Genomic DNA, 106,955 nt, shown 5'->3' on the forward strand with positions numbered 1-106,955 from the left:
TGTAATGGACCTCTGTACCAGCAGCAATACAATGACCCAGGACAATTCTGAGGGATTTATGGTAAAGATGCTACCCACATTCAGAGGAAGGACTGCAGGAGAGGAAACATATAAGAAAAACAACTGCTTGAACGCATGGGTCGGGGTGGACATGATTGAGGGTGTGGACTCGAAACTACCACACCAATGCAACTACCAACAATTTGGAAATTGGTCTTGATCAAGGACACATGACAAAACTAGTGGAAATGCGCATCGGCCATGGGTAGGGGGGGTGCGGGGGGGGGTGAAGGGGAAAGGAGGAGCATGAATCATGTAACCATGTTAAAAATGAATATTAATAAATGTTAAAAAAAAAAAAGATAGTGATCTCAGGATGGAATATTTTTCATTCCGTAAGTGGAATGGTCCAGGAAGAAATTGAGTAGCTTTAGAATGTTAGCTCAAAACTATATATATTTTTTCAAAACTATATTTTAATTATGATCTTGTCTTTGTTCAAGATTCCAATAAATGTTACCTAAAATTGTCTTGGGAAGCAAATCATGTCAGGGGGCATAAGGGTTTATATCAGTATGGACATTTTCAAGCTGGAAATGTTAAATTCAATACAAATTGTTTCTAGAAGATGAGCTTAAAATGCAGAGTATATTATTAGTATCAATTTCCCCCCCAACATAGGCCACTCCAAGCTAACCTTATTTTCTTTTATGACTGTTGTGAGGAAGATTATTATTTAGTTATTAGCTTAGTATTAGTATTAGACCTAACAGGAAGGGCTGGAGAATTCCACATGGAATGGGGAAGCAGGAAGTGGCTGGCACTCTCTGAGAAGGACTCCATGGTGGTTGGGACAAGTAGTAACTGATTCCCTGGGAGACCTCAGAGTAGTGGAGTTGCACTCTGATTCCCTGGGATTCTGGAGTGTGGTGAAGACATCTATCCTGCATTACTGCACTGAATAGGGAGTGATCTGTGATCTGGTGGACAGCTTGCAGACTTCCTCTCCCTACTGGGCTATCAGTTCTGGAGGAGTTGGTTCCTGGCATCCTGTAAACATCTCTGGACTCTACTATGAGGATCCTCTCTCCAGTACTGTTATTCTCTGGGCCTTGCCTGGCTTAGATCTTAGATTAGTGTAGATAAGTCCCTCCCTTGACCCTGTGGTTTGCCCTTAGCTTGTAAGAGTAGAATCCCTTATTCCCATCCTTTATTATTGTTTCTCTCAATTAAACTGTTATAAACCTTTGCCTTTTGCCTGCTGGTTCCATAGGCCTTTGCCTAGGTGGGCTGGGTGACTGTTGGAGCCTAACTGCCATTTTCTGTTAACAGTTACTTCCTAGTAGTTAAACCTGATCTCCCTACCTTGTTTGGTCCTGTCATCTGTCATTCCTGTCACCCTCACACCCCATTGAGAACCCACAGATAATATTTAGTTAACTTCCCTGGTAATTTACCTTTACACGACAAAGTTCTTAAACTCAGGGGAATACTGTAAAAATAGTTTACCTTGATTTTAGCAAAGTATCTGGTAAAGAATATTTTATTAGTCTTATGGAAAAGATCAAAGTTGTGGACTAGTGGATATTACAATTAGATAGATCATATATATATCTAGTATAGCCATATGATATTATATATCTATATATACTATATGTATGTATATAGAATGAGATATAGAGAGAGCCTAAAATGATTGCCACACTCAAAGTATAGTCATTAATGATTCAATTAATGGTCTTATTAGGAGTATTCCAATGGTGTCCAAAGAATCTGTGATTGGACTTGTGGTGTTTAGAATTTTTACTGATAATTTAGAAAAAGACATAGGTGGCATGCTCATAGAATTTGTAGATGACCCAAAACTAACAGCAAAAGATAACACATAGGATGACAGAGTTAAGAAATTCAACAAGGACAAATGTAAAATCTATACATGGTCCAAAAAAAATCATCTTTTCAGGCACAGAATAGGAGTCATGGTTAGGCAGCAGTTTGTCTGAAAAAGATGTGGGGGTGCTAGTGGACTGCAGCTAAGTTCAGTATTAGTTAGTAGTGTGATATGGCAGCCAAAAAAGCCAGTGTGATCTTGGGCTACATTAAGAAAGGCATAGCTTCTGAGAATGAAGAGGTAATAATCACTCTATGTTCTGCCTTGGTCAAACAACATCGGGTATGTTTTGTTCCATTCTGAGCATCCTAGTTCATGAGGGACATTGAGATGATGAATATTCAGATTAGGTCATTGGATCTTCAGCTCAATTGAGTGAAATGGGCCTGTTTAGAAGACTCCTGGAAAACATAGTAACTGACTTCAAGTATTTGTAGTTCTGGCCTGTGGAAGTTAAACATGTTCTGTTTGACCATGGAGAGCAGAGTTAGGAGCAATGTGTGGAAGATGCAAAGAGGCAAAAGTTTGATGCCAAGACTACCATATTTACTGGTGTGTTCAATACCACCCTTTGTGGTCCCTTCAAGAATTTGTGCTATTAATCATTCCCTCTCTCTGCTTCATCTTCAGTTTCTCCCTTGTGATTCATTCCATGATGCCTATAAACATATTCAAGTCTTCTACATCCTTGGAAAAAAACCTTCCCTTGGTCCTCCCAAATTGTCAATCTATTATCTAAAATTTTTCCTTCTTTTCACTAGCAAACTCCTAGGAAGAACTTTCTACATTGGATGCCTCCATTTCTTTATCCCTCATTCCTCAATTCCTTGGAGCATGGCTTCTGATCCAACTACTTGGACTGGGTTGACAAACTGATCTCTTCAAAATTACAAATGATCTTTTAACTGCTAAATCCAATGGCTTTTCTTAATCCTTATCTTCCATGACCTTTCTGTAGCTCTTGATACTATTTACTGCCCCCTCCTCCTGGAGCATCTCTACTATTTTTGCTTGTGTGACATTTCTCTTTCCTGTTTTTCCTCCCCCTATTTATCTGACTCTTCTTCATCTTGTTAGATTATCATCCATTTTCTGCCACTTTTAATGCATGTGTCCCAGAAATGGACACCCATTTCTTCTCTCTCTCTTCTCTCTTCCTTGGATAAAATAGTGATGTAGAAAAACTGGGAGCAATGTAGGGTTACAATTGCTATGGGCCTGGAGAATTACAATTGGGAGGGACCCTTTAAAAGTGAAACTGACAGTTGGTCATGGTAGCTAATATTATAAAATAGCAGGCATTTGGGAGTTGGTGAATGGCATCTAGGTGTGGTAAATGAGATTGGAGTCTGGAATACCACCTCCCTACTGTCCCTACCCAATGGGAATCTCAGCAATGCTTGGAGGAGTTATATTGCTTGATATAGTTAATACAATATCAACAAATAGAAGATCCTGTCATTTAGATTCAACCATTCAAATTTCCCTCCTCATTCTATAGGTTATTTAACAATAAATTTTCTATTGAAGTCCTCAACAAACACAAACATTTCAATATTCAAAGAAGAAAGAAGATTGTATAAGAAACTGTAAACTTATTTGTATAGTTTTAGCAACATTGTTTTATTTGCTTGGGTCTCCTTCTGGATTTCCTTTTGTTTTCTTTATATAATAAAAAACCAAAATGCTTTTATTGATGCTCTTTTTAGAATTTCTATCACCCTCCCCTAAATAAAAGCCCTCTCTTGTAACAAATACATAGAATCAAGCAAAACAAACCAAAACATGGGTCTCTTTTAAAATTGCATCTCTCTTTCTGCACTTCCAGGCTCAGGGTTGGGGGAAATGATGTGCTTAATGCTTGAGTTTTTGTTGAGAGGTTGTTAGAGTTGTGTTAAGTGCTTCCAGAAACAGAGTATGATAGTGTATATCTCAAAGGGGATTGCATTACAGATCTGACCTAGTGCATTTCTGAGCCAGGGCTGTACACTGAGCCAGATCACTAAGCCAAGTGCATTTTAATTCCAAAGTGGCCAACAAGGCTGAGAAGGTTTCAGATCACAAGACAGAGTGCATTACAGATCATTTTTTTTGTCACAAAAACATCCTTATCCAAGACATTTAAGCCCCTTTTGCCCTTCCTGCTGGTGTGTTAAATGAGAAAAGACCTCTTATCCTCCTCTGAGCCCACTGATTTGGATTTATGTGACAGTGGCAGTGAGTGAGTTACTAAAATTTCTGGTTTCATACAGAAGTTTTCTTTCCCAATGTGACCATCTGCTCTTTCCCAACCTTAGACTCTCCCATTCCCAGAGAGAGAAGTAAGACTAAGCAAAGTATTGTGATATACAAATGATGAACACATGATATGTACTGAACAATACATGATGATACACAGATGAAAATAGATCATATGTACCCAATACTCATTTGAATGGTGATCAACATGATATACACAAAGGTACATGCAAAATGTACACATAATACATGAGCATCAAATGATGTCCACAAACTTTATGTGATGGATAGGATAAACAGATAATGCATATATGATGTACATGTAACCACCTCTTGATCGTGCATGATGTTTACATGACATGTGACACAAGGAACTGGCACTAAGGATTGACATGCATTTTACATGTTTGCCAAGGTGCTGTTGGCATGTAATAAACATTGGGATATGCAAGGGGTCTACAGAGGTCCCTGCACAAATTACTTAATTCATCAAGTATTCTAGTCAGCAGCATAAGATTACAAATTGCAGAGAAGGTGCCAGCTTATATGAATAGATTAAGTTTCTTCACCCAGGAATTCTATTAATGAATCATAGGTCCAGTTCCTATACCCTACAGAGATAAAGATGATAGCTCACATTTATATAGTGCTTTAGTGTTTACAAGACACTTTACTCATATCAACCCTGTGGTGTAGGGATTATAAATAGTAATACCTCTACTTTACTGATGAATCAACTTTATTAATAAACTGAGTTCTTGGGTGGTAAAGTGACTTGTTCAAGTTTTCACAGTCAGTTCTAGCCTGGATCTCAAATTTTCTTTTGTCTTTGGTCCAGTCCTTTTTCCATTAAACTGTGCTTCAATGAGAAGACTAGCCTAACTAGCATATGTTTGTAGGATAAAATCCAATCATATAGCAGACTTTGAAAACTAGACAGAGTTTTGAGAAGAAATGAGATTGTTTCTGAATTTCATTTTTTATGCGTGTTCATGTCTCCCTTCAAAATGTGGAATACTCTTGGTGGATGGGATGTAGGATTCCCTCCCCAACAAAAAAGTTTTTTCTTCCATCCATATTCCTTCACAGTTCTAGAGTTAATGTAGAAGGAAATAAGTGAAGGTTCTGAGGTGAGAAGTGAAGATAAAGGGAACATTTAAGAAAGAATATCTATTTAGATGTATATAAATAACTACTTGCAGGTCCCGAGAAGAGTTTGTGGTATCAAAAAGCATTTTCAATAGGCTGATGGAATACTAGAAAAGATTGTTTGTTCATATCCTTTGACCATGTATCTTCAAAATATTTTTATTTTAAAAACAAATTCTACATAAGTTTTCTCAAGTTATAAGATCCATATTGTTTTCCTCCCTTCTTCCCTCTCCACTCTGAGAGTTGACAAGCAATTCAATCTGAGTTATATGTATGTTATCATGCAAAATATATTTATATATTATTCATTGTCAAAATGAATAATCTTAAAAAATAAAACTGACCATGTATCTTTTGGAGAATAACTCTTGTTCTTATACATTTGTATCTGTTCCTTATATATCTTCATTTAAATTCATGAGACATTTATTAAGGGTCTACTATATGTAGATTCCTATGCTAGGCACTAATAGTGATGTGAAGTTTAGATGAGACTGGTGTTATAACTAAACTAAAGCTTGTATGGACCAAGCTGTTATAGTAATTATAGCTGTCAGTTGTTAAACTATTTACTGGCGGTGGATGGATGTCAGGAAGCAGTTTGATCCAACTACAATTAATTTTAGTTGAGGTAGGGAAAAGCAATAAGAAGTAGGAATAGGAGTTAGGAATAAAGTAGGAAATCTATTAATCCCTAATACTAAAAATGTCTAAATAACACCCCCCAAAAAAAAACTGGCTCCTCACAGAACTTCTTCTTTGTCTACCAAGGTAGACACTACATTTAACTACATTCACTGACCAAAAATTAATTTCTATCTTATTAAGCTATGCTAAAACGATGAATTTTAAATATATAGTAAATGCCTAAATTAACATGTATAATCTTGAGAGAGAAGTTGAAGCCGTTTCTTTCTCACTTCAGAAGTCAGAGAAGAAAACAGGTCTCTGATAGTTTCTCTCCACTCACATCCAACTGTCCCCTCAGTTGACAAAAACTGTTCTTCAGCTCCACCTCTGGTGAAAAGGGAAAAAGCTTTCAGTAAACACTTCTCAGTTTAGTATGTATCTCAGCTCTCTAATAAACAGTATCTAAGTCACTAAAATCTTTTTCTGTCAAAGAAAAGATCCAATCACCTGCTCTTGAGAGGAAGTCCAAGAGACAGGCCCTAGAATTCTCCAACTGCTCTCTTTTATTCTAGGTCTCATAAAGAGCCCTTTGCAAGTTCTGTAGGTTCTCCCTTTTAAAGGGGATAGTGTAAAACTATCCTTTTAAAGGGGATAGTGTAAAACTATCCCCTTTAAAAACAAACCCTTTCTCTGACCTATATTTCTGCTCCTAACTAAACAGAGCAAACTAAATTAAATTCTTATAACAACACTGGGTACCTGCCCTCATAGAGCTTACAGTGAAGTATGGAGATAAAACAAATACATAAATAATTTAAAATTTTTTTAATTAAGAAAATTTTTCCATGGTTATATGATTCATGTTCTTTCCTTTCCCTCCTTTCACTTCTCCTCCCATTGCCAACAAGCAATTCCACTGGGTTTTACATGTGTAATAATTTTTTATTATAAATAATAACTATTTACAAAGACATAATCAAGGAAACATACAGATTGAGGAATACGTCTTATTTAAGATCTTTAGTTCTTAATAAAATAAAGCCAAGTAAATTAATAGAAAAGAAAAAATACTTGCTTTACATCCCTTTCCAAGTTCAGCTGAAGTTTTGCTACCTTTGTCTTTGTTTTATTTTATCCAAAATATTGTTCTAGTTGATGTGCATGCAGTTCTAGTTCTAGTAATGTTGACTTACATTTTTTCATATTGGTTTGATTTATTTCCATATTTCCTTTGTATGCTTTGTGGTCATTTTGAATAGGATCATAATACTACATTACGTTAATATAGTTCTATTGATCTGTGATTTTGTCAACATGGGTACTCCCTCTAATAGTGTATATAATAAACTATCCATGCCTCCTTATCCATGTTCGTCCATAAAGCTTCCCTAAAAAAATCACCCAACATGGTGAATGCCTCCCTCTATGTCTCTTTGCATTCCATGGGTACCATTGCAGCCCTTTGGCTTTTCTTGTTATTACATGACTGGTCTACCTTCCTTTCTGATTTTATTATGATAGCAACTCTTTTTCTCATGCAAGTTAGGTTAATTTTTTCCTTTAAGAGTTTTTGATGGAAAGGCAACTAGGTAGCTCTCTGATTAGAGAGCCAGGTCTAGAGATGGAAGGTTCTGGGTTCAAATCTGGTCTCTAACCCTTCTATGTGGAGGCAATGGATCACTATGCTATGTGACCCGGGCAAGTCCCTTAACCCCAACTGCCTAGCCTTTAGTGCCCATCTGCCTTGGAACTGATACTTAGAATCACTTCTAAGACATAAGGTAAGGTTTAAAAATATATATTGGTTGGCTCAGGGGACTAAAGGCAGTCTGTTAACATTGCTTCCTGATCTCTTGAGCATAAAATATCTACGAGAAGCTCTTTGATGCTTGGTAGGTGGATGATGGGAAATTCAAGTGAGGGTAACTTCTCTCAGCTAAAACAATTTTGGCTATCTTCTATGCCTGTCCTTGTTTCAGATCCTTCTCCTGTTATGGATAAGTGAATCTTTTTTGGTTAACTGGTGCATGACCTACAACTGTCTCCTTTTTTCACAAATAGGGCTTCTTTACCAGGGAACTCCCTGAACAAATAAAATAATAGATCAGTCCCTATCCTCCTTTTACATTTTTAGGACAAAATCCAATCAATAAAATTATTGAGTCAAAAGATATGATCAGTTTTGTCACTTATGGTACATATTCAATTTCACTGTCAAGTTAACTGTTATGGTAAAAGATTCTGAAAGACTACAGTTTCACTACCAAGAGAGATTATGTTTCTGAGGGACTTGGAGAGTTAACTGTCATCTTTGAGGGGGTCTGAAGAGACATTTTTGAGATAACTGAGTATATTTCTTATCATGTAGAAAAGAAATCCCAAGAATTCCTGAGAGATTTTAACTGCTGTCCTCAGGGGACTAATTGTTAGACTGAGATTCCAGTGTTTTGGAGAAGTCAGGAGTTGCAGCCATTGGTAAAAGGTGATTCAAGCTGTGACCTATCTCACAGCTGAAACATTGTTGAAATGTATATCTTTGTCTTAATATTATTTTTTTACTGCTACTAGGCTACATGATGCTTTTCTAAACTCATGAGACCAGAGTTTGACTGAGAAAAGAGAAAAAAAACATGCAAAAAGAAGTTTGTTTGTTTTTCTTTCTTGTTCTTATGAAGTAGGGTGACAGCCTGGAGATAGTTAACTAATTAGTACAAGAGATTTTGCATTTTTTAATACTATCTGGGACAATTCCCATTCACATATATTAGATTGCCTTTGAATCCAGTAAGAGAATTAAAAGGTAACAATCAAATAAGCAGAGTAAAGGGGTAGGGTTTGGGGATTTTTGTTCTAAAGAGCACCTGAGAAGTATTGCTCATAACCTGAATCACACTTATATCCCACAAAAGTTGCTAAGTATGGGATCTTATCCATGGGATAGCTACCCGGGGGTAGTAACCCCTCTAGACTTTGATAGTTATCTACTCTCTGAAGGTCAGCTGATCTTAGTCAGCTAACTGGAAGTTAAATATTTATGTACTGAGTATGGGAAAAATGTAAAAGACAGTGGAGAGCAAACAAGAGACAAAAGCCAGGGAGCCTATCCTATAAGCTGCTTCCTTTCTCTCTCTTCAGCAGACATTTACTGAATGCCTACTACTACTGTGTCAGAGGGCCAAGGACAGATCCTTGAAGAACACTCACAGTTAGGGGTGTGAAATAGAGGAAGACCTTGCAAAAGAGACTGAGAAGTTGTAGCCAGAGAAGTAGGAGGACACCCAGGAGAGAGCAAGGTTATGAAAACTGACAAAGGAGAAAGTAGGCAGAAATAGGTAATGGACCATTTTAAAGGCTGCAAAAAGATCTAAAATAATGAGGTTTGAGAAGACATTAGATTCATCAATTAAGAGTCCATTGAAATCTTTGAAGAGTAATTTCAATTGGATGATGACTTCAGAAGCCATATTGCAGTGGTTTTAAAAGAGAAAGAAGAAAAAAAGTGAATTTCCCTAAAGCATAGGTCTGACCATGCCACCTCTACTACTCAAGAAATTCCAGTGGCTCCCTATCACTTTTAGGGTCAAATACAAAACCCACTGATTGAAATTCAAAATTCTTCAGAACCTAGTCCTGTCCAACTTTTCCAGTCTCCTTACACTATACTCCCTACCATGTACTTTTCAATCCAGAGACACTTGATCTCTTGGCTCTGGCATTTTCTTTGCTATTCCTCATGCCTGGGATACTCTCCCTTTTTGTCTCTCCCTCCTGTCTTTCCTCACTTCCTTTAAATCCCATCTAAAAATCTCAACTTCTATAGGAAGCATTTCCTAATTTTAGTCCCTTCCTTCTTAATTATTTCCCATTTATTCGGTATTTAGCTTGCTTTGTATGTATTTGTTCACATGTTGTCACCACCATTAGACTGTAAGCTCCTTGAAGGCAGACAATATCTTTTGACTCTTTTTGTATTCCTGTGCTTAGTCTGGCATATAATAGGCTCTTATTGTTTATTGACTGACTGAAGAGTTTACAGTGTAGTTGTGAAGACAAAACCAACACACATGAATGATTTTAAAGAGAATGTCATAGTTTGAGAGTGATCCTATTTTCCATGCCAAAAATTGCAACATATGGTCTGGTAAAGAATATAAATTTTTGCATAAATTTCCTTTAAAATGCAATTGTTATCCTTGAATTTAAGGTGTCCTAGAAAAACCTGGATGGTGGTTGCCACAGTCATAGTGCAAACTAAAATCATTAGGTGCTGAGGGAATGTAAAGGAATGATGAGAATAGGATGGAGATGATGGGAAAGTCCAGAGACTTGATTTTTTGATTAAGTAGAATCATTATTGCAGGGTTAGAGAATTGAGTCTAGCCTAATTTCCTTGAGGGCTCAATTTCCTCTATTTTTGATTCATCTGTAGACAATGTTTTACTCTTCATCATGACAGGATTCACTTGTATTTGCTGGAAGTCCAGAGACTCAAATCTTTAGTCAAGTAAAATCATTATTAAGGTGGCACAGTGAATAGAATACCTTGGCTGGAGTCATGAAGATTCATCTTCATGAGTTCAAATTTGGCCTTAGACACATAATTAGGCTGTGTGACCTTGAACAAGTTATGTAACCTTCTTTGCCTCAGTTTCCTTATCTGGAAAATGAGCTGGAGAAGAAAATGGCAAACCACTCCAGGATCTTTGCCAAGAAAACCCCAAATAGGGTCACAAAGAGTTGGACAGGTCTGAAACAGATGAACAACAACTTCCTCAAAGGTCCAATTTCTTTATTTTCAATTTATTTGTAGACAATTCTTCCTCTTTATCATAACCATGTTGAACCAGAAGTCAACATGGTGTGGGGGGAGGTGCAGCTAGGTGGCTCAGTGGAGTGAGAGTCAGACCTAGGGATGGAGGTCTTGGGTTCAAATGTAGCCTCGGGCATTTACTAGCTGTGACCCTGCATCACTAAACCCGCATTGTCCAGTACTTACTGCTCTTCTGCCTTGGAACCAATTCTGCCTTGGAACCAATACACAGTATTGATTTTAAGACAAATGTTGTAAGGGTTAAAAAAAAAAAAAAAAAAAAAAAAAAGAAGGCAATATACTCTCCGTATTCACTGGCTAAGAACGAAGAATTCTGTTAACCACGAGCGGCTGCCAAATGAGCCATCCTGGGTCTTAGCTTGTTAGCTTCTCCAAAGGAGAAGAGGTCCTAAGGCTAGCAGAAAAGGCGGGAAAAGGAAATCAACTACAACTCCCAGCAGGCTCCGCTCCCAAGCGTAACATCATTACCCGGCTTCACCCTCCTCCCTCCCCCATCCGTCCCCAACCCGCCTCCCATCCCCCAGGACGGAACGCTCCCGGTACAAACTACATTTCCCAGGAGGTCTCGCGCCGCCCAACAGCCTTTCTCTCCCAGTCCAGCTCGGCGAACGCCATCGGCTGGGCGCGCGCGCGCGCGCTCTCTCGCTGGCTCGAGAGGAGCGAGCGTGTGAGGGAGGGGGAGGGCCAGCCTGGGGAGGGGGCGGGGGGACGGCTCGCTAGCTCGCTCGCAAGATGGCGGACGAGGACGGGGAAGGGATTCACCCTTCAGCCCCTCAGCGGAACGGCGGCGGCGGAGGCGGTGGCGGGTCCGGGCTCCTGGGCGCCGGGAACGGCGGCGGGGGCGGCCCGCGGGTGGTGCGCATCGTCAAGTCCGAGTCCGGCTATGGCTTCAACGTCCGGGGCCAAGTGAGCGAGGGCGGGCAGCTGCGGAGCATCAACGGGGAGCTGTACGCGCCGCTGCAGCATGTGAGCGCCGTGCTGCCCGGGGGGGCGGCCGACCGCGCCGGGGTGCGCAAGGGGGACCGCATCCTGGAGGTGTGAGTATCGGGACCCCGGCCCCCGCCCCCCGGGGCGCCGTCTCTGCGGCGCTTCCCCTACCCCCACCAACAGCCCGCAGCCACCCCTCCCTGCGACCCTCCGGGCCGGCCGGGCAGGACCCCGAGCCTTTTCCGATGTGCTCCTGCCTCTTCCTTCTCCTTCCAGTGCCCTGACAGGCCGGCGTCCTCCCGGGCCCCCGTCGTGTGCTCTCCTTGCACCCCTTTAATGCCCTGGCATCCCTTCCTCTGCCCTTCCACCCTGGTGCCATCCGTATACGTCCTTTTGTCTATGTTTCGGCCCTCGTTTGGGCCAGGTACCTATGGGTCCCACTTGTGCCTGGTGGCATTTTCCATTCCCTTGCCCTACATGCTGTTCTTCTGTCCCCTCCTCCCCCCAATCTTCCAAGTTTCATGCCTTTGCCTTTCTAGTTTCTTCCCATCCCTCCCACCCACTGCAGCCCCTACCTTTTCAAGTTCTCTTCATCAGCCTTGTTGCAGCCCCTCCTGCTGGTGTGCGTTTAGTGCCCATCAGTGGGCTTACTGTAGTACTCCCATTGCCTCCATTCCTTTCCCCCCTATGTCCTTCACTCCTCTATTTCTGTATTGCCCGTATTCCTTACTCCTTTTCTCTTGTACATCCTTCTCTGACTGACTTGCCTCCTCCTTTCCTAAGATAGTCTTGTCTTTGCCTCTCCCGCTTTCCTAAATTTTCTTTCAGTCACAGAAGTCCCTCCCTACCTTCAGGCCTTCACCTAGTAGAACAGTTGCTTAGGCTAGGATTTAAGAGGCAGACCTGTGTCCTGAAGGTGTGTCTGGGGATTGGAGTGGCCTCTCCCTCCATCCACGTTTGGTTTCTTCTGTCACTTTTCCCTCCATCCACGTTTGGTTTCTTCTGTCACTTTTCCTTTGGAATTCCTCATCCTTCCTGCCTCAGTGATGATGACTTATCTAAGAAAGTAGGATGTTAGGAGTTCCACCTTTTTCCCCCTTAGTTGAATTTTCTTTTCCTTTTCCTCTACTTTCTACTACTTTGCCAACAGGTCTTCTATTCTCCTGCCTGCTGTGCCAATATATTAATCTTCTGGGGATCGGGGCCCTGAGACTTATATTGCAATGGTGATCTTTTTTTTTTTCCATTACCTGAGCCCAGAATTATTTTCTTTCCAGACTATAGAAAATCTATGCCTGTTGTCTTCTCTTGGCAAAAGCCTTGGGAGGTGTAGATTTCCTTTTACTGTGGAAGTTCATATTAGGTTCATTTACATTTATTTTTGGTTTTCAAAGTCCATGAAGCTTCCCAGGGCACCATGCAATGGAAAAAAGTGACAGTTGCATCACAGAATTGAACAAATTGGGAAATCCTCTCGAAACCTCATCTATACAACTTCCTTCCACTGTTCCATATCTTGCCTCTTCTAGTTCCTTCCTTGGTCATGCTGAGTAAGAGTAATAAATCAATTACTAGGTGCACATGACTTTTTCCCCCTAAAAAAAAAAGCATATGAGTGTTTTTTGTTTTTACATCTCCTTCATTTCTGAATATATCCCTCTAACATTCTTTCTCAGCAAAGAATTAAAAAAGGGAAAAATAAGCAGTTCAGCAAAATTAACCAATGCTTTAGCTGAGTTTGTCAGTGTATGAACTTTTCCATAGTGCACAGTCCCATATTTCAAAAAAAGGGAGAGAGGTACCTTTTTTCATCTCTTTGGGGGGGGGGGGCCTGGCTTAGTCATCATAATCAGCCTACTATTCAGTTATGTTTTCTTTTGTCTTTGTTCCTTCCAATTACATGATTATAATCCATGTATATTGTTTTTCTGGTACCACTTCCTTCAGTCAACATCTGTTCACATAAATCTTCCCAAACTTCTTAGAATATTCATGTTCATCATTTTTTATGGTGTAGTAATATTCCATTACATTCATGTCCCATAATTTATTTAGTTATTTTCTAGTTAATGGGAATCCACCTTGTTTCAAGTTTTTTGCTACCACAGAAAGTGTATCTATAAACATTTTGGTGTATATGGATAGATTTGACTTCTTAAGGGGAATGTCTGATTGCCAGAGGAAGGAGGACACAGCAAGAATTTCATTTCCTTGTTTTCATGGTTAGTTAACATGTTTATTTTCCTATGAAAATTTATTTGTTTACTCCCCAAAATATTCCAGTTCTTCTCTGTAAAATATTTAAGAGAGCTTTCTTCTGTCTTTCAAATAGGTTCTTTGGCCCATCATATATTGCTTAGAAAAGCTTTGCTTATTGAAATCTCAAGTGGGTCAGAGCCAAGGATAGGTAATCATTGTATACATTTGGTTTGAATTGTGATTGTGTGTATATTTTGATTCTTTGAGTTTCCACATAATAATGATTTTTAAAAAAACTTTATACCATTTTTTCTTTTTTTTTCAAAAGAATTATAGTTGTATTTTTCCACTTTGTACAGTTGTTAAGACAGTTTATGGTTGTATGTGTGGGCAGAGGCCTTTATAATTTAGGAGTAAAAGGTGTGCAAGTTTGGACATAAATTGTTACTTTTTAAAAAAATTCATTCACAAAGGCCCTTTCTACACTGAGACAGGGTATAGTTTTGGGGACAAATTAGCTAGCATGATTTGCTTTCTCCTCTTTCCCTACAAAATAGTATCTGATTTAGGAAATTGTTACAGGTATTACAGTATGAATAGAGCTTCTGGGCTCTACATCTTACTGCAAACTCAAAGCCTTCCTATTGAGCAAACTTAAGTTTTCTGCCTTGAAGTCTTCCCCATTGTAACATATGTTACATGTCTATTTCTTTTGATGTGAATGCACCCACAGGCTAAAGAATGAAGGGTGCATTCAAAAAATAGAACCAAAGTAAATGTCTTTGCATTATTATATGGAAAAAAATTATTGACTTATTCTTTTCCATAAGGTTAATTTTTTTTTAGATTTCTTTATTTTTTTAAACCCTTACCTTCAGTCTTATCAGTTCTAAAGCAGAAGAGTGGTAAGAGCTAGGCAATGGGAGTTAAGTGTTATAGCTAGGAACTGTCTGAAGCCAAATTTGAACCTAGGACCTCTCAGCTCCAGGCTTGGCTTTCTAGTTAGTGAGCCCTCTAGCTGCCCTGAATTAATTTATTTCTAAAGATTCTTGACTGATCTCTTGTTGCCTTGAAGTTAAGTGTGCTTTGGATATAGAACTGGTATTTTTCCTCCATAATTTTAAGAGGTTGTCTTTGTTACTTGGTGAGTTTATCTTAGTCTCTTGGGTATGATATCTGGTCTTTTGGGGGTAGATTTTTATAGCCTTCAGAGTCAGTAGGTCTGTTAATATAGTAAGTGAAGGTAATACTCATGCTTAGTCATTTCAGATTAGTTGATTGAAGTCCCACTGAGATGGGCAATTACTAGTCACTATAGTGTTTGTCTGTGGTAGTACATAGGAAAGTATACTTTTTTTTTTTTCCAGATCTGTTATCCCCCAAATAAAAACTGAAGGATTAAGAAAATGCCTGTTGAAAGTCAGTTAATATTTACAACTTTTTAAGGATAATTTCCTGGTCATAAAATTTTTTGGGTTCACTATAAAAATGTGGAGCAAAAGATGACTGGCTGCTATTTGAGAAGTGTCCATTGCAAATCAAGTTCAAGTACAGTAACCTTGATCAATTAAGACCTATTAAAAGAGCTATTTTCTCCTGTGTTGTGTGATTCCACTCTCCATTTGGATTTAGACAGAAGGAAATATCTATGTATTATATCAGTGGTGGGCAAACTTTTTTTTCTTTTTTTTTAAACCCTAATATCTTTATATATATCCTTCTATATTAATTTTATTTGTTACAGGGCTAGGCAATGGGGGTTAAGTGACTTGCCCAGGGTCACACAGCTAGGAAGTGTGTGAGGCCAGATTTGAACCTAGTACCTCCTATCTCTGGGCCTGACTCTTAATCCACTGAGCCATCCAGCTGCCCTGACAAACTTTTTAAAGAGGGGGGCCAAAGGAAAGGAAATGCTCATCTGTCAGTCTGTTTCTAAGGCAACTCTTTCGAAGTTTCATTGTATTGTATCCTACTCGTTGTATTCATCAGATTAGGAATAATATCGAACTATGTATAGAATATTTCAGGGGGCCTGCAGGGCATAGTTTGCCTGTCACTGAATTATACGATTAGGATTCTGAGTTCATTCCTTATTGTCATATTCACTGTGGGAAATGCTCAGAAGGAACCACTATAGACTGTATTTGGAAAATTGATTTAATTGCTATGTTCCTATGTTTTAATCTGGGTAGAAAAGCAGTTAAATATTGCATAGAATAGGATAGTGGACAAACTTGTATTGAGGTTAATTTTTTTTTTGTAGCTCCATTTGTATCACTTCTATGATCTAGAATTTTGTATCATTAATTTATTATCATCATTATAATTTTTACTTTGAGCAAAGTTCCTTTACATTAGGAAAATTGTGGTGCAGAATTTAGTTGACTTGGGCCAGGACCTGAAGTCAGGAGGTTCTGGGTTGAAATTTGGCCTCAGATACTTCCTAGCTGTGTGACCCTGGTCAAGTCAGTTGACCCCAATTGCCTAACCCTTACCACTTTTCTGCCTTGGAACCAATACTCAGTATCTATTCTAAGACAGAAAGCAAGGATATATATATATATATATATATATATATATATATATATATATATATTTAGTAGGCTTACTTGATTCTACTACCATTCTTTCCAGTGGTATGTTATTTTGACCTCTGGAATTCAGCTGTGTCTTTGTAAACTCAGGTAGGAGTAGAAATTTGGTGGGCAATCCAATATTATCAGTTAATTTAATGGCCTTGTATTTATGTCTTTATCCTCTTAATTATTTTTCTAAGTTGTGAGAGCCAGAAGATGACTTAAATAGGTATTTGTGTCCTTGTTATCTTCACTCAACTGACCTCTAGTGAAGGAACTATATCCATCATAATTATAAATCCAGGAAGTAACTTAGTTTTGTAGGGAGAATGGAAAACAATAAAACTAAATCCAGAAATAGCGTGTACTTTCCTTTCAGAAGCAGCTCCCGTAGCAGTACTATGACTAGTGGCTGCCCTCCGTGAGTACATGCAGATTTGCCTCAGTGTATTGATAAGGTGGTATGCTGGGACCAGTTCTTTTTCCAATCACATTGGCTTGGGACACCTTACTTTCAGATGGTGTCTACAATTTGTTTCTGATGTAGACTTGTTAACATGTCCCCTAAGGCAACAAATTACTTCTGAAATGAGTCTCACTGGGAAATCCTATGTTCTGACACAGAAGCAAAGTGACTTAATTGACACAGTGAATTCATTGTGATGCTTAAAACCTGTGTACATCTTTGCTATTTAACTGCAGTGATTCTGTCTGTGCCTGTTAAAGTTCATTTGGTTAGAACTTGGTATTGATGAACCTAAGGTTTAATCTGAGGCAATTGGACTCATTTTGCTATACTCTTAATCCTGGTTAATTTCCTTGAAAGTGAATACTGTTAGGTAAGCAGGAGAGATGCCTTAAGTATACAAACCTATATCCTCACAACAGAAAAATAGCTCTAGGGAAATAGTCTATCAACTCTTTAATGTGAATGTCCCCCAAGGGTCTATTCTGTTGTTCTGTTTTCTCTCTATTTTCTCTTCTTTACCATTCTAATTCATTCCCATGGCTTCCACTGCTCTCTCTTAGCAATTGACTCTCACATCTCTATTTTCAGTCTTGATCTTACTTCTGAGCTCCAGACCTATACCTCCAACTTTCTATAGGATATTTCCATGTAGATATTCTTTGGCATCTCAAGCTCAGTTCCTCAACTAAGCTTGTACCATTTCTCCTTAAACCTGATCTTTTTTCCATCTTTATTATTTTTGACTATTGGATTTTATCAGTCATTTTTAGACTCTGGGTTTGAAATTTTGGGGCTAGCTTGTACTTTACTCTCTCTCAGTTTTCATCTCTATTTAGTGATTAAGCCCTTTAGATTTGCATTTGAGCAGCACATCTCCAATCCCTCTAGTGCCACCATCCAAATACAGGTCCTCATCTCACATCTACCTGAAGTATTCCTATTGCAGCAGCTTCTAATAAATCTTTCTCCTTCTCTCATCTCTGTCATGGAATGGCCCTTTCCCCTTTATTCTCCCTTCACTGTTATCTATCATTCATGGCACAGCCAGAATAATTTTTCTCTTTTGGATTGATCTGGACTGAGGCAGTCCATTAGATTTTGGTGATTCCCTGTGGTATACCAGGTAAAGTTTAGATTCCTCTTTCTGGCATTCAGGGCACTCCACAATTTAGTGCCATCCTACCTTTGTTTTTTAGATGATATTTTCTCTCCTTTCAAATTAAGAGGAAAAAATGAAAAACAAAACCCTAGTAACAGATATGCATAGTCAAGCAAAACAAATTCCCATCTTGGCTAAGTTCAGAAATTTATCTTTTTTGGAGTCTACTAGCACCTCTGAGTCAGGATGTGGGATAGCAGGCTTTTAATGGAATGGTTTGTCACCCTCTCTCTCCAGTCTTATGATTCTCTTCTTTGTACTTGTGAATCTCCTCAAACTGGATTACTTTGCACCCAGAACACAGTCTATACTGTGTCACCTCTGTGCCTTTTCTCATGTTATTCCCTATGCCTGTAATGTCTTTTCCCTTTTCCTCTTATTCTGCCCCCATGCTCCCAGTGCTTTGCTTGTTGATTTTCTACCCATCCTTTTAAGCCCTACTCAAATACTTCCTTTTTCATAAAACCCTTCTCCCAGTTGCATCTGGTGATGACTTTGGACCTTACATAACAACTTGATTTTGTAAAACTTTAATGTAGTTAGGTAATGTTGTGTATTTTAATTCTCTGGGTTTGTGTCTTATTCTCCTACCTAACTGTAAGCCTCATAAAGACAGGAACTGTGTCTTAATCTGAACTTTGAATTTTTCCCAGCACCTATCATATTATTCTCCACTGAAAACTTAATTAATATGTGTTTAAAGGAATGTGTTTAACGTTGCTCACTACCATTTATTTTGTATATGAATGGCAGAACATGGCTTTGTGTGTTAAAACTTGTGATATTGGGGAAGGTGATTGATTTCTTTTTTGTCAGAAGGGGAAATTGTGGTATAAGTAGTTTGAGTAGATTTCTCAAGATTATTAGGAACCAGCTTCAAGAATTTCAGTGTCTGGTTTCTTGTATTGTCTCAGGTTTTATCTATGTGGCTTTTTTTTTTTAAAAGATGAAGATGGAAAAATCCAAATTCTAACGCTTAGATTTAAGAGGGCAGCTGGTGGATAGCAACTTGAATCTTCTGATATGTTTCAAAACCCAAATGACTATAATATGATTTTAGAATTCCTTAGGAATAGAAGTAGACTGTGAGTTTCATTTTTGTTCTGTAGATACAGAATTTGATGCCTGCACCTTTACTGACTTAAGTTTTTTCTTTTCAATTTTCTACTAACTGTCTTATATATCTGATTTTTTAACTCAACAGTGTTTCCTTTAATCCTTTTCCTTTTAGTATGTTGCATATGTTGATGGGAGTTAAAGGAATTAAAAATAGAAAACGGTCTATTTTAATATCAAAATTCATCCCCCCCCCCATCAATTTCAGAATGAAAGTCAAAGAAAAACACTTCACACAAATACAAGGATTAATGATGATGACAAAGTTAATTCTCTTTGAAATATCATCAGAAATACAAAAAAAGTGAAGTTTTCTAGTGTGGAATGAGTCAAGTACTGGGTAATATACATACACATGGAATTCTTTAGTAATTACTTATTCTTTTGGCCCTTGTCAACCAAATGATAGTTGAAGAAATAGACTTAATCTGCAGGATATTTCAGGTCCTGAGCAAGAAATAAGGAATTCTATTTGAGTATAGTTGTTTTTTCCTTGCCTGTGAATTTTCTCTATTAAAGAAACCTCTCTTTCAAAGTGATTTGTTCTTTCTTAAGGTACTTGAAACTCTTCAGACATGATTGTCCATCCTCAGAATAAGACTTCAAAAAGAGACCTGAATCTTCTATAGGCTTGAGACATGTTATTAGTTTATTCCGCTTTGGAAAAGTACAGAATGACCTACAGGAGCATGGTGGCTTTTGTTTATGCAGTTATATTCTCTCAGCTGGTTGCAAGGAGGGCTACCTGCCAAAAAGTCACCTTACAGAAATATGTGATAGCTTAACTAGATTGGCTTAAAAAAAAATAGGTGTTGAGGTATTTTTGGAAAGTACTATGAGTGTTCTATGTTGAGTGCTATTTGGTATATTTAAGCAAAAAGGCTTAATAAATGAAAATACTTTGTCCACTTTACAATTTTGAGAATGGAAGTTTTGAAAACATTGCTTCCAGCTTCTCCTGCAGATCAAGTTAAGGCCATTTGATGTGAGTTTCCTTACCTTCCCATCTCTGTTCGCCTAAACTTAGTATTATTGCCTTCTTTTTTCTTTTCCCCCATAGAAGTATACCTACTACATACTAAATTTAATGCCTTTTTATTCCATTCTTTCCCATTTTCCCCAGAATGTTGCTGTAGTAGACATTCTTTACCTTTCTGTCTGTCTGTCTTTGTCTCTCTCTGACACTCACTCATGCTTCTTCAGTTTCTTTTTCCATGATTCCTTTCTACTTACCTACAAACCTGCTTAGGTCACTCTGAACTTAAAAAAAAAAGTCTTTCTTAACTTTTCTCCCCTTTACAGCTCCAATCCTATCTCTTTATTCTTCACTGCTAAGGTTTTTTAAATTGATAAATTATGTTTCAGTGCTTGGTATAAAACCCTGATAGATTTACAGGTAATTCCCTCACAATATAAAATCCTTGAAAACAAGAAAGAACAAAAGAGTGATTGCAATTGACATTACATGAAGTACCGCTGAGTACTTGATTGTTCCTTAAAAGAGAGGAAGGATGTATAATTTAACTTTAGTACTGTCCACAGCTTTATAAAATAATATTGATAAAAATAGCTAACATCAATATAGCTTCTATAAGCTTTGCAAAGTGCTTTTTGTGTATCATCTTACATAATCTTTATAACAGCCCTCGGGGATAAGTGTTCTTATCCCCATTTTACAGGTGAAGCTGAGGCATATAGAGGTTAAGTGATTTGATCAGGATCTTACAGCTCATGTCTAGGGTAGGATTTAAACTGATCTTTCTGACTTCAAGTCTGACACTCAGTTCACTATACCAACATGTCCAAGTTGTGTTGCTATTATTATTAATATCATCAGTGTTAACATTAACATCAATAATATTAATAAATATCAATAATAAATATTAATCAATATAATGAATTATTAATTTAATTATTATTAATGTTCAATGATAATGTTTTATCAACATTATCTTCATTTATAAAGGTATAGTCCTTGTTTGTGTACCCTTTGGGTTTTGCTTTTTTCACCTTACATAATTCTTCCCATATTTCTTTGAATCCTTCCTATTTATGGTTCCTATGACATTATATATATATATATGTTTGTGTATATATATATTCATTTACCATAACTTAGCCATTCTCCAGATATCAGGCATTGTTTGCTTTCAACTTTTTGCTCTTAGAGATAGTGTTCCTATCATCTCCAAATAGGTCTTTTCTTCTTTTCAGTATACTCTGCTATAGAAGCCTTGTAGAAGAATCTTTGGGTCAAAGGTAGTAAACAATTTTGTGACTTTTTTTGAATAATTCCAGTTTATTTTCCAACACGACTACCAAGTCACAATTGGACCAATGGTGAATTAGTGTACTAGTTTTGCCAAAGCTTTACCAATGCTGAATTTTTCCTTTTACCATCTTGACAATTTGGTGAGTGTGCAGTGATTCCTCAAATTTAAAAAAAATTTTCATTTTTCTTATTGACTTTTGGTAATTTTCTTGACGAAATTGTCCAACCATAGGCCAAAAAGCTTATATTAAAATACCTTCTAAGTTACCAAGGCCTATTGGGAATACAAAGTTTGAACAAAAAATGATCCCTGTACTCAAAGAGATACATAAACAAAAGTATATGTGATGATTTTTTTTTGAGGAAGGTGCAAACACTAATAACTTTTCCAAAGACTTTTCATAGGAAATGCCATGTAAGCTGAACCTTGAAGGAATTTATGGATTCTATGACAAAAGAAATAAGAGTACATTCCAGGCATTAGAAACAGTGTGTACAAAGTACTGAGGAGAGAGATTTGAGTGCTGAGTTAGGGGAAAAGTGAGTAGGCCAGTTTGGCCGGGACCGTAGGCTGTGTTAGGGGGCATGTTATGCAATAATCCTGGGAAGTTGGTCACTTAGTAAACATTTATGAAGCACTAGCTATGGACCAAGTCCTGTACCAAATGTTGGGGATATAGAGAAAGCCAGAAGAGAGTCCTTGTTCTCAAGGAGTTCACAATCTGATGGGACAGGCAACATGCAAGCAACTCAGTATAAACAGGATGTTTAAGGATAAGTTGGAAATAACCAGTAGCATTGAAGTATTTGAATTTAAGACAAAGGCTTCCTGTAGATGGTGGAATTTTTGTCAGGACTTTAAGGAATACAAGAAAGTCAGGAGGTAGAGATGAGGGAGAGCATTCCAGATAAGAGAGATAGCCAATGAAAATGTCTGGAGTTGGCAGGGAAGGGTGTTTTGTTCAAGGAATATAAGGAGGCCATTGTCATTGGATATCTGGATACGTGAAGGGGTGGAAGGTGTAAGGAGACTGGAAAGGTAGAGGGGAGGCCTGGTTATGAAGGGCTTTGAATGCCAAACAGAGAATTTTAGATTTCATCCTGGAGGTCATAGTGAGCCATTGGATTTATTCAGTGGGGGAATTGGGAGTGAGGTGACATGAATGGAGCCAGATTCTAAAGTGTTTTAAGTATAGGATGAGGGTTTGTATTGTATTTTAAAATCAACAGAGAACCACTGAAGTTATGCATTAGAAAGTTTATTTTGGCTGCTGTGTTAAGGATATATTGGGCAGGGAGAGACTGGAAGGTTGGAGGTCCATTTGAGAGGTTGTTGATTTACGGTCCAGGAGAGAGGTAGTGAGTTCCTGAACTAGAGTGATGGTGGCAGCAGTGTGAATGGAGAGCAGAGGATAGATACGAGAGAGATGGTTATAGAATCAATAAAACTTAGTAGCTGATTGAATAAGAGGGAGCAGTGTGAGGGAGGAGGAGTTCATGTGACTCTGAGGTTAAATGGAATGATTGAAAGGATGATGATGCTTTTAACAAATAGAGAAGCTTAGAAGAAGGTGGGGTTAGCGGTATGTTATGTCTTAGACATGTTGAGTTTGATATTCTTCTGGAAAATCTATATGGTGAGATCACAATAGTATCAGATTGTTAATCAGTGATATTCAACTGGATATAAGGAGCAAGATTAGAGCTAGATATAGGTTGACAGGTTCATCTCCTAGAGAAGATAATTGAACCCAAGGGAGGTGATGAACTTACTGAAGAGATAGTATTGAAGGAATAAAGAAGAGGACCTAGGATAGAAACTTAATGTCTCCAAAACAGATGCTCTCATTTCCTTACCATCTCTTATCCCTTCAGTCCCTTGGACTGGGGTTTTTGCTTCTACCATTCTACTGATAATGCTCTCTAAGAAAAGTTCACCAATGACCTCTGAACTTCATAATCTTTCTTAATTTGATACTGATTTTCACTTTCTTTTGAAGATTTCTTTTTTCTTTGAGATCAAAGATGGCCATCTCTCTTGGTTCTCCTACCTCTAATTACACATCTGTTTTCTTTGCTAGTCCCTTATTTTAAGTGACTTATCCAGGGTCACACACAAAAAAAAGGTTTGAACTCGGGTCCTTTTCACTCCAGGCCTGGTGCTCTGTCCACTATGCTACTTAGTTGCTCTCTGATCTTACTGTTTGACAGTACTAGAAGCATCACCATTAATCTAATCTTCTATTTTCAAAACTTGGGTATTATTTTTGACTCCTTCAGTTACCAATTACTGTCAGTTCCATATTTCTGTCCTCTTATCTCCAATTTCTATTCCACTGCTGCCAGCTGAACACAGAATCTCATGAACCTGTTTCAGTTACTGCAACAATCTCCTCCTTTTATTTTCTTATTTTATTTTTTTAAAGCCTTACCTTCTGTCTTAGAATCAACATTTTGTATTGGTTCTAAGGCAGAAGAGCAGTAAAAGCTTTGTTAAATATATTCCCTTTTCTTCCTTGATTCAGAGAATTATCTCTTATAACAAAGAATTAAAAGGATGCAAGGAAAAAGCAGTTTAGTAAAACTAACACATGAACCAAGTCTAATAGTATTTGTATTGTACCATATTCCTATCTGCCACTTCTGGTAAGAAGATTTGGACATGCATTTTCTCCCCTCTTCTGGGTCAAACTTCATCATTAAAATAGTCTTTGATCAGTTCTTCCTACTTCGGTATCCTCTTCTTAATCTGCCCTTCATATTGCTCGAAGTCTTTTTATAAGTCTGCTTATAAAAGATTTTATAAGTCTGCTTATAAAAAGATTTGGTCACGTTATTCCTCTTTAATAACTTCATGTTGTGAACTTCAGACTTCTTTGTCTTAAGTGCTCCATATTTGAGTGCTGCTGTCCCTTTCAAGGTTTATATTGTGCCTTGGCACATACTCTCTACCACATTCAAATTGAACTCTCTCCTTTTCCTTACTTTTCTGGTAGTTTTTCCCTCTGTGCTTAGAATACCTTCTCTCCTTGATTTTCATCCTTTGGATTCCTCTGCCCTTTGAAGTCCAATTCAAATGCTACCTTCTCCATGAAATCTTCCTGGTACTCTTCATAATTACATTTTCCTTTGGACTTTAGATTATATTCTATTTTATAAACCTTTAATGGATTCCTATAATATTGTATATTAACATTATATATATGTGTGTATATATATATATACACATATACATACACACACACACACACACACATATATATATATATATATATATATATTTGGATTTGATCCTCTCTCTAGACTGTTAATTCCCTAAAGGGCAGAGACTTACACAGTGCTCTGTAAACAATAGGTACTTAATAAGTGTTTAAATGAGTAGTAGTGAAACATTTAGTAATCTATGAGTTGTTAGGGTAGTGAGTTTATGCATTATGTCTTATAAAAAATGTAATGTTTTTTCTTCCACATTGGGTTTTTATATTTTCTCTTGTTCATTGTACTATCAGAATTTCACCCTGAATTGTATTTTTACTTATATTGATCTTAGTGAAAATATAAAACTGAATTTCCTTTGAAGGATCACTTAGCTGATGGGCTAATTTAATTTAGCTTTTTGGGTTCTAATTAGCATTTATATATATATGCCTGTGATAAAAAAAATCCTACATGTTTCTGTCCCTCCTGGTATTATATGCTAGGTGTATTCATTGTGGGCTTCAGTCCTTCAAATTGTGGTTATCATCTCTAATTACTCAATTTAAGATATATTTGCACTGAAAGAGTTGATTGTTAAGGAAGTGCATCTAAAAATAACAAATTCTCTTTTATTTTTTAATTCAATTTTATTTTATTTTCAATTTCAAATTCTTTCTCTTTCTCTTTCCCTTCCCCTTTCCCACCCATTGAGAAAGCAAGAAAAAAACAAACCCATTACTTGTGCAGTCATGTAAAAGAAATTCTGCATTAGCTATGTCAGAGAGAGGAATTTGCACTCAGTTCATTTGCTCTTTATTTGGAGGTAAATAGCATGTTTCATCATGAGTCCTTTGGAGTTGCGTTTGGTCATTGTGTTGATCAAAGTTAATAAGTTTTTTCCAAAGTTGATTATCTTCACAATATAGCTATTACTATATAAATTATTCTTCTGGTTCTATTCACTTCACTTTGCATCAGTTCATACAGATCTTCCCAAACTTTTCTGAACCCCTCCCCCCTTTATATTTTCTTATAGTGCATTTGTATTCCATCACATGTATATACCATACTTTTTTAGTTTTTCCTCAGTTGAATATTCTTTCAATTTGCAGTTCTTTGCCTCCACAGAAACAACTGCTCTAAATATTTTTTAAACATACAAGTCTTTTTCTTCTTTGATCTCTTTGGGACATATTCTCTTTTGTGTTGTGCTGTCTTTCACACATGAAGATAGTGCTGCTAATTTGTCAGCAATAAAATGTATGCTTTATCTTGTTCTTCAATGATGTGGATAGATTTGCCTTGATCCACAATTTGGGAGATGGCTAGCTAGGATTAAGGGACAATGGGTTTAGATTGAATAGAATAGACCAAGTGGTTTATGGGAATTGAGCTCATGGCTTTGGCTTCATTAGCTACCAAATTTAGTGAAACAACTTTTTTTTCCTATTAAATTTTTTATTTTAAACATTTTCCATGATTCATGTTTTCTCCCTCCCCTCAACCCTCCCCATTCACGGAGCTGACAAGCAATTCCACTGGGAGATATATATGTGTGTATGTATATGTATATACGTGTGTGTGTCTGTGTGTATATATATATATATCACTCTAACCCATTTCCATATTATTCATTTTTTTGTAAATGAGTAATCCTTTAAAACCAAAACCCCAAATCACATACCCATATAAACAAGTGATAAATAATATATTTTCTTCTGGATTTCTACTCCCACAGTTCTTTCTCTAGATGTGGCTAGCATTCTTTTTCATAAGTCCCACAAAATTGTCCTGGATCATTGCATTGCAATTAGTAGCCAAATCAATTACTTTTGATGGCCCCACAATGTTAGAATTTGTATAATGATCTGGTTCTACTTATTTCACTCTTCATAGGTTTATGTAGGTCTTTCCAGTTCTTATCCATCAATTCATTATTCCTTATAGCACAATAGTATTCCATCACCATCAATACCACAGTTTGTTTAGCTATTCCCCAGTCTAGGGACACCCCCTCATTTAGTGAAACAGCTTTTTAAAAAAAAAAAAATCAAGATTTTTTTTCCAATTCCTAAATTAGATTTGTAGCTAGTTTAGTAGAAGATTCAGTGGTTATATTTTTTCAAGTGGATTTTTATCATCTTGAGTAATCAAAGAGTCTTTAGGGGTGATAGTGCCACATGAGAAGGGAAGAAGGAAGTAAAGTTGGGGAAGCCACAATGGCATTTTCTGTCTTCAGTGCCCCCCAATGAAATTTACCACCTTAGAGCTTTCTATAGCTTTTAGAAGAAGTATCCAGTCTTGCTTCTCAATCAGTTGCTAATGGACTGGCTTTAGGAAGCCATAGAAGATCAGAAAGGATCATCCAGTGGCAGATATTTGTCAGTTTCATCCTGAAAACCTCTGAAATTCCTGTTATATTTTAGTTTTATGTAATCTGAAGGGAGAGGGGCTTGGGGCTTGAATTTCATTATCTTAACTTTATCTTTTCATGAAGGCAATGATTATTCTTAGAATTCACCTGAAATAAATGCTTATCTTTTGATATCAAAATGGTTTTTATTATTTTCCTTCCAACATTATTTTGGCATAAATTTGAGCTGCTTGAGATGTGTGTTTATACTTTAAAAAACAAATCAAGTTTATGTTTTAATTTTAATCTCTTTGAATGGAAGAAAACTATTTTATTTTTAATTGTGCCCATATTGAATGCTATATTCTAATTTTAAACATGTAATTTTATTGCTCATAATAGAAAGCAAAATAATCACTACATAATACTTGTTCTTGAACAATTTAGAGCATATTGGTACTTTTCCCCAAGTGAGGTTTTTTTTTTTCTTTTAATTTGTAGGATCATGGATTTGGAGCTAGAAAGGATCTTTTTTAAAGGTTATTAAATCTAAACTCTTCATTTTATAGATGAGAAAACTGAAGCCCCTACAGGTGACTTGCTCAAGGTCATATAGGTAGTAAAAATAAATGGTAAGGTTCAGATTTGAACTAAGGTTCTTTAACATCAAACCCACTTTTTAAGATGATCTTAATATTCAGAGACTTAGGATTCTTCCCTTTATAGTAAAAGAGAAATGGATGAACTTTCTTATTCCCCATTTTCCTAGCAGTATGCATGTATGCATGCCTAACTCCTTCTAAGCTTAGGCATATTTAAAAATAAATATTATATCTAACTCAAATTCTTTGTCTTTGTAGGATTATAGAACATTTATAGTTCCTTTCCACCTTTGTTTTGGAATGTTTTGAGGTCTGGGCATTTCCCCCCTTCCCTTGTAACAAGTCCTATGGATCTATAAAGCATGAAAGATACATGGATTTGAGTTATATTGATCTTACTGTATTTGAGAGGCAGAAGTTCTGGTGAGAAAAACAGTGAGCCATCTTAAGTAGGAAGCAACTCATTAGTATTTTGGTCTTTTCTTTCTCCTTTTGAGAATTGACCAGCCATGGATGGACACTTGTCAGTTTCTCAGCCAGAGCCAAGGGCTTAAGATTTGACAATAATAGATGGATTGTAACTTTTCTTCACTTGCTATCTTTTCTTCTAAGTCTATTCTCAGTTTTTCTTATTTATTCTCCCAGAGGGTAAGAAAAGGAATCTTACCTTTGAATCACTAGTTATTTTTTGAGGTTGAAGGATTTTCCATAGAGTGATGGAAATATTTCAACTTGACCCTTTTGAGGTCAGCTTTTGTTGTTTATCAAGAAACAGGCCTAGAATATGATTTGTTTTTCAAAAACTTAATTATTCAAGTCTTTGTGTCCCAGACAGGTAGAAACTTGTCAGAAGTATGAGTAAAAGAATGTTGTAGAATGATAGTTCTATGATTTGTCTAAAATATTTAATGAGTCAGGGGCACTTTAGGAGTCTGGTGAAGCATATGGACCCCTTCTCAGAATTACGTTTTTAAAATAAATACAAAGGAAGCCAAATATGTTGAAATGAAGTAATCAAAATTTAAAAAAATAGACAAGAAGGGGAAAGAACAAAATTATTTTCTATAACTTCAACAAGCATTTGATTATAATTTGGAGGTTTTGTCATCTTGTAAAATTTTCTTCCTCATATCTTGTATTTGGTAAGTTATTTGTTTCTGCTTGAAAAATTGTGTTCTGAATTTATGTGGGTGAGTGGAGAGGCAGCAATAAATGTAATTTTAAAAGTTAATCTTTTTCCATTGGGTTGAACAAGAGATCCATTTTGTAGGAGAAAAAAAATACTATTTTACTCTTTAAGTAGTGATGTTTTTCTGACAGGATTTCTGATAATATTTTTTCCTTCATGGTAGCAAGTGGAATAACTCACTGTATTTTACCGCTGTATTTTGATAGATGTTTTGATTGATGCCTAACCTTTTGATTTGGTGAGTTTTGGTGTTTTTAGTACAGATCAAACTTAGTCTTATATTTTTATTGAGACCTTTCTCATTCTAGAGTGACTGACATACGATCTCAGTAGGGACTGTACAGGCAGACCAAACGTTTTAGGTCATTAATTAAAATTTGCTATTTATCAGAAAGTTTGGAAATATTTTTGTGGCCTAGACACCTTCTATATGTAGACTGGATGTAAAAAAGCTGGTTTGAGGGAGTATGGAGGAGTATTTAATATTTGTGGAGTATACCGAGAGGAGAGGAATGTGGAATATATAACTGAAGCAGTAAAAGCATAGCCTTTGAAAGCTAATGTGTTAGAATGCAGATCTATTACTAACAAGCTTGTGCTGCTCCTTCTTTGACCAAGTTTATTACTTTTATTTGTGACTCATGACCCAGGAGTACAATAGTCAAGGGCAAGGTATAGCAGAATTTCAAGAGAATTACTCAGTGAATGTAATGGAAAGAACACTGGATTTGGAGTCAGAGGCTGTGGGTTCAGGTACTGTCTCTGCTTCCAACTTCTTGTGTGAACATGGACAAGTCACAGTTGCGCTGGATCTGTTTCCGGAGAAGAAGAGTTTGGAGTGGATAAGCCATATTGAGCTCTAAGGTCTCTTTTGACTTTAAATATGTGATCTCATGGTATTCCTTAAATTAGTTATTTACCTAAATAAGATGTTTGATAGGGAAACAGCTTGATAGATGAAAAGGAGCCAATCTTTGTTGGTCAGATGTTTAATTGCAAATCCATGTTAAAGTGATGAAGTAGTTTCCTACTTTAATCATTTAATCTTCATTCTTAGGTCTGAGTCCTTACAACCTGTCAACAAGCCAATCAAGATGCAGAGGAAATGCTTCCTCATGTGCTGCCAGGGGTCTGTTTTCCCCTAAATTGTGTGGTCTCTTCACCTAGTTTATAGGAGGAGGAAGAAATTTACAAAATACTTTTTGAAATAGATTATCAGAATAAAATGCTTAATGGTCCAAAATTACACTCAAAATTGGGTATCTTGGCCTTCTCAAAAAAGTTTGAATCCGAACACAGAAATGACTTATTTGCTCAGAGTCACACAGGTAGTATCTAAGTCCAGATTTGATTTGAACTCAGATGTTCCTGGCCCTAGACCCAACATTGTACCACCTAATTGCCATGGTAGGAGATGGAGGTGAGATGAAAAAATGAGAATTTCTCGAACATGATAAAATGTTCTCATGAAGCTCAGGACACAAAGTCAATTTGGTAATAGCTGGTTGCCTCAGTGATATTTTAGATTTATTTGTGAGGTTCATTTATTTATTTATTTGGTTTGATTTGGGGGGGGGCAGGGGAGAGTGGAGTGTGTGAAGGAGGTTTAGGGAATCGTGCTTTTAATGACAATTCTTCCTTGAGTAAGCACAAGTGGTTTATCATAGTAGATTGTCTTTTATCACATTTTCCATCTGTTTTGGTTTGTGAAGTTTGCTTCTTTCCTGATTGTAAGAAAGGCTATATCAAAAGTTTGTCTTGCCTCAAAAGCTTTTAAGTTGAGAGATTGATCACATTTCTAGTGGTTATTGCCAGTAGATGTATGACCTTACAGAATTCCAATTTTTGACTTATGGAGTGTTGGGATGGTAGGAATGAGAGAAATTGGTGCTATGTGAAAATCAGGTAACATAATTGAGAGTGAGTACGGATTTTCAAAGTATTTTATCAGTGTTAAGACACTATGTTAAACACTGCAGGGCATTTGTAACCAGTTTTTAGTTGCTATTTTATTATTGTTTCAATATTCCAAAAAATATGTGAATTCCTCCATACCTGTGCAGTTCACATTAGAATCCTTAGTACATGCTTTCATTAATTACTGTGTTCCTTCCCAGGCAAATTAATATGATGACCAAACCATTGGCATATAGTAGATATTTGTCAAATGACTGAATGCAGAGAATAAGATAGGGTCTTGCCTTTAAGGAGGGTATAGATTTAATAGGGAGAGAGTGAAGACACCTTGAACCTTAATAGATACAACACAGGGCAGGAGATGATTTTTACTGTATTAGAGAATAAACAAAGTGCTGTCAAGCTTAAAGGAGAGAGAGAGAGAGAAGGAGGGAGAGAGAGAGAGAGAGAAAAAAAAGAGAGAGAGAGAGAGAGAGAGAGAGAGATCGAGATCACTTGGAAGTAGGAAAAGGAAAATTTGGTAGAGAAGGTAGTATTTAAATTGGCCTTTGGAAAAATAAGTACAAATGAAAGAATATTGTAAGCAAAGTCATGGAAGTAGGAAGCAAATGACATGTTCAGGGAATAGTGAGTTATCTGACTTGGTTAGATTATGAGGTGTACAAAAGGAAATAAAACTGGAAAAGTTATTTAGAACCAGGTTGCCAGGACCCTTGAATGCCATGCCAAGGAGGATTTTGTTCATTAGGGAATGGAAAGTTTTTGAGCAAGGGAATTTGTTATGCTATCAGGAAAAACAAATACTGTCACATTTCTTGTCTTGTGCCCCATTTTATTGTTGAAATTGTTTAATATTCTTTTATGCCTCCAAAATTTCCTCAGGATTTGGGCCCCACTTAATTTCATTCTAACTTTAGTAGTCTTAGATAGATGAAGGTATTTTGTGAATTCTTGTGACTATAGAGACCTCTTAATTCTTAAGACAGAGGACCATTTGTGAAGTCAACGATCCTAGGTTTAGCCACTTTTTATGTCCAATTTTGCATTAACTTGTAGAAAATACACCTCCACAGTTGAACCAAATAAATGCTAGCAAATATGTTTAGAATGTAACATTGATAGCTCTTTTCTGTCATTGTTTTTGACATTTTGAGTAGTCAATTTGATCTTTTTATATGAAAAGCAAAGATGAAGACTGAAACCTAGGTTAAAGGATTCCGCTAGTCTCATTACAAGCTTGTCCTGGAGTCTCACTGCTGGGTTTCTCTGACCATTTGTAGGGCTCATTACCTGACTTTAATTTGTGAAAGATGTTATAGATACTCTTTTAATTAAGGGGAAAAAAATTAAGTCAGCTGAGAAATGAGTTAAACAGATTTATGTGGTTTCTGTTCCTGAAAATTTTCCAGGAAGTAAATTTCTCTTAAACATTTAATAAAATCTTTTGGTGTTAGTTCAGAAATCTTATTGTTTTAGTTTCCTTTGTTGCATGGAATTTCCTCATCTTTTTCTCTCTTCCACCTTTTAAAGCAAAACAAAGACCCCTTTCCCCTCAATTCCTAGCCATCTTTTCAAATATCTGTGTTAAAGGGTAGAATGGGTGAATAAAATCCATCCCTGGCTAGTCTACCTTCAATTTTACTTATCTCTTTTTCTTTTCTACCTTACCTTTCCCTAGAGGAATGAGTAAGTACACTATTAAAACTGATTGTAGTACTCTACCTTTGGATGAAGGTGTCAGTAGTGATTTGACCCAAGTCATAGGCAGCAAGGTAGAAAATGCCATGGGGGGGGGTACATTGGAAAGAATGATCTTTATTTGGTATTTGTTGAAGTTCCAAATTAAAAGAAGAAAAGAGAGTGCTGGATTTTGGGATCATAGACTCTGGATTTGAATTCTTGTTCTCTACCACCTGCATGATGATGGGCAAGTTACTTAATCTCTATGCTCCTTACTTTCCACATCTGTAAACTGGAAGAATTGGAACAGATGACTTCTGAAATTTTTCCAAGATTAAATTTGTGTTCCTATGGAGAGGAGAAATCCTTAATAATCCAAAAATGGAATTATAAATCTTTAAGTATAGTGTTGACTATATTTTTGATTACTGACCCAATGTGGATTTAAATCTCCAACTAATCAGAGGTATGAGGACTTCTCTAATTTCTTCAAGAATTATCTTATCCTTATATGATTGTTGGTGCTCTTTGGGATTCTGTATATTGAAAGTAAACTTAGGTTTGTAAAGCATTGAGAGTAGTGACTTTATTTCATTGGACTTAAGCTGATGAAACAGGTAGGCTGAGTGATCTTCTGTCTTGTTTCTACATGATATTTTAGCTACCAGACTATAACAGATAATTCCAGTGCCTGAAAATTTTATGGAAGGTTTGTTACTAAACTTAGCACCCTTTTCAGGAAGGAAGAATTGATGGTTTGGGCCAGAAAAAAAAAGAGGTCAATTTTATGCGGTTGATAAGTTCAAATATCAAATTGGTTAGAGGCCAGGTGTAAGTGCTTTGACTCTTGTGGGATTTCCATAGGAGGTTCCCCTCTGACCAATTGCCCAGTGGTGTTTGCTGGCTGAATACTCCTTCTGGTAAGGCAGTTAAATTGTTGGGTAAATTTTGTGGGACTTGGGAAATTTCTGTACAAAAACTCTGGTTTGATTCTTGTGGTTTGATTCTTTGCCCATTTTGTGCATACCCTGACAGTGGGGAGGGATTGAGGAAATAGGCTTATTTTATATAATCAAAGTGAAAGTGATAGGGGTTGTAGTTCAAACTGATTAGACCGAGTCTTGAGTAGAAATTACATAGAGGAGAGATGAAAGGAAATGGAATAGTTGGGGGAAATGAAGCAAGCTAGGTAGAAAGTTTCTTTCAATTTCCATACCAGTTGATGAAGGGAAAACATCATTCAATATGAAGATAACTGCCATTTGATTCCTAAGAAAGTTGTTTCCTCTAGAAGAAATTAAGTACTGAAATGAGAAGGCAGGCCATTTGGAAGATATGCGTACAAATTGGGGAGTAATACAAAAGTATATCCATTAAATTGGACTTTGAAAACTAAAGAGATGAATTTGTAAAAAATTCCATTTAAGAAAATTCCTCTGAGGTTACAAAGGATAATCATTCTGTTCAGATGGCCACAGTGGCAGGAGATACTTGGATTGGGCTGTGTACATAAATAGATGAGGAAATTGGACTGTTTAGCCTAAAAAACTTTGTTTCTTCCTTGGTTTTACCCTGTTTCTCATGTAATATAGCTGTGTCTAGGTTTATAGACCAGTGGGAAGATAGTGCCTCTTACTTGTGTCTGTTGGATTTTTCATAGATACAGTTTTATGTCAGGAACTGTAAAGACAATTCTTTTTGCACATAAATCAATTTTTAAAAAATCTTCAATAGATTAATTATTTATATCTGTTCCAAGAAACTAGAAAAAGGTTATATTATAACAGATAGTGAGAGATATTTTGTCCATAGCAGAGCACGTGGATATGTCTAAAGTTTCTGTTTCTGTTGCCTTGATTTGGGAGGGACATGGGAAGGAGTCATGGACTCTTAAGCCTCATAGGTTTGTTTTTTCCTCTTTCCACCCCCCTCAGGAATGGCGTGAATGTGGAAGGGGCAACACACAAGCAGGTGGTGGATCTGATCCGAGCTGGTGAAAAGGAATTGATCTTGACAGTGTTATCTGTACCTCCCCATGAGGCAGATAACCTTGATCCCAGTGATGATTCATTGGGACAGTCCTTTTACGACTATACGGAAAAGCAAGCGGTGCCCATATCAGTCCCCACATATAAACATGTGGAGCAGAATGGCGAGAAGTTTGTGGTAAGTGTCAGCCTGACTTCATCTTCAAGCATCTATACTTCATTTGCCTCCATTTTGTTGCCTGTAATGTTCTTAGAACACAACAATGAAATGTCTTATCTTTGACACATGTTGGTTTCTTTTTGTTCCTACTAAGAAAGTGGTACCTACAGAAGTAATAGACCTTGGGTAGTCAGGTATACTGTAGTTGGGAATATTTCAGTAGGGAGAAGTGTATGTCTCTGTAAGTGTAATCCTGATTTTTTTTTCCTCCTAAATAGCTCTTAGCTTGCTTGTGTTCTGGGATTTTGTAAATATTGAAGAATTTTTTAATTGGCATTTCTGTTTTCTTAAAAGTAGTCACAAACCATTTTAGAACTACCGTTATGCTTCTATTCCTTCTAGTTTGAATAACCTCATCAAGTTTTCATTGTCTTCCTTTTGGCAGTATGTGGCTGCTAGTATTTAACAGAGGGTTTTCTCTGAGTCTTGATTGCATTGTAAATGTAACACACATGAGTTATTTTACACATTTCCAATCTGTTGCTCTTCTTCCAGAGATGTAGAAAGCTCATCTCAAATCCTGGGTGATGTATTCCAACGCATTACCCGGTGCCTTTGTTTGCTCTTAAAAATCTAATTGTCAGTGATAGCCTAATCTTCTTGATTTTTCTCTTGACTACAATTATACTTTATTTACCCATGATCAAATGAAAGGTTAGCGTTAATGAGAAATATTCATTATTCTTTGTGGGGAATGGGTTATGTTATTTGTTGGCAATCAGGCCACATACATTTAAGAAGACCTGATAACTATATTTGCTTCTCAAACTGGGAATCAACCATTTTGTGGGAATGAATCTACAGACTTTTGTGGTGAATTCATTCTGGTGATGGGTAAAGAAAGTAGTTCAAAATACATTAGAGGAATTGCAAAGGGATTGCTTCATTCTTGACAGAATGTTATAGTTAAGTGAAATGTATTAGCACCCAGATTCAGTGTCATGTCCAAAGCCTAGAGTTTTGATCTTTAGAAGTACTGCAATTTGTTTAATCAGGAGATTTATTATATACCTGTTTTATGGTGGTATGACAGAGGGAGGAAATTAGAGCCTAGGCCAGAGAAACTTGGACAAACAGAAACCTAGGAGAATCTGCCTGGGGTTTGGGAGATCTCTACCCAGAAAAGGTAGGAGACTTGACAGATTTTTTTTTTAAACACTTACCTTCCATTTTAGTATCAGTTCTAAGGCAAAAGAGCATTGAGAGCTAAGTAATTGACATTAAGTGACTTGCCCAAGTCACTTGGCTAGGAAGTATCTGAGGCAAGATTTGAACCCAGGCTCTCCAACCCCTCAGATTTGACATCTAAAAGTAACCTATGTTTGGTTTAGTGGTACCTGAGAAATCTGGACTGCTTACTGTTTATCCATTGTTCCTATTGACTGTAGAAATGATATGGTTTCATTCATTCCCCATTTTATGATAGAACATATTCTCAAGCAATATGGATTCCTATCCTCATTCTCTTATTCTTTTAAATTCTCTAGGAGCTTTTAGCAAGGTATAATAAGTACTAATTTCATAGGATTTATTCTAAACCAGCTCTCTTATGTTGTTCTTATAAGCACTTGCAAACCAGTTTTCAGCTACTTTAGTAGATTTCATGGCAGTTACATTCATCTGTCATTGAGAATGGTTTTGCTGGTTATCAGGTGTGTCTGGCCATCATTCGCACCAACAGAGGGTTCATTTTGGTGCCAGATGAAGCTTGGAGACTGTTGCCATGATAAAACTTCAGTTTCTAGTGATTTCTCAACCTTCTCTGGGTTACTTAGACTTAAGAGAGGTTTGTCTTCTAGTGCATTTCCAAGAGTGTCATCAGCTTTTGGGGAGAGTAAAACATTCTAAAAGCTCCCTACCCAGAAGTTAAGAAAGAAATCTGAAAACAACCTTGGAAATTTTGAGAGCCAGTGTTTGGGACTGAATGTAGAAGCCTGATAGAAATTGTTGGGATCTTGCTCCTGCTGGTGGTTTGTGCTTCTAAACAGCTATCAGTCACCATCTCCTGGCTTTTATCCCCTAGAACTGTCATGGGAGTGGGGAAGGGAAATGGCACAGCATGAACCCTCAGTATTTAGACATTGAGAAATTCGCAAATCATTTTGAAGCCGAAAACTGAAACTCTTGGCATATAGACTACAGGAAGAAAGACTTTAAAATAGACCTACTGACCAGATCAGTTTTTCCTCTTCTCCACCCATATCTTCCCTTCTGTCTTCTTGATATTTTTTCCAGCAAATAGGAAACCATGCATGCTTAAGCTTTTCAGCCTCAGGCATTTGACACTTAACCTGTCTCAGCATGATGGTTCTTTTATGAGAGGAGAGGGTAGATGGTCTTAACAAATGGAGGGAAGATGAGCAGTGCTGAATGCTCTATCAGTAACCCTCCCAGGCTGAGCTAAACTGGGCAAGTCCCCAGATTGCCTGCCTGTCTCAATCTTTTAGTCTGTAGTGATGAATTAGCTCATATTTAGTCATTTTCTCCCTTCCTTTCCAGAGATGGGAAGTATTTTCCTGTGGAGACTATGACACATAGTCCTATTGTCAGTGGCCCTAACCAGAGACTTAGTGAATCAGTAATTTTTGTAGATGAGTGTGTTAACATTAAGGGAATGATTATGGCTGGTTCTTTGTTAATTTTAAGGTCTAGAGAAGAAAACAGGCATTACAGTGATTCTCTTGTATATATAGTCTTCTGTTATTAAATATAGTTCATTCTGAGGAGTATTCAGTATTTTAAAAAATTGTTTCATTCTTAGGGGAACTCAACCCATCTGCCATAAAACATTGATAATCAGGCTTCTGTAACTCTGTTGGTACTTTTGCTCTTGACTTAATTTTCTAAGGTGATTAGAACATGATGAAGAGATTTGATCTGAAACTTCTTACATTTTAAGAAATGCAAACTTATTTGATTTGGGAGCCTCTATATCTTGTTTTATGGGTCTCCAAAGTTTGAGTTTTACCTCTTTTAGGAAATGTCTTGTTGGTATTGAAAAATGAGTCCAGGTTTTCATGTGATACTCTTATACCCTATCTTTGTATGTCTGATGTCAAGAAGACCTAAATTAAGAAAATTGAAGAGTGTAAAGAAAGCTCTAGTTCACAATAGTATTCCATCACCAACAGATACCACAATTTGTTCAGCCATTCCCCAATTGAAGGGCATCCCCTCATTTTCCAATTTTTTTGCCACTGCAAAGAGCGCAGCTATAAATGTTTTTGTACAAATCTTTTTCCCTATGATCTCTTTGGTGTATAAACCCAGCAGTGGTATGACTGGATCAAAGGGCAGACAATCTTTTAAAGCCCTTTGCACATAGTAAGAAAGCTCTAGTTCAGTAGGAATTATAGAAGATCTGCTACTTGAAGGTCATCGAAAATGCTAAAGATATGTCTGTGCATGAGGAATATTACTAGCTAGATTTCTTCCTTTCTTCTTCCCATGAGACACTGTCAATAGTGTTAGTAAAATTTTTATGATGGGCTTTTAAAGCAGAAGAAGAGCTGAGCGCCTGATAATATACAGAGAGAAACCTCAGATTGACAAAATTTAGAAAGAGGAGTCTCATGGCTAATGACAGAGATCTGATTGGTTGGACCAGATCAAAGTCCCTGTAAAGAGAATAGGTACTACTGATCCAAGGGAAGAACTTTCTTTACACGCCCGCCCAGGCCCCCCCCCTTTCCATGTTCATTTTTGGAAGGCACTGAAAAGTGCTTGGAGGCAAGAATAGAAAATGATTATGCCCCAATCTGTAGCCCAGAAATATGGGGCACATTATTTTGAGGTAAGACTCAAAGGAAGATTTTTTTTATTGGTATTGCTCAAAGTTGGTTGTTTGACAGTGTTGCCTATTTTGGGGGGGGGGACGACAAGGAGGTGAATGGATAGATGAAATAAGCATTTATTAATCACCTAATATGTGCCTGAATTGTGTTGAGCACTTAACAAATATCTCATTTGAGCTTCACAACAGCCCTGGGAGGTAGGTGTTATTATCCCAGTTTTACAGATGAGAGAACCGAGATAAACAGAGGTGAAGTGACTTGCCTAGGACCTTTCAGTTAGTAAGACTTTGAAGCTGAATTTGAATTCTGGTTTTCCTGACTCTATGATCAGCCCTGTATTCACTGAGCTACATAGATATGTGGTATAATGGGGCCTTTAGGAGGCACAGTAGATAGAATATAATACTTGGAGTCAGAAGACCTGAGTTTGAATAGTGCCTCCAGCACTTATTAGCTGTGTCACTCTGGACCCATAGAACCTCTGTGCCTCAGTTTCTTCCTCTGTAAAATGGTGATAATACTAATAATTCCTTCCCCAAAGGGTTTTTGTGAGGATCAGATGAGTTAACATGTAAAAAGTGTTTTGCAAACTTTACTCACTCTTATTGGGTGAGAGGAATATGGTGGTATGGATTAAGTACTTTAAAAAATTATCTTGTAAGCCAGTTTTGCTTCAAATCTTCTTTCATCCTTTATAATGTTTTGTGAATCAAAGTAGAACTTATACTGTAAACCTATTGAGAGTTTTCATTGTAAATTGATGTGGCCTTGGTATTTCTAGTCAGCAGGGACATTAAGTATTTGTTGGCTGAATCCGTTTCTAGACTCTTTGTCTCCTCATTGTGGTGACAGTTTAATAGATACAAAATTTCTCCAAGAAAAATTGTGGGCAAATTACTTTTGTTCATTTTCCATTAAAAATTTTTTTAATATTCCATATCTTATTGAAACTAATCATGGTAGAGGTATGTTCTTTTTATGTACTTATTCTTCTAAATTGGTAATGCTTTGATCTTTTTCTAGCTAGTTATTGAACAGATTGTACAGACACCTGATTGAAATGGCACCTGTGTGTGTTACAAGATAGAATAATTTTCATTTTTATGATTTTATTGCTGCTTTCTGACTCTTGGGAAAAAAGCATTTATGGGGTTAACTCCTACCAATTCCACCTCTCCAGCATCTCTTCCCTTTCTATCTTCTGTCTTAACTACCAGCTTGTTCTTCCTGTTATCTCCCCTTCTCTAACCAATATAGCTGCTTAAAGAATTCTCCTTTTTAAAAAATAAATTTTTATTGATATCTTTATTTTTTCATCCACAATATTTTCCACTGTATTTTTCTCCATATCTCTTTCCAGAGAGAGCCATTCTGTATGAAGATAGGAGGAAAAAAACATTTCACAAAATTAAACATATTAAAAAAGTTTGATATTCTATGTAGTATCTATACATCCATATTCCTCTACTTCTTTAAAGGTGTGGGGGAGGTGTCTTCTCTTATCTCTTCTTTGAGGCCAAGCTCAAATTATATAATTCCACAGCATTCAGTTTCAATTATATTGTCGTTCTTCTTTCTACTTATACTTCCCAGTTTTGCTTAGTTAACTGAATCAGATCATGTAAGTCTTTCCATGTATCTTTTAGTCATGCTCATAATTTATTACAGCACAGCAATATTTCATTGCATTTATGTATCACAATTTGTTTAACCATTTCCCAGTTATTGAGCTTCTACGTTCTTTCCAGTTCTTTGCTACCAGAGAAAGCATTGCTTTAAATATTTTGCTGCATATGGGGTCTTTTTTTGGTCATTGGCCTTCTTGGGATAGGATGGTGGTGATAATAGGTCTTAGCAGTGATATCTCTGGGTCAAAGGGTATAGATTTTTTTGTTATTTTTTTATTTTTAAACCCTTAACTTCTGTGTTTTGGCTCCTAGGTGGAAGAGTGGTAAGGGTGGGCAATGGGGGTCAAGTGACTTGCCCAGGGTCACACAGCTGGGCGGTGTCTGAGACCTCCTGTTTCTAGGCCTGACTCTCAATCCACTGAACTACCCAGCTGCTCCGGTATAGATGTTTTAGACTTTCTTTGCATAATGAAAAGCAATCTGCTTTCTAGAATGGTTGAAATAATTCATAGCTCCATCAAAAATTCATTAATGTGCCTGTCTTTCCACAACTTCTCCAATATTGCCTCTTCCTGTCTTTTAAATTTTTTGCTAATTGCTGGGTGTGAAGTGAAACCTCAGGATTGTTTTGATTTATATTTAGGGCATTCTTTCATATGGTTGTCAATAATTTTTGAAATATTCTCATCCTTTGACTACTTATCTATTGGGAAATGACTTTTTGTCCTATGTTTCTGTTAGTTGGGTGTATAATTTGGAAATTGGACTCTGATTGGAGACATGATATGAAGATTTTTCTCCATTGACCACTTCCTTTCTATTTCCTACTTGTATTTATTTTGTTTTTGCAAAAGCTTTTCAGTTTCATATAATCAAAAGTCTTCTGTTTTAATAATCATCTCAGAGTATAGGTCTGTGGTTCCTCTTCTTTTCTAGGATAAAATATTAAAATATTAGCCTGACATGTAAAGTTTTCAATAGCTTGGCCACAACCTTACTTTACATTATTTCCCTTCACAAATTCTATGTTTTAGACAGATTAGATTACTAGTTTGTCTCAATGCCTTCTCTTACCTCTGGGCTATCCTCCATTTCTGGAAAACAATACCTTCTCATTTCTGCCAGTTTTAGACTCTATATCTTTCTTCAAGGCTCAATTCTGGTGCCATTTCTTCATGAATCCCTAGATCAGTTCTCCTTGGCTAAAATTGTTTTTCCCCCTTCAAATGTTTTTATTTCCCCTTTCCAAGTAATATACTTAGCTTCACATCATCCTTATCTATTCATGTACCATCATGCCCTAAAATTTAAGTTTGTTGATGGCAGAACTCTTCTTTTCTGTCTTGTTATCCATAGCACATAATACAGTGCTATTGCATAAAGGAGATGCTTTATAGATGTCTAATAAGCACGAGTCTTCAGTAGTGTGTAGGTTCTGTCTTCTTTGATTTCATGTTCCAGAACCATATTTTCTAGCATAATTTTTGCCACATTTCTTTATGTCCATCTTGACCTTGAGAAGTCACCAGGTTATTAATAATTTCTTTATCAATAATAGCATATGTTATCATATAAACTTCAGTAGTCATCTTGGGACTCTGCTTATCATCATTTTTAGCACTTTTCAGTGAGATGACTAACAGTTCCATGAAAGATGCTTTTGTTACTTTGGGCAGTTGGAGAAAACCAACTGTGCTGAATCTTTATTTGATCCTCCAAGGAGTTGCTGTGAACCATCATTTTCCTTAGCCTTGACTTTTAAAAAATGATTTATTTAAAAAACTTGAGGAAAGTTATATTATAAAAATATTGGAAGAACCAGATCAAGGAGCTTTTTCACAACTATGGCCAGAGTGAGAATTCTTAATAAACCAAGATAATAAGAGATCATAAAGAGGCAGCTAGGTGCCCCAGTAGGTAGTGCATCAGGCCTGAAATTGGGAGATGTAGATTCAAATCTGGCCTCATATACTTCCTAGCAGTGTAATCCCGAGCAAAGTCACTTAACCTCATTTGCCTAGCTCTTGCCCAACTCTGTTGTTACAAGGGCAGAAATCAAGGGATTTAAAAAAAAAAAAAGAGTGATCATAAAGATAAAATAGACAGTTTTGATTGGATAATATTTAAAAAGTTTTTGTGCCAATAATATCAGTGAAGATAAAATAAGTAGAAAAACTAAGGGGAATATTATATCTATATCTAACATCACTGATAAGAATCTTATATCCAAGGTTATGTAAGGAATTGTTACACATACATATCATTTGAGCCATTATCCAATAAATAAATAATAAAAAAATCTGAAAAGTTTTAGATGAAAAATTGTAAACTATAAGTGATTTTGTGATAACATATTTCAAACATTAAAATAAGCACTCAGAAGACACCTCCTTTCATTCCTTTGTGTAGATGGAATTTCTATAGATATGGAACATTTCAAATATTGTTCTCAGACTTTCTCAAAGTATTGATTAGTTTTGATGTGGTTTTGTTTTTTCTCCTTAAAAATATTCTTTGTTATATGAGATGGCTTTCAAGGAAGGGGAACCAGAAAGGAAGAGATGCTGAAATAAATTTAGGTGATGTAAAAACAGAAGGTAAAATAAATAAAAAAGCCCATACCGTGCAAATTGATATGGTTAAAAAGTATGGAATAGCCCATGTTGGGTAGCCTGTGGGAAGACAGGTTTACTAATACACCATAGAGGAATCTATGAATTGGTCCAGCTGTTCTATACATCAATTTAAGTTATGCAAGGAGTGTGACTAAGCTGTTGCTTTTGAGCCAGCACTTCCCTTCTTGGGTTTATACCTTAAAGAACAACAGTAGATGCACAAGAGAAACAGAGTTCCAGTATCTATCTATATATGGGAGCAGCTAGAGGTTGCCAGAGTACAGAGAGCACCAGGTTTGATATCAGGAAGACTTGAGTTTAGTTCTGTAGCCTTAGACACTAGTGGCCACAGCACCTCTGATTGCCTCAGTTTTCTCATCTGTAAAATGGAGATAATATCACCTACCTTTGCAAAGTACTTAGCATAGTGCCCACATAAGAAGTGCTATATAAACGTTAGCTATCATTATTTGCAAATATAATAATGATATAATTATAACCTGACTTTTTTTTTTCAACTTCCATCTTAGAATCACTACTGTGTATTGGTTCCAAGGCAGAAGAACAGTAAGGGCTAGGCAGTGGCGGGGAGGGGGGTGGTTAAGTGACTTGCCCAGGGTCATAGAGCTGGGAAGTGTTTGAGGCCAGATTTGAACCTAGTTCTCCCCCTTTCTAGGCCTGGCTTTCAATCTGATGAGCCACCCAGCTGCCCACCAGTTATAGTGCTCTGATATTTGCAGTTGCTATTATTATACCTATTTTCCAAATGAAGAAACTGAGACCAAAAGAAGTTAAGTGACTTGTCCAGGGTCACACAATAAGTGTCTGGGGGAAAATGTGAACTCAGCTCTTCCTGTCTCCAAGTCTAACTTATTTACTGTGTCCCTTTTGATGTCTTAGAATATTCATAGCAGCCCACTGTAATAGCAAAGAATTGATAATGAGGCGACTACCCACAAGTAGAGATTGGCTGAAAAAGATGGGACATAATGTAGTGAAATATTATTATTCAGTAAGAGAAGTTACTTTGTGTCTTTGAAAGCCCCAGACAAGATTTCTGAAAGCCAATGCAGAGCTATATAATCAGAGCCAAAAATTAGGTGATCATAAAGCATTTTTTAGTTTTTCAGTATTTTTTCCCCAATCACATGTAAAAACATTAGTTTTTTAACATTAGTTTTCCAAAATTTTGAATTCCAAATTTTCTTCCTCCTTCTCCTCCTCTGAATTTCCTGAAATGGTAAGCATTTTGATATAAGTTATACATATGAAGCATATAGATATTTCCATATTGGTCATGTTGTGGAAGAAGACAAACATATATAAAAAAAAAACCCAAACCCTTAAAAATAAAATGAAAAATGGTATGCATTCATCTGCATTCAGAGGCTATCAGTTCTTTCTCTGGAGATGGAGAGCATTTTTCATCTTAAGTCCTTCTGGGCTTCTTGGAACATTGAATTGCTGAGAATAGCTAAGTCATTTTTCAGTTGATTATTGTAGAGTATTGCCGTTACTGTGTATAGTGTTCTCTTGGTTCTGCTCACTTCACTTTGTATTAGTTCATAAATCTTTCTGGGTTTCTCTGAATTCATCCTACTCATCATTTCTTATAGCACAAAAGTATTCCATCACAATCATAGATCACAACTTGTTCAGTTATTCTGTAACTAATGGACATCCCCTCACTTTCCAACTCTGCTATCACCAAAAAAACTGTTATTTTTGTACAAATAGATCATTTTCCTTTTTATGTCGTTGGAATACAGACCTAGTAGTTTTTGACCTAGTGGTTTTTCTGGGTCAAAGGGTATGCACAGATTTATGGCCCTTTGGGCATGGTTCCATGTTGTTTTCCAGAATTCATCAAGCATTTATTAAGCATCTTCTATCTGCCAAGCATTGCATCTTAAGTGAGGAATCATAAGCCAAAATGAAAAAGTCCTTCCCCCAAAGAGTTCACACTTTACCAGTCCACAAGTAGTGATTTAAAATGCTTTCTTTCTGGAAGGCAGTGAGGCTGAGGTGAGGAATATGGGGGTCAAAGGTTTGGAGGCAGGAGAGAGAGAGTGTGAGGAAGGTCAGAGAGACCAAAAGGCTAGGAGCATAGATTGAGGGAAAAGTACTATTAGCCAGTGGAAAGAGAGGAAGTGGCCCTATTGGGTGGGGTTTTAAAAGCTAAACAGAGGAGTTTGTGTTTTATCTTAAGGCAAGAGGAAACCAGTGGAATTGGTTGAGTAGAGAAGACATAGAGTCAGATCTGCACTGGATGGTGAGAGATTTGAAGGCTGGGAGGCAAGTGAAGTGGCACATATATACAAAGATACAAAATAAATTCCAAATAAATGCAGGGAATCGAGAAATTATGGAGCAGATGAGGAAAAGCTTTGTGTGGAAGATAGTTCTTGAGCCACCTTCCAGTAAGGAAGTTTGTGGAGGAAATGGGAAGGAGTGCATTCCAGGCATGGGATATGGAAAGTGTATCTGAGGAGCAACTGTGAGGCCCATTAGTTGGATTGTAGAGTTCAGCAGGAGGAATCATGTAGAATGATGTCAGGGCCAAGATAGGAAAGGCTTAGAAGTTTTTTACTTGACCTTAGAGATTGTAGATACTCCCTGCTCTCAAAGAGCTCATAGTCTAATGAGGGAGACAACATGGAGACCACTATATTAAAACAAGCTATGGACAGGATAAACGGGAAATAATCAGCAGAGGCAAGACTCTAGAATGAAGAAGGGTCAGGAAAAGCTTCTTGTAGGAGGTAGGATTTTAGATGGGACTTGAAGAAAACTAGGAAGCAGAGATGAAAAGGTAGAGAAATATGTACACATGGGAGATAGACTGAGAAAATGTCAGAGACAGGAGATGGAGGGACTTGTTTAGGAATAAGAAAGGCCAATGTGACTGGATCTCACACCTGTGAATATAAGGTGAAAGAAGACTGGAAAGTTTGGGGTTGGGGGGAGCAGGTTAGGAAGGGCTTTGAATAACAAAGAGGATTTTGTGTTTGATTCTAGAGATAAGTGCTAGAGTTTGACATAATCAGATCTACACATGCTCCCTAGATATCTTAGTTAGCTTGTCACATCAGTGGAGTTACCACACTTGAAGTTTTATACAATCACCAAAAAAAATAACATTGGACATAAGTGCCCGGTTTCTTCAGTGTACATGTGAGCTTATTGATGTTTATGGTCTCTGTTAATGAAGATCACAAAAAGACCTGTGACTGGCAGTCTTGTGCAACTTTTGCCCATGCCCTTTCATAAGTTCACCACAAGAGGTCCTCCCAATTTGCCAGGGACTTTCTTCCAGTTTTCCTAAGGCTTTGAGGATACCAGTGAAACACTCAGGTGGCTCAGTGATGCTCTCTTGCTCTTACCACATCAGCAGTCTCCATCATCTTTTTTAATCCTACAACCCAGGAGTATCAAAACAACCAATTAGACTTGCATAATAACTGTGTATGTTTAAACAAACTTTTCAGGCACTTCTAATTTCTTATTGGGATTCTTTTCTAATTTCTTCATTCTCATAACTTTTCTTTTTATGTAACTTGTTGATGTGTCTTTTGTTCTGCTTTTTTCACTTTGCATTATTTAAAAAAATTATTTGTTTCTTAAATTTCCTTGTATTAATTACATTATAATTTTCTAGTACTTTATTCTACCCCATTTAGAACATCTAGACTGTTTCTACCTTTTTGCAGTTGCATAGAATAAGATTCTATAGTTCTGGCTTTGCAAGTCAGGGTACAGATTTGCCCAGATATTTGGAGTGGTTATTGTCTGTATATGGCAGCAGTGGTGCTGGGGAAGCACAAAATGAGTCCTCAAAGAGACTACAGGGAGACTATATTGACAAAAAGAAAGGCTCAATGGAAGCCTCAAATATGTAAAGTAGCACTTTTGGGATTGTAAAGAACTAGAAACAAAGTTGATAACTGTCAGTTGGGGAAGGCCAAACAAATTACGCAAATGTCATGACATGTTATTGTGCTATAAGAAATGGTGACTGTGATAAATACAAAAAAATATGGGAAGATTTTTAGAAACTGATATAGCGTGAAGTCAGCACATCCATGTAATCAGTATCCAAAAGACTATAACAATGTAAGGGGGAAGGACAACTGCTATAAAACAAGCAAAACGCAATTTTGTGAAATGATTAAAAACAGGTTACTACTAGACATGTGAACAACAAGCTGGAGGACTAGACATTTTTTCTGTTCCTCAAAGACAGAAATTACATGCCAAAGACAAAACAACTTCAGTTGTCTCCATAGTCTGGGTTATTCAGAATCCAAAAAAAAAGTTAAAAAAAAAACCCCAAAACATGAAATGATGCCTACACTCAGCCCACCTCACACTCTACTTATTGTCATTGAAGCTACACTAGCAACATGAGGACCTAGGCTTGCAACAAAATCCACCTACACTTTGGTCCCCCTACCTGCTCTCCAGTGCTATGGAGTCCCCATCTTTAGGTGGAAGAAGTTTGCTCAGGTTGTAGCTGCCAGCTACTATGGTGAAAGCTCTTCAAGACCAGCAGCCTGATGGAAAGAATAACAACCATCTCTACTGAAAAGCTCTGAATTGCCAGTGCTGAGACAAACAACCCCATAAAACTGAGGAACAGAGGTAGTGAGACAGGACAGTGTTTGTTTGTGAGAGTATGTGTGTGGAGAGAATTGGATTTTTTTGTTTGGCATTCCACTAAGCCTGAGGAAGGAGCTGGCACCAATTATTTCCTGTAAGTCACTTGGGGCAGAGACCTAGACTGGTGAACATTGAATTACTCAGCTTGGGAGGAGGCCGAGATGCTTTGAGATCCAGCCCTCAAAAGGAAACCACTATCAAAGGGAGTGAGTTAAAAAGTGAGCAATAGGGGAAAGGGGGAGGAAAAAAACCCCTGAAGTTACCAAAGATCTCAGGTAAAAGGAAACTCAGAGACTTTGAATGTAAACAGATACACCACCAAGGAAGACATTAATAACAGAAGAAAATACGGCTTCCAGATCTAATCAATGAGTTTAGGTGTCAATGAATAAATACAGTAGGGCTTTGTTTTATGCGAACTCAACACACATGAAGTTAGGTATACGTAATTGGCAATAAAAAAAAAAATGAAGGCATAAAAAATACATAAAATACAATTTTTTTCCATGCACTAAATCTGTGCCTCTTACCCATTGGGTAAAGTCTTATAGCATTTTGCCCGGTCATGCTCACTTTCACTCTGAGAAGGTTTATCGTGAATCAATACATTGTTTTGTGCCAAACATTAGCTCCTGAATCAGTCTTTTTCTGGAGTTCTTGCCTGTAACAAGTTTTTTTTTTTTGCTTTTGATAGCACAGTTATACTACATTTCCAAGAGTAGACTTATTGGTATGTTTGTTTTTGTAATTGTTATTGCATACTGCCAAATTCTCTCCAAAAGGATTCAACAAATTTGCAATCTCATCAACAAATAACTAAATGTACCTGTTCTTCTACAACCCCACACCACTGTTACATTGCTTTTAATTTGTTTTGCCAATTTTATGGTTGTGAGATGGTACCATAAAATTGTTTAGATTTACATCTCTTATTATTAGTGAAGGTAAATATTCTTTCAAGTAATTTATTAATAATTTTTCTTTTGAAAAATTATGTCTACATTCTTTGACAATTTATGCATCATTACTAATTTACCACTATTATTCTTTTTTTAAACATTTGTTAATATTCATTTTTAACATGGTTACATGATTCATGCTCTTACTTTCCCCTTCACCCCCCGCTCTCCCCCCACCCATGGCCGATGCACATTTCCACTGGTTTTAACATGTGTCATTGATCAAGACCTATTTCCAAATTGTTGATAGTTGCATTGGTGTGGTAGTTTCGAGTCTACATCCCCAATCATGTCCGCCTCAGCCCATGCGTTCAAGCAGTTGTTTTTCTTATATGTTTCCTCTCCTGCAGTTCTTCCTCTGAATGTGGGTAGCGTTCTTTACCATAAATCCCTCAGAATTGTCCTGTGTCATTGCTTTCTGCTGGTACAGGAGTCCATTACATTCAATTTTACCATAGTATATCAGTCTCTGTGTACAATGTTCTTCTGGCTCTGCTCCTTTCACTCTGCATCAGTTCCTGGAGGTCTTTCCAGTTCACATGGAATTCCTCCAGTTTATTATTCCTTTGAGCACAATAGTATTCCATCACCAGCATATACCACAATTTGTTCAGCCATTCCCCAATTGAAGGACATACCCTCATTTTCCAGTTTTTTGCCACCACAAAAAGCGCAGCTATAAATATTTTCCTACAAGTCTGTTTATCTGTGATCTCTTTGGGGTACAAACCCAACAATGGTATGGCTGGATCAAAGGGCAGGCATTCTTTTATAGCCCTTTGAGCATAGTTCCAAATTGCCAGCCAGAATGGTTGGATCAGTTCACAACTCCACCAGCAATGCATTAATGTCCCAATTTTGCCATATCCCCTCCAGCATTCATTACTCTCCCCTTCTTTCATTTTAGCCATTCTGCTAGGTGTGAGGTGATACCTCAGAGTTGTTTTGATTTGCATTTCTCTAATTATTAGAGATTTAGAGCACTTTCTCATGTGCTTATTGATACTTTTGATTTCTTTACCTGAAAATTGCCTCTTCATGTCTCTTGCCCATTTATCAATTGGGGAATGGCTTGATTTTTTATACAATTGATTTGACACCATTATTATTCTTAATGGTTCCTCATATGTATGTTTTAGATATTAAATTTATATGTTTTGTTTGCTCTAAATATTATCTCCAATTTATTGGTTTTCTTTTTCTTTTAATTGTTTTGTTGTACAGAGATTTTAAATTTTAATTAATTCATTTAACTTTACCTAATAATTGTTTGTTGAATTAAAAGAGATTATTCTCCCTCCATAGTTAAGAGCAATACTTTATTGTTTTCTTTGGGGGGGGGAATTTCCTTTTTTTGAATTTGTTCATCATCCAGCAGCAATTCATTGGGAGCATGTAGTGTTAAGATGGAGGTCTAAATCTATTTCATACTGACTTACCAAATAATTTCCCCAAGTTTGTTGATTAGATAAAAGCTAGGGAAAGGATTCATTACTTCCTCTTATCTTTTTTAGAAAGGTAACATCCTGGAGATAGTGCATAGAAAGTCAGCCAGGAACACCAGACAGGGTTCAGTACCTTCCTTCTGGCACACGTTGGCTGTTACATTGGCAAGAATCCCATAACCTCTCAGGGGTACTAGGAGGTGAGCTGGTTCAAAGATGATTGAGCCTGGAGTCAAGAGGCCTGAGATCAAAACCCGTGAAAGATACTGACCAGCAAGATAATCCTGGGCATGTCATCCAACCTCTGTCTTCCTCAGTTTCCTCAACTGTTGGATGGGGATAACAGCACCTTCCTCAGGGGATTGTTGTGAGGATCAAATAAGATAAAATTTGTAAACCATGTAGCACAGTGCCTGGTATGTAATCAGCATTTAAAAAGTGCTTGCCTGCTGCCCTTTTCCTACAAATCTTTAAGACACTTAAATTACAGAACAAACCAGAGCATTCCCTTACTGAGAATTACCTATGCTAATGAAGAGAGGTTCTAATCAAGCTTTTGTACTTCTTTGGTTGGGGACTCAGCAGATCTGTCCTGGGCCATTTTTCCATTTCTCTGTATTTTTTTTTTAAACCCTTGTACTTCGGTGTATTGTCTCATAGGTGGAAGATTGGTAAGGGTGGGCAATGGGGGTCAAGTGACTTGCCCAGGGTCACACTGCTGGGAAGTGGCTGAGGCCGGGTTTGAACCTAGGACCTCCTGTCTCTAGGCCTGACTCTCACTCCACTGAGCTACCCAGCTGCCCCAGGCCGGTTACATTTTAATTTGGTTGAGCTGAACTTGCGGGTGGTATGGGCTTTGTTTGAGACTTCTAGTTTTGATGAAAATCCCTTGGTAGTTTGTTTTGAAGACTGGGGAATGTAAGATCATCTCCATCAGCTTTTTTCATAAGATTCCTTGATTTTCTTTTCCACTTGTAAATTTTCATGTAAATTTCAGTATGTCTTAGATTAACATTATTAAGAAGCTATTTGGCATTTTGATCAGTGTTGCATTAAAAACTAAGTTTATTTAGGAAGAATTGTCATTTTAACTATATTAATGGGATTTATTCATGAACATTGAATGTTTCTTCATTTATTTGTCTTCTTTTTTGATCATTGTCATTTTAGAATTATCTTTACAAAGGTCATATTCTAGGTAGGTTAATTCCTAAATATGTTTTTTTGTTCTTATAAGTGGCTCTTATCACTATTAATAATTTTTTTATCCTTACTAAGTAGGGATGAATATGATTTTGTGAGCTAATTTTGTATTCTCTGATTTTGCTGGACTCATCACTCCTTTTAAATTTTTTTGGTTGCAACAGTTGGTTTGTTACTTTATCCTCCTTATTTCTAATACTAATTTCTCTGATTTTTTTCCCCCTATCTTGTTGCAATCACTAGAATTTCCAATACTACTACAAAAATGGTACAAGTGGGGATTGCATAGAGCTGTTAATTTTTCTGCCATAGACTTTAGTTTGGAAGTAAAAACAAAGGATCATACTTGAGGAATAAACCAATAACCACTTATTATTAATTGCCTATTATATTTCATGTACAGTGCTAAATAAGCACTGTGGATACAAAGGGGGAAAAATGAAAGAATCTTTTAAAAGATGGTTTGCTTGATAACAAAAAGGCCTCTCAGTTTGCATCTTTAGTTTTTGGAAATAAGTAAAAACACAGGGAAAAAAATGTGCAATAGAGAGAGCCTGGATTTGGAGTCAGAAGGACCAGGGTCTGTGTTAGTCAGCAAGCATTTCCCAAATGCTTGATGTATGCCAGGTACTAGGCTATGTGCTGAGCATATAGACAAAAGGGAAACAGATTTTCTTCCTCTAAGATCTTACATTTTAACAGGGAAATCAGTTTTCCTGTGTATAGCTGTATACACAGCAGCTTCTAGATAACTTTAGTAGGGACAATATGAGCAGCTGGAAAAATCAAGTCTCATGCAGAAGGTGGCTTGAGTTTCCTGTTGTCAGTTGGGCTTTGAATATGTTGCGTTAGGGCACTTGTTGTGAAGAAAGCTAATAGAAGGAATCTATTTTAGATTTGATTCTCAGCCTTGATTATACTCTCTGTGGAGGACAAATCACATAATCTTTCTGTGCCTCAGCTGGTCATCTTTAAACTAAGGAGCATACTTATCTGAAAATCTGCTGATAGGATTCTTGACTAAAGTACCTTTTAACCCTGAGACAAAAACATAGGCACTAATCTCCCCAGTCCTCCACCTTTTGTTTTTTTTAATTTGACCAAAATAGGTCCATATTATCTCTTGGGAGGAGGTAAGAACTTAACAATTTTACCATCTTTATCATCACACACACACACACCTGAGGAACAGACATATATCAGGTGAGATTAGGTATAGACCCTGACTGAATTGGAGTAGTTTATAGTTTAGTTAAAAGTTGAGGTTGTTGAATTCTGGAATAATTTGCTCCAAAGGACTTTGTATAAGTTTTTGTGAATTTCACGAATTGGCTCAGTAATTGAATTAAGTGGTAGAACTAGATATTCCTATATGCTCTTTCAGCCCTTTGATGATGAAACTACTTCAAGGCCATAATTGAGTTTTTGCTTATTACATGAAGTATGACCATCAAGTAATGGGCCTGGCTTTTTGAAAAGCATACCAGAACTTTAATGCCCAAATAAGCTATGTCTTTCAAAATAAGCATTTTGTGAGGTGTTATACTTAACCATGTTGCCATTACTGAACATATTTCTTTAACTTTTGGAATTGTCTCCAAAGCCAGTTTATAAGCTACACAAAAAACAATTGTTATCATGTCATTTCAATTCAAGCATTTATTGAGTGTCTACTCTGTGGCAGGACACTATGCTACAAGCTAGGGATACAAAGGAAAAGTCAAAATATTCCTTAAACCAGGGGGTCTACAACCTTTTTGGCCATAAGAGCCATAAACGCCACATTTTTTAAAATGTAATTTCGTGAGAGCCGTACAATATGTTTAACACTGAATACAAGTAAATATGTGCATTTTATGTAAGAACAACACTTTTAAAGTACAATAAGTCTCTGAACTATTTTTAATAATGTTATGTGCTAACCAATGATGAATAAAGTACATTAATGTGACTTCTGATGCTGCATAGTTTTGCTGATTATTAATCAAAATTATTTTGATTATTAATCAAAAAACAAGACTTAATGGGGCACTGTAGTACTGACATAACTGCACACATACATATAAAACTCCTTTACCCTAAGAAAATTGCTGAAATAAAGAGAGAAAAATTCAGGGAAGAATACTTTTTCCTCTCCCTCTCTCAAGTCAGGCAACAGGAGAAGAGAAAGCTGCCGGCCTGCTGGTTAAGCCATTTGGCCACATAAATAAAGTAGGAGATCAGGAGATTACAGAAAATAATATGACTTGTGTGCAGGCATTAGCAAGTAGTGGGAGAGGAGGGTACCTTTTTCATGGAAAAACAATAACAATCCCACAAATAGGGAGTGCAGACTCCATGAGTGCACTGAGATAAAGCCGTGTAAATCAGAGACAGAGGGGTAGAGAATGTAGACAAAAGTGATCAATCGCTATACAGAACCCCAAGATGTCAGTAACAAGTGTGGAAAGAGGAAAAGTAGGGCAGAAGGAGGAACACACAGCACACCTACCAAGCCGATTTGTCTCGCGTGGCAATATCAATGAGGGAGCCTTCTATCTTAGGAGATAGTCGCAGTACCAAAAGGATCACGTGACTTATCATGTGATGCACGATGTCATGCGTAAACTGTTAGTTACTGTGCTGCGGTTGACTTTATGGCTCCTGCAGAAAGAGCCATATCTGGCTCTCAAAAGAGCCAGATATGGCTCAAGAGCCATACATTGCCAACCCCTGCCTTATACTTTAGGAACTTAATAAAAAAGAGTTTATTCAAAACAGAATTATCAAGCTTGATAAATCTACTTGTATTTCTCTGTCTTGATTGTTTCTAGAAAAAACAGATTTACCCTAAAAGAATAAAGATTTGTTATTGCTTAAAATATAATTGGTAGCAATTTTAGAAAAGTTTTTAAAATGTCAAGGCCTTATTAGAATCATAATCATTAGAATAAGTATAACATATAATAGGATATAAAACTCATTTTGTTATATATACATTCTTGATATATTTGCCTTAAGAAAAAAATCATGGCACCTAAATAGATTAATTTGGGTAGGATGGTCATTTTTATTATGCTAGCTTGCCCTACCCAGGAGCAATTGATGTTTTTCCAATTATTAAATCTAATTTTAATTGTGTGGAAAGTGTTTCATAGTTGTATTTGTATAATTCCTGTGTATGTCTTGGCAGATAGATTCCTAAGTATTTTATTGTGTCTGGCGTGATTTTAAATGGCATTTCTCTTTCTAACACTTGCTGCTGGGATGTGTTAGATATAAATAGAAATGCTGATGATTTATGTGGGTTGATTTTATATCTTATAACTTTGCAAAAGTTGTTGATTATTTCCACTAACTTTTTAGTTGATTCTCTGGGATTCTTTAAGTAGACCATCGTATATCATCTGCAAAGAGTGATAGCTTGGTCTCCTCATTGCCTATTTTAATACCTTCAATTTCTTTTTCTTCTCTAATTGCTACTGCTAGTGTTTCTAGTACAATGTTAAATAATAGAGGTGACAATGGGCATCCTTGTTTCACTCCTGATCTTATTGGGAATGCTTCTGATTTATACCCATTGCAGATGATGCTTACTGAAGGTTTTAAATATATACTGTTTATTATTTTTAGGAAAGGACCTTCTATTCCTATACTTTCTAGTGTTTTCAATAGGAATGGGTGTTGTATTTTGTCAAAGGCTTTTTCTGCATCTATTGAGATAATCGTGGTTTTTGTTGGTTTGCTTGTTGATATGGTCAATTATGTGAATGGTTTCTCTAATATTGAACCATCTTTGCATTCCTGGTATAAAACCCACCTGATCATAATGAACAACCCTCATGATCGCTTGCTGTAGTCTTTTTGCTAGTATTCTATTTGAGATTTTCGCATCTATGTTCATTAAGGAGATTGGTCTGTAGTTTTCTTTCTCTGTTTTTGGTCTGCCTGGCTTTGGAATCAGTACCATATTATGAGTTGCTACTGTTACTGGGGAGACTAAAGCTTGTGCATTGCTTGAGTTTGAGAGTTCTGAATTACAGTGGACTAAGCTAATTGGGTCTATACTAAGACTTCATCCTCAATATAATATACTGGCTCTGGGAGCTTGGCTGCCTAAAGAGGGATGACTTGACTTAGTCTGGAAATGGAGCAAATCAAAGTTTCCATGCTATTCACTAAGTGGGATTAGGCCTCTGAGGGGCTGCCCCTCTTTTAGCCTGGATGAGGCAAATACAGCTTCACAAACTACAGCCTCCAAACCACACCCCAAAAGTCAGTTGTATGGTATTATATAATCTGACAGAGTAAACATTTATTAAGTACTTACTACATGCATGTCACTGTGCTAGACCTTGGGGTTTCAAAGATAAGAAATGACATAGCCCATATCTTCAGATTGCTTACAGTCTAGTGAAGTTAAGACCTACATACAATGGATAAGTAATTATGATAGAGGTTAGTGATTTTGGTGACACAGTAAATAGAGCACTGGACATGGAATCAGGAAAACTCGAGTCCAAATCTTGTCTCACACTTTCTATCTGTATGACTCTGGGCAAGTTACTTATCCTCTGCCTCCATTTCCTCATCTATTTTTTTTTTTTTATCCTGGGACTCCATTCTAGGAGCATAGGGCCTCATCTATAAAATGGGCTAATATCCAACTTCCCACATTTGTTTTGAGGATTAAATGAGATAATATTTGTAAATGTTTTGCAAACCTTAAAGTGCCATATTATTCTTAAGTGTGCAAGAGATATCAAGAGAGGTGAAAAATTGGAGAGAAGAAATGACCACTTTTTCTTTTTTTAAAGCCCTTTATTTTATTTTTTAATTACATGTAGAAATGACTTTTATCATTTTTTAAAATTTAATTTTAAAAATTTTAGAACATTTTTCCATGGTTACATTATCCATGTTCTTTCCCTATACCCCCAAACCCCCCCCCCCAGCCAACATGCAATTCCACCGGGCTTTACATGTCTTATTGATTAAGACCTGTTTCCATATTATTGATAGTTATACTGGGATGATTGTTTAGAGTCTGCCTCCCAAATCATATCCCCATCAACCCATATGTTCAAGCAGTTGTTTTTCTTCTGTGATTCTACTTCCACAGTTCTTTCTCTGGATGTGGGTAGCGTTCTTTTTCATAAATCCCTCAGAATTGTTCTGGATCATTGAATTGCTGCTAGTATAGAAGTCCATTACTTTCGATTTTACCACAGGTATCAGTTTCTGTTTATACAATGTGCTCTGCTCCTTTCACTCAGCATCAATTCCTGAAGGTCTTTCCAGTTCACATGGAATGAAATGATCACTTCTACCTGGAGATTAGGGAAGTCTTAGAGTTAACACTTGAGCTTGAGGGAAAGAGAAGAATTTCAGTATACAGAGAAGTGTTAGGAAGTCCATTCCAAGCATAAGGAATAAGACCTTTGAAAATGCAGTGAACTGGTCAAGGACAAGACTAATAAGAAAATGACTAGTAGTCTCATAGAATCCTTATAGGGAGTAGTGTGATATAAGCCTGGGAGAATAGATTGGAACTAGATTATGGAGAGCCTTAAATGTCTTAAAGCATTGGCATGTTTTCTTGGGGATCCACTGAAGGCCTAGGAACCAGGTATATGACTCATTTGGATCTAGGTCTTGGGAAGATTGCTTTGATAATAAAATAAAGAGTGAAGGAAGAGACAGTTGGTAGGAAAACTAGTTAAGAGGCCTTAGTCATAGCCCCTGGAGTGGAAAGGAGAAGGGGATATGAGAGAAATGTCAGGATTAGAATGAATAGAACTTGGTGGCTGGTTGGATGTGAGAAATGAGGAGGGACAAAGAAGAGTCAGAGATGATTCCAATGGAATTATCATCAGATAGGAAGTTAAAGGAGGTGTGATGCAGAGATGGATACACTGTGGCACAATCAAATGTAATGGACTTCTCTACTAGTAATGCAATGATCCAGAACAATTCTTCCCTTCCCTTCCCTTCCCTTCCCTTCCCTTCCCTTCCCTTCCCTTCCCTTCCCTTCCCTTCCCTTCCCTTCCCTTCCCTTCCCTTCCCTTCCCCTCCCTTCCCCTCCCTTCCCTTTTTCTTCATTTATTTTTAAGCCCTTAACTTCTGTGTATTGTCTCATAGATGGAAGAGTGGTAAGGGTGGGCAATGGGGGTCAAGTGACTTGCCCAGGGTCACACAGCTGGGAAATGTCTGAGGTCGGATTTGAACCTAGGACCTCCTGTCTCTAGGCCTGACTCTCAATCCACTGAGCTACCCAGCTGCCCCCAATCCAGGACAGTTCTGAGGGACTTATGAGAAAGAACGCTATTCACATCCAGAGGAAGAACTGTGGAAGTAGAAACTCAGAAGAAAAAACAACTGCTTGATCACATGGGTCGATGGGGATATGATTGGGGATATAGACTCTAAACAATCATTCTAGTGTAAATATTAATAATATGGAAATAGGTCTTGATTAATGACACATGTACAACCCAGTGGAATTGCTCATTGGCTACTGGAGGTGGGGTGGTGGGAAAAGGGGAGGGAAAGAACATGAATTATGTAACCATGGAAAAATATTCTAAATCAATTAAATAAAATTTTTAAAAAAATAAAGGGAGTGTGATGAATTCAGTTTTGTTTGTGTTGAACTTGAACCGTCAGCATAACATCCTTTGTGGAGATGTCTAGCATAAAGCTAGGAATGGGTGAGTATAAGTTTAAAAGTTGAGGCTACAGATTTTGCAGGTCATCTGCATAGAGGTGATAAGCTGTGGAAGCAAAGGATAACAGGAGAGACCATAAGGAGAATACAGATTCAAAGACCAACCCTTGTGGCTTTTCCAGATTTATTAAGGGAACAGGAAAAGAGGGAAGGAATTGAAATGTGGAACAATCTGAGCTAGGAGAACTGTGAGAAAGTACAGGTATGAAAAGTATGAGAAATGTTTGACTAGAAGGTCTTGGTGGAAGGTTTCTGCTCAGCTCCAAGATTCTGTGAAACCAAGATGTTGGAAAATGAGGACTGAGAAAAGACTACTGAAATTTTAATATGTATAGTGATTCAGACTGATCCCAGATTCTAAAGGGTTTGAAAATCATGTCCTTCATGTAGAAACACTTTTAGTGGCCAGCATTAGGCCAATACCAATCCAATCTCAACATGACTTAAAAAAAATTATAATAAAACATTTTTTCTTTGTTCTCTTCTTTTACCAGGTGTACAATGTTTACATGGCAGGAAGGCAGCTGTGCTCTAAGCGGTACCGGGAGTTTGCAATCCTGCACCAGAACCTTAAACGAGAGTTTGCCAACTTTACTTTTCCTCGCCTGCCAGGGAAGTGGCCATTCTCATTATCAGAACAGCAGTTGGATGCCCGACGTCGTGGGTTGGAGGAGTACCTGGAGAAAGGTGAGTTGGTCCTCAAGACTCCAGTGTCCCTAGTTTCCACATAGCTTAGGGTTGCCTTGCAGCTCCCATGCACCCAAGCTGAGCTTTCTGTAACTAGCTCCCTGGTCTATTAGCAGAAGCCTTCAGTGCAGGTGAACCTGTAGCACATTTCAGAACTGGATTTAATGATGGGAACTTTGAAGTACAACTGAAATGCTCGTTCATTGTTGTGATTAATAGTATGTTCCTTATTAGCTTGCCAAATACTTGCATGCAGACATGTAATTTGTTTTTTATGCTTGAAGACCTTTGTTATATCATTTGCCAGCAAATACACACATATACCCTCCATCAAATACATGGTTTGATTCTGTACAGGAAGCAATAGTTATCTTTGAGACACTGTTGGTCTCTCTTAGAGTAGCCCTTGCTGCCCTCAGTCAACATTCCCTATGAAGTTTTTGCTTTTTTAATGTGTCCCTCTGCCTTTTTTCTCTCCCACCCCCACCTCTCCTCCTAGTGTCCCAATCCCCATCCCCTTTCCCACTCTTTGTGTTACTATGGTATGTAGAATTGCATAGTTCAATAGCTGTGTACTAGATTTTCTTTTGAAGCTTTAGTTGAAGAATTGTTGGAATAATAATCTTATTTAGTAAATGGTAGTTTTTTATCCTTGTACAAGAACTCATCAACTCAGTTGGGGTATTTTCATTTTGGTTTTTCTTTTGAACTTCTACAGTGAATTGTTATCCTAAAGGAAAAATCTCTGTAGTATCATTATAATTTTTTCTAACCATAGAATAGCCTTTGGCCTCTTGGGAAATGTGGAAGGTTAAAATGAAGCCTCGAGCTGTCTTAGAGTTGATAGAAAAGCCTTATAGATTCAGTTTCCTAGTTGATTTGGAGTAAAATCATCAGGGTAATTTACTAGCCAAATAAGAGTGAGTCAGGAAATTACCTTCCTTAGAACAAGGAGTGATTTTCCTTCCACTTTGGAGAGGGAGAGTTAGGTGAAAGAATATGCTCAACAAAACACTTAATTGGCCAACATATTTGTGCAGAGCAGCTTTAAATGCCTGAAGTTCCCTGACTACAGCCTAGTCTGGGCTGAAATTGGATTTCACCTCCTTTTTCCAATTCAGTCTTTGATTAGTTTTTCCCTATTCCCTCATGTTTTGGCTCACTAATAGCAAGGAAAGGACAGAATAGTTAGACTTGGATAATTTTGAATCCTCTATGTTCAGAACTGCTGTAGGCCAGTGGTGGCAAACCTTTTAGAGACCAAATGCTCAACTGTTTCCTTAGGCCACATGGGAGCTATTCCCACCCCTACCCCCCCCCCCAACAGGGGAAGGAGGAAGCTGCTGGGCAGAGGGTGATGGGAGAAATGTCCTCAGGCTTGTGGAGAGGGGGAGGGTAGTAGTCCCTCTGGCACATGTGCCATGGGTTTGCCAACACAGCTCTAGGCCATATAGATGGACCCATATTATGCCTATGGTGGTGCTCCACATCCATCCCTAAAATTCCGTGTGCCAAAGTGGTGCTTTCACATCTCCTCGGCCTCTTAGAGCTGCCTCCTAACCAAACCCAAGTGCCTTCTTGGTTTCTTTATCTGTTGAATTTGGGGCCTCATGGCAGGGTCTATCTTTGTGTTCCATAGTGTGTTCGATACGAGTCATTGGTGAGAGTGACATCATGCAAGAGTTCCTCTCGGAGTCAGATGAGGTAGGTTGACAGCCTCCGTAGTGACTATTTACTCCTTCAAAACAATTTACAATAACAGTTTTGAATGATAATAATTGCTTGTAAAATACCACAACTACAAACCCGGCCTCAGCCACTTCCCAGCAGTGTGACCCTGGGCAAGTCACTTGACCCCCATTGCCCACCCATACCACTCTTCCACCTATGAGACAATACACCGAAGTACAAGGGTTTAAAAAAAAAATACCACAACTACTCTAGCCTCCCACCTCCTTAAATCTCTCTTTGCATTTTTTGTCTGTATCACACATTTAGTACTTTGTTTTTATTCTCCTCTATGCTAATTAGTCCTTCATATTAGCATGTGATATCAGCTCTGCGTGCATAAACGTATCTCAGTACTTCATCAGACCTATAATTTTATTGGTGGGAGTATTCACCTATGGAACTCTTCATGGACAGTTTTCAAGAGTTTTTGTGCCTGCTGCCCCCAAATTAATTATCAGATAGTCAGCTGGGTTGTCCTTGAAGGACAAAAACACATGGAGGCAGCTAGGTGGCTCAGTGGATTGAGAGCCAGGCCCAGAGACGGGAGGTCCTGGGTTCAGATCAGGCCTCAGACACTTCCTACCTGTGTGACTCTGGACAAGTCACTTGACCCCCACTGCCTAGCCCTGACTGCTCTTCTGCCTTGGAATCAATACATAGTATTGATTTCAAGATGGAAGGTAAGGGTTTAAAAAAAGGTACAGTCCCTTCCCTGGCCCATACCTGAATCTTTTCCTTCTTGGTAATTGCTGTCAGAGCTTGTACCCTATTGGCATTACCTTCAAGACGCTGAAACCAATGATCATCCCTTTTCCATGGTGACACATTAGAGCAAGCTTGTATTGGAGAATAGCTGTTCAGTTTTTTCCATTGACTAGTTATTTTATTAAAAGGCAGCTGTGACATAGTAATAGAGAGCTGGTCTTGGAATCAGGAAGACCTGACTGAGGTTCAAGTCTCAACTCTGATGTGTGCTGACCGTGTGACCCTGAGTATGTCCCTTGTCCTCTCTGGGCCCACAGACTCTTCTCTGAGCTTCCAGGTGCATGTAGCGCTCCCCTCCCCTTCCTCAGACCCCCCTTCCCCAAGTCCATATGAGTCTTATTTCTCCAACAAGATTGTTAGCTCTTGTTGGTGAATGGGGGATGTACCTTAAGCTTTCCTTTGACCCCCACACAATGGCAGGCACATAGCTAGTCACAATCTAGACTTTCTGATTTACTACTACCCTGGCAGCCATACCTCCATTTGATGTAGTGCTCCAAGGTGACAGAGCATTTAAAAAAAAAAAACCTTAAACCCTAGCCTTCTGTCTGAGAATTGATACTGAATATCCGTTCTAAGGCAGAAGAGTGGCAAGGGCTAAGGGCTAGTCAGTTGGGGTTGAGTGACTTGTCTAGGGGTCACACAGCACTTAAGTGTCTAAGCCTGGCTCTCTATCCACTGAGCCACCTAGCTGTCCCATGACAAAGCATTTTTTCCCTCACAACTCCCTTGGGAGGCAGGTGTCTGAGGATACCTCTTTACTGAGGCAGGAAACAGATTGTAAAGTTTTAAGTGACTTGCACAAGATCATGCATTTGGGTGGGTTTGAATCCAGAACTTGACCTGATTCCAAGTTCAGAGTTCTTTTCTGCTACACTGTGATACCTTTCATGTAATAATTGCTAAAATTGAAAGGTCAACCAAGTGCTGCATATATATTTGATCCTCAAAGAACATTGTTAGGCAGATTAGGTAATTTCTCCCATCATTTTATAGATGAATGAATGGAGACCCAGAGAAGTTACATAGCATACTGAGGGTCACATTCTGAGTGACCTGGCTTGCTTATTAATGCGAACTCCTGAGCCTTGAGTCCAGCACCCTTTTCTAGATTGAATGTGAGTGTGATGTGAGTGAAGCCCAAAGTGAATACAAATGCCCCAGGTAAGAAGAGAAAAACATTCCCAGCTGTTGTTCTATAGCTTTTTCTAACCAAAGTTTCCACTTTTTCTGTCTTGTAGCTTAGATCTGACTGAAGTAGGCATAGGGTCTATACCTTCCATGGTGCCAGACCTTTAGGCATTAACTTAAGGAAGACCCTCACCCTCCTGGTTCTCATAGAAAACTTTTCCCTATATTTGAAAACAAAAAAAGGAAGGCAAAGGGTAAATTAAATGCATATATAAAAAAACTTTTGAATCTAAAGGTCTTAGTCTAATTTTACAAAGTTTTGCGCAGTGGAAGTATTGTAACCAGTGAGGTTTAACAAGGCATGATTATTGATTATTGCTAATTGAAACTGACCTAACTCATAGATTAGGTTTGGGATAAAGCTTAAAGAGCTTCCTTGTCCTTTTCCTAATATTTTCCTTACCTTATCTGAAAACTAGTGTTTTTTCCTTTTACTCTCTGTATCAGTTTTATTTTTCAAGTGGAACTTGCTCCTTCAGTGATGAAGATCTACATTTTGGGAAGGTTTTTACCATTTGTGTTTTTAAATTCCAAATTAATGAGTATAACAAGCTATTATTGATGTCACTAATTTTATTCCCAAGTGACACCATCTGACTTTTCATTATAAGTACTGTGTGAATTCCTTAACCCTTCTGACCCACTTCTTTTTCCTTTTTCTGTGATTTGGACAGTCCATGTGGATAAGCTAATTGCAGTGAGAGGATGGTATGAGGGTGTCAGTGCATGGGGTCTGAGATCCCAGCAAAGAAGATCACAGTGCAAGTAAATCAGGCCATTTCCTCTTCTGCTCAAGTCCAGCTGTCCACGGTGGCAGTGGGAATTGTAGCAGATGACATCAATGGCGGCTATAATATCTTCTCATACCCCCACTTGTCTGCACTACTTGAAGCTCTCAAGAATTGCCCAATCCCTTTACTGGGCTCTCTGGTGTCTTTGGGCTGGGAGATCCTTGCGGACCTGTCAGGGATGGATTTCTTTCCTTCAGGGGACTAGTACTCCCTAGTAAGACCTCGTGGCCTCGGCATATTCTACCTTTGCTGTTCCAAGCATTTCATAAGGAAGGCTGACCTGCCAGTAGAGCTGGGGCTATTGACAACTTCATAAGGAGGCCCAAAGTAGTTATCATCTTGAATACTTTGAGCACTTTGGGAAAAGATTTGGATTTCTTTCCCACTCTCTAGTGCCTCCTCCCAGCTTTCAGTGATCTTCCATCTTACTCACTGCTTCCTTCCCTGTCTCCCCTCTTCTGTATACTGTGCTCCTGCCCCACTCATTTATACCCCATCATTTCTCCTTGAGGGGAATAGTGAAACAACATCTGATCTATCTTTGAGTTAGGATAGTAGGCAAACAAGGAATTCATAAATCTTACTATCCAAACTTAGGGAACTGCTTTATTCTCCCATTATACATTAACATCTTAGTTTGTGCAACAAAAAGCACAGAGGAACTCCACTTTCTTTTTCTAAAAGAAATCTGGAGGACGGAATCATAGAATAATTTGTTGATTATCATTAGAAACTACAGTAGAGGAAGTTCCCTTTCAAATTTAGCAAGGTAAGATAGCTCACTTTTTCAGAACAACTAGATAAAGGACTCAAATCTCTGAGCATCCTATCCCCTTTTTGAAGTAGTGTGGAATAGTGGATAGAGTGTTCAGCTTGGGGTTGGGATAACCTGGGTTCAAAACCTGCCTTTGAGATTTATTAGCTGTGTGTGTATGGATAAATCACTTAACCTCTTTAGTTCCTCTCATTAAGATAAGAATATTTGTAGTACCCATCTACCTCATAGGGTTGTTGTGAGGCTTAAATAAGAGAATACATGCAAAAGTATTTTGGGAACTGTACAGTGTTTTGTGATGTATAGATATCAATTATGAGTCCCTCAACAGGACTGCTTGCTCTCCCTCAAGTCTAGCTTACCCCCCAGGCATTTGACACTATTTACTGAAGCAAGTTCCTCAGGGAATTTTCTTCCTTTACTATTGGGCTCTGAACTGATTGGAACAAGGAAACCGAAAATCTCACCCGAATAGTTGTGTTTTAAGAATGGTTCTCAGGGGGGCAGCTGAGTAGCTCAGTGGATTGAGAGTCAGGCCTAGAGACGAGAGATCCTGGGTTCAAATCCAGCCTCAGACACATCCCAGCTATGTGACCCTGGGCAAGTCACTTGACCCCCATTGCCCACCCTTACCGCTCTCTTCCACCTAGGAGCCAATACACAGAAGTTAAGGGTTAAAAAAAAAAAAGAATGGTTCTTAGAACTTTCCTAATTTAAGAGGGAGGCAAAATACTGACTACATTGGTTTCCCCTTCTCCATGGACCTATTGAATTTTGTCATAGTTTAAAAGAGACTCCCTTCATGATTTGTTCACTTTACTGATTTTTAGTATGTTTTCATTTCTTCTCTTTATAACTTCCCTTATTTGAGAAGGTTGATTTACTGTCTCTCATGTATTTAGGTTAATATTGAGCTTATGTGCCCTGGGCTGAGGGAGAGTTACGAGTTCAACAAAAGAGTTGTGCTGCCACCCATTTTTTTGTTCCCCCCCAGAACTACAATGGCGTGTCTGATGTCGAACTGAGAGTGGCTTTGCCAGATGCTACCACAGTGACGGTCCGAGTCAAAAAGAACAGCACCACGGACCAGGTGTATCAGGTAAATAAAGTTCTGGCTATTACAGAGATCAGTGCAAGGATCCCTGTGACTGTCCTTGGGGAAGTGAGAAAGGAACCCACTTTATTACTGCTACTTTTTACTTGGTGGCAGGGGCTTTACTTCTAACAACCTTGGGGACCCTACACTCATGGCTAAGGGATAGCAATAAATGTACACTTTAACAGTTGCTGATGTTGGCCTGTCTTTTGCTTTCTTTCACTGTTTCTTCTGAAAGGACCTAGTTTGGATCCAGCCTAAGAAACAAGGGAGGAGGAGAGTGGGAATATTTACAGAGTGCCTACTATATTCCAGGCACTGTTGTAAGCACTTAAAAAAATATTATCTCACACTTAACTGTGTGTGATCCTGGGTAAGTTGCTTAACCCTACTTTGCTTAGCCCTTCTGCCCTAGAAGTTACCAGGACAGAAGGTAAAGGTTTAAAAAAAAGATATATAGTTTGATCCTCACGACAACTCAGGGAGAGAAACGCTGTTGTTAGCCCCCTTTTACAGCTGAGAAAACGGAGGCAAACCAAGATGAAGTGACCAGGGCCACACAGCTAGTAAGAGTCTGATGTTGGATGAACTCAGATTTTCCTGAGTCCAGGCTTAGCTCACTGCATACTGTGGCAGCCCTGGCTGCCATTTTTATTTTAGACTTGAATGTGTATGGTGTGTCAGCTTGGTGCTTTTAACACCCTCCCTACCCCTGGGTTTTTAAAATCTAGAACTAAATATGAACAGGACAAATGTCCCAGTGAGTGGGGAAAGGGATGATGTGGGCTTGCAACTTACTGGGGAGGCCACACTGTGCAGTATCCCCACATTTAGCTATCTGCTCAGTTTCTGGTTAACTGAGAAAGGGGCCTGCCCCTAGCATTTCATTGTTTTCATGAAGGTGCTTGATGATGATTTCTTAGGGGACTCTGTGACACTTGGAAAGCCAAGACAGCATTTTGCACAAACACATTGCCAAAAGGCACCTTGTTTTGAATGGCTAAAGTGCTTTTGCTAACTGTGTGACCTCAGTGTTTAGGGATTAATTTTTTCAGCTATGAATCTGTGGATTGGCCCCATACTCAGCATGGCTAGGTTGAGTTTCTCTGATGGTAACCTACCCTTCCACTTATGCTTTAGGCTATTGCAGCAAAGGTTGGCATGGACAGCACGACTGTGAATTACTTTGCCTTGTTTGAGGTGATTAATCACTCCTTTGGTAAGTACCAGTGACTGGTTGAAAGTATTTTACTTTGGAATTCAAAACTTTTAGTAAATTGTCAGGTTGAAATAACCCACCCCCAGGGGAAAAAAAATCCCCCAATGTAAAGGAAATCCCATCATTTGAAACCTCTTTGGTCAAGCAGAACAGGCAGACCTCCTTGAGTCATTTAGCAGCAGTTCCAGAGATGTTAGGTCAGTGCTGCTACCTTCCTGTTTCAAAATACAGATTTTTCAACAAAAACCTTGGGCAAGTGCCTGATTTTTTTCTGGCTCGGTAGTATTGTCCATTATTACTGAATGGATTAGCTACAGTTTTGGAGATTGTTTGTATCTACCTTTTTTTTTTTTCCAAACTAAAATTTAAAAGTTTTTGTTTCTTGGGGAAATAGTCCTGAGAGGTAGAAATAGACTTTTAAACTACAGGTTCTTTAATTAGGATGCTTTTTCCACTGAATTTATTTGAGGGAGGGTTTTTTTTTTCAGTAGTGGAGGGGAAAATTGACTTAAAACCCTTTTGATATATTACATGTGTTCATATTCCTAAGTTCCTTCCTATGAAATTCTAGCATGAGAAGTGCAGGCATTCAGAAACATTCTTCCAGTGAGTAATGAGGCATGATGGGGTGGGGAAGTTCCCAGGAACTCATTGGAAAGAAAGTCAGAGGACTTACTCTTTTATGAGCTCTTACAAAGTATGGCCAACACAAGTTGTAGGAATAAGATTTAGGAAAAACATGAGCAGTGTTGGTTGATTAGATACTTCATTCTTCAATTAAAGAGGTCCATGTCTGGTCTCAGGGCTCAAGGGAACAAGTTTATTTTCTCTCTGCTATTTTGTTCTCTTCCTGTCCCTAGGTCAGTTTGACCTATTGAACTTCTTATAGAGACACACATGACTAAGGTTACAAGGAACATGATAGCTCATGCATGAGTTATTTGAACTGCTAGAAAGAAAGGCAGAATCATTTAGGGAAGACTACCAGGGCGTAGAGTCAAAATGGTAGAGTGAGATGAAGCAGTTTAGCTCAGTTCTCCGAACACATCTTTGACAAAGATCTAGAAAAATGTACCAGACTGAATTCTGATTGAGAGAGTCAATAAAAAGTCATAGTGAGCCATTTTCCCAGCCTTGTTCACCTTCCAAAAGAGTCTATAACCCCTGGGAAGGGAGTCTGACCAGGAACACGTGGTAGCCATGGCTGCATTATCTAGTAGGGACAAATGCAGGCTCCAACTATGTATTGACCAAGGAACAAGTTCTAGAAATGAATTGTAGCTGAGTGTCTCTGATCTGAGGAGCAGAGCAACAACTCATTTCCAACATTTAGCTCAGCTCATAAACCTGCAGTGGAATAACCAGAGCAGGAATTCTAGACCAAAAGGGAGCCATCAGTTCAGTCACTCAAACTGCAGAGCCTCCCAGTGGGTTCTTAGTGGCTAAGTCCAGCAGCAGTCTTCCCAAACTCCCAAATAAAGATATGCAGACAGACTCAGACCTTAGTCAGGAATTTACAGAACTCAGACCTCATTGGGGATCATACCACCTTGGGAGCACTGAAACCTTACAGGCCTCCTGCCTGACCTCGAAAACAGTGGAAGGGCACAAGAGGACAGAAGCTAAGGGCAGACATTTTCCTCAGAAATGAGTTGAGCCCAGCACTAACATCAAGATCAAATTCAAGGAGGCTAGAAGAATGAGCAAACAAGAAAGAACCTAACTATGGAGCACTACTACAGGATGTTCAAGATACAAACACAGAAGAAAAGAAAGACTTGAGAACACTTATAAGCAAAGCCTCAAACCATGGATACAAGTTTAATAAGAATTCCTAGAAGAGTTAAAGCAAGAATTTAAAAAGAGCAAAAAAAAAAAAAAAAAAAAAAAGAGAATGATAAAGAAAAAACACAAAAGAAGTGAGAGCTAGGGAAGAGAAATAGGAAAAAATAAGCTTGGGAAAATATACATATTTTCCCAAAAATATATATAAAGTCTTACTGAGACATCAAGAAATAAGTTTTTGAAAAAATAGGAGAAAATATGAAATCTAAGGAGAAACAATTGACCTGGAAAATAGATATAAGAGAGGTCATTTAAGAATCATTAGAATTCCTAAAAGCCTTGAACAACAAAAAAAGAGCTTAGATATCATATTTTAAAAATCAAAAAAACTGCTCAGGTATTATAGAACCAGAGGATAAAATAGAAATTGAAAGACTACAGTGATCACTTCCTGAAAGAGATCCTAAAAAGAAAATTCCTAGAGCCAAATTCCAGAGCTCTCAAGTCAAAGAAAAAATTCAGCAAGCAGCCAGAAAAAATGAATTCTAGTACAGAGAGCCATAGTTAAAATCATACAAGATTTAGCAGCCCCAGTATTAGGGATTAGAGAGGTTGGAATACAATATTCCATGAAGTGAAGAATCTAGATTCACAACCAAGAATAACCTATCCAGTAATACTGAGTATAATCGTAAAGAGAAAAAAATATATCTTTAATGGAATAGAGTACTTCCAAGCATTCTCTATGAAAAAACAAGAGTTGAATAGAAAATTTGAAACACAGACACATTAGGCTGTGAGTTCCTTCAAGACAGGGACTTTTTCTTGCCTCCTTTTGTATCCCCAGGGCTTTGCATAGTGTCTGGCACATATTAGGCACTTAAAAATGTTCATTGATAAACATGAGTCAGCATTTATAATGGACTAAACGTGATTAAATTGTTTACATTCTTATATGGGGAGACGATATATGTAGCTCCTCAGAATTTTATTATCATCAGGGGGTCATAAAGATAATCTAATTAGACAGAGAGTCTTAGAATGAATCTGTTCTATTTTTATGAGCTCAATAGAAGAATGGAAAGGATGGGGAAGGAAAAAAGAGAGGGGAGGAAAGAAAAGGAAGAATGGGAATATTTCACATGAGATGTGCGAAAAGAAGATTATGCTACAAGGGAGGGGCTATGGGATAACAGGTGAACTGTTGATAGAGCTATGAATTGGTCCAGTCATTCTGGAAAGCTATTAAATTGTGCAATACTCTTTGCCTCAGTTAAACTGTACTAGTTCTGTAGCCCAAAGAGATCAAATAGGAAAGGGATCCATATGTACAAGAAATACTTATAGTAACTCTTTTTATGGCAGCAAAGATTTGGAAACTGAAAGGATGCCCATCAATGGTGGAATGGCTGAACAAGTTATGGTAAATGAATGTTATAGAATATTATTGTGTTGGAAGAGATGATGAAGATGATGAGTTTAGAGAAACCTGGGAAGACTTATATGAATTGATGCAAAGTTAAATGAGCTGAACTAGGAAAACAGTTTATGTAATAATTACAATATTGTAAAAATAATCAGTTTTTAAAAATTAGTTAATTCTAATCAATACAATGTCATACAACAGTTCCAGAAGATTAATGATAAAACATTCTCCTCACCTCCAAATAGAGAACTGATGAACTCTTGAGTGCAAATTAAAGGATCTTTTCTTTTTTCCATTTTTTCTTTTCTTTTCCTTTTTGTCTTTTTCTATTTTTGGATATGGCCAATGTGGAAAATTTTTTTTGCATAGTTATAAATATTTGTAATGGTTTTATTTCTCTTCTCAATAAGTAGGGTTTGGGAAAATACAGAGGGAGAAAATTAGGAACTGAAAATAAAAGAAAATTGAATTGAAATGAAATGAAATGAAAAGAGAAAGAAAAGACTCCCTAAGTGGATATGAGAGTACTTGAATCCTAATCCCAACTTTGCCTTTGCCCTATATATATTTTTCTAGCCTGGATTTCAGTTTTTTCTTTTGTCAGACGGGAAGAGTTAACTTCATCCTTCATCTTTTGATGAAGGCATATAAAGAGGGAATTTTCTGGGCTATTCTTCAGAAAGGTACAATAAGAGATTAAAACTGTTTGTTTGTTTTTTAGTTCCTGTTTATATACTGTCAGACATGGGAAGTAGCATTCTTCAGAAGACATATAATTTTGAAGAATGTCTTTGGGAATTCATTCTGATGAAAGAATCTCTCACCCCTCAATAGTGAAAATAGTTTGTTTAGAGTTGAAAACTGAGAGTCTGAAAATGCTCTAGAGTGAGAGATTTGCTTTAAATATGTTTAGTTGGCTGGTGGTTGTCCTTCATACTGGAAGAGGACCAAAATAACATCAGGGGATAATATCTTTTGATTTGTGCATAAATTGGATTTAAATGAGGCAGAGTTGTGTAAAAAATTGGATCTCTCTCTTCCAGAGTCATCTAAGTCTAATAGCAAGATAAAATTAAGGCAACTGGCAATCATTCTGGAAGCAGTGGATGAGCTTAGCCTCTTTTATGTTTAGCTAAACTCTTAAGTTCCCCAAAGCCCCTGCTTCTGCCATTTTCATGGCCATTCTCATCTGCCCTTTCCACCAGGGAAAGCCTTTATATGTCTGGGTAGACACTCCCCTAACTTACTGATGGGCTTGAGGACTGTTGGTTACTTTCATCCTGGTTTAGCCCAGAAACTTAAATGGTTTTACCAGGGTGTGGCTGCTCTGCATGCTACAGCTTCTTGGAGCCACAGATGAGAGTTGGTCAAGAGGTGGATACCAAAGATAATGTGAGGGGGGAAAAGGAGTTTTTTGGTCGAATTTATTAAAAGATGGTTGCCAGAGGATTGAGCAATTATCAGTCCTCAATTAAGAATAATCTCGAGTCAAAATTAACTTTTATGGAAGTTTATTTACAATTGAGAAGAGAGAGGAAATAAGGAAATAAGAATCTAACACAGTAGGTAAATTACTAAGATCCTCTAATTAATCCAGGTAGATCTAATTAACCCTCAGCTGGGAGTCAGAGGGCCAAAAGCCCGGATGTGAATGAAGCTCATTCACAGAGTCTATTAAAGGGAAGTTCCTTAAGAGAAGTTCAGGAAGATTCAGTCTTTAAACTCACCACGTGGACTTCTAAAGAAGATATTGAAAGCAGTCTCACCAAGGTCTCAGCATTCCAGCCAGCACTCCTCCATGAACCAGGAAAACTAGAAGACCCTGAAGAGCTCCTTCACCACCAGCCCTCTTCACTAGAAGCCAGTCTCCAGCAGAAGACCTTTTCCTTTTAAAGGGGTTACTTATGTGTCACTTCCTGTGCCTCCTCCCTAATTTGCGTGTTCAATCACAATGGACACTTCTCATAGTACTGCCTAGGGGGCATTCAGTTGATTCTGATTCGTCACCCACTCTAGCACACGTGGGTTATGGACCTCCCAAAATTGGAGGTTCTTTCACCTTTGGTGATTAAATCTAAATATGGGCAATGTAGACTTCATCTAATTATCACAGTAGGCAGCCTTGAAAAGGACTGAGCAAGCCCTCACACCAGAGATGCTAGTCTTCCCATCAGTAAAGAGCATTTGTATATAACTTATCAAAGAGTAGATCAGATATTTTAACAGGAGAGGACTTGCAAGTAGTTATTGCTATTAATAGGCTAACTGTAAGTTCCATTATTCAGGTGACAGAGAAAAGAATGACAGTCAGTTTTTAGACTAGTTTGTGAAGAGTTGAAAAGGTAGGACAGTCAAATTGTCAAGACAAATGCTTATTTATGGTACAAAAACATATCTTAATGGATCTGAACTGGTATCCTGTTCTTATCTGGGTAATAGCTTGCCATTTCTGACTTGGCCTTTGCAGTTTGAATCAGAATGATCAGTTTTCTCTTCCCCACCTGGGTCTCTGAGCTTTGTGTCTTTTCTCTAACTTGTAGTACGTAAGCTGGCTCCCAACGAATTCCCCCACAAGCTCTATGTCCAGAACTACACATCAGCTGTGCCAGGCACCTGCCTGACTGTCCGAAAATGGCTCTTTACTACAGAAGAAGAGGCACTGCTGAATGACAATGACCTTGCAGTTACCTACTTCTTCCATCAGGTGGGTACACTGGCCTCCCTGCCTGGATCTGCCTGTCTTTTCCTTTATAGGTGGTGGAGAACACTCCAAATGGGCTCTTTTGACTAGTTGATAACCTGTTGATCATAATTTCAAATGACAGAGCTGAAGACAGCTAATATCAGGCTCTAAGTGCAGAGGGTCAGGACCATATCTTATCTGCATTTTAAGTCTCCTCCATCAACCAACTCTGCTCTGTACACCTTAGGTATATAATAAATTTGTGGGATGAATGAATTTATTGAATTACACTTTGGATGACAGAATAGAATTTCATATCATTCTCAGTAGGGTAGGATAATTGGCCTCAACTTAATGGGAAAATAATGGATGAAAACATCATTAGACAGCAGTTCATGTGAAAAAGACTTTTAGGCTTAGTTAACTACAAGTTCATTGAGTCAGCAGTATGATGTTGCCAGAAAAAAACTCTGTTTTTTTGGCTAAATTAATAGGCTTTTAGTGTCTAGTATCCAGTCTAATCCAGTAAACATTTATTAAGCAACTACTATATCCTGGGGACTCTGCTAAGCACTAGAGACAATTAGTAAAAAGAAAGTTGGTCCCTGCCCTCATGGAGCTTACAAATTAATGTAGATGTGAGGTGGTACTTCAGAGTTGTTTTAATTTTCATTTCTCTTATCAGTAGTAATTTGGAGCACTTTTTTTCATATGACTATATATAATGACAATCTAATGTACAAGTCTGATGTACAAAAGGGCATGTGTTGGGAGACCCAGGAGCATCTGGTTGCATGGAGTTAAGACCAGACAAAGCAATAGAAGCAGAATGGTAACTCTCTGCCCTCTGTAGGAGGGCATTGGGAGGAGTTTAGGGAGGAGGCTTGAGTTAGCATGGTGGTAAGATTTAAGGGCAATGAGCATCTTGTTCTGGAGTTGAGACCAGCTTCATCAGGCAGGGCAGCAGACGCAGACTGGAGATTTACTAATCATTCCATGCATCACCTTTATTTCCAAAACTTCATTAGAGATATGTCCAGGAAATCAGCCTACAATGGCTGATAAGCAATTGTTAATAAAGGACTGGAGCTTCAGAGAGAAACTGCAACAGGATAGGTAGAGCTGGGAATCATCTATATAGAGGTGATAGTTAAAAACCAAGGTAGTGGCCGAGTTTACTAAAAGGGTAGAGAGGAAGAATGGTAGAGAGACCTAGAGAGAGTCTAGAGAGACCTAGAGAAAGCACCCACAGTTAAGAGTATAGTGTAGATAATGAGCCAGCAAGAGAATGAGGAGTGGTCAGAGAGAAGGCAAAGTGGGAGACAATAATGTCCAATGCAGCAGATAAACTGAGAAGGATTAGGTTTGAATAAAGCCCATCATATTTGGTACTTAAGAGATCACTGATGATTTTGTTGAGAATAATTTTAGTTGAGTAACCCATCAAAGGATGGAGGAGTGGGTAAAAGGAGAGGAATGGAGGCAATAAGTATAGGGGGAGGAAGAGGAATAAACATTTATAGAGCACTTTCTGTGTGCCACTCTTCTAAGAGCTTTATAAACATTATAGCATTTGATCCTCACAACAACCCTGGGCAATAGGTGCTGTTATTATTCATATTTTATAGATGAAGAAACTGAGGCAAACAGATGAAGTGACTTACACAGTCACAGCTAGTAAGTGTCTGAGGCTAGATTTGAGCTCAAGTCTTCAGTACTTTGTTCACTACAAAGTTTTTTAAGGAATTTGAGAGAGGAAGAAGATATAGCACAATAGCTTAAGTGACTGGTAGTGGCTAGGGAGAATTTTTAAAGATAAGGGAGATTTGGCCATGTTTAAAGGCAGTAGAGAGGGAGTCATTTGTTTGGGAGAGGTTGAAGATTCAGGGGTCTATGGGGGCACATTTGGAGGGGAGTGGTTTGTAATGCAATCCGCTAGAGAAGATGAGGGAATCAAGTGCACATTTGAAGGGTTGGAGGAAAGGAAGAGAGAGTAGGAAATAACGTCAGGGATTTTTAGATGAAGAGAACAGGAGAAGAAAGAACTTGCATCCATTGCCCTCAATTTTTTTCAGGAAAGAGGCAAGGTTGTCAGCTAAGGATGTGGAGGAGGAGAGAAGAGAATAACTTCTGTAGGAGGGGTGATAGAAAATCAGTCAGGCAGGAATGAAGGCCTGCCTTGCTGCAGCGAAGGCCTAGGTGAGATTGGATGTCATGCCTGGCTTGTTAATGGACAATGGTGGGACCATTTCTGGTTTTTTCAATAGTTCTTGGGCAGGAGCAGAAGCAATTGGTGGAAATAATCGAGGACTGAGATGTGGGAAGAAAAGAGCAGTGATAAGACAAGGGTCAAGGGATCAAAAATAAAGAACAGAGTGTGAAAAAGCAGAAGGCGTGTATAGAAGTGAAAAGTAGGACTGCCTTTTGGGTTGAAGATAGAGGAGGAGAAAATGAAGTCAGAGTAGAGTGATGGCCTAAGAAGGTACTGAGGGCATAGAAGGATTGGCAGCTCAATAAGGATGGGAAACAGGAATAGGAAAAGGTGGAATGACAGCAAATTATGGTCAGAGAGGGGAATCTCATAGTGTTTGATGAGGGAAGTGGAGCCCTTGTGGACAGTGACAAGATATGGTGTGTAAAATTCTTCTGGAGGTCTGAGATGAAGGAGGTCACGAAGGTATGGGAGATTGGGAGGTGGAAGAGACATCTCTACGAACATTCAAGTCCCCTAGTGCAAAAGCAGCAATCGAGGAGAGGGAGAGGGTGCACCAAGAAGGGAGAATAACCTGGAGTTGGTATATATAGAAGAGCCATAACCTCAATTGGGTAGAAAATCTGAGTCGTATGGACTTCAGAAGTGCCAGTTCCTGAGTAAAGGGTTAGGGTTAGAGAATCTTGTAGAGATTAAAATTAATATCCAATATTCCAAGTATTATATTTTAAAAGTTTATTAATAATAACTAAAGTAAGAGACCTAGCTATTCAGCCTGCTCTCCAGAGCAAAAGAGAGAGAACAAGGCAGAGCCTCAGAACTTATACAAAACATGACTACGCAAATGTAGACAAAAGGGAAAGCATTCTAGGTAATACAGAAAGGAAGTTTGGGTAATGTAGTTTTTAGGGGTTCAAGATTTTTCCAACTATATATTTCCCCCCTGTGATCCTATTGGGAGATCAATCTCCTCCAAAGGATCATGGAAACATAAATAACTTATAAATTGCAATAATTTGTGGATAAAAGGAAAAGAGAACAAAAGTAATGATTGCTACATTGACAAAAAGCCAATTTGGGGGCACTTTCCTTTGGCATAAAAGTATACATTCAAAACAAATGTTTTCATTCCCCCCCCCCCCCCCCACGCACAGGCATCTTCATGGTGCCTTCTCCAAACAGGTTCGCTTTCTGGATTCTGGGAGGTAGTCTTCTATTCTAAATTAGGTTCAAATTCAAATCAAAGTTCAGAACAATAACATAGTCCCCCCTGAGTAGGATAATAACAAACAGGTATCACTCAGGGATACATGACTGAGTTATAAGGTATATGAATCAATTGCAAAAAAAATCAAAAAGAGCAAAAAATCCACATAAAAGAGCAAAAATAACTAATAGATGAAATATAAAATATTAAAATTTTATGTCTAAAAAATCTAAGTAAAGGAAAAATAAACCTATAACAGGTCCTTGAGTCAGGACCTAATTAAAGTGATTTAAGCAATTGTGCACTTACCAATCAGTAGCCAGGACTACAGAAAGTTTGCCACACTATGAAAGACAGAAAAGGGACTATATTATAGGAGCAAATGGGAGCCAGGATGGCAGCTAAAGAGGTGCTTGTTAGAATGTGGTTCAGAGTATAAGAAATAAAATTAGTATAGAAGGATAGATTTTAAAATATTATGATTTTAAAAGATTTTTTGGTAGCCATTAGAAAAATGAAGCCACGTGTCATGTAAAGAGTCAGTTTAAAAGATGTGTGCTGTTACCTCCTCTCCTCATTGTTCATTGGGCACCAAGCCAGCAAAGAGGAAGTGCAAGTCCCAGTCCCTGAATTTTAAAATCCTGTCTCTGTCATCATGTAACTGACTACATCCTCATGCAATGATAGGAAGCCAGTGGGCTCATGGGAAATGTAGTTCAAAGACCACCAAATTTCCAATAACACATTCCCCCCGAGAGCCAAGGGAGACTGGTCTCCGTGAAGGCTGTTAACTTTTAAATTACAGAAATTTGGGGATAAAAAAGAAAGAGGACAAAATTAATGATTGCTAGGCACACTGACAAAAAGCCAACTGGGGGCAGTCCCCTTCGGCATAAGAGTGTACATTCAAAATAAATGCATTCAACTCCCCATAGTTCAATCAACTGCACCCCAAAGTTCATTTTGGATCTTCTTGATGCAGTTTAGGTTTCTGCAGGCATCTTTATGATGCCTTCTCCAAACAGGTTCATTGTCTGGATTCTGGGGAGATGGCAAATTTCTTATCCTGAAATTACTCTCAAAAGAATTTAAACTTTACATTACAGATTATAACACATACATTCTGATTATAAAACATACAAAACCCCCTGAGGAGAATTTCAAATAACACACTCTCCCCCTGAAGAGAATAAAGGCCAACACCCAAATAAGCTAAGGATACCTGACTGAGTTATGGGGTTGTATGAATCAATTGGCAAAAGGAGTAAAAAAGATTTAAAAAATCCAAATAAAAGAGAAAAATAACTTGTGAATTAAATGTAAAATGTCAAAATCTTATGTGCAAAAATGTAAGGAAAAATAAACTTATAGCAGGTCCTTGAATCAAGGCCCAATTAAAGTGATTTATGTAATTATGCAATAACCCATTTAGTAGCCATGACTACAGAAAGTTGCCACATTTATAAGAGAAAGAAAAGGACCAAATTTTTTGTGTGAAAAGGAAGTGTCTTTCCCTGGTCTGATTTGCTTTGACTCTCAAGGATAGGGAGAGCCAGAAGATAACCAACCTTGTGCTCATTTGGCACTATGCAGGTTAGCTTTGGGCTTCTTTAGCACTGTGCAGTGTCTCTTTTTAAATTCCCTTCTCCTGGGATCAGACAGAATCATTAAGCAAAGTCCCATAGTCTTTTTTTTTAAAGACAGTTAGTGGCATTATTCTATAGTCTAAAGCTTTTTGGGTATGCATTTACATTAAAATAAAAGTACTTTAAACTTATATTAATGCAAAATAAAAGCCAAAAGAGTAATATTGATTACATGTACTTCAGAGTACTCAAATACTATATTGCAAATGAATAATAAAAAAATGCTTTAAATTTCAAAAATATATAGCTTATAATCAGTGACACACTGTGTCAGCCAAGGAGAGGTAGAATACAAAGATTCTTCATGAAAGAATGAGATCCATTTCCTTTTTAAACTTGACCATGAACCACTGTATGAGTGCAAATGATTTTTATAAAATAACAGATAGTTTTTTAAAAAAAATAGTAGTAGAGTAGATAATGCACATTCAAATAAAGTACCAAATTCCCATAGCCCAGTTATTGACAATGGCAAATAAACCCATTATTATATAGGATTCACATCAGTTTATATATATCCACTTGCGATGTGACATCTGCCCATCTCAACCTCACCCCCCCCCCCTCGCTTCCCAGTCTTACATTTAGCTAAAACAAGCCTGTAGTTCATTGGTGGTTGTGACACAGGCTGTAGAACCTTGATCCTGGAATCATGGCACCTGGCTTCAGATCCCCCCTCTGATAATTATTGAATGTGTGACCATGGGTGAGTCATTTAATCTCCATAGCCCTCAGTTTTCTGATCTGTGAAACGAAGAGTCAAACTAGATGACTCTGCTCTAGGTCTGTAGTGCTGCTATCCCATTACTGGTTGTGCCTTAGCAAACTTTTATTAAGCTCCTGTTGTATGGAGACATGTCTCACTGCTGGGGCCTTTCTCAGCAGCTACAGCTAGGGTCCAGCTTGGTGTCATCAGAGGGTTCAATGTCAAAAACAGCTATTTGTAGTTCTCACATTCATTAAGAACCTACCATTTTCAAGATGAGACTGTGCAAAGTGTGAGGCACACAAATGCAAGTAAAAAGACCAGTAGTCCCTATCTCCAAGGAGCTTATAATCTGATGAGGGAAGACAGGCCACAAATGGGAGCTGATACCAGGGGGAGAATTTTCAAGAAGTCCCAAAGCAGGGCAGCTCCTGGGAAATGGGGAGAGGACTGTTCTAGGCTCCCTCAAGTACTCAGGTGGACTACATTTGCAAGTTAGTGAGAGTTCCCAGTAATGAGCTTTCTGGGGGCAGGGAGGCATGGTGAGGCCCAAAGATGTCCAGAAGCAGTGCAGTGGGGAAATCCTCTGCCACTTACCCTCAGGGTCCAAGGCTTTCTCTGTTGGCTCTACAGATGAACCCTTGCATGGGTGGCCTCTTCTTGATCAGGGTGGGAGGCCCTGGGAGCAGTGACTGTCTTACTTTACTCTTAGTATTCCTGACACTTAGCATGGTGCTTTGTACCCAATAAGCACTTACTAAATGCTTTAATTGAATCAGTCCCTGTTCTTATGGAACTTCCATTCCAGGAACAAGAACAAATCTAAGAACAACTGACTATAAGAATATTTCAGGATAAATGCTTTAGAAAGTTGAAAAACAAAGTGCTATAATAAGATTCAAAGTGGGAGGTCATTGTTTAAGGAGGGAATTTGGAGGAGGTACTGTCAAGGACCTTTCCATTGAATTACTTGTTAAAGGTAGGAATTCAGTAAGTGAAAAGGAGGAGGACACTTTAATAATTTTTTTCAAACCCATGCCCTTCTGTCTTAGTATCAGTTCTAGATTTGAAAATTTGAATCCAGGTCCTTCTATCCAGTGCGCTACATAGCTGCCCCAGGACAATTTAATTCCATAGAATAGTAATGAGAGTAGAAATGAAGGCAGGAGAGCCCAGTTCATGTTCAGGAGGCAGAGAGTGTCCAATTTGATTAGAGCATAGAGTTTATAACTGTAGAGATGTGGCTGGGAAAAAAAATCACAAAATCTCAAAGTTGGATGGGATTTCTATGACTGTTTAAGCCAAACTCTTGGCTCCATCCCATTGCAGTTGCCTCTACAATGTACTTGTCCTATGATCCTCAGAAGATACCCAATGGGGAGGGATTCAGTATCTCCTGAGGGGAGCCTATTCTGCTTAATAGCTCTAATTATAAGGAAATTTTTTCCTTAATGAAACAGAACCTACTTTAAAAACAACAACAACAGCAACAAAAACCAGAACAGCTAGGTGGTTCAGTGGATCAAGAGCCAGGCCCAGAGACAGGGAGGTCCTGGGTTCAAATATAGCCTCAGACATTTCCTAGCTGTTTGACAAAACACAGTGTTGATTCTAAGTTGGAAGGTGAGGGTTTAAAAAAACAAAAACAAAAAACTCTTACCTTCTGTCTTGGAATTTATACTGAGTATTCAAAGACAGAAGAGCAATAAGGGGTAGGCACTGGAAATTAAGTGACTTGTCCAGGGTCACATAGCTAGGAAGTATCTGAACATTTGAACACAGAACCTTCTGGCTCTCTATCCACTGAGCCATCTAGCTGCCCCAGAATCTGCTTTTCTGTAGCTTCTATTCATTGCTTCTAATTCTGTGCCTTGCAATCAAGATCATTAAGTCTAATCCCTTTATCTTGTTGGAATCCTTCAAATACTTGGAAGATAGCTATAATGCTCCACTAAGTCATATTTTTCTCCACAAGTGGAACTTCCCCAGGTCCTAAGAGCTTTGAGACCCTTTCTTCCTCAGAACCCATTCCAGATGAACAATGTCTATCTTAAAAAATGAAGTTGCCAGAACTGAACATGAACTCCAAATGTTGTCTGTCTGAACATCCCAAAACTATCTTCTTCTCTGGTCTTGGATGCTTGTCTTCTTTTTCGCTTTCTTGGCTGTGGTATTTACTGGTTACTAATGTTGAATTTGTAGTTTGCTTGAATGCTAGGTCTTTTTTTTTTTTTTTCAGATGTACTGCTATATAACAGTACTTCTCCAATTTGTTCTTATGAAGTTGTCATTTTCAACCCAAATGTAACCCTTTATATTTATTGCTATTAAAATTTCCTCTTACTTGAACCACAGTGTTCTAACTTTTCAATAATTTTTTAAAGTGCAATTTTCTTTTTTAATTAGCAAAAGTCTGCCTTTTTACCTTCCCACTCCAATACACCCTCCCTTCAGTAGAGAACAAAAGAAAAATAAAACCAGTTACAAACCTATTGCAAACATCCAAATGGGAAGACATTTGCAGCTACTGACCCATATGACTGTGTCCTCATCTGCATAAACTTTGTAAGAATGTTCTAACTATATGTTAAAGGTGTCTTTGATGAGAATATGAGAAAAGAAACAGGCTTTTGTTGCCTATTTTCTACAGTGGACCAATTTTCAGTCTCACAATTGACTAAGAAGTATGGGAAATATAAGGTACTACTTATTATATTATTGCTTGGTTATAGAAAAGGATTTGATCCAGTAAAATCATATTAAAGATTTTTTTCCAATAAGTTATCCTTCATGCATAAAGATAATATAAGATGTAATTTTAAGAATCTTTTAGTTATCAATAGTAAACATGTTATTAAACAGGGAGAAACAGCCTTGGAAAAAGTGCTCACAGTGTTACTGGGAATAGCTTGCACAATATCTGAAGAATGAGGAATTCTTTCTTGACAGATGCTCCTATTTGTGAATGAAGAGTATGATAGAGCTCCCCAATGAAATCACAACCATGCCATTTCAGTGATCCCAAACTCTTCTCTTACATTAAAACCCATATTTTCAGCACCAATATTTGGCTGGTGGTACTGTTTGGTTGTGAAGCTTGCAATCCCAGTTCCCAGAGAATCAGAATTAAAGGTGATGGAGAGGCAGGAGAGAAATACATGGTAGTTGTCAGCAGGTTACAGCACATCACTAGTAATGACTGTGGGCCAGAAGTGGAGAAGCAGGTGTGTGATTCAGTAAGAGAGAGAGCAGTAACATGGATAATCCTGAGTGTTGTATCCATCACCAGTTGTTCCTACAAAATAGTAAAGATTTAGAGGGTATGTCCCCCTGGAAGATTTCTGGATAAACACAGACATGAATCAGAAAAAATGGAGAAGACTGATTTTGATGAGGTGCCATTGACTCCTCAGTCCACGAACTAGAAGAACAAAGCCCTTCGCATCTAGGAACTGTTGGGGATACAGATAGAATAATCAGTTCCTGCACTTAAGAAATTTACAGACTTGAGAGTTAGCATGGCATGGTAGATAGATCCAGACTCTCAGGCATGGAGACCTGGGTTCAAGTTTGTCCTCTGTGTGTGAACTTGAAGAAGTCATTTAATTTCTTAGTGATTCAGGCTCTGTGCTATACAGAGGAGGTGCTGATCTGCTAGGTAGAGGAAGTGCCTGCATTGGTATTTCAGAGGCTGGGTAAAGGTCTTGTAGGAGTGAAGTTATTTATTAGGAGGTAGCCATAATATAATGGACAAAGCATTGGACTTAAAGTCATCAACCTGAAGTTGGAAAACCAGAGGCAAGTCACACAATCGAGCTATGAAATAAAGATGATAAAGCTTGAAGCACTCATCTCTATATATAATTGTTTTGGAAGAAAGAACTTGGTAAAGTATTGTTTTGTTTTGTTTTGTTTTAATCCTTACCTTCTGTCTTAGTATTGATTCCAAAACAGAAAAAGGGTAAGGGCTAGGCAATTGGGGTTAAATGACTTGTCCAGCGTCACATAGCTAGAAGTGTTTTTGAGACCTGGTTCTAGCCACTGAGCCACCTAGCTCCTCCCCTAAAGTTTTAAAAGCATGGTATAAATGTGTTTCTTTTTTATGTGCTTATCTACTGGCAAGTTATATCCTCTCAGTAGATTGTAAGTTCCTTGAAGACAGGGACTGTTTCATTCACATCTTGGCATTCCTATCAACTAACATGGTGCTTTGCATTTTAATAAGTACTTACTGATGTTTGCCGAATTTAATTACTTTATACACATGAATAAAATGCATATTAGAATGATAAATATAGCATTAGTACTGAATTCTAGATTAGATAATGAAAAGATCACTGTCAGGTGAGGGTTTCAGGAAGGTTAAACTTCTCAGTTAGGTCTTAAAAAATTAGTATGATTTTGATAGAGATAACTGGGAAGGAGGCCAAGGAGGAAAGAGGTGCTCCTTGGAAGGTGAGTAGTGGCTTAGTTTGACTGACACATAACATGATGGAGGTTACTGTGAGATAAGGCTAGAGAAGGAAACTGGGGCAAATTAGAGATAGTCTTGAATATTAAGCTAAGAAGTTGAGTCTTTTTATCTAGTAGTCAGTGATTGTTGAATCAGTATGCCCAACACTAGTTTGTGAAAAGCAAATAATGATTATTACAATAGTGAAAATGGTCAGAATGAATAGAATAACTCTGGGAATTAATCTGTTCCTCCATTGTTCTAAAGAGTTAACTTCATAATAATTTGTTTCTTTCCTTTTTTCCTTGCTTATCTTTGGATATCAGGCTGTTGATGATGTGAAAAAAGGTTATATCAAAGCAGAGGAAAAATCGTACCAGTTACAGAAGCTTTGTGAACAGAGGAAGATGGTTATGGTAGGTTTGGGTTCCCTCTAATTCTGGATTTGAAATTCCCTGATGGCAGAATATCTTACACTAGTGCATTTGTAGGGGAGCAGTGTAATTCTGGTGATACAGTTCTGACTAGGGAGTTGGAGCTGGGGTTTTGCCTTGGCCTTATTCATTGAAAGATTTTGAATGATTTATTGGCCCACTAGGTGTGCTTAGTTTGCCTCTCAATGTAAGTAATGCTCCCTGTTCCAAAAATCTCTTCTTAGGCATTGTAATGGGGGCCTTTGAAGTATGGATGTAGCTTTTTGACTTTTCCCTAAAACTTAATGCCTAAAGAGATGTCCAGAGATATAAAGAGAACTGCCTTGCCAAGGTTTGCACCACCTATTCAGTAAAATACATGTTTTCTTTCCCCATACCCTTCTAGCTCTCAAACCAAGTTGGTTGAATTTCAGTTTTTGTTGAAGGTAGAATGTAGAATAGTGTTCTCATTTCTGACTTGCTTTCTAAAGATTGAAATTGGGTATAAATTATTTCATCTCGTGCTGGGGTTCTCCAACAGCCCAATTTCCTTTTGCAGAGCTGACAGACAAGAGATTTCCATGTAAGTCTGGGAATTGGATGGGAAAAATAAGCTTAGTGGGCATTTTTAATACTAGGTTTGACCCTAGACAGGTTGTTTTGGTAATTTAAATTCCTCCGAAGAGGACCTTGACCTGCTTGCCAGAAGTGTTCTGCTCCAGTAAGCCCAGAGTCTTTGCTTTAATGATTCTTTTAATTCGATATTTGCCTACCTTGTTGAATATTGAACACTTGTAAAATGTCCCTTACTATACTTTTCACCTTGAGGAAAGTACTTTGTAAGCTATAAAATAATATATACATGGGGATTGGCTGTTATTGTTTGGTTTGACATAGTGTTTAAGGCAAAGACTTTTAACTTTTAGTGCCTTGGGCTAAAGATTTTATAACGCCTAAGAGGAAATGTGTTGTACATCTATGTTCCTCCCCTCTATAAAATAAATAAAACCCCACCTTTGTTGTGTGGAAACTTTGGGTTTGCCTTAGATTTCTAAACCTCTCATCCTTTGACCAGACCTATATCCATCCCTTCCCTTTCTAAGTTTTATGACAAATTGCATGCCATCAGTTTCAGATCATTTTCTCCCCACCCCCAAACAGCCCTTAAAATAGAGATTCATCTAGCCTAACTATCAATAATATGGAATTAGGGCTTAATCAATGATACGTGTAAAACCCAGTAGAATTGTGCATCGGCTAAGGGAGGTCAGGGGAGTTTGGGAAAGAACGTGAAATATGTAAATATGGGAAAATATTCAAAATAAAAATAAAAATGGAAAAAAATTAAAAAATAAAAATAGAGATTCAGCTCAGGATGATTGGACCTGCTGGTCCAGGAGGCTGATTATCTGCCCTTTTTTAAAAATGTGCTTTTACGAGACTTCCCCACTCATCCTCACCAAAGCCCTAGATGTTCTTGGTCTTCATTTAGGTTATGATCTAAAATGTCTCCCCCTTAAACTCTATTACCTTCCAAGGGGGATGTAGATGGTAATAACTCACCTTTCTATAAGCACTTTGAGGTTGAACATTTTCCTTACAACAGGCAGCTCTGTGAGAGGTAAGGAGTATGAGGATTCACCATTTGGCAGATGAGGAAATGGAAGTTGAGAAGTTTTGGGACCCCCTGTGGTCACACAACTAGGACATGTCCAAGGGGACTTTGGCCTCCATCTCTGTTGATTCTAGGGCCCATCCCTGTTTTCTGCTGTACTTCATTGTCTCTCAGTAACAAAAGCACACAGGAAGAGCCAGCTTTAGGACTCCCAAAATGCTCTGAGAACTGTAGAAATCTTACCAAAGCATTTTTCTAGCTGAATCTGCTTTTTATTCAGCCTGTAGAGAGCTTCCGATAAACATGCTGAGAGACTGAATCTCTTTCTCCCCAGATTCCCTGTCTGTGGGTACCACCAGCATAGGCAGAAGAGACAAAAGAAGGTTGGGGGAGGAGGAGAAGAGAGTGGCAGCCAGAGCCACTACTGTGGAATAGAGATCCCACCAGGGCCCTTTACTTGGGCTTCCCTTGTGACTTCTTTTGCCATCCTAAGACTGACTTTATTATTCATTTTTGCTTTTGTTTTTTTTTATTAACATGGAAATATTGAATGAGGAGGGGAGGGGCACGTAAGGTGATTTGCCTAGGGCTTTCCACTCCCTTAGAGGAAACTTTCGTGACATCTAGTTGCCTCAGCCATTCTTTGGCTCCAAAGTCTAAGAATTTCCTCCTCCTGTGCTAGAGTTGTAACCTTTTTTGTTGTCATTCCCTCCTTCCCCCCATTAAGATAGCTAGCTGCCAACTTCACAGGGCATTCCAATCTTCTTGCCAGTCTAAGAGGGAGGGGGAGAGTGTGTGTGTTTAGGGTATGGGGGGAATGTTTTATCTTTGGCATTCTGTTAACATCCCCAGTTCTCTCAGTTTGTTTGATGACTTATCATTGGGGGTGTGAAGGCTCAAGGTGATGGAATTGTTTCTTGGAGGCCTCTCCTGGAGTTAGGATAGAATTGGAAAAACCTTTCTTCAGGGTTTCACAGAACTCTCCTTACCTTCCTCTGCATACAGCATTTAGTTGGGGAAACAGCTAAAGTGGGGATCCTGGGCAATGAGGCTGTATTTAACTAGAGGAGAGCCAGGCCCTAGGGAGGGCCTAGGTTCAGGAGCATTGAGGGAGGAAGGCCTTCCTTGGATTAGATTTGTGGCCTTGTGCACCAGTCACCTGAGAAGCAGCCAAGCAGAGAGGGTCCTGGACTCGAGGAGAACCCCAGTTTGAGTATTTGTTCTCAAATTCAAAAGCTGTGTGACTGTGGTCAAATCTTTTACTTGTGCACCTCAGTGACACTCAAATGAGAGTGCTTTGGGCTTTATGATCCACAAGAAGTGCTCTATACATGTCAGTAATCATTATTATCTATAGATTCCCATTAAATTCAAATCCAAGCATTTTTAGGAAATCCCTATAGGGAAGACCTTGACAACCTACATGCTTAGGGTGCTGTCTTCATCATCTCCAGCTGAGATTGCTATCTTCCCTGAGGCTCCTTCAGACTGGAGGAAACAAAGGAGAGAGGTGGTGGTGAAACCTTCTTTCCTGAATGTGCTTAATATTAATAACGGGATGATTCGTATTGGTCTGGGCTTTATGAAGGGAAGGAATGAGAGTAAATGACTTTAAAGTGCTTCTACTGCCCTTCCTGGCAGCATCTCTGGGTCCAGGGGAAACCAGGTAAGAGAAAGGGGCATTCCTCCCTTGTTTAACAGATGAAAAAGGGGCTTAAATATGTCAGGCTTTGATAGCAACTCGGGTGCAGAAGGAAGCTTAGGCCGCGGGTCTCCAGGCATGGAAGGAGTAGTCTCTCTTCTAGATCCTTCTGTGTCTTGTGTGCTGTTCTTTCCTCCTAGCTTCTCAGTAGGAATTTGACTTCATAGTGATACAGCTTTACCCCTTCCTCTCCCCAGTACCTCAACATGCTTAGGACCTGTGAGGGCTACAATGAGATTATCTTCCCCCACTGTTCCTGTGACTCTAGGAGGAAGGGGCATGTCATCACAGCCATCAGCATCACGCACTTTAAGCTACACGCCTGCACAGAAGAGGGACAGCTTGAGGTGAGAGCCATGCAGAAGGCTGGGGGCAAGCGAGGGGAGAGGATTCCCACAAGAAAAAGGATCCGTGCCTGGTATGGACCTGATAGCAGGATCATCGGCCATACTTTGAGCCCTTCTCTTTAGGAGAGAAGCGAATCACAGGTGTGGCCCCGGGGCCAGCCAGCCGCCAGGAGGCCTCCTTTGCCTCCCGTCTTAATTGTCCAGCTGCCGGTGCTGCAGTCTTCCTTCCTGGGTGGCCCTGGCCTCGGCCTTCTCCTCTCCATCCGTCCCCTCTCCCCTCACTGCTGCCGGAGCCAGACTCCTTTGTTGGACCATCTCCAGCTCAGAATCGCTGGCCTGCTCTGACTGTTCTTCTCTGATGTTCAGAACCAGGTAATAGCGTTTGAGTGGGATGAGATGCAGCGATGGGACACAGATGAAGAGGGCATGGCTTTCTGTTTTGAATACGCAAGAGGAGAGAAGAAGCCTCGATGGGTTAAAATCTTCACCCCATATGTGAGTGGTCAGAGGGGCTGCATGGTCTGGAAAGGCTGGTGGATGGCTAAGGAGAGTTGGGCATTGCTTGTCCCTCCTGGCCCGGTGGGAGATGGTGGGGGATGGAGCCGAGGCCTCCTCTCAGGCAGCCCCGAGGAGGAGCCTCCCCTCTTTCCTGCCAGGTGCTCTCCACCCACATCCTTGTCTTTCCTCTCCTGCGGGAGCTGGGGGCGAGCTGGGGGCGAGTCTGGGGGCAAGCGCGGCCGGGGTCAGGGCCTGCAGTGAGGAGGTGCTAAATGCTGCCACTTCTCTTTCAGTTCAATTACATGCATGAGTGCTTCGAGAGGGTGTTCTGCGAACTCAAGTGGAGGAAAGAGGTAACTCAGAGCTCTTCCCATTGGTCTTTGCTTCTTTGTGCAGAGGATTGTGGGCCGGCGCCCCGGCACCCCGGCGCCGCTCCCTCCTCTGCTTTTCACTAGCCCCCACGAGTTGCCACTGCGGCAGCCCACAGCCCAGGGCAGCACTGCAAGAGACACTGGCGTGGGCTGGTCAGAAACCAGGCTGAGCCGGGGAAGCCCCCCAACAAACCCTGGCGTTCATGGCCCCTGTTCTGCCTTGGTGTCTTCTGATCTTTCTCCTCCCTTTGCCCCCAGTATGTCAGGGCTAAATCAGGAGCCCAGGCCCACAAGAGCTGCCTGATCCGGAATAGTCTCTCCTGCATAAGGGTTCAGGTTTTTGCTGCTTCTCTGACAGTTCTTGTCTGGGGAAGTGCTAGGGATGGTCTCCTAAGAAGAAGCACTCTGGTTTCTCCTGGCCGTTTACTCTCCAAGAACAGCTCCAACAGCCTGTGGAATCAAAGGGGGCTTCCCAGTGTAGTGAAAGAGGTTGGCCAGAGACGGAAGGCCTGGCCCTGGGCTCCCCTCCCCCAAGGCGTTACCTGCACATCTGCTGTGTCACAGCTATTCCACACTGGAACGTGTGTGACACTCCCAAGGCTCCCTCGTAACCAGGATTTTGTTTTTTTCTCTTTTTTCCTTTCAGAACATTTTCCAGATGGCCAGGTCACAGCAGAGGGATATGGCCACCTAGCCCTCTCCCTTCCTTTCCCTTCCTTCCCTTGACACAGTCCTTCTCCCCCTTCCACTCCCTGTCAGACAGAGTAACCATTAACACTTACAAAAGAGGAGAAAAAGGAAAAAAAAGAAAAGTCATTGTATTAAAAAGCCCTAAACTGAATATTAATAACCCCCTTTGTGAATTTCATGTCTATGGAATTGAGCTGGTAGAAAACATAGGATGGTCAGCGCCAGAAGCCAACCAAGTTGTCATACGGAAAACAAACGCGCCCAACTAAGCCACCAAAGGCGTTTTTGTCTTTTGCCCAGGCCTCACACCAACAGACTCTCCTTGGACTATATTTTTAAAACTGGAACTACGAACTCCATCCATTTGCACTGTTCAAACATATATATGTATGTATGTAAAAAAAAATTATATATATATATATACACACACACACAGATTAGCTGCACGTATATACATATATATATATATATTTCTTTTTAAATTTCATATTGACGGCAGTACCTTTTTTAGCTTGCATTTTTACACACCTTTCACCAGGTTTCATTACTCTTGTCTCTCTTGCTCTTTTTTCCTTTGAAACAAACTTTAAAAAAATTACAGGGAAAATACCTCTCCTCGTGAAGGACTTGAAAAGTTTACAACCTGCTTGGGTTTTGTATTTCTTCCTTTATTTGCGTTGGGTGCAGTTTCTGGCTAGAGGTTGACATGGAGCCTAAAAGGCAAGGGAAGCATGGTTCTTTTTGCCTTCCGAGAGCAGAGCTGCTGGGAAAGGGAAAGGGATAGCTAAAGGAATAGCCCGACAGGGACAGTGTGCTTAGTCAAAAGACTCAATCAAGGCCTCTTCTTGGCTCAGAGAAAGATGCTCCAGTCCCCATATCCCTTTTATTCCTTACCTTTCCCCAGCTATATTCCACCTCTCTTCCCTGCTTCTCTGAGGACCTTTCTCAGGCTTCACCAGTATCGTGGGCTTATGCATTGAGATATGGAGTGGACATAGGATATTGTTCTGGGTGGTCCATTTCCTCCAAAAAAAACAAGCAAGCCTTGTGGTGATCATGTTCCTCTGTCTGCCCTCAGAATCATTTTTGCCAGGAACAGTGGTGTGGTAAAAGACAGTTCTAGACCCAAGAGTTTTAGACATGAAACTTGGCTTTGAATGGAGGAAGAAAAAAGAAGTAATACCCTGTACATCTTATGAACACCTTGCCCAACCAGAGCACCATCATCCCTATCTGTTAACAAGGTTTAGAATAGCTTCCTGGGGCAGCAGGGCTAGAGAGGGATTTGTGCATGGTGAATAAGTGATAATACCCTCAACCCTTTGCTTTGCTAACTGACCCCAACCTCCACTATCTAAATCAGTTGCGATCCCAGGCAGGAGCCCCATCACAGAAAACGTGGATGACAGAAACTGAGAAACACAGGGAAAAGGGCAACCTTTTCCACCCAGAGAGCCCATTCTGACTTGTTAGACCTATCAGACAAAATAGCTGCTTTTGAGGGGCTCTGTGTGGTGAGGCATTCACAACACTAGGGTAGCACCTGATGCTCCAGGTAATACTTTTCAATCTCTTGTTGCTTCTCTCCCCCCCCCCCAAAAAAAAAAAACCCAAATCCTGAGGGGAGTCTGGTCAGTTTTATGGAAAGTCATTCTAACGTTGACTGTTGTCTGTCTTGAGCAGGGCTTGGAGGGATTTGGAATGTATTTTTATGATTCATATTTCAAAACCAGAAATGTGTTTGCAGAAAGTTGTGAGTCTGCTTTTCTTACTCTCTTTCCCACTGTATTTTCCTGGCATCTCCCCACCTGGTGATTTGGGTCTGCATAGAACACCTCTCCACTGCTAACACTGCTAACTCAGGTGGACTTGGAATCAGACTTTGCAGAACTCAAGAATGTGCTGAAAGCTTAAAGTTGCAGGAAGCGACTCCAGATTTGAAGGCTTTCTCACAAGATTAACTTTGTCATTTGGGTTTTTAACCAATTTAAGACGAGCCAAAAGCTTTGGAAAGAGAAAATGTTGGTTTCTTCCTCCAAGTCGCTAGGAGGTTTTTGGCCATAGTTATGTTCATGATAGAAACCTGCCCTTCTCTGTCATGGGGAGGGACAGACCCACTAGAGAATCCACAAATAGAAACGTTGCTGGCTTCAGAATAGTGAGAGACACATAGTTAATGCCATTTGGATTTGTCTGCCCTCTTTGCACGGTGGTAAAAAGACCCAGCACTGGGGAGGAAGAGATGAGGAAGCAATGCCTTCCAGATAACATAGTCTTGCTTTTCTTTTTAAATTTACCTCCCTAAATCTCTATGGTATGCTACAGCTGCTGTGGGCCTTTCTTGACACTGTACATTGTTACCCCTTTGTGCTTTGGCAGTCAGGGCATAGGGCCCTATGGAAAAATGCCCCAAAGGCTGGATGTTATGGTATGTGGGCAATCCCTCTCTTGAAGCTGCCTCATGAACAAAGAAAGCATCCCATTTGCAGTAGGGATGAAGAGAGTTGGGGCTCCCCACCCCCAGTTATACCTCAGGTTTCTGGTGGCAAAGGTCAGCATGGCCCCAGGAACTTACAGGTTAGGAAAATGAGCCCCTCTCTCCATGAGCCAGTGTTGGTTAGATCTGACAAGCTTCTCTTCCTCCTTTGCAGTTCCCTCTGCTCCTTTCCTTGCTGGGGCTGGCACAGTCCAAATGTATCCCCCAGTAGAGCCAGCAGGGTCTTACTGGCCCCACTTCCTCCCATTTCTCCGAGGCAAGTGCAGAGAGCTTTGGAGACTGAGGAAGAGAATGGCCCTGGGCATACTCCTGCTTTCGAGGGAGGTGTCCTTTGGCCCCGTCTCCCATTTCCCAAGGCCCATCATCTTCAGCTAGTCTCCATGACTTTACACTTTGCCTAAGCTTTTGATAATTTTTGAATGGTTCTGTGCTTTTCCTGGCTCCATTCCTAAATCCCCTCGAGAATCCGCTCAGCTACGGTACAGATCGGAGGGTGTTCATGGTGACTTCTAGGCCTGGGCCGAGTTCTGATGGAGGAATCGGAATCCAACTTCCACAGTCCCAACCCGGCCTGCTTAAATAACTTTTGTGTTGACTGGGCCAGGTGAGTCCCCTACAGGCTTACCTTAGTTTCCCTTTTAGGCCCAACTCAGTCTCTAGAATAGCAGGCTAGGGGTCCTCCAAGGGGCTTTTTCTGTCCTGTTCCTAAGTGCACCAGCTCAGGGGTCCAGCTCCTAGGCAGCACTTTTCCCCAGTCCTGGTCGGTTTATAGATCTCGGGGAACCTTCCTCACTCTTCTGCTAAGGAGACTGCCATACCGTAAGGCTGGGCCAGGTTGATTATTGGCATCTGAGGAGCCTAGAGCTGGATCTCCGTATGCTTCCTGGTATTCCTTCCCATACTCAGCGGCACTTTAGGAGGAAGAAGTGGTAGTGTGCCTAGAGGAAGAGCAAGTTTTTGCCGTTAGGGGTGGGTATTGGGGATACACTGACGTCCCCTTCCCCCCCCCCCACCTTCTCTCTCTTCACACCACTTTCCCCCAGATCCAAGCATGTTTTTTCCAGGCCTCATTCATACCAGGACAGCATTGGGTTGCTTTCCAAGATAATAATTTGGAATGCATGGACAGTCTAGGACTTTGGAGAAGGAACTTAAAAGAAGAGAGAGTGGAAGGTTTGGGCCAACTGCTAACATGGAAACCAATGTTGTATCATGTTCTCCCTTTTGAACTTATGATCTGGTCTCAGCTTTCCCCAGGCCATGCACTCTTTTAATTTATTTGAGACAAACTTAATTGTATTTTCACTGCAGTATCTTGTATTTTTTATTTGTGATTTAAGAAATGTGAAGAGAAAACACACAATGGCTAACAGTGTTTCTTTCATTCCTTGTTCTAGAGCTAACCACTCTAAAATTGTTTGGTAATGTCACTTAGTGTAATTAATTGTAACATATTCTTTTAAATAAATTGATTTATTGATGAAAGGGCTCAGCTTTCTGCTCCTCCTTGGGGTTGGGCTATGGGTAAAGAAGGGCCTCTGAGTTCAAAGACTAGGGAGAGACCCTTTGTGATTCTCAAGAGCCCTTAATCAGGACCAAGAGATTTTATTTCAAAGATGGCTTTGACCAGAAGAGGACCATCACTGACAGTGGCAGGTGGGAATAACCAAAGATTGGACAAGAGAAAAGGAACTCGGATCTGGACTACCCCCAGTAGTCTCTGACAAGACTTTTGGAATTGTTGAGGCAAGGGGAACACTCAGTCTAAAAATGAGAGTCCAAGTAGTTGAGGGAAAAGAAATCTGAAGATGGTTTTAGAGCTGGATGGGACCTGAACAGCCCTTTAGTCCAGCCCTTCCCAAAAGAAGAGTCCCCACTTCAGCATCCATTCGTCATCTCCCCGAAGATGTCCAGTGAGGGGGGAGCCCGCCATGTGCTGAGGCTTCCCATTCCTTCTGTCAGTAGCTCAACGTACCACAAGGCTCTTCCTGACCTCCAGCCTCAGTTTGTGTCTGCACCTTCCACTTTGCTCTTCCTTATTCCCTCCCTCTTCCATGACAGTCCTTCCAATACTCGAAGACGGCCAGCGCATCCCCCATGTCTTTTCTTCACTTGGTTAAACATCCCAATTTCTTCAACTTCTTATTAGACGTGGATTATGCTGAGCTCTGCGATCAGAAGCCTGCAATGGGATGAGAGGGGGTTGGTTCTCTTCCATCCTGGATGTCCCCTAAATGGGTGGCCCCCACAACCGAGCACAAGAACACGGAAGAAGCTACAGGCCACCAGGATTGTCCCCTTATTGCTGGAAGTGTAATCCTGCTAGCTTTCTGGGCTGCTCTATCACTTTCTAAAACCCTTATCTTCTTTCTTAAAATCAGTATTTACTATCAGTTAGTTCCAAGGCAGAAGAGTGCTAAGGGCTAGGCAATGGGAGTTAAGTGACTTGCCCAGGATCACACAGCTGGGAAGTATCTGAGGTCAAATATGAATCCAGGACCCCCTGACTGCTCCTGGCTCTATCCACTAAGCCGCCTACCTGTTTTACTGCTATATCATATTATTGACTCGTCATTTGTCTGTTAAAGTCTTTTTTTGTCTCATAATGTCTCCTCTGTCGTATACTCCTGAAATCAATTTTTTGAACCCAAGAGTAATACTTTTACATTTATTCCTATTATATTTCATCTTACTGGATTTAGCTGAGTGCCCAAATCTGTCCAGAATTTTTTAGATCCCGATTCATTCCATTTGTGAGCTCTCCCTCCCGGCTTTAGGTATTTGATAAATTTGCCATATATGTGTCTTTATCCAAGCCTGATTTAAAAAACAAACAAAAAAACAACAAAAAAACCCCGTTATTCAGCAGGGAGCCATCAGACAGGACCTCATTACAAATTGACGTCAAATCACTAATAACTACTTTTTGAGTCCAACCACTCAACCCATTCCAAGCCCTCTAATGTGGCTAGTTCCCATCTCTCCTTTTGCACGAGAACAGCATGAAGTACGTGATCACATACTTGGCTAAAATCTAGAACTATCTGCAGCATTTTCCTATTACACAAGGCGAGTAACCTTGTCCAAAAAAAGGAAATAAAGTTGGTCTCGTATGACCTGCCCTTGAGGATGCCATGCTTGCTCTGTGTTCACCGCTTTCTTTTCTCGATTTTTACTGGCAATCTTTTTAAGAATCTGTTCTAGAGTCTTGGGGGAACCAGGGCCAAGCTCGCTGGCCTGGAGGACGCAGACCGTTCTCTCTGTTGTGGAGTAGGAGGCGTTCCTGTTCTCCAGGCCTGTAGTCCTCACAGCCTCCGAAGTCACAAATGGCCCAGCAGAACGTCCTGCAGCTGCTTCTGTCAGGGGTGCTCTTACCCTCCCTTTGTTGTTACTGGTTATCGCCTCCCCTTGAACGCGTCAGCAAAGTCCTAGCAAACATGATCCTATATCAAACATCTGAAACCACGTCATTTTATCAATAGATGCAGAAAAAAGCCTTTCACGAAGTGTGACGCTCATTTGTGCTCAAGATATACAAGCACAGGACTAGGGGGGGCTCTTCTTAGTAGGGTTTTAAAAGTCTGTCTAGAAACAAAAGATATCCACCCAGTGGGCAATACTAGAAGCTTTCCTAATCAGTTCAGAGTAAAGCAAGAATGTATTTCCTTTCCCTGTAGTTAGATGACAGTGTTCTAGAAGTGCTAATTATAGCAATAAAGAAAGAAATCAAAGGCATAGAAGAGGAGACAAAAATATTTCTAATTGCTGGCAATATAATTAATGTTTTACTTAGAAAAATCAGCAAAGAGGTGGCAGCTGGGTAGCTCAGTGGATTGAGAGCCAGGCCTAGAGATGGGAGATCCTGGGTTCAAATCCGGCCTCAAGACACTTCCCAGCTGGGTGACCCTGGGCAAGTCACTTAACCCCCATTGCCTAGCCCTGACCACTCTTCTGCTATAAAACCAATACATGGTATTTTATATTTAAAAAACAAAAAACATTCAGGAGCTCATGGCTAGGCTTTACCAACATAATAAAAACAACTGTATGACTTAATTTATCAGTTTACAATTTATCACTTATTTATATGGGTATAGGATTTGGGATTTGGGTTTTTTAAAGATTATTACAAAAATGAATAATATAGAAATAGGTACAGAACTGCTTGTCAGCCCTGGGAGGCGGGAGGGAAAGGACATGAATTGTGTAACCTTGGGGAAATACTTAAATAAAAAAGAAATGAGCAGTTTATAAATCTACCCAGAATTCATCCGTACCTCCACATCCTGCGTGATCCCGATTTGTGCCTTCTCACTAACATGCTACTGGAGAGTCACCCAACATCCTGGTAGCTTTCCTCCACATCTCCTAACATTACAGAGATGTCCGTAGGCTGTCCATTGGGGATCCCGTGTTTGTCTTTCGCCCAGCCCGTCTTTTAGTCTTTTTTCTCCCTCATTGTCTTATTGGCTTCAGCCTCCCCGCTTTGTGCCTCTCCAGCACCCTCTGACAGTCACGTGACAAGACGGGTAGATTATCGACCTTCACAAGATGAGCTTTTGTTTCTGCCATGAGTTTGTGGTCATCAAAAGAGCTTTAAGACTGCTTAAAAGTAATCTGGCTGGCTTTTCTCCTGGCAAGAGGCCTGTGTGCGTGGTGATGTAGCTGTTACTCTTAGAGATATTCTTCTTGTTCATCTATTATCATTAGATATGTTCATCTATTATTAGATATATTAATTCTTAGAGATATTCTTCATCTATTATCATTAGATATATTATTCTTCATCTGTTATGCTTAGAGATATCCTTCTTCATCTGGTAATGTTAGATATATATTTATATATCTGTATACATAGAGGCTTTCTACCTGCATGTTATAGTCAGCACAAATTGTTTGTCGTCCAGTTGGTTTTCCCATTTGGATGGTTAGTCCAAACTCTTTTGAATAGTTATGGGTTTTGTCTAGAAAGTTTTGAAAGTTGTTTCAATCTGCATAGTATCTCCTAAAGGAAGTGTCTCGGAGACCCTCCTGACTAGATTCTGTGGAGATTCCTCTTCAGCATGCATTTACCCTGATTGTCCTTGATGATGATGATGATGATGATGATGAGCCACCTCTGTTTTTTTTTATTTTTTTATTTTTAGTTGTTGATTTTCTAACCCATAACTTCTGTATATTGGCTCCTAGGTGGAAGAGTGGTAAGGGTATGTAATAGGGGTCAAGTGACTTGCCCAGGGACACACAGCTGGGAAGTATCTAAGGCTGGATTTGAACCCAGGACCTCCCGTCTCTAGGCCTGACTCTCAATCCACTGAGCTACTCAGCTGCCCCCCCGCCTCTGTTTTTTCATTGATAAAATGGGAGATGACACTTTTATAGCCCACTTCTCAGGGCAGTCAGGAAAGTGCTTTGCAAAACTTAAAAAGGTGATTATTGACTCAAATGACAAATTTTTATTCCAATTTCTATAGCCCTTTAAAGTTGGCAGCGTATTCTGTACTCAGTAATCCTGGGGGGTAAATAGTACAATTATTAAGAAATGTAGGCTGGGGGCAGCTCTGGTGGCTGAACCAAGAGGTCTTGAATTCAAATTTGTCCTCCAATGCTTACTAGCTGTATGACCCCAGGCAAGTCACTCAAGTCCCATTATCTAGCTCAGTGATGGCAAAACTTTTAGAAACCAAGTGCCCAGACCACACCCTCATGCCATGTGTGACTCCCTCCCTTTCCCCAGACGGGGGAGGGAGGAAGCACCCCCATTGGACTGCTGGGCAGATGGGCGGGTGATGGGAGAAATGGCCTCTGGCACGTGTGGAGAGAGGGAGGGGAACAGCCCCTTCTGGCATGTGTGCCATACATAGGTTCGCCAATATGGGTCTAGCCTTTACCAGTCTACTGCCTTGGAACCAATACTTAGTATTGATTTTAAGCTAGGAGGTAAGGAAAGGTAAGGAAAGGAAGAGAAGAAGGAAGGAAGGAAGGACATTTAGGTTAGTTTAACCAAGTTATATGACTTTTAAATGAGAAAGGAGAGCAGAGGGAGTGGGAGAATGTGGAACTCGAGATTGTAAAAATCAGTCAAAAATTGTTTTTACACAATTGGAAAAAATATCAAAATGTAAATAAATGCTAGAAAACATTTGAAAAAGGCCATTGAGGTTGGCATGCTGAAAAAATGCTGTCTGCTTACAGAGAGAATTGATCAGCTCTGAGTGCAGACTCACTTTGTTTCTCACTTTTTATTTTATTTTCAATATAGCTAATATGGAAATATTTTGCAAAACTTCACATGAATGATTGATATGTTGTTTGCCTTCTCAGTAGGTGAGAGAAGGGAATTTGGGGCTCAAAAATTTTTTTAAAAGAATGTTAAAAAAAAAAGTTAGGCAAGGTAAGGAGGCAGCTATATACTAGTTCAGTGGATAGAGCTGGGCCTGGAGTCGTGAAGACCGAGTTCCAGGATGACTTCAGACACTTACTAGCCATATGACCCTGGAAAATTCACTTAACTCGTCTGCCTTCATCTCCACAGGAGAAGGAAGAGGCAAAGTACTACAGTCCACGGGGCCTCGAAGAGTCGGCCATGTGCCCGTTGGGTGTTGCAGGGAGGACCAAAGCCAGGTTTCCTAAGGGGGCTGGACAGGATGACCATTGAGGTCCCTTCTGGCTCCAAGGCCAGAGCCCTAACCCTGTCCTCTCACTGAGAGGCTCATGTAAATTATTTTCCATTCAGAAAATGGAGTTCCAAGTAACGATATTTTCCTTTCCTGTCCAGTGCTATTGATACTGTGCTCACTTGGCGCAGCTCCCACGAGAGCTCCCACTGGGCAAAGCCAACAATACTTTTTCTGAATGTCCCATCCCCACCTCCAGTTCATAAAGTCTTGGCTGTCTGCTAGCTAGAATGGAGGAAGACAGACACTGTGGCAGCTAAAGAAAGAGGCACAGACAGACAGACAGACAGACAGAGAGGGGAGGGAGAGAGAAGAGAGAAAGGGAGGACAGAGATAAAGACGGAGAGGGACAGAGAGGAGAGATGTGAGTTTAAAGTAAAGGCCACTAGGTGGCACCACAGTGCACAGAGTGCTGGACGTGGAATCAGGATGTCCAGAATTTACATCCGTCCCAGACACTTGATAGCGGTGTGACTCCAGGCAAGTTACTTAATCTTTTTCTGCCTTAGTTTCCTGCCTGTGAAATGGGGAGAATAATAGGGTTGTTATGAGGATACGTTGAGTTGTTTATAAAACACTTTGCAAGCTGTAAAGTCTGTAGAAATGCTAGTTTTAACAAATGGAGTGGAAGGGAATTAATCCTTTCCCGTGGAGCTTCCTTCCCTTCTCCAGCCAGCCTCCTGGCCTCCCAGAACTAGAGGAGGAACTATAAATCATGGGTCTACGGCTGGGAGGCCCCAAGGGGAGCTCCAGGGGCATGGCCTGTCTCTACACGGTCCTCATCTTTTGCACTAACCTGGCCTCTCCCTCCAAAACCATGACTCCTAACGTCCGGGTCTGCTCGTGTCACCTCCTCCGGGGGCTTCTCTCCGCTCTAGCTTCGAACAACAAAATCCTCCATTTGGTCGGCTCTTTTTTGTATCCCCCCAACTCTGACCCAGGGACAGTTCACTAATCCAGCTATGGGCCCAGGACGGGCTTCCCGGCTTCTCTGCTTTTCTTCAAATTCCAGCTAAAATGCCGCCTTCTCCAGGCAGCCCGGCCCAACCCTTAAATCAAGAGCTTTCCCTCTGTGGGTTATTTCTGATGGATCCTGTGACCAGCTGGTTTGTACAAATCCACCTGCACGTTGTCTCCCCAGCAGAGCGCGAGCTCCTGGCCGGCAGCCGCTGCCTTTGGGCTTCTGTCGAGCCCTCGATGCCCAGAGTCGTGCCTGGCACAGAGGCGGTGCCGCGTAGGTACACACACGTGCGCATCGATGTGCTGACCGGCTTCCAAGGCCTCCTTCGTCCCCCCACGGGAGCCCCCACAGAGGAAGCAGAATCGCTTCCGGCCTCCTCTGGCCCTGCCCCCGGGCTCTCTCCCTCGGTGTTCACCGCTCTAGGAGGCAGGAAAGTGGGGCTCGGCGCCCCACGCCGCCCTTTCTACGGGCAAGTTCTCCCTCTGGCCACAAGATGGGTGCAGAGCCTGCCGCAGGGGGGCACAGGCTGAGACGCCTCGTTTGTGTGACCAGTTCGCGTGGAAGCTGCAGCTGGTGGCCCCTCCCTCCTCCGGATCCTTCTGTCCATCCCAGACACTGATGCCTCCTTGCCCTAAAGACACGGCCAGCGAGGGAAATGCGATGCTTCAGAACCCCAAGACATCGGGCCAGCCTGTTGGGTCAAGAAAGGTCTCCCTAAGAGTGTCCAAAGGCTGCAGGCCAGAGCCTGGGGGCTCGCTCGCCACTTCCAGTCTACTCTGGGGGGGCTGGCTTTCAGCCTCTCAGCTTTCACTACTATTTGAACCTTCCCTGATGGGTGACATCTAATTCAAGGTCCTGAGCCTTTGCTTTGAGAAGCTGCCCCGCTCTGGCTAATTCGGTAGAAGGGATCAATTCAGATCTGACCCGAGATACTTACTAGCTGTGTGATCCTGGGCAAGTCACTGAACCTCTGTCTCCCGTCTCTTCATTTATAAATCTATCTCCTCCTGGAATTGCTGAGAGGAGCAAATGAGATAATCGTTGTAAAGCGCTTACTTAGCAGTGCCCGGCACAGAGTGAGCACTCTATAAATATTAGGTATTATTATTACTGCTGCTGCTGCAAGGGTAATAACTGGCTTCTTCATTCTGGCATCCACAGATGCTCTTTCCCTTTTATCCCTTGTCATAGAAAGATCTTAAACCAAATCCAGTCCTTTTCTTTTACAGCTGAGAAAACCGAGGCCCACAGATGTTAGGTGACAACTAGCCACAGTCTGAGATGGGACTGGAATGTGGTTTTCTAATTCCTAGTCCAGCAGTCTCCCCACTACTACCCGATGCTGCCTGTTTTCTAGGGTTTATTTGCAGAAGAAAAAAATATACAGTCAGGAAAAAATCCAAAAAAAAAAAAAAAAAAGATTGAACCTTTCTAGGATGATAGCAGTTCTTTTTGTGGTAGGAAAGAACTGGACATGAAAGAGGGGGCCCATCCATCAGGGAGTGACTGAACAAATTGGGGTCTATGAACCTACTGGAATGCTGTGTGGTGCAGTTAGAAGTGACAAGGATGGTTTCAGAGAAGACTGGGCAGACTCGAGTGAACCAAGTCACTCTCAGTGACACCAAGTCCCTGGTGGGACCAGGAGAACAATTTATACAAGGACAACAGAGGACAATGAAGAACTTTGCTCTGATGAATGTGAAAACCCAACCATAAATCCCGGACAGACAAGGAAGCATTCTACCCACCTTTTGATGGAGAAGTCGTGGATTCAAGATGTAGAATGGCACAAACATTTTTGGACATGGCCAACGAATGGGGAATTGATTTTGCTTGAATATGCATATGTGACAATAGGTTCCCCCCTACCTCTTTTCTTCCCCCCCCCCATTCAGTGGAATGGGGGGAAGGTGGGAGTTAGAGAAAATAAATGCTTATTAATTTTTTTAAAAATAAGGGTTAAAAAGCCAACCAAAGGGTCCAATATGGAGGGCAAGGCAATGAGGACTCCATGCAAGAGAAAATTACCCAGTTCCAAAGTGGGTGACAGCAAATAACTAAATCATTTTATTTAGATCACTTCCTAGGCTCAGTTTGGCCCATCATCCTCTCTAGACAGAGAAAAAGCTTTTCAGAGGGTCTCTAGAGAGATAGGTACCTTCTTGCCCCAAGGTTTGAGGATTCGTCCCTAGAATGAATTGTTTTCATGTGGGACCTCCTGGGCTCTTTGTCAGCCAGTGAAAAAAGCTGCTGCCTTTTGGGGGAGGCTTTGCATGTTCCACCCTTGGACTGAATTCTTGCATAATCATTTGCTATCTTTACCAACCCTTTTCCTACCCAGATCCCACTGCACAGGACATACACCACCATGGAAGATGCTGGGAAATGGAAATAGAGGGTTTGTGACGGCAAATGGGATTGGATTTTCCTCTTAAAAGAACCTAGAGATCATTTAGTCCAGATGAGAAAACTGAAGCCCAGAAAGATAAATGGACTTTTGAGACTAACAAAGGATCACGCACGGGACCAAGATTCAGTCTGGTTTTTCGGATTCCATCTCTATGACACTATTGCTGGCTATCACTCTGCTTTGTCAGGGCCACAGTCTATTTCCCTCTCCCTAACCGTCCCCCATCCTTAGAAAAAAATGAGGTTCTGGCCGAGGACCAGCATGACCCTCTTTTCTTGGGAAATATCTAGATTTCTAAGCTGCCTCCTCTTCTCACAATCACTTCAGGACCCCTAAAGCCAGCTGGCCTGATGCTGGGAGACTTCGCTGATTCTTACTTTCCTACTTCTCAGGTCAAGGTGAATGCAATTAAGGCCTTTCTCTTTCCTGCCCCGGCCGAGTGGTCAGCCGTCCCTGTGGCCTCCCACATATCTGTCCACAGGCTTCACCCACCTCCACACACCCTCACGTGGGTCAGAGCCAGCCCAGATGGCAGGCCAGGCAGCCTCAGGTCTCTGAATCTTCCCCCTTGCCTAGCTTCCATCCCTTCCATCTGGTCGGGTCCTCTTCCCCCTCCAAAAATAAACCCAAACCCCCATCCCACTCATTTTGGAGTCTATCTAGGCAGAGTGTGTGGACATTGACCTCTCCGTGGACTAAGGAATGGCTCTCCCTTTGAACCCTGCTACAAATCTACCCCAAGCCAAGGCTCCACAAAAGAGTCCAACGGAAAGAGACGGGAAGCTCAGCCAGGGCAGGAAGGTGGCTACCTTGGGGTTGGGGCTGTGTAGTGGGGAGACGATGGACACCAGCCTGGGAGGCTTAATAACCTCGAAGCCAACTTTTTTTTTTTTTAAACCCTTAACTTCTTAGAATTGAAGTCAGAAGAGCAATAAAGGGCCAGGTCCCTGGGGCTAAGTGACTTGCCCAGGGTCACACAGCTAGCAACTACTTCTAAGTCACAGGTTCCCCTAGTAGTTCAACCCTCCTGACTCCTACCCTCAGGCTGATTGAGGATGCTATTGCCAGGCTAGAAACAAAAGAACTTAGCATTCCTAGCATCATCTTTAGAAGGAAATGGCGCCAATTCATCCATTTGACAGCAGGAGAAACATTAGTCCAGAAAGGCTGAGGCCCTTCGGAGTCCATTAGGGTAGAAGCGTGATAGCCAATATTTTCAGAGTAATTTTTAAAGTTTCTGTGTGCTTTGGTATATGATCTCATCTGGTCCTCCCAACAGCCTAATGGGGTAGCTGTTGCTATTACCCCCACTTGATTAGATGGAAAAACTGAGGCAGAGGGAGGGGATTTGTACCCACATCTTCATGATCCCAAATCCCTAAGCCGATTGGAGTCTGTTCACTCTGCCGCACTCCTCCCGACTCTACAGAGAGTTCTGGGCTCGGTGAGAGGTGAATAAACAGGGAGGAAGATGAGAGCGCAGGTTTGAGAAGTTAGGACTCAAAGTCTCCAGAAATAGGGGATTTGCCCTGAAATGTCTCCCCTGGGCCTAGGAGGCCTTCATTAAGACAATCTCCAGATTTAGTTCGTGTCCTCAATCTTCCTCTCCCCTCCCTCGTGTCCCCCACAGCTGACCTGCCAAGCACTACTCTTTTTTGACACTTTTAAATTTTTTTTCTTTATTTAGACAGAAAAAATCAACTTATTAAAAGTAAAACGCAATAAATAAATAAGTTAAGTATTGAGAACTGTTTGAAATTTAGACTCCCCAGGCTCCCCTTCCCATTCCCTCCCCAATCCACCCCTATCCCTTCCCCTAAAACCTTTTCCTAAAGAAAATGACCAGGTAATAAACCCCTCCAGCCCTCCCCTTTTCCCACCCCAACCCCTTCCCACCCCAACCTTCAAACCAAGGAAAAAAAATTAAGAAAGAAAAAAATCCACAGGGAACATTGTCTAAACTCCCAGAAAGAGAGATGGCAGCGTCCGGGCCTGGCTGGCTACCGCACCAATGTGGTATTTACAGGAAAGGGATCAGCAGAGACTGTAAACATTATTTGGGGGGAGGGGGAGGTCATTTCTCTTGGGGAGGGTCTCTGTGGCTGAACAGGAGATGGGCAGCCCCTGGGGCTCACCAGAGGAGGACTTGGGGAGGCAGTGAGCTTTAGGGCCTGATGGCCCAAGTACAGGAATGTCCTATCTCTACTTAGGGTAGAGGAGTAAGAAGGGGGAAGAGCTGTGAGGAGACCCCTAGAGTGGAGGAGAGGCTAGGAAGGGGGACCCGAGTCCCTGGTTCCCCTCCTGGGGGTCTGCACAGTTCCAAGAGACAGAGGAAGTGGTCCCTTGATGGGGAGAGGTGGGGGAGAAGGCTGGGCACTGGAGGAAAAGAGATGCCCTTGAACCCCTGGAGCCGTGCCCCCCTGTTCCCACTGGGCAGCCTTTGTGAGGTCAAACAGGTACCTGGGGAGGAGGCGGGCCGAGCGGCCTGCGGGGCCTCAAGACTTGGGTGGGCGTGGGGAGAAGAAAGTTGGTTCTAAGGGGGGCGAGGGTAAGTGGAGGCTTCCTGCATCCCCAGGACTCATGAAGCAGCTGTCCCCAGAGGGCCCAGCCAAGGGCCTGAGCCGATGTGCCGAGAGGGCTGGGGGTGCTCAGTGGGGGAGGAGGGGACGGGGCAGGTCCCCTTCCTCTGGCATCTCCAGACCTGCGAACGAAGGAAACATCCATGAGGGGAAGAAGCCCAGTGAAGAGGGCTGGGGGGGCAGGTGCGGATCTGGGGCCCCCAAAGGGGTCCAGATTCCACCCCAAAGTCAGTGGGCGGGTTTAGGCCAGGGTGGGGGGAGGGGAGGAGAGGAGCCAAATGAAGGAAAAGAAGCTACGAGAAACCACCAGAAGTTAGTAGAAGACACTCAAACAGCACAGGGAGAGGCAGAGGCCCAGGCAGAGAGACACGGGGACAGGAGACAGACGGGAGGAACGCTGGCATGGAGCGGGCAGACGGGAATCGAGTCTGGGGGCTTTAGAGACGGGAGGAGGCCCCTCGGGCGGCTCCCCACAGAACACAGAGCACGTTCACCACTGTCGGGTCAAACACGGCCCGCGCCGCCCCCCAGCCCTCGCACGGGGTTGGGGGGGCACCCCACCCCCGCGGCCCCGCCCCAAAAGAACAGACATTCGGCTCCAAAGACAACACGCTCGTTCCATGCAACTTACAGGGGCCCGGAGCGGGGGTCCGGGATGGGGGCGTCGGCCGGCTTTGGACACGGGCCCTGGGCTGGGGGGCCCCCAGGGTGGGGGGGAAGTTAAGCAGCCGGGAGTGGGGGGAAAGGGGGAAAAACAGAAAGTGTGGGTATCGTTCTTGGGTTGTGCACTTTAGGGGACTTTGCCCAAGGGAGATACAATAAAAATACAAGCAGCTCTCGGGCCTCTGTGCCGGAGGTCGGGGTGACAGTCACTGCTGGGGGAGGGGCTCCTCCATAACTGATCTTCGCCAGTCCAACCCCTCATTCTAGATGCTCTCCAGGGCTCTCTTCCTCTCTCACCGCTCCCGCTTCCCCTCTAGCCCCAGCCCCCACCCACCACCCCCGGCTCCCGCAGAACAGGGAAAAGGTGAGGTGTGGAAGGGGGCCGGGGGAGCCCAGCCCGTCTACCCCTAAACCCTGACCCCCAACTCCTCTCTAATCCAAGGTAAAACCAGGAGAGGCACAGACACAGACGCACGGACACACAGACCGGACAGAGACAAGGACAGAAGCCCCGGAGCGCCTGCTTTGTGTGTGAGGGAAGAAGGCCGGGCTCGGGGCTGCCTAAGCCATGGGGGAGGAGGGAGGAGAACGACGGGGAGAGGAGGGGGCTGCCCTGTGGCGCTAGCCTAGTGTGGGGCACACGGCATCAGAGGAGAAGGGCAGGAAGCCATGGCCAACGTGGGCTCCCCTGGCTGGGTCATGGCGGGGAGGGCGCCACCCTGCAAGGATGGAGAAGGGAGAAGAACCCACCTGCTGCCCCTCAGTAGGGTCGGTTGGCATCCTTGGGTCGCTTGAGCTGGACTTTGAGACGCTTCATGCCGATCTGGAAGCCGTTCATGGCCTGAATGGCAGCCTGGGCACTGGCCGGATTGTCGAAACTCACAAAGCCTGAAGGAAGGAGTGGGCCATGGTTGAGGCTCTTCAGCCCCAGCCAAAAAGGCAAACATTTATTAAGCATCTACTCTGTGCAAGGAGTTGTGGCTGGAAAGATGGCCTCAGTGAAGGAGGCCTGCTACGAGTCTCGATTCTAGCCCCCTGGCTGGGTCCTTGGGCAGCTCTCCATGTCCAGCAGCCGTTCAGCCCTGGCCCAGGAAGCTTCCTTGTCAGGGCTCCCTACACCGAGGCAGTCCCACATCTGGACCCCAACATAGAAGGCGCAAGGGGCCTGGGGGGACACATAGCCACACAGAAGCATCATCATTCCAGACTTTCAGGATGGGCACTCCCAGAGCCTCCTAATCGGTCCTCCTGACCCAATCTCTGTCCTCTCCAGTCCATCATCCCTCTAACTGCCAAAGGGATGTTTCTAAAGCAGTTTGGTCCAGCCAAGCCTTTTCCCTTCTCCCTGTATCCCACAGTCTCTCAATTCCCATTAAAATTTGCTTTAAAGTCCTTCCTAACCCAATTCTGATTTTTTTCCCTTCACTCCAGTCTGGATGAATTGGCCTTCTTGCTGTTCTTCTCACAAGACACTTCATCTCCCGCCTCCCCAACTTTGTCCCCCACGCCTGGGAAAAATTCTTCGTCCACGTCGCCTCTTTGAATCTCAAGTTTCCTTCTAACTGAGCTCCTCGGTGAGGCCTGTCCTGAGCCTGCCCTCCTAACGCTCTGTTTATTCTAAATAGGCTTGGTCTGGCTTTGTATGTCTACAGGTTGTCTCTTGGGATACAGGGCAAACTCTGTGTGGGCACGGACAATATTCCTTTTGTCTTTGTAATCCCCGTGCCTGGGCCAGCAGCCATTTAATAGGGATTTGTTGACAGAATGTGATTGACCAGCACTCAGCTAGGCTGGGCCTCTGGACCTGGAGACCTCCTTGCAGCCTGTCCTAATTGGTGGCACCTCCAGTAACATGGCCAAAAGGAGGCACTGGATTAAGACTTGGATATTCAGTAGAAGAGAAGGCCAAGAGAGGTGACCAGACTGCTCTAAGGAAATCTGAGGAAGAAGAGAGCACTTTTAGCCGAGCCCTACAAGGGCTCGTAGCCACACTACTGGTTCTCTAGTTTCCTATAACCCCATTGCCTCTTCCAGCAAATCCTCCTGGATTTCATTTATTTTTTTGAACTCTTACCTTCTGCTCCTACCCCTCTTGGAATTCAATGGGAAAGGGCAAGGCCAAGGTCCTCTGAATCATTAACCCCACTCCCCCCACATCTAAGCCAATTTCTAACAGAAAGGGAGCTTAGAATTAAGGCCAATTCATGAAGTAATATAAATTTCTTCCTACAGTATCTTTGACACATCATTCAACCTGTTTGCCTGCCCTGGGTGACACAGAGCTCACCGTCTCCAGGCAGGCTGTTCTACTAGTTATGATTTTTTTAAACAGTTTTGGGGGCAGCTAGGTGGCTCAGTGGATTGAGTGTCAGGCATAGAGACAAGAGGTCCTGGGTTCAAATCTGACATTACATGTTTCCTCTAGCTGTGTGACTCTGGGCAAGTCACTACACTCCCCCTTCCCCCTCCCCCCCATTGCCTAGCCCTTACCACTCTTCTGCCTTGGAACCAATACACCGTAAGGTGGTTGTTTGTTTTTTTAAATAACTTTCATTTATAGAACACTTTTAAAGCTTGACAAAACACTTCCCACACGACCACCTTGTGAGGGATGGAATAAATATTATTATTTCCATTGTAGAGATGAGAGGGAGGTTCCTCCGGCCAGAGAGAAGGGATTTGTCTCAGAGCCAGAAGTGGAATCTTGCTCTTGTGGCTCCACCGGCCTTGTTCTTTTTGCCATACTAGGTTGTTATCAGAAATAGATTTCTTATTCTCTACCCAAACTAGGCTTTCCTGGAGACAGACCTTTTCCTTAAGACCTCCAGAACAATAAGAACGAATGTCTCTTTCACATAATAATCTTTTAACTGAATTTGTTTCATCAACCAGTTATAAAATCTACACAATCTAGAGTGAACTGTGCTAAGTGCAGTAAGTATTTGAAAACAACTATCATGTCCCTCCCTGTCTCTTCTTCCGGCTGAACACAGGCGGTGCGCTTTCAACTCCTCCTCCTAGGACACAGTTTCTCTGCCCCCTTTACGGTAGACTGATTTAACTAGCTTGGTGGCTCCTTGGGAAGGAGGAGATGGAGCCAGGAGGATCTGTGGGGTGGATGGGCTTGAGGGGGGTGGTCCTTACCAAAACATTTACTCTGATTAGTGGCCCGGTCGACAAAGACCTTGGCAGATATGACATGGCCAAAGGGAACAAACATCTGTAGGATCTCAGAGTCAGTGAACTCCTGGGGCAGGTGATAGATGAAGATGTTGCAGCCATCAGGGCCTGGGGAGTTGGAGAGAGGGAGACAGTGATAGAGCAATGAAGAAAGAGAAAGAAGGAGGGAAGAGAAAAGAAGCGAGACAGAGGAACAAGGAGACAGAAAGCAAAAAGACAGGGAGAGGGACAGAGAGACGAGAGAGGGGAGAAAGGGGGAGGGAAGAGAGAGCGAGAGCGAGAGCGAGAGCGAGAGCGAGAGAGAGAGAGAGAGAGAGAGAGAGAGAGAGAGAGAGAGAAAGAAAAGAGGAAAAGAAAGAA

General features: G+C 40.1%; 2 protein-coding genes across 3 annotated transcripts in view; one reads left to right on the top strand and one right to left on the bottom strand.

Moving 5' to 3' along the window:
• The first annotated feature begins 11,474 nt into the window (after nucleotides 1-11,474).
• On the top strand, nucleotides 11,475-91,607 carry SNX27 (sorting nexin 27). 2 transcript variants are annotated; one of them, XM_044672699.1, is made up of 12 exons: nucleotides 11,475-11,779; nucleotides 34,334-34,565; nucleotides 58,111-58,303; nucleotides 59,943-60,007; nucleotides 64,551-64,655; nucleotides 65,793-65,871; nucleotides 71,623-71,786; nucleotides 82,316-82,405; nucleotides 85,917-86,066; nucleotides 86,433-86,561; nucleotides 86,858-86,917; nucleotides 89,456-91,607. In XM_044672699.1, the coding sequence occupies exons 1-12, from the start codon at nucleotides 11,475-11,477 to the stop codon at nucleotides 89,537-89,539; spliced, it is 1,656 nt and encodes a 551-aa protein (XP_044528634.1). In that variant the 3' UTR covers nucleotides 89,540-91,607. The 2 variants fall into 2 exon arrangements, with proteins under 2 accessions (XP_044528634.1, XP_044528635.1); XM_044672700.1 differs by lacking the exon at nucleotides 89,456-91,607 and adding an exon at nucleotides 87,582-87,830.
• A 9,734-nt stretch (nucleotides 91,608-101,341) lies between these two features.
• Nucleotides 101,342-106,955, bottom strand: part of CELF3 (CUGBP Elav-like family member 3) — a 17,637-nt gene continuing 12,023 nt past the window's right edge. Inside the window, exons 11-13 of the mRNA XM_044672706.1 lie at nucleotides 106,560-106,703; nucleotides 104,166-104,303; nucleotides 101,342-102,874 (exon numbers count right to left, since the gene is read on the bottom strand). Coding sequence (XP_044528641.1) covers nucleotides 104,176-104,303; nucleotides 106,560-106,703 — 272 coding nt within the window. The 3' untranslated portion in view covers nucleotides 101,342-102,874; nucleotides 104,166-104,175. The remainder of the gene's footprint in view (nucleotides 102,875-104,165; nucleotides 104,304-106,559; nucleotides 106,704-106,955) is intronic.

Source organism: Gracilinanus agilis, chromosome 4, assembly GCF_016433145.1.
Source record: "Gracilinanus agilis isolate LMUSP501 chromosome 4, AgileGrace, whole genome shotgun sequence".
In the NCBI taxonomy this organism is placed as follows: Eukaryota; Metazoa; Chordata; class Mammalia; order Didelphimorphia; family Didelphidae; genus Gracilinanus; species Gracilinanus agilis.

Excerpts from the sequence above, each read along its gene's own strand:
- SNX27 (XM_044672699.1), top strand. The coding sequence starts at position 11,475 with ATGGCGGACGAGGACGGGGAAGGGATTCACCCTTCAGCCCCTCAGCGG. Across the intron at positions 71,787-82,315 it reads TTACCTACTTCTTCCATCAG|GCTGTTGATGATGTGAAAAA; the intron begins GTGGGTACACTG and ends TTTGGATATCAG. Across the intron at positions 86,918-89,455 it reads AACTCAAGTGGAGGAAAGAG|AACACCTCTCCACTGCTAAC; the intron begins GTAACTCAGAGC and ends GGGTCTGCATAG.